We start from the raw sequence: 121950 nt of genomic DNA, 5'->3' as shown, positions 1-121950 counted from the left end.
TGAAACATGGAAGAAGAAAAATCGGGCTGAAGAAAGTGTAAATGCAGAATGATCACATGAGCTTGTGACTTACCAAGTTTGAAGGAAAAACAAAGCAAATCAGTGACCACTCCAGAAACTAGATGCAATGAGAAAAGTAAGTTATGGATCTAAAGTTGCAGTCAATGCTCTCATGCCTAAGGTTTTTTTTCTGTTTGGTTTTGTGATTTTAATGTTCAACATGGTTCTTCACCATGTCTATCCAATTTGAGGTGTCCCAGATCTAAAGTTTCAATTGTAAATGAAACTGAAAGAAGAAAACTTGGGCTGAAGAAAGTGTAATTGCAGAACGATCACATGAGCTTGTGTCTTCAGCCAAGTTCAAAGGAAAAACAAAGCAAATCAATGACCTACACTCCAGAAACTAGATGCAACAATCAAAGTAAGTTATGGATCTAAAGTTGCAGTCACACCTTTGTTTGTTTGTTTGTTTTTTCCTGTTTGGTTTTGTGATTTAATGTTCAACATGGTTCTTCACCATGTCTAGCCAATTTGAGGTGTCCCAGATCTACTGATAAACAAACCCTAACTCTCGGTCCATGTAACTCGAACAAAGTTTTATATATTTCCTTTTTAATTGAAAAACAGGATTACGTGGTTTTGCAGAAGGAACATAGGTCAAAGAGGCAGGTATATTTGATTGTCTTTTGCAATGGAGGTCCTACATCGTTAGAAAATCTTGACCAGATTCATTCAGAATGTATGTTCTGAAAATCTCTACTTGGGGTTGACAAGGTAGCTAATATGGAAATCCTTACATGGTTGCTTTGAATTCCATCATGAAACACTGGTTCTAGGTGTGATTTGTTTGCAGGTGAAATATTCTCTCAGTGGAGCAGTGGGGCAACATAAACATTTCTTTATGCTTCAGATTCATACAGACCAATTAGATATCCATCTTACAAGGTACTGGAAATGTTACTCGCAGAAGGTGCTCTGCGAAATGGTTCAGATAATTTGACTGCTTGTGATGGAGTTTGCAAGACTTAACTAATTGAAAGTGTTCTGTTTGTAAGTTACTTATTGCCAACGTTTTCTTACCAATAGGTTGTAGCATAGGGCTTTTTTCTTTTGGTTGGGCATTTTTATTGTAATGATGCCTTCAGAGGTAATTAAATATATAATAAAACTACAACTCATCATTCTCAGTGACCTGTCCATTCATACTGCATTACTGGTTGAATGATTTATCTGAACCTATATGATGATCTGTCATGTGTATACATTTAGCAGTATGACAATCAAAGTGAATGTGGGGACATCTAAATTCTTGGTCTATGATCAGATCTTTTTATTCCACAGATGCCAAATTTTGGTTCTAGAATAGGAGGTAAGCATCCTCCTCTTTGTGTTGGCTTCTTGGCTATGCTCATTATCAATCAAAAAGGTGTTCAATTCTGAGCACTCTGGATTGAGGCCCTTGGACATGGTGGAGCTGAACCTGTCATGCATCTCCTCTTAAGTTTAAACTCTTTTTTATGGGGTATTTTTGCTGCCACATTTTCTCAATCTTTCCAATCTGCTAAACATAATTATATAATGCTAGAAAATAGTGTATACCAAAACTATTTTAAAACTCATAATTAATAGTCATGAAGGACCTCTGTGTTGTGCATGTACATTATGCATATGGTCTCTTCTCCCATTAGTCAATGTATATTATTGTAAAATATATTATATTTTTTCCTTCTTATGGAGGAGAGTAATCTATATAACCATAATTATAGGCAAAGAGGTTATATAATATCCTTTTTTTTTTGAAAAGCATGGAGGATATTCTAATAGAAAGTAAGAAAAAACCTGATTTTATCGGCTTGTGGTTTAGGCAATCGGTAGAGGAGGGATGAAGTACAGAGTACAAGCTTGTGGCTCCAAGAAATGACTTGTCATAAAAGCTTATGAAGGGCTTTATTATGTTTTTCTTGCCCCCTTGGTCCTCTACACTCAATTTGGAGGGGAAGTAGATTGGAGTTATTAGGTTATGCTGAAGAAAATAACCAATTGAGGAAGATGGAGCCTTCTGTTGTTACAGTGTTCATTAGCTTGCCATTATCTGGTTGGCTAATGCTATGATTTATTTTTCTTTCTTGCTTTGATTTGTTTTTGTCAGAGGTCTCAGTGTTAATGAGATGGTTTTTGGCCATTTTTAAACTTCCATTAAGATAGTTTCTATATCTATATCCTAGATGTGAGGTATGGTGTTTAAATTGATCTTGATCTTATAGATAGCAGCAACAAATTCCTTGCAGATGCATAACTCCACTCCCAATGCAATCTGTAAACTAGTCACTGATATATTGATTTTTTAGTAGGTTCAACAGGAGAATACTCTCACTGTAAGTTTAGTGGTTCTGAAATTTAGCATAATCAGGTGATTCATCTCTAGATTACCTTCATGTCTCTCCACAATTTTCTACATCTGCTAAAATTCTGAGAATTCTGCATAGCCTGTCCCTGTAATGGGAAATCCTGCACAATTCTGTGTTTTAGTTATGCTATCAAGTTGACTAATTTCTAGGAGCCACAATGATCTAGATAAGGTAGCCCACATTAAAAGTTTGTCTTCAACCAGACATCAACCACAATGTCCATTAGAAGTTGAAACTTAGGCTCAGTTTGGAAGGAGTACAAATACAAATTTGTAGAGTGCAAAACCTTATATTTTATATTATTTTGTATGTATTTGTACTGTGTATATTTGCATTTGCACTCTTTCCAAACTGAGCCTTAGGCTCCATTTGGAAGGAGTACAAATACAAATAGCGCAAAACCTTATATTTTGTATGAATTTGTACTATATATATTTGTATTTGTACTCCTTCCAAACTGAGCCTTGTGCAAACAATGCTCAAAAATAAATAAATAAAATAAAATACCTCTTAGACCTCATGAAATGTGGGTTTTCTTAGTACTTTCATGTTTTTGTTTTTGAAAGATGTATTTAATGGAGGCTGACAAAGATGAGGGGAATCTTCTCTTTCAGTGTTGTGGCAGGTTGACAAGCATGTTGAAGGCATTATCTGATTGAAAGATATTTAATTTTGGATTAAAAAAAATGTGTTTAATTTTCTACTGAGCTAAAGTTCTCCTGTAAATTCCCTTCCCCTACCTATCAAAGACTTCAGATTCTTTGATTTGAACAAAAAAAGCTCTTACGAGGGCAGTTAATCTAGAAATCTTATATGGTTTATATTATTAGTAAATATTTTGCTATTATTTTTATTCAAGTATAATTATTAGTTTATTACATTGAACCAAGGTTCAAAATGTCACATTGTATCGGTGCATATCAACCGATAAAATACAAATATTATGGACATTTAATTGTTTCTACGGAATGGTCATATTAGACCTATTTTAAAACAATCAAGAAAAAAAAAAAAAAAGAAAGAAAGAAAATGTTGAGTATTGAAGCTTGAAAATGCACATACTCAACTTTGAACCTAAAATCGAATTATTACACCTACTAATTCAATTCAAGTATTGGATGCGTCTTACAACCAACATGGCATATTTTTCATATTGTGTTATCGATTAAGAGCCTACATAACACTACTGGTGTAGCTTGTCTTACATTGTGGGTTCAAAGCCCAGATAGAGTATGGGGCTGCGTTAGGTTGACAGCTAGTACTAGAACTTGTTGCCCATCTCATATAATTGGGATAAGGCTTGGATGATGGCGATGATGTGAGGGTCAACACGATCAATTTTTGCTTTGTTGGCGTAGGTTTCACATATTTCAATCTTGTGTATCTGCCAACGAATATACTATATATACATCTATAATTATTTATAAAATTTGATTTTCAAAATTGTGGGCCTTCATTGGTATTTTAAATGTGAGCTGCGTGTTCAAAATTTGGAAACATGGTGTAGATGACTCTCTTGCAAAACTGTCCGTCTTATGTCACTAAGTTGTTAGCAGCCCAATCATCGAAAGAAAAACTTCCATCTATTTTCCTTGCCTGACCAAACACGGAGAAATTAGTTTTTCCACTTTTTTTTTTTTTCTTTTGGCACCATAGGGCTACACTACCGTGTACCCCATCCCCCAACTCTGGTGCAGATGGGATTTGATCCCAAGTCTCTCTTACAACCAGTTGGAGACCTTATCAACTAGCCAGTTGGTACCTTGCTATTACTAGTTTTCTCTCCCTTATTCTCACGTTAACCAAACAATGGATTAGGAGTGCAATCTGGGTGGATTGGGGGTGGTATTTTGTCAAATTTTTTATAGGCTCAGCATGAAGGCCTGAGCCTGAAGCACCGTAAAATGCTAACTTGGGCCAACTCAAGTTACATCCCTAAAGAAAATTTGTGTTTTTCTTTCTCTTTTATCCCTCTTGATTTTTGAGGGGGGAAAGTTTCTCAATGGGATTTTGGTTTCTATTGACTAAGAATCCCATTTTTTTTTTTTCAGCTTTATGTGAATACCAGGGAAAGTTTATTTTTCTGGGTATCATTTACCTAGGAAAGTGATACCCATCTTCTAGGTGGATAAATAACTTTCCCACATAGGGGGTATGTGGAAAAGTTACCAATCGTTGAATGAGACAAAAATGCTCCTTTTAATAATAGATTTCTATGGCTAAAATGATGATTGCCTTATTTACCTGGGAAATAAAAGAACATGGACAAATGCACTTACCTAGGTAAGTATCTCACATGAAAAACTTATCCAGATAATTGCATTTACCCAGGTAAGTAATTTACCGAAAAGCGAACTAGGCCTTAAGTCATTTTCTTTCAAAGCAAACACAAACTCAATTGTATTTCTTCAAACAACTGCCAAAACATGGCAGTTGTTTTTGTTTGAAATAAAATCACGGTTGGTAGGTACCCCCTTGGTATTGGTAGGCCAGCCTGGTCTAGTTTTTTCCAGCTCAGCCCGGCTCCTTGGGCTCCAAACATATCCTTACGTTGTGATCCGGCTTACCGCAGCTTGATCCTTGTTCTACCAGCAAAAGAAGAAAAAGAATGATTCATGTGTTTTCAGTTTCACATGTTGCACATGGCCACTTCAAGAGAAGTCTTATTTGGTGTATAATAAGGCTATGCTGAGGCTGTTACACTTGTTATTTTATTGACACATTTCTAAATGAATGTGAGGTATTGAATTTGAATGTTGGTTGCTTTGGCTATCTCATATTCTCATCTACGAGCACTGCCATCTCTCTCTCTCTATATAGGATCAAGATAGGTACTCCAACTTCAATCCGAAGGTTTTTTGGACTGGGTTAAGGTTATGCTCGGGTTACCAAATATTCTTTTTTACTGGAATCCAGGGGGTTGATGTCAATTTGATTTTAATATATTATATATATATAACTCCCAAAACCTCAATCCTAATCCAATCTAAAGTTAAATCCAAGTCATTACTTTTCAACCCTAACTCTACCTAACCGGCTAACCCTAATCCAAAGTTCAATCCGACTGACAGCTAATCTGGTCCGAATTACAGCCCTAATCATTGCATCAGGCGGTAGTTCCCACGGCCACGGACTCCTTGTCACAGTCTCCGAAATGGGAGTTGGGAGAACGACACGAGCCTTTTTATATATAAAAATATTTTTGTATAGTTAATTCGATGAAAAAAGGTTTCTTCGGTCAACTCCAGCTCAGAATTTTAAATATTAAAGAGGCCGGTACGGAATTGGAAACCTCCTCGCCTCCACTTCTGAAAATATTTTCAACTCCACCCCCCACACCACAGCCAAAAAGTGTAAATTATTTTACCGTTATACCCTTGGACGCAAAAAAAAAGAAGAGATCGAATACATTTCTTCGCTCCCTTCTCCCCAAGCTTCGACCATCTTCCCCATTTTGATTTCTTAGAGCTATCTGCGTTCGCCGTCCGATAGAGGTCGAATTTGTCACGGGTCGAAGGAAGGTCGATTTACCTGCCGTTCAAAGAAAATGAAGACATTGATTCGGTCCTTTCGTCCCAAAGTTTCGAAGTTAGAAGGTTTCTCAGAGGCCCCTGTACTAGCTGTCCCATTTCAAACGGTGAAAGATTTCTCAGAGCTCCCTGCGTTCGTCGTCCGATTGAGGTCCCATTTCATCACCGGCTGAAGGAAGCTCAATTTTCCCGCCATTCAAAGAAAACGAAGATATTTACTCCTTACGTCCCAAAGTTTCGAACGTTAGAAGGTTTCTCAAAGGCCCCCTGTACTGGCTGTCGGAGGCAGCCGTTGTTCACCGTCGGATGTGAGATTTACGGGACATTGGAAGAAATATTTCCCGTCTGCTTCTTCTTCCATCACCTTCTTCCCCTGTCTTTGAACATTGGAAGGATGCTCAGAGGCCTCCTTTGTTCATCGGTAGAAGGTTTTTCAATTTACCGGCCATCGTGCACCCCCCATTACCTATTGTGTTGTCTGTCGATCTGGAGATGGAATAGCTCTATTCTGTTAGGCATTCAAGCAAATAGGCATTCTGTCCCACTATTGTTTCTATGTACAGACTATTTGTTTGGTGAATACCCTGTATTAAATGGTTTATCGTTGGGAGTTGATTTATTGGTTTTGTTGAGTGATATTTGAGTTCTGTCATTGCTAATATGAAATTGAAATATTACACTGTGCGGATTGTCTCTTAGGGTGTTAAAATAGTAAATGTCAGGTGACAAAGTTGGGACAAGGTACTTCATTAAACGTTTTAGGGAGATGGTGAATAGTTTGTCTCTTAGTTTAGAGCACAAGCAAAGGCTCCAACAGACTCCCTTTGGACACTTCTTGGATTTGCCACATGTGCATGTGGAGACGTCCCTCCTGTGAGATCAATGTTGCCTTGATAGTACAGTTGGACACTTCTTGGCCTGTCGGGTAGTACAGTTGCCCTATCGGAAGGCCTTCCCAATAGGAGATTGTTCATGGATTCATTTGGTTTGGATGAAAATCACTCTGCCTCTATAGATGGCATAGGCTGAAAAAGATTGTTTTGTTGGATGGTGAGGAGCACATTGAGGAGGTGGTGAAGTTGATTATTTTGTTCTTATTCAGTTATGTCTTGTTTCCCTAAGGCAGCTTGAGGGTGAGCTCCTTCTGGGCTGGATACGTTGACAATTTATAATGTATCAGTGATTATGCTTGGGGTAAATGTGTAATGAATACTTGGTTCATGGTTTTGACCAGTTTGTTTCTTGTTGTGGTGCTAGATCGAGTGGAGGCTCATCCTCCTTTAGCGGCTTCCTATTTGGATGTAGTGTTGTATTGATAGTTAGTATGGATGATATTCATTTTTTTTTTATTTATACTTTACGTAAATCTAATTCAATTAAGCATTGCTTATTGGTTGTTTGTTTTTTTGGTAATGGCTTTACGAGTACACGACACTTTTTCACTCCTTCAGTTCCCGAGGCTGGTCCTTATGGTGTTTGCAGCTTTTATATTTTTAGTTATGGGGAGACCTATGATCTCATATGGATTTCTAAACCCATTACAGGTTGTTGAGGTTTTAAACTCTATAAGTGAGGAGCTGGCTTTAGTGGAGGTTCGGTCAGAGGGTTATGTAAGTTGAATTAATGATATTATTTTTGTTTTTCGTGGAGTCCTTTATTTAACCCAAGTACATGGAAGTTGATGTATATAGAGTAATTAACTTTTAGTGTTCATATGTAGTTTGTGGATTCAGGGGGCCATAGCATGGGTAAGGAATCATTTTCTAATAGAGAGGACCCTAATCACGGGTGGGGTTAGAGGGGGCAAAAGATATTATTAGTGTAGCCTATATGTTTTGGGTTATATATAAGTTGACAAACTGCTAGTGTTGAGATTTGTTAACCAGCTCCTAATATGGATTCTACAAATCCTATATTGAACCTATGGAATATCAAATTCTGTGTATGGAGGCCAACGAGTACGCCTTGAAAATAATGGTTTGGATCCGGATGCAGTACCATTAAGTAAGGGGCTGATAGCTTTGGAAACTTGCATGCCAGAAGATGATGATTATGGTGCAGACATGCCTATTGGTTTCGTAGATGACACCACTAGGGCAGAGCAATCTTCTGAAAGGACTAGCATTGTGGCCCCGTTTTGTGAGATTGCTAATGTGTGCTTGTACCTACAAATGTAGGTTTTCCCAATCAAGGAGAGAGCAAAAGCAAAGTAGCACAATGGTGTCGCTTTACCTACCTCCTGGCCAACAAGGGCAAGTAGCGAAAGAGTTTTCCATCACTATAGGGTCCAAAAGAGTAGTGAAGGGGAAGGTGAAGTGGTAACTGTTGGTGTTGTCTTATTGTTGTTTGTAGGGTCGAGTTGTTTAGTATTTTAGTGACTAGTGGAGTATTTGTTGAAATTTGTGGATGCACGATCTTTGTGGACTTCTTTTAAGATGAAGGATTGCTCTCAAAGGAGGACTTGACAGTTGTGAAACGGTTCTTGAACAACTCCAAGAGAGGGCAAGTGCACATGATTGTATATTGGATCGTGCCCATTTAATTGATTTTCTTTAAACTGAATTTTGTTTATATCATTTTTCTTTCTTGTGTAATAAGGTTGATGAATGATTATTCTCATGGCAATGAACAATTAGTCTAGAGTGATGGTGTGGTGTTTTGAACCCTAGATTTCCTACTACCTCTCTTCAACCTGGAAGCATGGGTCTACGATGAGGTATTGGTTTGGTTTAGGGGGGTGTTGCAATGTACAAGGCCAATTGGCAATCTAGTTTCTGAGGTGTACCTACCCATAAAAATCCCTTTTACTTATTTTAATTTGACTTGATTGGTTGTATAGGTCATATATGTGTATGGATTCTTGCTAATGGCAAGACCCACCAAAACCATCAAGATATGTTATGTGTCTTCAATGACATCAGTATAGGTTGTTGCTTGCAATGTGGCTAAAATCCACACAGTCTGGCAATGCATTTTGTAATATAATCTCAAAGTTGTGTTTGTAATGCAACTTTATTTCTTGGACGCCCGACATGATGTTTTGTATTAGTGGCTGAAACCTTAAGAAATATTGATGTGCAATAAGGTTTTCATACCATTGTTGGATGGCTCACATTGACAGCTACTAGTGGTGGATATGTTACACCAAAAAACCGAAGCTTACATTTCCCTAAACAACAACTGCCACCAAGCTTATGCAAGAACCATGGTAAGTATCATTGAGTTGATTTTTACACCAATAATTGGGTATAAGATAATGAGTTAGTTTGCTTATGTGTCTGTTTGATTTCACATTATCTGGCAGGAAGCAAGTTTGAAAGAGAAATTGGTGTCATTTGTTGTCGGGATCACCGATTAGCCATTTGAATTCGTCGAGTCAGCCTTGGAACAAGTTGGGTATGTGTTATATGGTGAATGTTTAGGTTTTGAGGTACTTGTATGATGGTTATTACGAATGAATAAAAAAGTAATTTTTGTTTTCTACAGTTGTAGTGAGTGTAGTGTATTTGTGATGAAGTACATGGAGTGCATCGCCTAGAGCGTGGATTTTGATTTCGATCTAGTGAGTAAATATGAATTTCATGTATTAGCACACACATAAATGTATTCCGTTAGTACTAAAATATGATACCTTTGCTATAGGGAATGATTGATGTTATTAGGTGGCAGATAGGGGTTCAACTGATCTGAAACTGTATCCCATGATTTTCATATGTTATGAGGAAGGATGTTGGTTGGTATAACACGGTGTGATTACGATGAAATACAAAGATGATTTGAAATTTTTTTTTTTTTGTCTTTTTCTCATTTGAGTAGTGTGAGCAGATATTAACAATGCAAATTATTGTACAAAGCTAACGATTGAACATATCTAACTATGTAAATATACAGTTTAATGGCTTAAAGAAATGTAAAATTTTTTATATTGCCTAGTGAAACCTTAACTGTTTCCCCATTATGTGTGTGGTATGACTTGTGATCAAATTTTTGCTTCACAAGTTTTGGCATAAAGCAATGTAAACTATTTTTAAACAAATAGGAGGGTATGGGTTTGGTGGGCACAGGACATGTTCGCACCTGCCGGAGCAGCCAATGCGTAGTTTTGCCATTTCTAACACACTATCCCAGAGGAGGGTGCGGGGATAAATGGGTGGCGGTACCACCTGCATGGGGTGGGGTGAGGTCCCATGGACGTCACCGTAGGAGGTGGAGACGCCCCAGGCTAACGAGGAAGCCCAATGGGGAGAAACAAGGCTTTTTCAAAACCACCATTTCCCATCGTCAGTTCGGGCCATTGGGCCGATGGGTGGCCGAAAGATGTTGGGATGCTCGGTGGGCCAGTGGTAACAAGAGAGTGTGGGTTTGGTGGACATAGGACACATCCGCACCCACTGGATTGGCCAATGGGTTTTGCCATTTTTGACACGTCCCGAAGGGAGGGCGGGGGGAGATGGGCGACGATACCACCTCCACAGGGTGGGGTGAGGTCCCTCAGATGTCACCACTGGAGGCAGAGATGCCCCGGGCTAACGGGGAAGCCTGACAGTGGGAAATGGTGCTTTTGTAGAACCACTGTTTCCCACTATCGGTCCACGCCATTGGGCTAATTGGTGGAAGGTGTCAGGATGCTTGATGGGTCAATGGCATCAAGAGGGTGTGGGTTTGTTGGACACAAGACACATTCGCACCTGTTGGAGCGGCTAGTAGGTTGTTTTGCCATTTTTGATATGCTATCCCGAAGGGGCGGGGAGCGAGGGTATATGGGTAGTGATATCACCTCCACTGGGTGTGGTGAGGTCCCTCAAATGTCACCACAAGAGGTAGAGATGCCCTAGGCTAACGGGGAAGCCAGGCGGTAGGAAATAGTGCTTTTGTAGAAGCACCGTTTCCCACTTTTGGTCCGAGATGTTGGGCTGATGGGCGGTTGGAAGGTGTAAAGATGCTTGATGGGCAAGTGACAACAGGAGGGTGTGGGTTTGGTGGCCACGGGACACATCCACACCTACTGGAGTAACTAGTGGGTGGTTTTTGCCATTTCTGACACATTGTACCGGAGGGGGTGTGGGGGTAGGTGAGCAGCAATACCACCTCCACGGGGTGGGGTGAGGTCCCCTAGACATCACCGCAGGAGGTGGAGATGCCTTAGGCTAACAGGGAAGCTTGACAGTGCTTTTGTAGAAGCATCATTTCCCATTATCAGTCCAAGCCGTTGGGCTAATGGATGGCTGAAAGGTGTCAGGATGCTCGGTGGACTAGTGACAATAGGAGGGTGTAGGTTTGGTTGCCACGGAATACGTCTGCACCCACTGGAGTGGCAAGTGGGTGGTTTTTCCATTTTTGACACGCTGTCCTAAAGGGTGGGGGACGTGGGTAGATGGGTGGCAATGCCACTTACACAGGGTGGGGTAAGGTCCCTTGGACGTCATTGTAGGAGGCGGAGATGCCCTAGGCTAGCAGGGAAGCACCATTTCCCACTATTGGTCTTGGCTGTTGGGCCAATGAGGCGGATGAAGGTGTCGGGATGCTTGGTGGGCCAGTGGCAACTAGAGGGTGTGGGTTTGGTGGCCACGGGACACGTCCACACCTGTCAAAGTGGCCAACGGGTGGTTTTTCCTTTTTCTGACACGCTGTCGTAGAGGGGGTGCAGGGGTAAATGGGTGGTGGTACCATCTCCTCGTTCAATTTGAAAAGCCTCCTCATTAGTGACTCATACTTGTTAGTTGATCTTGCATACATGATTTTAAACGTTACAACATTGATTGCATCACACAACTCATTCGATAAATGAAGCCATGTCATGGACGCAACTCATACTTTTTCTGACATGCTATCGTAGAGGGGGGCACGGGGGTAAATGGGTGGTGGTACCACCTCCTCGTTCAATTTGAAAAGCCTCATCATTAGTGACTCATACTTGTTAGTTGATCTTGCATACATGATTTTAAATGTTACAACCTTGATTGCATCACACAACTCATTCGATAAATGAAGCCATGTCATGTATGATTTCAGATTTTCCATGAGGTGTCGACAACAGAAGGTATGTAGATCTAGTCAAAAAATCCACTGGAGTGCATCCACCAAGCTACTTCCCCTATCCAAAACAATCACAACATCTTTGTCATCACTGATTGTTGCTTTAAGATGCTTTATAAACCAATTGCAATCCTCAAGGCACTCTGTAGGATAATGACAAATGCCATGGGGAACATCCCATTGTTGGCATCTATCGTGATGGCAGCTAACAACTTCCCTCGGTACTCGCCATTTAAGTTCGCCCTATCTACCAATAATAGTGGTTGACACTTAGAGCAAAATCCGTAGAGATGCATGGAATGCTAAGAAGAGTTGCTTGAAACGACCATCTTCGTCGATGCTATACGTGACATACGAACATGGATTGGACTCGATAATCTTCTCACAAAACCATGGAATATGTGAGTAGGAGTCATCATCTATGCCGTTGATTAGAACCTTTGTGACCTCTTTCCCCCTACAAGCCTACTGATGCATTAATTGCAACGCGTAGTCACACTTGAAGCCCTTGACAATATCCTTTGCTCTGTAGGATGAACTGTTTCGTACCTTTTCAATAAGAAGATCTCCAACAAACTTATTCGACCTAAGAAGACTTACAGAGGATGATGCACCTGTGGTGTGGGAGTGTAGAGGTTGGTACTTTTGCACTCCGGCCATTGGCCCTCCTCCTAGTGCATTGGCTTCAATTTCACAGTGACAGTTGTCCTTACTACATTATGCATGAATGTGTGTCCAATCTTTCCTACTATACTTAAAAGGAAAATCTATGGGTTATAGAGTATTTAGACATAGCAGATCGAAATATAGTTGCATCTTCAAACACTTGGTTGACTCTATCAAAGTTACCATTTAAGCCAACACGCGTATTCATGCTCTAGTCGTCGTCGGAGTTAGGTTCTACGCCATCATTCGAGAAATCCACATCCCTCTCTTTGCACTGGATTGTGTACTCTATCTTCGCAATGCATGGGTCGATCCCAAAACACTCAAAGACGGTCGACATGAATGAATTTAATTCTATTCTCTCATTGATAATAATGCCAACTAATTTGCCATTAAAGGTGTAAATGCATAAGATTGACTTATCTGCTCCAAGGTCCATATGTGTTTGTGAACGGAGGACACGCCTGTAAAAAAGATAGATAACATCAGTCATAACTATTGTTGCTACGAGAAGATGAGGGAAGAAAACATTTTGATGAAAGAACTGAATAGTGTGAGTTAGCTGAATGACATGTAAACCGCCACCAACCTTGGTATAATCCCCCAATGTTCACAGGGTAGAAGCTTCGTGCCTATGAGCTAGGTGCATGAGAGAAGGCCTTTCGAATATTTTCCACCATGATGTTTAGAGGTGAGTTCCACGTCAAAATGGATAGCTATGGGGGTGGTGGTTATGAGTTAACGGGTGGGGATGGGGTGAGGGATTAAGGGAGAGGGGTAGGGGTGGGTGGACTATGGCAGTCAATGACCAATGGGCAATCCAATGTAAAGGAGATACATTATACATGGTGCAGTTCAATGACCATTGGGCAATCTAATGTAAAAAAGGCGCATTGTAGAGTGATGCATGCCATGTAGTTAGTAAATTGACCCATCAACAAACATCACCATGGATTGGAGGTATAGACCAGAGCTAGGTACTACTTCACACAAGTCTTGACCGCCCATGTACAAGGACCAAGGGAGACTTAGCATGGTGATGGTGCAGGTCAATGACCAATGGGCAATCTAATGTAAAGGAGATACATTATACATAGTGCAGTTCAACGACCATTGGGCAATCTAATGTAAAGGAGATACATTATACATAGTGCAGTTCAACGACCATTGGGCAATCTAATGTAAAGCAGCTGCATGTCAGTCAGTTAGTAGATTGACCCATCGATAGGACATCACCATGGGTTGGAGGTATAGACTAGACCTAGGTACTAATTCATACAAGTATTGACTGCCCATGCACAAGGACCAAGGGAGACTTAGCATGGTGATGGTGCAAGTCAATGACCAATGGGCAATCTAATGTAAAAGAGATACATTATACATAGTGCAGTTCAATGACCATTAGGCAATCTAATGTAAAGCAGGTGCATTGTAAAGTGATGCATGTCAATCAATTATTAGATTGACCCATTGATAGACATCACCATAGAATCAAACTTTGGAAATCACTCCAATATATTGCATCACAATGACCTTTGGGCCTAGCTAGGCTCCTAAACATCTATAAATGGGGCAGTTCATGCATCTGATGAACATACTTCACAACTACAAATATTGGTCACCTTTTAATCGAATTTCTCATCTATTTTTTAGGTGGATGATGGATTAAAATGACGTTACCACTATTATACCTCAACAGAGGGATCTGCTTAACTTGATCCTTCATGAATTGAACACCCAGGATGCATAGTGGATTGTAAGTTCTAGCAACAACCTCTACCAAGCAACCATGGCCTTCATCATATGCGAACACGAGGCATCATTTACTAGCGAGTTCTATCCATCGTTGGGAGCTAGCATACAATCAACGATTGCTATAGGAATCTGCCACATTAGAGAAGCCCACTGCATTTGTGTGGTGGATGTCACATACATAGAATATTGCCATGTTCTTAGGAAGAGTCAAAACCTACAGAGAGACATAGACGCTTTGATGCAAGAGAATTTGGCTTTGAGGAAGTAGATTATGGAACTTGACCACGGAGTTACACAAATGAGGGTGTGTACCGAAAGTTGTGCATTTGGTACCACAAAGGGGATTAATCATATCTAGTAGTTGTATATTTTGACCAATAGGTGTATCATCCCTACCACCCCCACCCACCCAACCTAAACACTATCCCAATAGCATGGAAGCACCCCCACTAGGGTTTTAGGAACCCTCCCTTTCCTTTATGCTAGTATAACATGTAAGTGGAAATCTTAAATAGCAATGGACGTATGGAAGTTTTAATGGAAGTGGATGTGTATTGCTTTTACATGCGTCTGTACTACACACATGCCAATTTGATTTATCTATATGTCTACGTGCCAAAAATATTGTATAGGCCTGCACGTCATACGTGCCAAATAGCATGTCAAAATTGGCAAAACCACCCAATGCCCACTCTGACGGTTGCGGACATGTCTCGTGGACACCAAACCCACACCCTCCTATTGCCACTGATTTACCGAACATCCCAACACCTTCCGGCTGTCCATTGGCCCAACGGTGGGAAACGGTGGTTCTACAAAAGCATTGTTTCCCATCGTCGGGCTTCCCCATTAGCTCGGGGCATCTCCGCCTCCTATAGGAACGTCTTGGGGACCTCACCCCACTCTATGGAGGTGATATCGCCGCCCATCTACCTTCGCCTCTCACAGGGACATCCAGGGAACCTCACCCCACCCCGTGGAGGTGGTACTGCCACCCATCTACCCCTACGCCACCATTTTGGGATAACGTGTCAGAAATGGCAAAACTACTCACTAGTCACTCCGATAGGTGTGGACGTGTCCCATGGCCACCAAATCTACACCCTCTTGTTGCCACTGGCCCATCAAGCATCTCGACACCTTTCGGTTGCCCATTGGCCCAATGGCCAAGACCGGTGGTGGGAAACTGTGCTTTTGCAAAAGCATTATTTCCTACCGTTGGGCTTCCCTGTTAACCCAGGGCATCTACGCCTCTTGTGGGGACATCCAAGGGACCTCACCCCACCTTGTGGAGGTGGTATCGCCACCCATCTACCCTCATGCCCCCCTCCAAGATAGTGTGTTAGAAATGGCAAAACCACCCACTAGTTGCTCTGGAGGGTGCGGACGTGTTCCATGGCCACCAAATCCATACCCTCTTGTTGTCACTAACCCATCGAGCATCCCGACACCTTCCGGTCGCCTATCAGCCCAATGGCCGGACTGACAGTGGGAAACAATGCTTTTACCGTCAGGCTTCTTCGTTAGCCTAGGGCATCTCTGCCTCCCGTGGGGACACCCATAGGACCTCATCTGACCCCGTGGAGGTGGTACTGCCACCCAACTACCCTCGTGCCCCCCCCCCCTAGGACAGTGTGTCAGAAATGGAAAAACCACCATTGCGCCCCCCTTGAGATAGCGTGTCAGAAATGGCAAAACCACCCATTAGCCGCTCTAATGGGTGTAGGCATGTCCCGTGGCCACCAAACCCACACTTTCTTGTTGCCATTGGCCCATCGAGCCTCCTGACACCTTTTGGCCGCTCTTCAGCCCAACGGCCCAGACCGACAGTGGGAAATGGTGCTTTTGCAAAAGCACTGTTTCCCACCGTCAGGCTTTTCCGTTAGCCTAGGGTGTCTCCGCCTCTCGTAGAGACACCCACAGGACCTCACTGATCCCGTGGAGGTGGTACCACCGCCCATCTACCCCTACACCCCCTCCAGGACAGCATGTTAGAAATGAAAAAAACCACCCATTGATTGCTCCAACGGTTGCGAACGTGTCCCGTGGCCACCAAACCCACACCCTTCTGTTGCCACTGGCCCACTGAGCATCCCAACACCTTCCAGCCGCCCATCGGCCCAATGGCCCAGACCAATGGTGGGTGCACTGTTTCCCACCGTCGAGCTTCCCCGTTAGCCCACCGTTTTCTACCGTCGAGCTCCCTTGTTATCCTAGGGCTTCTTTGTCTCCTACAAGAACATTTCTTCGATGGATTTATAAATATTTCTTAGTGAACAAAAAAACCTTATAAGCCATTATATTTATATTTAAAAGTCCAACATAACTACAAAAGATGCCAAAAAAATTCACCAATACGAAAATGAAGGGGGGTGGGGGAGTCTTCTAACACAATTGTAAAACAACTGAACCAACATAATGACCAGTTATGACAAACTATTTCCACAAGACAAGTGTGGGGAGAATAATAATAAAAAGAACAAAAACAAGTCACCTAACCATACCCATCCCTTCAATAGTTAGCTCATGGGATGATTTTATAGACTCAATCTGCCTTAGGCAAACACTGACAGCTCTTTTCACATTTTAAAGGCGTTCCACAACTTTGCTATGACTATTTGTCGATGTAACCTCATCCAACCAACCTCGAGGAATCGCTCACTCAAAAAATTTGCAACTGCCCTGCTCTTGCAAATGCAAGAAATGTCTTTTGCAATATACATGCCTTACATCAATGCTAAAAAATAATATCGTCCCCCTAAAAATATTACCCCATATTTTAATTGACAACTATAAAACAATTTATACTAGTTATTCTAAGTTGTTTAAATTCGAATGATGCATTTTCGCTTGCAATAGCAATACTTGGTATCATACTACAAGCTACTGGGGGATTGATCCCCGACACTCCATTGGCTACTCATACCTACAAATGTTCAATAACCCACTCCATATCTTAATCAACCTTAAACAATTCAATAACACTCAATTAAATAACATTAAATAATTCATTTACAGGTCCTTACCACACTCAATCAAGCAAAAAACAATGAAATAGAGTAAATGGGGATGAACGAAAATGCAAGGGCATCCAACGGTTGAAACCTAGGGATGTAGGAAGCCTATGAACAAATGGGGCCTCCAACGGCGGTTGAATGACCGCTAAACCGAGCTTCGAGCTTCCTTCCAAAGGTGAACACATGGTCCCTCCAATGGTTGGTGAATGGTAAAACGAGCTTCAAGCTTCCTTCCAATGGTGAACGAAGAATGTCATCGACGGTTGGTGAATCCTTCCAATGTCAAAACTTTGGAATAAGGGAGCGAACTTTGTTTTCTTCTTCTTTTTTGCGGCTCTAAGAAACCTTCCAACTTCTAAACTTTGGGATGAAAGAACCAAATCAATGTCTTTGTTTTCTTTGAACGATGGGTAAATCGACCTTCCTTCGGCCAGTGGCGAAACTGGACCTCTACCGGACGATGAACGCAACGAGCTCTAAGAAATCAAAATGGGGAAGACGGTTGAAGCTTCAGGAGAAGGGAGTGAAGAAATGTATTCAATTCCTTCTTTTTGCATCCAGGAGTATAACGATAAAAACAATTTACACTTTTTGGCTGATAGGGGGTGGAGTTGAAAAAATTTTAGAATTCTTAAGTGGGGACGAGGTTTCCAATTCCATATTGGCCTCTTTTATTTTTCAAATTCTGAATTGTAGTTGGCCAAAGAAACCTCTTTTTTATGAGAAATTTCCAATTTAGTACCCTGAACTTTGGGGGTAGTGTCAAGTTAGTACCCAAACTTTCAAATGTGTCATTGTAGTACCTAAACTTTAAAAAAATGTCAAGATGGTCCCTGTTGTTAACCGACCGTCAATTATCTATTGAAAATGTCAAAACTACCATTCAAAAGAAGACACCGTTCATTGTCTTCTACCTTACCAGTTATCTTTAAAGAAAAAAGAGAAAAAGCATGAAATATGATAGAGGGAAACAATAATTGAAAGCAAAAAAATAATTAGACAAGAATGCATTTTAGATCTAAAGGTAGAAGACAATGACTTCCTTAGTCTAGAATATCAAACACTTCAACTGGTTCAATCTCAGGGTTGAAAACAATGACCGAAGGATAGCTTTGACATTTTCAACAATAAGAGGACAATCAATTAAGGGTAAGGACCAAATTGACACTTTTTAAAAATTTAAGTACCGGAGCGATACATTTGAAAACTCGGATACTAACTTGAAAATTTCCCTTTTTTTATAGGTGGATTGTGTCAGTGACGTCCATGCTACCTACATTTATCAAAAAGGCCAATTTACTGACTCTATTACCAAACTTATTAAACTGTTTTTCCCGCTAGCCACGTTTTCCTTCTTGATAAAAGCTTCTCTCTCTTTCTCATTTCCCATTGGCACTCGGGAATGTTTCGCAGTTCACACAACGAGGAATTCGCAAATTTCCCTCGATCGAAGAGGTAACCGCCAGATTCTTTCACTTCTTCCACCGATTTAATATTCTAAATTTCAACCACCGTTTGTGTTCTTTGTATCTGTATAATTCGTATCTGCATCGAAGCTTCTCTCTCTCTCTCTCTCGCTCTCCCTTTGCCATTTTGATTCTGTCTATCGCTGATTGAACGAACTTCACGACAATTTTTTGCAGTGTGAAACAAACAGTTGGTGTGTTTTTATTTGGGTTTTATTCGAAAAGCTTCTGCAACCTCCTTTGATTTTAGGAATCCAATAAGTTTATTAATGTGTGTGTGTCTGTGTTCGTTTGGAAGCTTGGAGTTTTTCTGGTAAACTGGAAACATGGAATTTAAGTGGTGATCTTGGAGTTCTACAGAGGGAGGGAATCCTAAATTTTATAGGCCTGTAGGTGCCCAGTGCCCTGCCAGGATTCAAATTCTCTTCTATGGAGCAGCCAGGGAGAAGCCAAGCGGGGGAGAAGGCTATTGATTGGGATCAAGCGCTCCACCTATACGAAAGAATAATAGCTTCTGAGAATGAGTCCTTACAAATAATGGCTACCGTCAAGCTCGGTCGTCTCTCAAGTTCTGCACCTGAGACTGTCTTATCACGGACCCTTCCGATCCTCGTAGACCTTCTCGGTAGGCCTCTGAATGATTCCGGTCCTTCAATTCAATATGCTGCTGCGTATTGCTTGAACTGCCTTTCCCGTCGAGACGATGGTTCAATGGCTGTGGCCATTGGTCAATCGGGTGCTATCCGTTGCCTCCTGGGGTTATTACCACAATCTGAAGCCAGCTTCCGGAGAGTCTTGATGAAATGTCTTTGGAGGCTCGTCACGGTTGGTAGTGTTAACAATCGCGTCACTGTAGCTAGAACTGGTGGATTGGAAGTTCTTATCAATATGTCGGCATCATTCACTGATAATACAAGGCGTTACTTGTTAGAGATCGTGAGTGCATTGGCGTTGCTGAGAGAGGTGAGGAGGGTTATTATCAATCTGGGTGGCCTTCCTTTGCTTGTTGAGTCTGCTAGAAGTGGCAGCATGGTTTCTAGAGCCAGAGCTGCTCAGGCAATTGGGTTACTGGGGGTCACAAGAAGAGTTCGACCCATGCTTGTTAATCTTGGTGTGATACCACTGCTTATAGAATTGCTGCAGGTTGGAGATATCTCCGCCAAGTTGGTAGCTGGTAATGCACTTGGTATAATCGCATCCCACATCGATTATATTAGATTGGTTGCTCAAGCTGGGGCAATTCCTTTATATGCAGAGCTTCTCCGAGGAACTGAGCCCCTTGGAAAAGAAATTGCAGAAGATGTGTTTTGTATCTTAGCTGTTGCAGAAGTAAATGCAGCATCTATAGCCCAACACTTGGTGGGGATTCTTAGAGGAGATGATGATGAAGCCAAGGCTGCAGCTGCAGGTGTCCTGTGGGACCTGTCGAGTTACAAGTATTCTGTATCTGTAGTTGGAATCTCTGGTGCAATTCCGGTCCTGGTTGAACTTTTGCAAGATGGAAATACTGATTTAAAGGAGAGGGTTTCTGGGGCTATTGCCCAATTGAGTTATAATGAGGGAGATCGAGCAGCTATGGCTGATGCAGGTGTCATTCCACTTCTCATTAGTTTGTTGCAGGGTGAATCTGAGGAACTGAAGGATAATGCAGCCGAAGCCCTGATAAATTTCTCAGAAGATCCATTACAACACGATAGTGTATCTGAAGCATTCAACAGTCCTTCCTTCCTGAACATACAAAATAGGCTCATTCGAATCCGTGCAACTGATGAGCATATGGTTAGATCTTTGAGACAGATTAGCACTGAACAATTCATATGGGACCCGGATCTTTTCTGACTTATATTTGAATACTCCTTTGTTTTTGTATATATGGTTGTTTATGCTTGATCTCATTTGGTTGGTACTTTGGAACAATAACGGGGAAGAAGGAGGCACTGAATGTTGGGGGAGGGGGAATAGTGCTGGGGTAGGAGAGAGAGAGGCAGGCTGGCCATCTGACATATTACAATTGCTCATTGTATATTGTTTGGGTGATGACTTTTAATGAATAGTTTTTTGTTCATCATTGGTTTTACATATTGTTGTCATGCTATATCATACAACTGTAGATATAAGGGATAAATACAAACTTTTAACAGAACTATGCATCAGGTTTATTAGAAAATGAAATGAGAAATCCTGTAATATGTTGGAATAGGGCTCCTAATAGATTCTTTGACACCTCAAGTTCAAGGGAGACAAACTTGAATGTGGACCAACATTTTTGCTATGTTGTATATTTCACTCTTCTATGGAATGAAATTATTTTTGATATCTTCTGAAGGACTACACAATGGGGGTAGCCCATTCCCCAACCCAGGTGCAGGCAGGATTCGATCCCAATTCTCTGCTACGACCAGAAGGAGACCTTACCAACCAGCTGGTTGGCACCTTGCTATGGAATGAAATTTTATTCTGTTATTTATCAAAAGAAAAAAGTTCAAGAGACACAAACTTGCAGCTCCCACTCCTCTTTCCCCTGCTGTCTTCCTCAATTCTTCATTCCAAATTGGAGAGTGGGGTTTGCCCATTCCCATTTCCTATTCCTAGCACTGAAACACAAAATGGGATGATGTCATGGAGTTCATCTCTGCTTGGTCATGCTCTTCCTTTTTCTGTCCTGTTTTAGAACGAGATGAAACGTCCCCTTCTCTTCTGCTATCAACCTTATAATGTCAATGTTTACAACCTCAAGCTCATAATTCCTATGCACGCTCGAGTTCTCTATTGGCCATCTGGCCAAAATCCATTGCTTGCTTGAGGAAGACATTGCAGTGACCTACAAACTCATAATTGGATCAGGCTTTTCTGTATACTCAAACTCATAATTGGAGAGTGAAATTGATGTTTGAAGCCAATGGGTCCATTCAAAGTATGAATCACTAAGGTTATCTAGAAAGTAAAGGTCACAATCAATTGGAATGAGCTTCACCTGATCAAACCTCCAAACCACATCAAGCTTCCTCACCTCTATCCTATGCATGGCTAAATGATAACCATACCCCTTCACCCAAAGTGATCCAAGTGAAGGGGACCAAAGATAAACAATTAAATTTCTGAAATAGTCACGTACAAGAACACAAAGTAGTCCTGCTTCTGTATAACAAACAAAGCCCTTATCCTCAACTGTTGGAGAACACAAAGTAGTCCTCCAAACCACATTGTTTGATGCAAAAGTTCAGCATGTGTTGGCATCAGAGCACTCTTACCCTCAACTGTTCCTGTGATAGTAAGCACCTTTGAGGCCACTGCATATGGGGATATCATATCAAAACCAATCTCTATCACCATTACAATATCCTTTCACCAGTTGTTTCATTTTAGCAGAGTCAATAAGCTTTTGTATACGAAGCTATTACATCAGTAGAAGGGGTTAATCATTTTGAACAGTGTTAATATTATTCCTCAGATTTTGTTTGGGAAGAGTGCATATGCTGGTTTGGTGCATATATGTACTCCGGTTGGATTTTTGCAAATTTGGAAGAGTGTAAAAACATGCTGAAGATTGACAAAACATGCATTCTTGTCAGAGAAGAGAGAATGCCTCAATTTTGAGGGTAAAACTTACTTCAATTTTTTCGAAGCAGACTTTCCTCTCTTAGTCGATCGAGGGAAGCAAGCCAACCATTTTCATTCGTCATTGTAGCTTCCTGCAGACTTTGACTGGAGTGTGTCAATAATGGTTAGTTCTGAGCTCCAATATCTGCTGTTGTCAACTTCTCTATATAGCCAAGAAATCTCAAATCTATACCCAGATCTGAGCTCCCGCCTTCCTCATCGCAACCAAACCCAGATCTGAGCCTGGAACTTTCCCATCACATCTCTATTGTCAATGGTAAGCTCAAATCTTGTTAAATCTGCTTCATTTTCCTCCAATCTGGAATATAGGCAGTGAAATTCCTTTTTTGGTTTTTTTCTTTATGTTTATTTCATTTATCCAAATTGGCCTTCCTCCTTGGAACACCTGTGCTTCCAATGGTAATATCTTACCTCAGATCTGCTTCTATTCTCAAATCTATCAATTGTTGTCTCAGAAAATGCATTTTTGATGTTTTCAGGTCGCATACACCACGGAAAATGATGTCTCTTCCTTATATGCTTCCATGGACGGAGGAGATCTGATACTGCTGGAGCATTTTTCTCAGACATTTAACATCTGAGGGTTCAGTCTTCTTGATTTTTTCCAGATCGGCGAAGTATGATCTCAATATATACCTGTATAAATGTTTTTCTTTCTCTTATCATATTATCTTGTTATGTTTGTTCTTCTCTGTACATTCACAGTTTTTTAGGCTCCGTTTCAAGTTTTTAAGAGTAATTTAATTAAGTATCATACCTTTATCCATATGCATAATTTAAGAATAGTTTTGGTTGATGCAGTATATGGGTTACTTTTCAAAAGGAATTGGTGTAGATGTTTGCTGTTGTACAACATATCTAGATTGGACCTTTGTCCATCCAGCACACTTAACTACATTTGCCTATGACAAGCCAATTTGAGCTGTTTATTGCCCCCTTACAGGATTTTGTAGTAAGAAATTTGACTCCTTGCTCTGCCCTTTTTATTGTTGAAAATTTGAAGTCTGAAATTTTAGTTGTAACAAGGAAGTATTTGATAGTGTAAGGTGGAGTTGTTCTGGTCCTTTTGTTAAAAGAAGGTATAGTTTTCTTTTTTTTTTTTGTTGACTTAGTTGAGAAACTCCCCACCAAAGATGCCCTAACCAGAAAACCTAATGCCTAAAGCAAGCCTTCTTGTAGGAATTTTTTTAACTAAAAAATATAAGCTTTTGAGGTGAAGGGGTGCCCAACCCACACCATTCCGTCTTGTGGATAGTTCAGATTTTCCATAGCATTCCTCCATGTGGCAAAAATAGGTGAGTCCTTTGGGGAATAAGAAACCTTTTTCTTTGTTCAATGCATGATTTTTCTAAATTTTGAGTAGCTTAATATCTGATATCTGCAAAATAAAGTTGTGCATTGATTGCATAAAAAACAATAGCTTGATTATGATAAGATGGTTGTTAGTTCACCTTTCTTTTTCTTTTTTATTTACTTTTTATTTATAATTTTGGATCAACATCCACTTGAATATTGTGAGTTATATGATCAATAGAAGCTTTAATGTACCTAGAACTATGTTTGGTCAATAACCTTGATCTAGGATATGTTGTGATGGTTCTGCCCAATGGAAATTGTTCCATGGATATTGTTCACCCAATAAATAAGGAAGATCAAGCTTCAAATTGTTCCACAGATGGAATGAATTATTATAGAGTATTTCGAAGTAGAAGGTTTGGATTAGAAAAAACCTTGGCTACTGAAACTCATGGATTGGATTAGAAAAGAAAGGGTTGTTCTCTAGATCCTTTAAATGTGTGCAATAAAAATCTGCTAAAAATATATTTGTCTTCAACTCATTTTATTTTAAAAGTTTGACATGAAGTATTAATTTCTGATTTTTTTGAACATCTCTCAGAAATTATGCAAAATTCACATCTCATGGTTTTTGTTGAGCAAGAGAAGAGAAGAGAAAGAGAGGAGAGGCGAGAGGACTGAGAGCCCAAAAGAACACAGCAGGTGTGTGCAGTATGTTATTATTTATACTAGGCTGGTCGTACAACATAAAGTATGAAGAAATTACAAAAGTACCCTTGCGGTACTAAACATGTGTACAACAATATCTATCAACACTCCCCCTCAAGTTGGAGCATAGATATCAATCATGCCCAACTTGTCACAACGATCATGATGCTTGGAATGGTGTAGCCCTTTTGTAAATATGTCTCCAAGTTAGTTCTCAAAGCTGACATAGGGAGTACATACTTCGCCTGTGATGACCTTCTCTCTGATAAAATGCTTGTTAACTTCAATGTGTTTTGTTCTATCATGTAGCACTGGGTTAGCAGCAATGTTTATAACTGCTTTGTTATCACAGAATAGAGTCATAGGCTTGTCCACTGGGAAACCCAACTCACTCAACAAATTCTTTATCCACATAATTTCAGCCACTCCATGAGCCATTGCATGATATTCAGCTTCAGCACTGGATCTAGCCACCACATTTTGCTTTTTACTCCTCCATGTAACAATGTTCCCTCCTATAAAAGTGCAGTAGCCACTAGTAGACTTTCTGTCACTTTGAGATCCAGCCCAATCTGCATCTGTATAAACTTCAACTTTCAAATGCCCGTGCCTTTGGAATAACAAGCCAGCACTAGGAAACTTTTTTAGATATCGGAGGATTCTTTCTGCTACTTCAAGATGAGTGGACCTAGGTGCATGCATGAACTGACTGAGGACACCAACAACATAAGCAATGTCTGGACGAGTCATAGAAAGATATAACAATCTCCCTACAAGCCTCTGAAACTGTTTCACATCCTTGAAAGGTTCACCTTGGCCGTCACCTAATTTATGGTTGGGGTTAATGGGTGAGTCAACTGGCTTCACTCCCATCTTTCTAGTGTCCTGAAGTAAATCTATGACATATTTCCTTTGGGAAATGAAGATACCCCTTTTTGATCGGGCAACTTCAATTCCAAGGAAGTATCTAGGAGGTCCTAGATCCTTCACTTCAAACTGAGTGGCAAGGAAACCCTTCAACCTCTGGATTTCATCATTCCAGTCACCAGTAACAATTATGTCATCCACGTATACTATTAAGGCAGCCATTTTACTTTCTCCTCTTTTCACAAACAGTGTGTGATCTGATTGACATTGCTTGTATCCTCTCTGCTGAACCGCAACATAGAATCTGCTGAACCAAGTTCTTGGTGATTGTTTCAGCCCGTATAAAAACTTCTTCAACTTGCACACTTTCTGTTCATTGCCTTGAGCCAGAAAACCAGGGGGTTGAATCATGTAAACTTCCTCTTCAAGGTCACCATTCAATAATGCATTCTTGATGTCAAGCTGATGTAGATCCCAATTCAGATTAGCAGTAAGAGAGAAAAGAACTCTAATGGAGTTCATCTTGGCAACAGGGGCAAAAGTTTATGCATAATCAACTCCGTACACTTGAGTAAACCACTTTGCCACTAAGCGAGCTTTATACCTCTCGGTCGTTCCTTCAGCCCTATGCTTGACAGTGAACACCCATTTACATCCAACTAGATCCTTTCCCTTAGGAAGATCTACAAGTTCCCATGTGCCATTTTTATGAAGGGCATTAATTTCTTCCTTCATGGCATTTGTCCATTCAGGTACTAAAAGAGCTACTTCAGTCCATCAACAGGGTAGCCGAACAACAGTAACACAAAAAGGAACACCACAGTCGAATATTAGGGCATCAACAGTCCATCAATGGGTGCAAAGAAACACACAAAAAAAAACTTCAGTTGAATACCAGGGCACCCGAACAGTAGATGAACAGTAGATAATACCTTCTTGAACATCAGATGACAGCCTCTCTATAAACCAAAACTTTCTCTACGAACATCAGATGATAGCCTCTCTACAGCCGAACAGTCAATGTTGGCAGACTTCTTTGAACATCAGATAGAAAACTCTCTATAACCAGAACTCTTTTCTGCGCTGGAAGATGAAAAGTCAGGCAGGCGTCTTCTTGCTTAAGGTCGAACAACAGATGGATACGGCTGGGAGATGAAGAGACTGACTGCTCGACATTGGAGGATGAACAAATCAGATTTGCTTGACATCACCCTTCAGGCCTGGACGACTTGCTCTGATACCATGTTGAGCAAGAGAAGAGAAGAGAAAGAGAGGAGAGGCGAGAGGACTGAGATCCCAAAAGAACACAGCAGGCGTGTGCAGTATGTTATTATTTATACTAGGCTGGTCGTACAACATAAAATATGAAGAAATTACAAAAGTACCCTTGCGGTACTAAACATGTGTACAACAACATCTGTCAACAGTTTTATTATACATTATTGTGCAAGTCTACATACCAAAATAAATTTCTCTATTTTGCTTGGGACAAATGTATTTCTGCTTTACATGATTCTAACAGAATTTACTTGTCAAATACAGAATTCCACCTGCAATTTTTATATTTGAACAAAATCTAGCATCATGAATACATGCCTAGACTCGATTTTTGGACAAACCTGGCCTTAAACCACTCTTATCTATCATTTTGTCCCTTTCATGCTTTTATATAATTTGTGTTAATAATGGTTCTTGATAGAACACAACAACATTAAGGCTGAGTTATTGAGATTATGTCTTATACATGGAAGAGGACAGGCATACATGAAGCACCTTATAGATATAATTCCAAATTTATATTGTTTATAGAACGTTAATCATCCAACAAGTATATAATTAAAAACCCACTGGAAACATCCATTTCAAAAGATTTAACAACAAAAATTTCAGCTGTCAAGATCATCGAATCCAATTTTGATGCCATTGGCCATTGAAGCACACCTCCCTCAATTTGAGATTGTGGCTCAGATATACCAACATATATCAGGTAGAAAACCAGAGTACGGTCACCTTCCTTGAACATTTCTTCAACTCAACTAAGCCTATGCCTCACCTATTTCAGTTGGCTGCATGAATCCTGTTCCACCATTCCATTCTGTTCAATGTCATATCCATTGTTAAATTACGGGCTCTGAAATCATTTCTCACTGGTTCAATCCATATCCTTTTTGGTCTACCCTAGCTCTTCTATACATGATTGATTGTCATGGGCTAAGCCCATGGCCTAGGCTATACACGAAAGGGTGGAGTTTCAACCTTAAAGAGTGTTGAGATTACTTAGACAGGGGTGTTTTTGGAACTTTTTCTCTTCCTTGTACTCTTTTTGTATTTCGGCGCCCAAGTAGGGGCTTCCTTGTAATTTACTATTTTCCAAGTAGAAAGATTTTTGAGGGTGTCAACAGTAACTTGAACACACCTCTGGACACATCTCTTCTTCTTCTTCTTCTTCTTCTTCTTCTTCTTCTCTCCTCTTGCTTTCTCTCTTCTAAACCCTAGATTCAATTTTGTTTGTCAACTTGGTATCAGAGCGGGTAAGGGAACTTGGGAGTACCTCTCCTGCTGATCCTCTCTCACGAGGTGAACTGTTGATGTCAGACTGCCGCCAAATGACGTCAGCAGTCCATACAGGTGTTGGCGGCAGTCAATGAAACTTACCTGGTTTGATTCACCCTGATTTTAGAGGAATTGGTATGACTCTTTCTCTCATTCGAAACTTCTATGATTTTTAGTGATTTTTTCAAGGAGAAAATCGCAGAAATTTCAGATCTGATATCGAGCCTTGTACATCATGTTTAATGGCTTCTTCTGCTGTAAAACCTAGACCATTCAGGTTGTTTTACTCTTTGGGAATGATAGAAAGTGGTCCCGTAATTTTCAGAGCCCTATATAATTTTTGGGAGTTTTTTTTTCTCCCTTTATTTTGCCGCTAATTTGTTTTTTTTGGCCTCCTTTTGTATCTTAACCATGTGGTGAACTTGGTTCTTGGGTCTGTGGCTTTGGTTAAGTATTGGGGGTCTTTTTTGGTTGGCGAGAAAGTGTTTTGATAGAATATGGAATCATCTAAGGATGTTCAGATGGTTTTCAGTGTGTTCCCGAGAAGTGTAGATATTGCTAGTGGGATGATAACTACAATTAAACTTGATGGAACCAATTTTTTGGAATGGTCTTAATCCGCTAAACTTACCATTACTGGGAGAGGTAAACTGGGATTCATCACAGGAAAGGAGGTGAAACCAAATCTTGAAGAACTGAAATTTGTAAAGTGGGAACAGGATAACTCCCTTGTTATGTCATGGCTGATTTGCTCAATGCAACATCATATTGCCTAAAACTACATGTTTCTTCCAACGGCCAAGGATATTTGGGATAGAGTTGTTGCCACTTATTCCCAAGTTAACAATACGGCTAGAGTGTACCAGCTTCAGAGGGAAGCTTGTAGTATGCGTCAAGGGGAGAGATCTGTGGCTATGTATTTCTCTTCTCTACAATCTATTTGGGAAGAAATGGATCATTTGAAAGCACTCGTATGGAAGGACCTTGAAGATGGTGAGCAATATCGGAAGTACATAGAAGAGAATAGAATCTTTGATTTCTTGGCTGGCTTATATCTAGAGTTTGATTTTACCAGGCAACACATTCTTAGTGCTGGCATTGTCTCTCTTGCTTCCGCTTACTCCCTTGTACAAGGGGAAGAAAGTCGAAGGACCGCCATGATGCTACCTCCTATGATTGATCACTCTGCTTTTATGTCATCTCGACCCAAGCAAAATACTAACAAGCACCGTATTACTGAGAAGGCTGAGGATGTTATTTGTGATTATTTCAAGAAGCCAAAACACACTAACGAAAGTTGTTGGAAGCTTAATCCTCATTTAAACCTGGAAAAGTACAAAACTGGGAAGAAGGGCACTGCTCACTTGGCTATAGTTGGTAATGGTGCTCAACCTTTTGATGTGCTTGATTCCTCTGACGTAATGGACAAACTTAGGAATATATTGTTGTAGCTGGAAAAGGGTGGTACATCCTCCTCATCTGGTTCTGGACCTAGTAATCCATCTAGTTCATATGCCAAAATAGGTATTGCACTTGCTTGTTCCACATCTTTTAGCCCATGGATTGTAGACTATGGGTCCAATGCCCATATGACTGGTATACCCTCACATTTTACCTCATATAAGTTAACCCAGGGAAGGGCAAGATTACTGTTGTTGATGGATCTCGGACCCCTATTTTGGGTCAGGGTGAAGTCAAACTCACTCATAACCTTTCTTTTGGATCTGTTCTTCATGTGCCTCAACTACATAAAACATTGTTGTCTGTTAGTTCTCTCTGAAACCCCATAATTGTTCAGTGACTTTTTTTCCTACCCATTGTGTTTTTCAGGATTTGAGCACGGGGAAGATGATTAGAAGTGGGCATGAAGTTGATGGAGTCTACCTCTTTGATGGACCTTCAAAGCATGAACTGTCAAGCCAGACTGAGTTTTGTTCAAATGAAAAAATGAGTCTTTTGAAATTATGGCATTGTCATCTTGGTCATATGTCTTTCAATTCTATAAAACTTTTGTTTCCAAACTTGTTTGATTCTATTCCAAAGTTGAATTTTGAATGTGAAGTTTGTCATCTGTCCAAACTAGAATCACATATTCTGCAAGCAGTAAAAGAAGTAATGTTGCTTTCCATTTGATCCATACTGATGTTTGGGGCCATATGCTATCCCTTGCATGGGTGGGTATAAATATTTCATCCTCTTCATTGATGACTACAGTCAGTATACATGGCTCTACTTGATGAAAAGTCGGAATGAAGTTTCTATGATTGTTCAAAACTTCATGAATATGGTCGAGACACGGTTTGAGAAAAGAGTGAAGATAATAAGATTTGACAATGCCAAAGAATACTTTGAACATTGGTTGCATAGATTTCTTGAAGATCAGGGTATTATTCACCAAAGTTCATGTAGTCGTACTCCACAACAAAATGGGGTGGCTGAAAGGAAGAACAGGTATGTCATTGAAGTTTCTTGTGGTCTACTATTTCAAACTCATGTTCTCACTCGTTTCTGGGGTGATGTTGTTGAGACAGCTGTGTATCTTTTAATCTACCCTCAAGATCTTTGGTTGTGTTTGTTTTGTTCATGATATGAGTCCTTTCTGATGTAAGTTTGATCCTAAATTAGTTAAATGTGTATTCCTTGGTTACTTTCCAGTCTAAAAAGGCTATAGATGCTTTGATGCTTTATCTAGCAAGAGATATGTCTCTAAAGATGTTACCTTTTTCGAGTCCTCTTCCTTTTTCCAGTCATACTGTCATTCTCTTCAAGGGGAGAATGCGAGTGAAGATCGGACTCCTTTCTACCTTCCTGTTCCTACCTCTATTCCTCCGTCTCTTCCTTGTAACGATAATATTCCTTCTCCTCCTCCTCCTCCTATGTATCAAACTCGGTTCTGGAAATAGTTTGTCATCAGACGTAGTAAGAGGGTGACTCTTGAAGTTGAATGCCCATCACAATCTGATTCCCCAGATTCAGGTAATCTTGAAGCTCCTGATAATCCTATTATTGATTTTGACCTTGATCTTCCTATTGCCATTCGAAAAGGGAAGAGGACATGTAGCAAGTATCCTATTACTAACTATGTGCCTTATGATGCTCTCTCAGCTTCCTATTGTGCCTATATTTTTGCCATCTCTTCTGTTTCCATCCTTCATAGTGTTACAGAGGCAATGCAGTCCCCTTACTAGAAGGAAGCTATGAACCAAGAAATGGAGGCCCTAATAAAGAACCATACTTCGGAGGTTGTTCCTTGCTCTAAAGATAAGATTCCTGTTGGGTGTAAGTGGGTTTATACTGTTAAGCACAAGGCAGATGGCTCAATTGAGAGGTACAAAGCTCGACTTGTAGGCAAAGGATACACTCAAACTTATGGCATTGATTATGTGGAAACCTTTGTTCTAGTTGCTAAAATGAACTCTATTCATGTGATCCTGTCTCTTGCTAGCCATTACTCTTGGCCTTTATATCAAATGGATGTAAAGAGTGCCTTCCTTAATGGGGACTTACAAGAGGAAGTGTATATGGACTTACCATCTGGGGTAAGCTTTCCTAACAGTGATGGAAAAGTTTGCCACTTGAAGAAGTCCTTGTATGGGCTCAAACAGTCCCCGAGAGCCTGGTTTGACAAGTTGAGAAATGCTATCTTAAAGATTGAGTTTGCTCAATCACAGGCTGACCACACCTTATTCATTAGAAGAGTTGATGATAGAGTAACAATGTTGATGGTATATGTTGATGACATTGTTGTGATAGGTGATGATATCACAGGTATCTCTCAATTAAAGTCCTTCCTCGTTTCTGAATTTGAGATTAAGGACCTTGGTGATCTCTGATATTTTCTTGGCATTGAAGTTGCAAGATCCAATAAGGGAATTTTTTTATCACAAAGGAAGTATGTACTTAATTTGCTTCATGAAGTTGGGAAATTAGGGTGTAAGCCTGCAAAAACTCCAATTGATCCTAACTACAAGTTGAGTTCCACTGAAGGAGAAGTTCTTCCAGACAAGGGGGTATATCAGAGATTGGAAGGCTGCCTTCTGTATCTCTGCTTGACTAGACCTGACATATCCTATGTTATTGGAGTGGTTAGCCAATATATGCATGAACCCAGGACATCTCATATGCAAGCAGTTAACAGAATTTTAGCCTACTTGAAAGGATGCCTTGGTAAAGGGATGTTGTATTCCAATCACGACCATCTAAAGATTGAGGCTTACACAGATGTTGATTGGGCAAGGTCCATTGATGATAGAAGATCTACATCTGGTTATTGTGCCTTAGTGGGAGGCAATGTGGTTTCATGGAGAAGTAAGAAACAATCTATGGTTGATCGTTCTAGTGCTAAGGTAGAGTACAGGGCAATGGCTCATGGAGTGTTTGAACTACTCTGGTTGAAGACCTTATTGACTGAGATAGTTATCCAAGCAGACATCCCAATGAGACTATTTTGTGACAATCAAGTGGCCATAAATATTGCCTTCAATCCTGTCCAACATGATTGTACAAAGCATATTGAAGTGGATAGACACTTCTTTAGAGAAAAGGTTGCTAGCGGAGAGATTTGCCTTCCTTTCGTAAGGCCGGAAGACCAACTAGCTGATTGCCTTACTAAAGGTGTCCACCATCCAAAGTTTGCTAAGAACCTTGACAAGTTGGGCATGATTGACATATATACTCAGCTTGAGGGGGAGTGTTGAGATTGCTTAGACAGGGGTGTTTTTGGAACTTTTTCTCTTCCTTGTACTCTTTTTGTATTTGGGCGCCCAAGTAGGGGCTTCCTTGTAATTTACTATTTTCCAAGTAGAAAGATGTTTTAGGGTGTGAACAGTAACTTTAACACACCTCTCAACACATCTCTTCTTCTTCTTCTTTTCTCCTCTTGCTTCCTCTCTTCTAAACCCTAGATTCAATTTTGTTTGTCAACTAAGAGAAAATATATAAGCACTAAACCACGACCATTTGGTTTAGAATTTGATCAAACTAGATAAAATATGCCTTCTTTGAAGGCTGGATTTGTTTATAATCATACTGGGTTTTATTACTATTACCTTTTGAATAGTTTAAAACTATTGCAATAAGCAAGTAGTCTAAAACTATTGCTATATACCTTTTGAATAGTTTAAGCATAGATCTCTCACTATCTCTGGTTATAAGGGCAATTCTAATTGATCATACCCCAATAATTGGAATCAGAGGAAATGTACTGCAGATACTGCAATAATATCTCAGTTGATAACAGGAATGCAGAGGAGATGTTGATTAAACTATCATATCCAACACTTAAGTCATGTTTGGTTGGTCTGATTGGACTTGTAATTGGAATATTCATAAGGGGGAAAATTGGTAGCCATTCATAATTGATGGTTGATAACCTAACGGAATTAGCTATGATCCCTGGTTTTGTAATGGACAGTTTAGGTTCATGCTTCCAACTTGGTTGTCTAGTAAACAGGGCTTCAAAAATATTATAGAAGATGTTTTTTAACTATGTTTTTGGGGTATACTTTGCTTACTCTCTTAAGCTGTGTCTATATATATATATAACTTGGTTGGGTATGTATTAGACTGTTTGAGTGCATGACTATATCTTGGTTATGTCTAGTAAATATATGGTATATGGCTCTATCAGGGATTCAAAACATATTAGGATATGCTTCAGTGTGTTAGACTTTGGTAGAGTATGAGCAAAGCCATTGGCCAATCTTGGGCTCCAGTTGAAGAGATTCATTCTGATTATTAAACCAGTATTAGACTTTTCATAATGGAAGGTGTGAGAGAGGAGAATTGTTACAAAAACCAGTTACCTTCCATGGGTGTGGGTATGATACATAGTTTGAGTTAAACCACTTCTTTCTATACAGGAAGGCCCTTCAACCAGTTACCTTACATGAGTGTGGGTATGACTGGCATTCTTTTTCTAATATAGTAGCTTTCCATGGTTGGGTTCCCTCTACACTGTTCCTACCTAGTTACTGGATTCACCATTTTTTTTCCCCTTGTTCTACTTTACTATCATACCCCAACCTGTATCTTGATGACTTTCATAGATTCAAAATTTCAGACCAGGTTATGACAGACGATGATGAACATCTTGTCTTCAGGAGGCTTAGAGGTAGAAATTAGTGAAATTAAACCTGCTGATATTAGTGGTAGGATGCAATTTAGGCCCTGCTTGGTGCGTCTTTCCGTGTGGTCTGTTGGCTATTTACAAGCCCAGTAGACCGCGATTTGGTCTTTTCCTGTTTGGCTCGCGGTAGATCTAGCCGCCAAAAGCCGACGCACCAGAAAGACATGAGAAGCCCAAAACAGGCGATTTTTGGGAAGCTCCAAATGGAGCTGCATTTTTTTTTCTACTCGTCTTCGCACGGAAAGACATGCCTTAACCAAACAGACTTCAGGCTGCTCAGATCTTAATGCAAAAGCTCAATGCGCCTTTTGACTGTCATAGCTACCAGAAGATCTTCCTAAAAAGATTTTCCAAATGGCCCCTTTGTTAATGCAGGAGCTGTTTGTTAAGGCAAATTTTTTTCCCAGGAAGTTGACTCATGTATTTGGACTTTGGAGTTGTAAAAATAGCTAGATTTCTTATTATAAGTAATATATTTAGAGTAGCTGGGATTTTTTTCCCAAGGAGCACTTAATTATGTGAAGAAAAAGGTATATTAGGTGGTCAGGACTAAATCAATTGGGGTCAGAGAATTTGGTGATGGTTTTGTTTGGGATCAGGTGTTCAGGACTAATATTTCTTTTCATGGGTCTTTTGGCTTTCATATATGAAACTATTATGCTTTTGGTGTGTATTACTATTACCCACTATGCAATAAATTTCAAGAGTAAACTGAAACTCTTAGGCCATGTGAGATGAAAAACCAAGAAGAGCAGTATAGAACCAATGGAAGATGTGATTTTTTATAGGTTAAAAGCTATGTCAATTGGTCTGTTTTAGTGGGCATTAACAAATAAGTTGAGAGTCATGTTACTTGGTTGATATCATGAATGGAATTTAGTTTGTGATGTTGTTACTTGTGTCAACAAGCAGATTCATAGAAGAACAATGATGTGTAAATATGTAATGGGTGGTAATTAGAAACATAGAAGGTTAAGTAATATTGTGCATTTTTAGTGGAGGGGGAAGTTAAGAAGGTGATCTGTGTTTCAATCGATAACACTGATGTGTTACTGCTCTTGTGATTTAAACTTTAATCATCGACAAGAATTTGTTTTTGGTAAGAACATATGCTGAGATCTGTTGCTCTTATGATTTAAGTTTGATATTTTATACTCGGGAATTTGTTCATAGGAAAAAAAACCAATATTACATGTTGAGATCGTGTTGCTCTCATAGCTTTCAAGGTCTTGACATGGGAGATTTCAATTTCATTTGTACCAATTGATATGAATCATAAATTTTCTAGCCGCCATAATTACTTATTCTTTAATTTGTGATTATATGTAGCAACCAATATCTGATTATTTAACTTGTGCAGCCACTTGATATTTTCTAGCCAACAATGGTTTTGAGGGTAAAAACCATCCCATGCGTTTGTAACGACACTTATGAAACAAACGACAGCAAACATGTATCGTCTATTTGCATCTTCTTCACAAACACGGATGATACAAATGCAATCCTCTGCTTGTCTATGTTTTGCATTTACCTGGACGGAAATAATTTGTATTTGTACCCTATAAATTTGTATTTACATTCTTCGTCTCAAATGGAGCCTCGCACCAGAGGCTTATAGCATTGAGTCCTTAGAAGTATATTACAAAAAAGTCGAATTACAAGGGGGGCGTTATCTGCAGAGATCAAGCTGGATAGACAATAAGGATTGATTCTCCATTTACTTAAATGTCAAAATCAATCAATCCTAAGATTTTTTTTTTTTTTTTTTTGGTATTTGATGATACGCACCAGTGTTTTTGAACCGTTGTTGACTCAGACGATTGGACCATTTGGTCTGGGAATCGTTCAAGCAACCAGTTCTGTTTCACCCTCAACCTGTTTCTTGGAAAACCATTGACTTGGTCAGCGACCCACTAACCTGGGTGGTTGAACCGTCGATCTATTTGATTTGGACAACAGTTTTGACCATTTTTTTATTTTTTTTTAAATTGGGACAGGCCGTCTATTCGAATCAGATGATCGAACCACTGACTTGGAAACCAGTGGCTAAAGTGGTTCCAATTCCAGGTCATTTTTTAAAACATTGATATGCACCACACTAACAGCCCCTTGTAGTGGTTGCGAGAATTGAATCTACATCTATACTAGAGCAAACCAGCTAATATACTAGTTAAGCCACCGCTCAGTTGGTATTAGGGGTGAGCAAAAAAAAAAAAACAAAAAATTGAACCGAAAAATCGATTAACTGAATCAGCGGTTCGATTTCGGTTCAGTATTTTTAAAAAGCCGAAGGTACTGGTTAGGTTTCGGTTAACCAATATAGAAAACCAGCGATTAACTGAACCGACCAATATACATATATTTTCATATATTTTATATATTTATGTATATTATATATATTTTATATATACTTTTTATATATTATAAATTAATAAATATGCATTATATATATATTTATAATATATGATATATTATTTATTATTTAAAATATAATATTTTATATATTTATAATTTTTATTATATATTTATAATATATATTGTAAAAATTAAAAATCTGAAAAACCGACGAACCGAATCGAAGATTAACTGAACCGATCAATTGGTTAACTGATAGGTTTCGGTTATCGGTTTTCCAAAAACCACTACTACCGGTTCAGTTACAAAATATGCCCCACGATTCGGTTAACCGAACCGTGAGCACCCCTAGTTGGTATCTAGGGGGTATTGAGAGTGAGAGGTCTAGTGGAGATAACCAACCAAATCAGATTAGACTAAGTTGGACTGGAGTGAGTCCCTTCTAGCTCTAGTCCATGCTTTTGTTTCCCTTGTTTTTTATTGGGTAAAAGAAAGGTTCAAAAAATTGTTACGTATCGATCAATGCGTATCGTATCACGCCCTTTCCGATATGCCCCTATAGGGATTGTATCAGGTCAGGGCCTGGTTTAGAGGGTTGCCGGGACTTAAACTGGCCCCTCTAAACCAAAATCGAAAAAAAGGTAAAAGTTAAAAAAAAAGGATTGATATTGGCGATGTATCAGCCAGTATCAATACTTTGAACCTTGGGTAGAAGACTTACACATACCTTAAGTTTTCAGCAATTGACTTAAACATACCCTACCCTATCCATGCTTGTTAGCTTTTGGCTCCCTTTAATAAAAAATCCTATCTCGGCCCCTGGCAGCCCTAAAATACATCAAAGATGACGAGCTGTGCATACTTAAATTGAAACCTCACAAATCAGCTATCTAAATTCATGGACATCCAGGATAAGGGTCGCTTGACTTTGATCAGCATTGATCCAAAAAAAGGTAAAAGTTAAAAAAAAGGACTGATATTGGCGATGTATCAACCAGTATCAATACTTTGAACCTTGGGTAGAAGACTTACACATATCTTAAGTTTTCAGCAATTGACTTAAACATACCCTGCCCTATCCATGCTTGTTAGCTTTTGGCTCCCTTTAATAAAAATCCTATCTCGGCCCCTAGCAGCCCTAAAATACATCAAAGATGACGAGCTGTGCATACTTAAATTGAAACCTCACAAATCAGCTATCTAAATTCATGGACATCCAGGATAAGGGTCGCTTGACTTTGATCAGCATTGACATTTCTCTATGTTGAGGTTGGTTTCAATAAAAAAATGTCTTAAATATCCATATAATTATTGAGGTTGGTTTCAATAAAAAAGCCATATAAACTTTTATAAACAATAAAAGAAGAGAATTTAAAGTTACAACTTTACCTTTGAATTATTAATATGAAGGGCAAATTTAAAAATGGAAGTGATTAGGGGGAAATTTAAGCAATTTACCAAAAAAATAAAAAGAATGTTCCAAGAAAGCGCTTTTGTTGCTAAAACCAAAACCCGAAAAGGACGACACAGATGAAAATGTCTGATCATCAACTGAAATTTCGAGGATTTTAAACTTTCAGTTAATTAGCTAAGTAAATTTTAAAATCTAGAGAAGAAAATTTGAGAAGTTGGGTCAACTCCACTGTGTTAAAGCTGAGAAGCCTGTGTCTCTGCTTATTTGCTTGTTTCTCGGTTTATCATTTGAGTTCCATCATCTGATGATTAGTCGTAGATTCGAAATTCTAGAGTTGGACTTCAAAGGGTTCCAAATTTCTATCTCTGAAACATGATTGCCGCAGGGACGAGAATACTTGAAATAGGGTTGGGTTTAGTGATTATGGTGGTTATCTTTTTTTGTGTTGGAGCAGAAGGCAAGTGCAAAAGTGGCTGCGATCTCGCGTTGGCCTCTTATTACGTTTGGGAAGGAACGAACCTCACATTCATTTCCAACGTCATGGGTGTTTCAATTAACGATACTCTTAGGTATAATCCTCAGGTACCCAATCAGGATAGTATTCTATCTGGCATTAGAATAAACATTCCATTCTCCTGCCAATGCTTGAATGGAGAATTCTTGGGTCATATGTTTAACTACTCTGTCATTCCTGCCGATACCTATGACAAGGTTGCTAAGAAACATTTTTCCAATCTCACAACTGCGGAGTGGCTGGAAAACCATAACAGCTACTCTGCCATCGATATCCCTGACACTGATGCCCAACTCAATGTCACCGTAAATTGCTCCTGCGGGGATAGCAGTGTCTCCAAAGATTATGGGTTGTTTGTGACGTACCCACTTCGTCCGAATGATAGCTTGCCGTCTATTGCATCTCAGTTCAATCTCTCTTCCAGTTTGGTGCAGAACTACAACCCCAATACCAATTTCAGCCTTGGGAGTGGCTTGGTGTTTGTTCCAGCCAAAGGTGATTCATTTGTTTGCTTAAATCACTTTGTTATCGAGTTCGTATCTAGACAATCATAATAACTGTACGTTGTTAGCTAAACTGAAAACACGTAAACAATCAATTAAAGTGAACATAGTTTTAGAATCATGATGAATATTCTGCCTAAAGGCAAATGTATACATAATAAACAAAGAGAAACAAGCAACTAAAACTCATGTTTATTGAATTTGCTCTACTCATTATATATATATATATATATATATATATATAAAGCTCTCTATTATAGGATGTTAATTCCATATGTTAGAATAATCTAGAGAAATAAGATTTTGAGGTACGATCTTATCAGTTTCTTATTAAAATTTTAATATTGCTCTGTAGTTGTTAAAACTTAAAATCCCCAAATGAAACACTCATTCTTATTATGGAATAATGATCATAATTTTTGGAAACCCCTGGAATTTAAGAATATGATGAAAAGGACGTTCTAAGAGCATTCAAAAGGTGTCATCTTATTAGAGAGATTAGCATCATGTTTTTGCAACTACTACTGCCCTGCTTATACAAATCAGTCAATGCATTGGTTGGGTTGCTTTTTCTGTAAAACGGCAAGTAGGTCTCAATTCTCAAAGGTTTCACTTAATCAAAAGCAATAAAGTAACATGACAAGTTATTTACCTTGCTAATACCATTTCTCTCCCTCTCTTTTCTGTTTTGTTTTGCCCAGATCAAAATGGAAGCTACCGTCCCCTAAATTTGAGGTAACCTACAATACCATCGGATCCTCAAAAAAAAGTGTTAATCTCTTACCTTTCTATCTTACCTCATCATCCTCTGGAGTTATCTAACATGGGTGTGAAATCCTCTTTTTCTGCAGTGCAGGTGGTTGTCTCTTCCTACTATTTTGGCTTTATTATGGTTGCTGATTTGTCATTTTGGGATACAAATGCGAATGTCAGGGTCACTACTTCATAAATATTTTAAGCAATTAAGCTTACGATGTATTGTTGTGAAACTTAAGCAGGAACTTCTAGTGGAGTAATTGCTCGCATATTGATTCCTATAGCAGCTGTAGCTTTGTCTTTGGCGGCAGTGTTTACATATCTTTATAGAAGAAAGAAGGTAAAGAAGGTAATGTTGCTAGCCGCAGCAACAGATGATGATTATTCTCAACATAGACGTGGTAAGCCTTCTTGTTTGATTAACATATATTTAATAATCCATGAATTTTCTCTTCTAAAGGATGCTGCTTCAGGAATTTCTAGACATATACTGTTCTACCTTATTGAAGAGAAAGAGATTGATTTGCCACAGATTTTCCATCTGAGGGTATGTCTTCAGAATATTCTGAGACTAGGAGATTCCATTCTTTTCTTTCTTGTTGGAGACAATAGAGACCTAACATATAGATGAGGGAACCTCTTTTGCATTGATTAGGATACAAAAGCCCTTTTTTTCTTTCATTGGTTTCTAAAATTCTCGTTCTTAATTTTAGTCTGTCTTCTTGATTGTTTTGATTCAAGATGACATGCCATTTAAGTATCTCCTTTTCAATATTAAGCAACCTTCAGCTTGTTTGTGATGTCAGTTTACTCTCAACTCTTTCATGGTCTTTACTGTTTTGGCTGTGATAGTAATGATTCCTAAGTTAAGAACTTGAGACCAACATTTAGAATACAAGGTACCAGTGCTGTTTGTGCCTTTATCCTGAAAATAATTTCATGGCACAGAACTTTACAGATACCTATTTTAACATTGTTCAGTAAAAGTCTTCAGTGAGTTTTGGGTTTTGATTTATTGTGACGTGAAAGGCCATTCTGTTTCTATGTTATGTTATTCCACCCCACTATCATATACTGAAATTAAGATACATTATGGTGTCATTGTTATGGGATCTGTATGATAATATATGATGCATATGAAGGGGGCATTTGGGATACCTTCTAGTCCAGAAGTCAGCCTGGTCTTCTGATTTTTAATCACCTGGTACATGGCTTTTTTTCCTTCTTATTATCATGCAGTATACAATTACATATCTAACTTACATATATAAATATATAATCTAAGAAATAAAACATAATAATGGTTTCTATTGTCCTATAGGTGGGTATGCTTAAACCATCTACATAAATGTACTGTACCCCCTCACTTGGTACCATAAGCTAGTGATAATATCCCATCATTTGCCTATTCAATTATGGGTACCATGCTGTAACTTTACATGGGTGGGTGTGAGGGGGTGGGACGGGGATTTTGTAAAATAGAAATTTCTTTCTTATTGAATATCATAACACAATATAACTTAAGAAAGCCTTATCCTCTAAGTATATGGGGTAGGCTACACATATCCTGTTTTACCAGTGCACTTTATTAAAGCACTTCCTGAACACTCTAATCTTCTTGATCAGACTTGTTCTACTTATATTTCCTTTTTTTTTTCTGAAGTTACTATGAGAAAAGAGACATGGTTTACAGTAGTTCATTTTTTGGGTTTAGGTTCTTTGGGTATCTTGGATAATACCACCGAATCTGTTGCTTTTGTTGGTGGTCCTTCTCCAAGGCTGACAGATATCACTGTGGATAAATCAGTGGAGTTCTCATATGAAGAGCTCGCAAAGGCTACAAACAATTTCAGTTTGGCTAATAAAATTGGTCAAGGTGGTTATGGATCAGTTTATCATGCAGAATTAAGAGGCAAGGTCTGTATTTCTGCATTTTTCCAAATATTGAAGGAAAACTCAGATTGGGTCCTACTATCATATTGTCTTCCACAAACTCTTTCTCTCATGCATAAAATAAGGCTGTTTATATTTTTCTTTACATCTTTATTTTTCTATGAAGGACATAAAATAATAGGGAAATTCTAGTTCTGTGATAAGCTTCTTACAGTAGCTTCTATGTATGCCACATAAAGAATATATGAGGTATATACTGGTTTCACAGTATTCCTAGTGCATGGTTTTGGTCATTCAAAATAGCTGTTCTAAGAAGCTCCAATAATTACAAGGTTACACTGCTTAGATTAAATTGGTAGTATGCTGTGTTAAATAAAGGAATTTGGTAAAAGAAGGTACTGATATCAGCTGATCTTGATGATATTTCCTTTTCTACTGTGACCATTTTTTGATCATCAGAAAATAAATTCATTAAATTAATTAAAAAGTAGTTAATACAACTTGATGATTAGAGATTCCCAAATTTCACATTCAGGTTACATAGAAGCCCCAAAATGCATCAGGTTACAGCTTTGCCCAAAATAAATTAGGCCTGTTAACTCCTTGCTTTGCGAAAACATCTGCCAACCCATTTGCAGTACTTCCTATCCAGCTAAAAGAAGAATTGAATCTCTTTGCTAGGATATCAATTTCCCTGAAAGCATGTCTGTATTTCCATAGACTGAACTGAGATTTTTGGTCCATGAGACGACTAATTGTGAATCTCCTCCGATTTTCAACTCTCTTACTTCTAGCTGTACCGTGAGTCTCAAACCTTGTAAGAGAGCCATGGTTTCATCTTGAATTGAATCTCCAAAACCAATTGGTCCTGAGAATAGGGCCAACACCACTCCTTGTTGGTTTCTAAAAACTCCCCCTATTCCTGCCCTTCCTAGATTACCCAATGAACTGCCATCAAAGTTCAACTTTAACTTATTTAAAGCTGGAGGTTTCCATACCAATCATATACTTTCAACAGGTCCTGTTTGTGCCACTTCAGTCCAGGATCTTAATGTCATTTGTTGAAAATTCTCGATAAATATCCAAAGCTTTTACCCAATGTGTCATTCTTACTGTTATGGCTTCAATTAAATCCTCTTTAGGTTTTCTCTTCTCATCAAAGATTCTCTGATTCCTTTCTTCCCATACAGTCCATATCATCACTGCTCTTGCTGCCCTCCACAAGATTCTTCCTTTTCTATTGTCTTAAGAAACTAGAGTTGAACAAGCCTACCACATTCTATGGGGGTACCCTTCTGCAACCAAAGATAGAACAGAGGTGTTTCCAAATACAAGATACGAAGGAGCAGGAGATTAACAAATGAGGGAGGGTCTCACCACTTTCCTTGCAAAAAACACACATATGAGGAGAGAAGCACATATTTGCCTTCTTTTCTGTAGCAAGTTACAGGTGTTGATCTTCCCAAGGAACACTTCCCAACACAAAGTTTGTACTTTGGGAGGCATAGGTTTGCACTAGATTTCTTTTACTGGGAAGTTCACCCCCAAAGGTTCTCTATTATTTCTTTCCAAGGGGTGCTTGAAGAAACACAGAGTGCCACATTTGCATCCCAACCATTTTCTGCGAAACCATGAATGACCTTGTGCCACAACCTATCTCTTTCTAGAGGAAATCTCTTAAACCATTTACCTAGCAAAGCTGTATTCCTCTTGGTTAGATTCCCAATACCAAGGCCTCCTAGTTCTTTAGACTTGCATACCTGTTCCCATTTGATTAGATGATCTCTTCTTTCATCGCTTGGTTCCCACAAAAATTCTCTCATAATTCTTCTAGATGGCCTCCTAGTATTTTACTGTGACCATTGCCCAATAATTTGATTGGTTCTTACTACTAAAAAACCAGATGATTTCTCTTTCCAAATTGTAACAAAAGGTGATTCTCTAGAAGGATAAACTAGTTCCACTAAAACAACTATGCATGTATGTAATCATTCTGTTAGACAGTTTTGTATGCCCTTAGCTTCAATCATTTTGATGTACTTTTGTTATTTAGTGGAAATAAATAAAGTGCATGTTTGATTCATGTTGTTTGGTTTAATTCTGTGTAAAACCCTAAAACTGGACATTTGTAGAGACTCATGTTAGTTTTAAATGTTCACAGCCGCTGGATAAGTCTGGGGAGATTTATCCTGCCAAGGCTGATACTGGTGTGCCACCAAGTGTTGGGATGGCCTGTCTCAGCCATCAGGGTAAGACCCGAGGCACATACAGCATGGGATTACTTGAATCCTTGAACCGGACCAGATTTCCAGTCTTGCCCTGGACCTTGGAGATAGATGGGCAAAACTGGAAAGTTACACCTGACCCCTAGACTCGATTATGACACTTCACTAGGTGTTGGATCAGGCTGCCTTTGATATGCCAATCAGTGAGATCCTTAGTGGGGATCAAAACCTGGGTATGTTGGGGCAGTTTGAGAATTCATCTGAGTGGGTGGTCATAGTGACAGAATCAGCCACTTTGTCGGACAAAGGGTAATGATCGGGAATGCACTCTCTCTGATGGAAACCAAACTGCCGGCAGTTGATTTCAATCGTTGGAATTTTGTTTTTGCAAAATTAATATATTTACATATATATGTACGGTTTCAAAATGTTTGCAAATGGTTTTAATTCCCGGGATCCATGTGAGAGGAGAGTGCGGCACTGTTCCTTGCAGCCGAGGGAGAGGTCCTCTCTTGTCGGGCAGTGCTTGATCATTAAGGGCTGAGAGGTTAAGTGTAAGACCATTTAGGATAATACCTGATGGGCTAATCTTGCACCTGCCCACAGTCCCTGGGTTTTTATAAGATGGCTTGGCCCAGGGACCACTTAATGTAAGTGTTGGGCCCATAGGGTTCATACGATGGACTCAAGGGGTTCATTGAGATTTTCAGTGAATTCGGCTGGGCCTTGTATTAAAGGCTGGGCCGAACCCATGTGGCTGGTGTGTAGATCAATGTTTGGGTCCCACGCCATACAAAGAAGCCCAACTGGGCAGCAGATTGGAAACTAATTAAACACTGAATACTTAATGGGCCAAAAGCCCATTTCGAAGTGGGCTGATATGATCACCCATCAATGGGGCGAATTTGAGATTGCAGTTAGCAAAAAGGATTGGGCTCTTAGCCTTATCCACTCTTAGAGACCAAATTCAAATCAGATTTGAATCTGGTAACCTCCTGATAAGATCAGGAGTAAGCTAACTCTATCTGGGAAAGGGATTAAGATTATCCCCTATCCAAATACTGATTTGGATTGGGATAACTCCTAATTAGGAGATTTCTTAATCAAGAAGAAAAGAGAGGAGATTTCGAATGAACCAAGAGAGAGAAATAAGATTTCGATCCAAGAGGTTCTGGTGAGCAAGAAAGGTTCCTGCGAATTGAGATTAGATCTCATTCTCTCCAGAAAAGAAAACAGTTCAGCCTTTTCGTTTCTGGAAATCTCCTCCTGCCGCCGCCATCTGCATTGTTGCAAGATTTGATCTTTGCAGAAAAGAAAGTCAAGAAACCAGTTCTTGACATCAGTCTTGCAAGAAAGACTGAAAGAATTCAGTGTTTAGTACATCCAGGGGATTCTTGTGAAGGATCCAGTGTGTAGGACGCACCCTGCTGGTTCTGTTCCATCCACAGCTGTGTCATCTTCAGTAGGGACAGATCTTGGAGCATTCTTTGGGCGTGAACACCAACTTTGGGAGATACTGCTTCTCCGGATCAGGTATAATCCTCCCATTTATCTTTTGGTACAGATCTGGTTTGATTAGGGTTCAAGTAGATCCTTGAATATTGTATTCTAAATTCAGGGAATATGATTCCCAGTTGGGAGAAGGTAGGAAATTTTTGAAATTCGCCCCACCCATTCCGCAACCTTTATGGCGTCCATTAGATGGATCCTACCATTCTTTCAGTGGTATCAGAGCCACAGGTTCGAATCTTGAACCAAAAGAAAATCAGATCTGACCCTGCGCAGATGGATAGAAGGTGTTCTTTCAAGATTTGCGCAGATTGTTTTCTTTTTTTCCAAGAAACTGTTTCTTGTTAAGGGCGATTGATCTGAAATTAATTTCTATTAAATCCAAAATTTATTTGGAATTGTTCTTTATTTATTTTGATTTAATGGACTGTTCAAACCTGGAGATCGCAGTGCAGTTTTAGCGCAAATGGTCTGCGCACCCTTTTTCTTTTCTATTTATTTATTTCATTCAATTCGGTCTGTAAATAATTTTTTTTATTTTTAGACTGAATGTATAGGATTTGATCAAGAATGTAATTAATAGAAATAGGATTTCTGTTATTTTTCTTGATTAAAGAAGATGGAAGAAGATGGCGGCGCTGGAGATTTGCAGATGGAGAAATCGTTTTCTGCGATTTGCAGTTTATGAAACTGCAACCCTTGTGATTAACCTCTGTTTTGCAGGTGGTGCGAACAGTCCATAATTGTTTTGTGTTTGCTAGAAATCAAAACTATTAATTTCAGATCATTCAATAATTAATTCTTGAATTGAAAATCAGTTTTGGACCATTTCGGACTAGATTGGACCAAAACTGTTTGGACCAAATCTGGGTTTCGAAAGGGGCTGTTCTCAGTCCAATTGTCTCACACTTTTGTTCCAAATCTGATGTTCAATTACAGGGATTAATTCGGCCCACCTGTAAAGCCCAGTTTTAAAGGGTTAAAACTGCAAAAGCCCATTATTGTGAGATAAGCTGTATGGGCCGAACTGCTATCTGCGATTCAGCCCATACACCTAGTGGACATTAATCGTTAATGACTTGGTTTTTAAATGGGCCGTTGAATGGGCTTTACAGCAATTAATTGATTGGATCAATTCCTCCTTTACATGTGATGTTTGGATGTTTGATGTGCTGCGACCATGGGCCATAAGTACTTGGCCCGTGATGACTCGTTAGTGGCTCTTGCGCACACCATTGCTGAATGCACATCATTGCCATGGTGTCCCTGAAGGTCATTGGATGACCCCCCTCTTTGCCTGGTGGGCCCCACAACCCTGAAAAGGGATGCGTACGGAACCCCTAGCCGATTAAGGCCCACCAGAAATCTGACTTTATGAAAGTCAGTGGGAGCCACTTTGGTTTGACCTAAATTAGAACTAGGCCGTGATTTTGTTCCCTCCAGCAAATATGAATGCAAGTGATAGGGAGATCCATATGATGGACTCTCTAAAGGCCTTCCGTCATTAGCACAATGATGGGTCCATCAGTAATGAGGAAACGCACCATAAAATTGGGCTATCCATTTGCTGTTGGATCTGTTAGAGTGTTTCATAAGATGATAGGGGCGTCATAGACCGATGTGGGAGGGGCTTCACCAGAAAATGGGAACTCTCTCACGGTACCTTGGCGTAACCTGAATATGATGGGTGTGCACTCACTGACAGAAGGGTTTACCTGAAAACGGCTCTGAACCTTGTCTGACAGAGGCCAAAGGGAAACTCATTTGATGAGTGGATATGATCCGTCACAGAAAGGTGGTGGGGTTATGCAGCTGAAACAGTTGGCTTCACACACCCCATGTGATTTCCCACATTTCCAGAGACATTTCGTCGTCTCCGTCACTGAGATAGGAGGGAAATCTCAGAGATGAACAAATGGGAATGGAACATAGATTAAAAGCCATATCTATGTAGGTAAACATGAATCAAACATGGGTTGTGGACTAATGATTTTGCTGTTTTATCAGAAAATGGCAAACGGTCAATTTGCAAAGCTTCTAGACGATAACAAGCTTAAGGGCCCAAACTATGCCGACTGGTATAGAAATCTTATGCTGGTCCTAACTTCTGAAAAGTTAGACAAGGTAGTGAAAAATCCTGCCCCGGAACGTCCGGGTGATAGGGCTTCTGAGGCCCGTAGGAGGGACTACCAAGATTGGGAGGATAAGAACTCCCTAGCCCGCTGCTTTGTCATTGCCTCATTAGACAACTCAATACAGAGGCAGTTCGATCAGATCGAACTTGCCAAGGACATATTGGACAGTCTAAGGACAATGTATGAGGAGCAGAACCGTTCTACTCGACAGAAGGTCCTGAAATTGTTCATGACCGCGCAGATGACCAAAGGGCAGAAAGTTCATGACCATTGTCTTCGGATGATGGGATACATCAACGAACTTGAAGCTCTTGGATCCGGGCTAGATCTTGGCACGCAAGTGGATGCCATCCTAAATTCTTTGCCCTCTTCCTTCAATGCGTTCACTATGAACTACAATATGAATAAGCTGAATGTCAGCGTCCAGGAACTCAGCAATATGTTGCAGAGGGCCGAGGATTTACTCAAGAAGGATGAGCCTGTGGTTATGCTTGCTGAAGCTAACAAATCGGGCAAGAGAAAGAGAAAGGCAAAGAAGCCCCAGAAGAAGACTACCAAACCCAAGAAGCAGAAGAAGAACAAGGCATCTGATGTCTGTCACTTCTGCAAGTAGACCGGCCACTGGAAGAGGAATTGTCCTACCTACCTGGAATCTAAGAAAGGTAATATCGAAACTTGTGTCATAGAAACTAATATGTTAGTTACTTCTGTGTCCTGGTGTGTTGACTCCGGGGCTTCAACTCATGCGTGTAACTCACTGCAGGGGTTCAAAGTTAGCAGAAGGCTGAGTGAAGGTGAAGTGACACTGTTCTTGGGAACAACTGCAAGTGTTGCAGCTGCGGCAATAGGAACCGTAGAATTGGTTTTTAAAGAAGGAGTCCTTGTACTTAAAGATTGTCTTTATGTACAGAACTTGAGAAGGAATTTAATTTCTGTTTCAAAATTGTGTGCTGATGGATATACTGTTTACTTTAGTAATATGATTACTGTTAAACGGAATAATAAATTCATCGCATGCGGGGAGCTAGAGAACGGTCTCTATGTTCTGCATCCTTCTTTGGAAACTAACTTAACCGAAACTACGTCGGTCGAAAATCCCAAGAAAAGGACTCGTGATACAGTAAATCTCACATGCCTCTGGCATTACCGACTTGGCCACATCGGTGTCGACCGAATCACAAGACTGGTAAAGGATGGTCCTTTGGATTTTCTAACCGTAGAAAATCTTCCCACTTGTGAACCTTGCCTCCAAGGTAAGATGACTAAGCGGCCATTTGACGGTAAGCCTGAAAGATGTGCAGGCACACTTGACCTAATACATACTGATGTATGTGGTCCCCTGAGTGTTAGGACACGGAATCAACACGTGTACTTCATCACCTTTACAGATGATTTTTCACGATATGGTTACGTGTACCTAATGAGACATAAGTCTGAATCATTTGAAAAGTTCAAAGAGTTCAGACAGGAAGTCGAGAAACAGTTAGGGAGAGAAATTAAGGCCCTTCGATCAGATCGAGGTGGCGAGTATCTCTCTGACGAATTCAGGGACTACTTAAAGGCCAATGGGATAGCGTCACAACTAGCTCCTCCTGCTACACCTCAACTCAACGGTGTTTCAGAGAGGAGAAATAGGACCTTATTGGACATGGTCCGGTCACTTCTCGTACGCTCAGAATTACCCACATCCTTTTGGGGATACGCATTAGAGACTGCTATCTACGTGCTGAATAGGGTTCCAACCAAATCAGTTCCGAAAACTCCATATGAGCTTTGGACCGGAAGGAAGCCAAGTGTGAGACACTTGAAGATTTGGGGTTGTCCTGCACACGTTAAAAGAACAAGTGCGGACAAGTTGGAATCTAAAACCAGCCGTTGCCTGTTTATAGGCTACCCAAAGGATTCGGTGGGTTATCTATTCTATGACCCAAGTGAGCAGAAAGTGTTCTGCAGTCGAAACGCCCGATTCTTAGAATCCGATTACATCCTGGACACCCATCGTCAGGAAATAGTTCTTGATGAGGAGAGCTCAGGAGCAGTGGGAGATGACCCACAAGTTCCAGGTAATGACCAACCTAGAAGGTCCACCCGGGTATCCAGACCACCAGTCCGATATGGTTATGACCAGGATAGTTACCTGGTGGAAGCCTTGACTAGTGAAGAGGATCCCGTGTCTTACGCGGAAGCTATGTTAGACATAGACTCCCAGAAGTGGGTGGAGGCCATGAGAGCCGAGATGGACTCAATGGAGACCAATGGAGTCTGGACTCTAGTGGATCCGCCCTCCGGGGTAAAAGCAATTGGTTGCAAATGGATCTACAAGAGGAAGAAGGGCCCCGATGGAAGGATTGAGACCTTTAAAGCTCGTTTGGTGGCAAAAGGGTATACTCAGAAAGAAGGCATCGACTATGAGGAAACCTTTTCACCGGTGGCCATGCTTAAATCCATTAGGATCCTGCTAGCTGTAGCAGCGTACCATGATTACGAGATTTGGCAAATGGATGTCAAAACAGCGTTCCTGAATGGAGATCTTAGTGAAGATATCTACATGCAGCAGCCGCAAGGCTTCATTGCTGCTGGTCAGGAACACATGGTATGTAAACTTAATAGATCCATATATGGACTTAAGCAGGCTTCTAGGAGTTGGAACATCCGTTTTGATTCTGCAGTCAAAACGTTTGACTTTGAGCAGAATCCGGATGAGCCCTGTGTTTACAGGAAATCCAGTGGGGATAAGATCACCTTTTTAGTCTTGTATGTGGACGATATCCTACTCATTGGGAATGATGTAGGAATGTTGACTTCGGTCAAGGTATGGCTATCACAGCAGTTCTCCATGAAAGATCTTGGAGAAGCTTCATACATACTGGGTCTTCGACTCTATAGAGATAGATCGAAGAGGATAATTGGATTATCCCAGGCTGCTTACATTGACAAAATTGTCAAAAGATACAGCATGGAAAACTCCAAGAAAGGAAACGTTCCTTTCAGGCACGGAGTCACTCTATCCAAGAAGATGTCTCCCAAGACTTCTGAGGAGATTGAGAGCATGAGAGACGTTCCCTATGCCTCAGCTGTGGGGAGCATCATGTATGCCATGTTGTGCACTCGCCCGGACATAGCTCAGGCGGTGAGTGTGGTAAGCAGATTCCAGGCAAACCCAGGACAGGAGCATTGGACTGCTGTGAAGAACATACTCAAATACCTTCGAAGGACGAAAGAGTTTTGTCTGGTATTCGATGGTAGTTCACTGCAAGTTCTAGGGTATACCGATGCCGATTTCCAGTCGGATCCAGATGATAGAAAGTCTACATCTAGGTATGTTTTCACGATAGGATCGTGTGCTGTTTGCTGGAAAAGCAGCAAACAGGGGTCCACTGCAGACTCCACAACCGAGGCCGAGTACATTGCCGCAAGTGAAGCTGCCAAGGAAGCCGTGTGGATGAAGAAATTCATACACGAATTGGGAGCGATTCCATCCAGCACATCACCCATCCCGTTGTTGTGTGACAACAATGGAGCGATCGCCCAGGCTAAAGAGCCTCGGGCCCACTCGAAGTCAAAGCACATCGAGAGGAAGTACCATGTACTGCGGGAGATCGTTGGTAGAGGGGACGTCCTAATTCAAAAGGTAGCATCAGCGGATAATGTGGCAGACCCATTGACTAAGCCACTGACACAGAAGGTATTTGAGAAACACGTGGAAAGTATGGGACTCCGGCTTGTACCAGATTGGACCTAAGTGCAAGTGGGAGCTGTTAGACAGTTTTGTATGCCCTTAGCTTCAATCATTTTGATGTACTTTTGTTATTTAGTGGAAATAAATAAAGTGCATGTTTGATTCATGTTGTTTGGTTTAATTCTGTGTAAAACCCTAAAACTGGACATTTGTAGAGACTCATGTTAGTTTTAAATGTTCACAGCCGCTGGATAAGTCTGGGGAGATTTATCCTGCCAAGGCTGATACTGGTGTGCCACCAAGTGTTGGGATGGCCTGTCTCAGCCATCAGGGTAAGACCCGAGGCACATACAGCATGGGATTACTTGAATCCTTGAACCGGACCAGATTTCCAGTCTTGCCCTGGACCTTGGAGATAGATGGGCAAAACTGGAAAGTTACACCTGACCCCTAGACTCGATTATGACACTTCACTAGGTGTTGGATCAGGCTGCCTTTGATATGCCAATCAGTGAGATCCTTAGTGGGGATCAAAACCTGGGTATGTTGGGGCAGTTTGAGAATTCATCTGAGTGGGTGGTCATAGTGACAGAATCAGCCACTTTGTCGGACAAAGGGTAATGATCGGGAATGCACTCTCTCTGATGGAAACCAAACTGCCGGCAGTTGATTTCAATCGTTGGAATTTTGTTTTTGCAAAATTAATATATTTACATATATATGTACGGTTTCAAAATGTTTGCAAATGGTTTTAATTCCCGGGATCCATGTGAGAGGAGAGTGCGGCACTGTTCCTTGCAGCCGAGGGAGAGGTCCTCTCTTGTCGGGCAGTGCTTGATCATTAAGGGCTGAGAGGTTAAGTGTAAGACCATTTAGGATAATACCTGATGGGCTAATCTTGCACCTGCCCACAGTCCCTGGGTTTTTATAAGATGGCTTGGCCCAGGGACCACTTAATGTAAGTGTTGGGCCCATAGGGTTCATACGATGGACTCAAGGGGTTCATTGAGATTTTCAGTGAATTCGGCTGGGCCTTGTATTAAAGGCTGGGCCGAACCCATGTGGCTGGTGTGTAGATCAATGCTTGGGTCCCACGCCATACAAAGAAGCCCAACTGGGCAGCAGATTGGAAACTAATTAAACACTGAATACTTAATGGGCCAAAAGCCCATTTCGAAGTGGGCTGATATGATCACCCATCAATGGGGCGAATTTGATATTGCAGTTAGCAAAAAGGATTGGGCTCTTAGCCTTATCCACTCTTAGAGACCAAATTCAAATCAGATTTGAATCTGGTAACCTCCTGATAAGATCAGGAGTAAGCTAACTCTATCTGGGAAAGGGATTAAGATTATCCCCTATCCAAATACTGATTTGGATTGGGATAACTCCTAATTAGGAGATTTCTTAATCAAGAAGAAAAGAGAGGAGATTTCGAATGAACCAAGAGAGAGAAATAAGATTTCGATCCAAGAGGTTCTGGTGAGCAAGAAAGGTTCCTGCGAATTGAGATTAGATCTCATTCTCTCCAGAAAAGAAAACAGTTCAGCCTTTTCGTTTCTGGAAATCTCCTCCTGTCGCCGCCATCTGCATTGTTGCAAGATTTGATCTTTGCAGAAAAGAAAGTCAAGAAACCAGTTCTTGACATCAGTCTTGCAAGAAAGACTGAAGGAATTCAGTGTTTAGTACATCCAGGGGATTCTTGTGAAGGATCCAGTGTGTAGGACGCACCCTGCTGGTTCTGTTCCATCCACAGCTGTGTCATCTTCAGCAGGGACAGATCTTGGAGCATTCTTTGGGCGTGAACACCAACTTTGGGAGATACTGCTTCTCCGGATCAGGTATAATCCTCCCATTTATCTTTTGGTACAGATCTGGTTTGATTAGGGTTCAAGTAGATCCTTGAATATTGTATTCTAAATTCAGGGAATATGATTCCCAGTTGGGAGAAGGTAGGAAATTTTTGAAATTCGCCCCACCCATTCCGCAACCTTTATGGCGTCCATTAGATGGATCCTACCATTCTTTCACATTCATGGAGAGTGGGAGACGAGAGAGAGAGAGAGAGAAAGAGAAGAAGAGGGAGATATGATTGAGAAGGAAAAAAGATGCTACTGGCTTCTGCCAGTCTCTATTTATATTAACTTAATAAAAAGAATAGAAATTATAAGTATGCCCCTGGTGGCACACCCTAGAACCAAACTAATAAGAAAAAAAGACAAGTACCTAACTGACAGTATCTTAAGAAGTCAGCCTACTAATAGAAACTATAAAGTAACAATTAAATAAGCCTTACAACACTCCCCCTCAAATTAGGCTGAATATGTCTATCATGCCCAGCTTGTCACATAACTCATTGTGCCGCGAGTATAGAAGCCCCTTTGTGAGGACATCAGCAAGTTGTTCCTTGGAGTTGACATAAGGGATGCAAATTTCCCTTTTTTCCAATTTTTCCCTTATGAAGTGTTTGTCCACCTCAATGTGCTTGGTTCTCTCATGTAGGATAGGGTTGCTGGCGTTGTTTATTGTAGCCTTGTTGTCATAGTAAAGAGACATAGGACTATGAATAACAACTCCAAGCTCCCCTAGAAGATTCTTTAGCCAAAGGACTTCAGCCACCCCACGTGCCATAGCTCTATATTCAGCTTCAGCACTTGACCTCGCTACCACACTTTGTTTCTTGCTCTTCCAGGTCACTAGATTTCCTCCCACAAATGTGCAATACCCACTTGTGGACTTTCTGTCATCCACAGCTCCTGCCCTATCAGCATCTGTAAAGACTTCCACCTTTAGGTGATTGTGTTTACTGAATAGTAGACCTGTTCCGGGACCCCAACGGAATAGGCAATGTGTGGTTTCTTAGAATAGGCAATCCATAGCTCCTGCCCTATCAGCATCTAAGAACTCTCTCTGTTGCCTCCATGTGTGGTTTCTTAGAAAAGTGCATGAACTGGCTTAGGACCCCAACGGAATAGGCAATGTCTGGACGGGTCATGGACAAATAAATCAGCTTTCCCACTAACCTTTGGAACTGTTTCACATCTTTCAGAGGTTCACCAACACAGTCACCTAACTTGTGGTCAACATCCATGAGAGTATCTGCTGGCCTTGCACCTAATTTTCCTGTATCCTGTAATAGATAAAGGGTGTATTTCCTTTGAGAGATAAAGATACCCTTTTCTGAGCGGACAACTTCAATCCCAAGGAAATACTTCAGGGGACCTAGATCTTTCACTTCAAATTTAGATGCAAGGAATTGTTTCAATTTTTGTATCTCTGAGCTCCAACTTCTTGTAATGATGACATCATCCACATACACTATCAATACAGCAACCTTTGTTCTTGACATCTCTTCACAAAGAGTGTATGATCAGACTGACACTGTTTGAAGCCCATCTGTTGAACCGCCATGTGAAACTTACTGAACCAGGCTCTGGGAGACTGTTTTAAGCCATAAAGAGACTTTCGTAGCTTGCACACCTTATTTTCACTTCCCTTGGCACAGAATCCAGGGGGTTGAACCATTTATACTTCCTCCTCTAAGTCACCATTCAGAAAAGCATTCTTTATGTCCAGTTGATGCAATTCCCAGTCAAAATTAGCAGCTAAGGACAGGAGAACCCTAATTGAGTTCATCTTAGCTACTGGAGCAAAAGTCTCATCATAGTCAACCCCGTATACTTGTGTGTACCCTTTAGCTATTAATCTTGCTTTGTACCTTTCAACAGTTCCATCTGCCTTGTGCTTAACCGTGAACACCCATTTACACCCCACGGGGTCTTTCCCCTTTGGAAGATCCACCAATTCCCAAGTTTGATTTTTGTGAAGAGCATTAATCTCCTCCTTCATGGCATCTATCCATTCAGGGTATTTTAAGGCTTCTACAACATTTATGGGAACAGGGATGCAATCAACTGCAGATAGGAAGGCTCGGTATGAGGGGGAAATGTGATCATAGGAGACAAAATGGGTAATGGGGTGTTTGGTAGTGCATGACCTGACTCCCTTTCGTTGAGCAATAGGAATGTCAAGGTCATCCACAGTAGGAGTAGGGTTAGGGAGTGGACTTACCTCCTGGGAGTCTAACGGTGTTGGTTGCTCAGTGTTTGGCTGCTCCACATCTCTATCACATCGCTGATCTCTACGACGTGTACGTTGGAAGACACAAAAGGGAGCAAGGTCCGGAATAGAAGGAAGAGATACCTGAACCTGCTTCTCCTCTTCCACACTACTACTCTCCCCCTGAGGAGAAGCAGGGAAGAATGGCTCAGACTCAAAGAAGGACACATCCATAGACACAAAAAAACTTACGACTAACGGGATCAAAGCACCGATACCCTTTTTAAGAGGAGGGATACCCCAGAAAGACACAAGGAATGGACCGGGGGTCTAACTTACCTCGAGATGGAGACAAGTCATGGACAAAGGCACGACAACCAAAAACTCTCATGGGAATGGAAAATAAAGGAGACAGAGGGTACAATAACTGATGAGGGGCCATGTATTTCAGCACTTTGGAGGGCATGCGATTGATGACATAAGCAGCTGCAAGTATAGCATCCACCCAAAACCTTTTTGGAACATTCATATGTAGCATCATCCTGCGAGCTACCTCAAGGAGGTGTCTATTTTTTCTTTCGGCAACACCATTTTGTTGTGGTGTTCTGGCGCATGAGCTCCTATGAATAGATCCGTGGGAGACAAAGAACTCATTGAGCTCCCCATGGAAGTATTCTTTTGCATTGTTGGATTGGAAGATCTGTATTTCAACATGGAACTGCGTAAATACCATCCTCTGGAAGTCTTTCACAATCTTTGGAACTTTGTCTCTACTACGCATAGGAATTATCCATGTATAGCGAGAGTAATCATCGATCAATGTGATAAAGTACTTATATCCGCCCTCAGAGATTACATTAGTAGGCCCCCATACATCAGAATACACAACATGAAAATGAACATTTGATCTTTTATTACTTGAGTGAAAAGTTGTTCTACATTGTTTGTTTAACTGACACGTTTGACACCGGAACTCTGACACTGAACATGACTTAAATAAAACCGGAAACAAAGACTTTATTATTTCGAAAGAAACATGACCTAAACGACTATGCCACAAAAAAAATTGACTCTTATTTGACTGACTATGTGGCTTTGAGGATGAACCGAGAGACCAGCTTTGTTGTCGAGAATGTAGAGACCATCCATTAGGCTCCCTCTACCAATCGTCCTCCCAGAAGTTAGGTCCTGAAAAACACATGAGTCAGCAAAAAAGGTTATACTACAGTTTAAAGAGCTTGTAATGTTACTAATCGAAAGCAAATTTATAGGAAGTTGAGGGACATGCAATACACAATTCAGGTTAAGGCCATGTGGAAGAGATATTGATCCTTGGCCCGCAATGGAGGAAAAAGAACCATCTGCAAGTCTCACTCTATCCCTTCCTGACAAAAGGCTATAAGTCTAAAACAAGTTCGGCTTACCGGTCATGTGGTTGGAGGCCCCTGAGTCAATGATCCAAGGGGAATCCGTGGGAGTGACATGGAATGCATAAGCCGTATTACCTGAAGTAGATGCAAATGAAGTAGAGGAAGTACCAGTGACTGAGCTGTCCATTTTTCGCAAAGCCCTACCATAAGATTCCAGGTGCTCTCTGAAGGAATTCATTATCTCTTCCTTGGGGTCAGACTTATTAGGGTGGCCCCGAGTACTACCGACAACTTGAGTTTCTTGGGTTGCCACATGCGCTGCATTCTGTGTTGTGTTCACCATCTTCTGACCTTGACTTTTATCCTGTTCTTGATTCTTCACTACCCACTTGGGTTTCCCGTGGATGTCCCAACAAGTGTCACGTGTATGCCGTGAACGCCGATAGTGGGTACAGAACAACTTATCTTTATCATCAATCTTCTTAGTGTCACTTTTCTTCCCCGTGGAGTTGTTATTCATTGCAGCCAAAGCAACTTGTTGCTCCCCCTCAATTGTAACCATCACACTCCGCCTGCTTTCTTCCGATTGAACAAGGGAGTATACCTCGTGAACCGTAGGCAACTCTTTGCTTCCTAGGATCTGAACCCTCAACAGTTCATATGCAGGGTTCAGTCCCAACAAGAAGGCAAACACACGTTGCTGAGAGATCAGCTTCCTGTAGGCCTTAGCAATCATCATCATGTTTCCACTCTATAGCTTGATAATGATCCAATTCTTTCCATATGGAGGTAAGGGCTGAATAATATGAAGACAAACTACGGTTTCCCTGTTTACAGGTTGAAGATTCAGCTTGTAACTGGTAAACCTTGGCATAATGCCTTTGCTCGGAATAGGTAGTTTTGGCCTGTTCCCAGATATCACTAGTGGTGTTTGCCCACATAAAGTTCTTCTTCACATCAGGTTTCATGGTTGCGAGGAGCCAAGACATCACCATACTGTTTTCTTGGTCCCACCTATCATGTTCAGTTATCTCACCCTTGGGTTCTTTCACCCTTCCATTAATGTAACCAGCTTTACCCCTTGCCGTTACATAGAGTTTTACACTTTTAGCCCACTCCAGGTAGTTCAGACCATTTAAAGGGATAATTGGCATGGGAAAAATCATGTTTTCACCTCCCATACCAGCTGTGTTGCGGGTTGGTGTAACCCCCAATGAGGTTGATTCATAACTCACCATAGGATACTGCTGAAAACCAGTCCAAACACCACACAACTACACAGCAGCCACAAACAGAAAACCAACCCTCAAGGAATTTACTTCTAGGATGTGAGGAAGAGAACAAGACACTGCTGAAATCAACTCTGAGATGGCTCAGTCATTAAACCAGCCTGATAATCAGTTCAACACAACCAAGGCAGACATTGCTATCAGTCCGACTACAGTTCATATAGTCCAACAATCCAACATCCAAACAAGTATATAAAACCAAGGAATAAGCCCTTCATACCACTGGCCAAAGAAGACACAAACAAGAGCACACCTGTCCAGCACCTGTACGAAGATGCCAACCTGAAATCAACTTCACAGCATCGAACAGAGACGGAAGAGAGTCTCTATCGGCATCGCCCTTCTCCGACTAGGGTTTCCTTGGTATTACGACCAAGGAAAAAAAACCACAGGAAGTGCCGCCAGAAATCTGCTAGGGTTTCCGCCAAAAAAAACTACTAGGGTTTCTCTGTCTTCCACGTCCAAGAATTTAAAGAAGGAAACCTTGCTCAAAACAGGAGGGATCGTAGGTCTTTTGCAGCCCAGAAAATCTGCTCTGATACCATGTAATCATTCATGGAGAGTGGGAGACGAGAGAGAGAGAGAGAAAGAGAAGAAGAGGGAGATACGATAGAGAAGGAAAAACGATGCTACTGGCTGCCGCCAGTTCTCTATTTATATTAACTTAATAAAAAGAATAGAAATTACAAGTATGCCCCTAGCGGCACACCCTAGAACCAAACTAATAAGAAAAAAAGACAAGTACCTAACTGACAGTATCTTATGAAGTCAGCCTACTAACAGCAACTATAAAGTAACAATTAAATAAGCCTTACAACAATGTACATGCTAATAATCTAACTAAAAAGCAGATAACTTGTTGTGTAATATAAAACAAACAGAAAATGTATTCATGTTTGTTGTAACATGTAATGTACTAGCATAGGGGTACTTTTGGTTTTTTCTCTTTTATTTTGTTTCCCAACAGCGACTGTTTTCTTTCTTGTTAGGGATGAATCCTGTTTATGAACCTCTTTGGGTACAGATTTTAGGAAGTAGGGAACTTCCTTCAGTTTAGGATGTATATGCCTTAGTTCAATTTGAAGAGAGCAGAAAGAATCTAATGAATACTTCTAAGGGGGAGCTACCTGTTGCCCTGGTTGCAAGAGGAGGAAACATTGGAATGAAAAAGGGAGAATTAAAGAAAAATGAGGACAGGGACAAACTGTGGTGCACTCACTGCCAAAAGCCTAGACACACTTGGGAGACTTGTTGGGAGTAGGAAAATCCGGACTGTAATCAGTCCAATTCTTAATACAAATTAAAAAGAAAAAATTACTGAAGAGAAAGATGAGAGAAGCAAGTGCAGTACCTGTCTTGCCCTTCCCTGGGGTTAACTTATATGAGGTAAAATGTGAAGGAATACCAGTCAGATGGGCACTGGCCCCAGAATCTACAATCCATGGGCTAAAGGAGGTGGAACAAGCAAGTGCAGTACCTGTCTTGGCATATGAACTAGATAGATTACTAAGTCCAGAACCAGATGATAAGGATGTACCACCATTCTCTAGCTGCGACAATATATTCCTGAGTTTGTCCATCACATCAGCGGAGTCAAGCACATCTGAGGGCTGAGCATCATTACCAACTGTAGCCAAGTGAGCATTGCCTGTCTTCCCGGTTTTGTACTTCTCCGGTTTTAGATGAGGATTGAGCTTCTAGCACCTTTCTTTAGTGTGCCTTGGCTTCTTGTAGTACTCACAAATAACATCCTCGACCTTCTCTACAATGGGATGTTTGCTAGTATTTTGCTTGGGTCGAGATGACATAAAGGTAGAATGATCACTCACAGAGGATTGCATCATGGCGGTTCTTTGGCTTTCTTCCCTTTGTACAAGAGAGTAAGTAGTAGCAAGAGAAACAACGCCTACACTAAGAATGTGCTGTCTAGTGAAATCAAACTCTGGGTTCAAGCCAACCAAAAAATCAAAGACTCTATTCTCCTCTATGTACTTCCGATACTGCTCACCATCTTCAAGGTCCTTCCAAACTAGAGCTTTCAAGTGATCAATTTCTTCCCAGATAGACTGTAGAGAAAAGAAATACATAGCAACAGACCTCTCCCCCTGACGCATACTGCAAGCTTCCCTCCAAAGCTAATACACTCTAGTAGTATTGTTAACTTGGGAATAAGTAGCAACTACTCTATCCCAGATATCCTTGGCAGATGGAAGAAACATGTAATTTCAAGCAATATGAGGTTGCATTGAGCAAATCAGCCATGACATAACAAAGGAGTTGTCTTGTTCCCACCTTGCAAATTTCAGGTCTTCAGGACTCGGCTTCACTTCCCTTCCTGTGATGAATCCCAGTTTACCCCTCCTAGTAATGGTAAGTTTAGTAGACTGAGACCACTCTAAAAAATTAGTTCCGTCTAGCCTAATAGTAGTTATCATACCACTGGAAATATCTACAGTTCCCGGGAGCACACCGGGAATCATATAAAAATCCTTAGATGATTCCATATTCTAACAAGACACCTTTTCACCAACCAAAAAGGACCCCCAACACTTTAACTGAGGTTCCAAACCCAATAACACATTACCCCACGGTTAAGAACCAAAGGAAGACCCAAAAAACTAGGTTGGCGGCAAAAAAATTGTAGAAGTTTCATATAACGACAAGAGTCGTACCAAAATTTTTCTAAAATCAGGGCGAATCAAACTGTGTTGGTTTCATAGACTGCCGCTGGCACTTGTACGGACTGCTGATGTCATTCGGCGACGGTTTGACATCAGCAATTCTCCTCTGGGTAGGAGATCAGCAGAAAACTAATTCCCAGATGCTTCTACCCGCTCTGATACCAAGTTGCAAAAACTAGGGTTTCAACAGAGAGAGAAAAAAGAGAAGAAAAGAAGAAGAAGAGGAAGAAGAAAGGAAACTGTCAAGAGGTGTGTGAATTTACTGTTCACACCCTCAAAAGTTCACTTTATAATTGAAAATTAATAATTACAAGAAGGCCCCTATTTGGGTGCCCAAATACAGAGAAAGTATAAGAAAGGAGAAAATGACCAAAAACACCACTGTCTAACCATTCTCAACAGAATTTTCATGTCTAGGACCCGAGAAGGAACCTTGTTGATGAGGTATACGGCTGTATGGATAGAATCCCCCCAAAAACGTATAGGAACATTGGAGTTTAGCATAATTCTTCTAGTTACCTCCAATATATGCCTATTCTTTCTCTCAACAACTCCATTTTGCTGAGGTGTGCGGGGACAAGTGCTCTGATGAATAACCCCATGGTTAAGGAAATATGAGGTCAAGGGTTTTGCAAAATACTCTTTGGCATTATCTGATATGAAAATTTTGATTTCGACTCTAAACTAGGTTAGGACCATTTGATGGAAGTTCCGAGTCAGAGTAGGGACCTCATCTTGAGAGTGCATAAGATAAACCCATGAAAAACGAGTATAGTCATCAACAAACAGTAGAAAGTATCAGTATTCCCCCATAGCAGTGACATGATATGACCCCCAAACATTAGTATGCACAATTTCAAAAGAAATAGTACTTCTTTTATTGCTTAAAGAATAGGTTATTCTACAATGCTTTGCAAGTTCACAACTTTCACATTTTAAACTAAACATTTGGACTGACTCAAACAAACCGGGAAACAAACTCCTTAAAGACTTAAAAGACAAATGGCCCAATCAATTATGCCAAAGCATAATCTGACTCATAGACTAAGAAAGAAAAGACTTTCCAACTTCTTTATCTTCCCCATGTAGACACCCTCCAATCAAGTAGATTCCATTCGTCTCACGACCAATTCCAATCACCTTAGTTGGCACCAGATCTTGAAAAACACATCGATCGGGGAAAAAAGTCACTGAAAAATTTTGATTTTAGTGATGCTACTAATTAACAACAGGTTAGTACCATGTTTAGGAACATGCAAAACTGAGGACAAGGAGATGGCTTCCGATAGTCTAATGTTTCCCTTCGCAGAGATGGTAACAAGAGATCCATCAGCAATGGATACTCTATCTCTGCTAGAGGATAAGCAATAAGTAGTAAATAGAGAAGATAAGCCTGTCATGTGGTCAGATGCACCGAATCTTTGACCCAACAAGGTCCATTATTACTTGGGCCTGAAACATGATATGTTGATGCCCGTGTACTTGAATGAGCAAATGCCAAAGTAGGAGTAGAAGATGTAATCAGTGGCTGAGATGAGGGAGCTGAAGTACCAACGTCACTTTCTAACTGAGTTAGAGCAGCCCTGACAATAGCTAAAGTGTCTAGGGATGTGGCTCTTGTGCTGGAAGAGGATGCACCATTAGTAGTAATAGCCAGATTGGCATTCCCCCTTTTATTTCTGATCTTTGCTGGCATTAAATGTGGATATAACTTCCAACAAGTGTCCTTGGTGTGCTTCGGCTTCTTACAGTGGTCACAAAATAGGTCCTTCTTATCCTCCTTCTTTATGTCCCTTTCCTTGTCACCGCCAAATTTTGGTTTCACGACTATCAGGGTTGATTCCATAGGATGAAACTGCAACATAACCTTTCTCTTACTTTCCTGACCATGCACTAAAGAATACTCTTGAGATAAGGTCACACTCTCCCTTGTGAGTAATTGTTGTCTCACAATATCATACTCTGAATTTAGACCAGCTAGGAATTCAAAAACCCTATTGGTCTCAACTTGTTTTCTATAGGTTTTTGCATCCTTCTGACTTTCCCACTCAATAGTTTCTAGGTGATCAATTTCATGCCATACGGATTTTAAGGTGGAAAAGTAAACTGAAACTGGTTTCTCCCCTTGTTTGAGATTATTTACTTCACATTTCAGTTCATAGGCCCTAGCAACATTGAGTGGCTGAGAGTAGGCTTCCTTCATCACTTTCCAAATTTTCTTGGCTGTTTTTGCCCACAAATAATTGCGGCTAATACGAGGCTGGGTAGATTTACACAGCCAAGTCATGACCAAATAGTTCTCTTGAACCTATTTGGCATATGAAGGATCTTCCTTGACTGGTGTCTTTACATCTCCATTCACATAACCTAACTTCCCTCTGCCCCCAATCACCATCATGGCTGACTGAGCCCATTCCAAGTAATTAGAACCATCAAATTTAACAGTAGTGGTCTGAAAATTGTTTTCTCCCATGTTTCCATCCCCTAAAACATCTTCCTCTTGAGTCTTAAACTCAGCTCCTGCCATTTCTGTAATAGGTGTATCAAGAGAAACCAGTTCTCAGCAAAGGGATTCCCCCTAAAAAGGTTCTCACCCCCAAAAAACAGGTTTGGAAGCTGAAACAAGTCTAGATTTAGGAATCACCCAAAAGGTGATAATAATCAGGTCTGGTTGTAGGGTTAAGAAAAAGTTGGAGAAATATTTGTGAGAACAAAAGCAATTCTCAGTCACACCTTCCAAATTGGTTCACAGTCAAGTATGGTCATAGGGTTAATAACAAACCCTTGAAAAAACTTTGAGAAGGGAAAGATCAGCCGCTCCTTCTAGATAAGTCCAACCTATCTTTGACTGATGCTGGTCTCAAGAAAAGGTAAAAACTTACCCAGAAAACTCTGCTCGCCACCTCCAATCTTGGTCTGAACCCTAACCTTGATCCTTTTAACCTTCTCTGATTCTTCCTGATGACCAAAACACTTTCTAAGCCTCTACAAGCCTTTGGACAGCTGCTAAACCCTTCTGGTAACCTCCAAGAATCAGCCGATGAATAATTCTTTCTAAGCTTCTAGCCCTAGGCAATTTTTATGTGGTCGGCTGGATTAGACACACATGAGAAACCCTAGATTGGCCATGATACCAAATAGGCAAATCTGGACTGTAATCGGTCCAATTCTTGATGCAAATTAAAAAGAAAAAAATACTGGAGAAGAGAAGAAGAAGAAAAGAAGAAAGAAGAGAGACTCAGAGAAGAGAAAGATGAGAGAAAAGAGTGATTAGCCTTAGTTGTCGCCCCACTCATTTATTTATAGTAACATCAAAAAATAAGATAGCAATTACATTAATGCTCCTACTGCTTACATAAGAAAATAACTAATAAACTAACATTGTTAACAACAACCTAACAACAAATATAAAGAGAACTAACTAACAGCAGTAGTGGGGATCACAATAAACAAAATAACAACAATATAACAACACTAGTTATTGCTCTACATCTCTACAATGGGGAAGCCCAAGTGGGCAACCAAGAATCAAGACACTTCAAAGAAGCCTTCTTAGAAGAAATTTACTTTTGCAAATCTAGTTGCACAAGATTACTAATCAAATAATCTGATTACTGGAATTTCCCAAGAGCATCATAGTGGTTCTGATCCCAAGGAAGACATTATTAACTCCTTTAGAGATCATTTGGAACTGCATGGTAGGACTCTTGGACAAATGGATAGGTCGGCTCCTACCCCTTCTACTTCATTTGCTTCTACATTAGGTAAAGGTGCTTCTGCATTTCATGTGTGTACCTCTGCTCCTGAATCACCTTGGATCATTGACTCAAGGACATCAAAGCATATGATTGGTAAGTTAAATTTATTTCAGACCTACACTCTTCTCTCTGGGAGGGATAACGTGAGACTCTCTATCCACTATTGCTGGTCAAGGATCTGTATCCCTTCCTAATGGCCTTGTTTTACCCCATTCCCTTCATGTTCCCAAACCTCCTATTAATTTGTTATCCATAAGTAGTACTACTCAATCCTTAAATTGTTACATAACTTTTTTTCCTCGTTCTTGTGTTTTCTAGGATTTAACCTCGGGGAGGACGATTGGTAAAGGAGATATGGTTGATGGCTTCTACAGCTTGGATAATAAAGCTGGTCTTGCGGCATCACCTCCTGTTACTCTTATGAGTCAGTCTACAAAAAGTCAACTGTGGTTGTGGCATAATTGCCTTGGTCATTTGTCCTTTGAGTCTTTGAAAGTTATGTTTCCTGAACTTTTTAAGTCTGTGTCTATCACTAGTTTACAATGTCAAAAATGTCAAGTAGGTAAGCATTGTAGAACAACTTTTCCATCAAGTAATAAAAGATCTATTTTGCCTTTCCATGTTGATGTTGTATTTTTTGATGTTTGGAGCCTTGTGAATATACCTACTGAGGGCGTATACAAGTACTTTATTAGCTTTATTGATGATTATTCGAGATACATTTGGATATATCCTATGCATTCCAGAGAAGAAGTACCCAAATTTGTGAAAGATTTCCACCGCATAGTTTTTACTCAATTTCATGTTGAAGTTCAAATTTTCCAATCAGATAATGCAAAGGAATACTTTCATCATGACTTAGTTGAGTTTTTTTCCTCATGGATCTCTTCATAGAAGCTCGTGTGCCCGAATACCACAACAGAATGGTGTTGCCGAAAGGAAGAACCGACATCTTCTTGAAGTTGCCTATAGTAATGTTTCACATGAATGTTCCAAAACGATTTTGGGTTGATGTTGTGATGGTCGTAGCTTATTTATCAATCTTATGCCATCACACCTCTTGCAATACAAGGCCCCACATCAACTTCTTTTCCTTCAATCCCCCTTATTTTCTATTCCTCTACGTGTGTTTGGTATTTTGGTTGTAAGTGTTTTGTTCATGACCTATCTCCAAACCGGGGTAAGTTGGACTCCAAGTCGGTTCCATGTGTTTTTTTGGGTTATCCATCTTCCCAGAAGGGCTACAAATGCTTTAATCCTGTCACACATAAGTACTTTGTATCAATGGGCGTGTATTTTTTTGAATTTGAATCCTTCTTCCAAGCCTCTCCTCAAGGGAGAATAGTGTGGAGGAGGAGAGGCAAGCTCCACAAGTTTCTCTTCCCTTTATTCTTGACTCCTCTCCATTCTGTGTCTTCTTGAGGCGCCGCCGTAAGGGACAACTAAATCCAAAGGCTGTGGAGCAGATGGAGACTATACATCCAATACCATCTGACTCCTTGAAGGAAAATCCATGTACTCTTATTCCCCTTGACATTACTGAACCTATTGCTATTGATGATTCTACTAATGATCTTGATGTCCCAATTGCTCATAGGAAAGGAGTTAGATTATGTACTACTAAGCATCCTATTGCTCAGTTTTTGTCCTATGAAAACATCACACCCTCATTTCGTACTTTTCTGATTGCCATTGATTGCATTTCCATTCCCAAAAGTGTTGCAAAAGCTTTACCTATACTTGAATGGACAGATGTAATGAAGGAGGAAATTTGTGCTCTACACAAAAACAACACCTAGGAGTTGGTGAATCTTCCTGAAGGGAAGGAGCCAGTGGGGTGCAAGTGGGTATTCACAGTAAAGCACAGAGCAAATGGGTTGGTTGAGAGGTATAAGGTCAGGTTAGTTGCAAAAGGGTATAAACAAGTGTATGGGGTCAATTATGCAAAAACTTTTACCCCAGTTGCTAAAATGAACACTATTCGGATTATGCTATCATTGACTGTTAACTTTGATTGGGAACTCCACCAACTAGACATCAAAAATGCGTTCTTGAATGGGGATCTGGAAGAAGAAGTATACATGATTCAGCCTCTTGGGTTTGTAGCACAAGGGTGTGAAGGGAAAGTTTGCAAATTAAAAAAATCTTTATATGGTTTGAAACAATCCCCAAGGGCTTGATTCAGTAGATTTCACTTGGCTCTTCAACAAATTGGGTTTAAGCAGTGCCAATCTGACCATACTCTGTTTGTCAAAAGAAACTAGAACAATGTTGTGGTACTGATTGTTTACATTGATGACATTGTGGTTACAAGGAATTGGGACTCTGAAATTCAGAAAGTTAAAGAATCCCTTGCTGTGCAGTTTGAGGTGAAAGATTTGGGACAGTTACGCTATTTCCTTGGTATTGAGGTTGCTCGCTCTAAAAAGGGCATCTTCATTTCTCATAGGAAATATGTCCTAGATCTCTTGAAAGACATAGGAAAGTTAGGAGCAAAGCCTGTAGACTCCCCTATTGATGAAAACCATTGGCTGGGTGATTGTACTGGAGAACTAGTGACAAATGTCAAGAAGTTTCAAAGATTGGTTGGAAGACTTCTCTACCTATCAATGACTCAACCAGATATAGCTTATGTTGTTGGTGTCTTTAGTTTATGCATGCACCAACATCCTCCCACTTAGAGGCACTTAAGAGAGTACTCAGATATCTAAAGAAATATCTAGGAACTAGGCTACTATTCAAGAAACATGGTCATATGAAAGTGGAAGTCTACACAGATGCAGATTGGGCTAAAACAGTTGATGATAGAAAATCAATTAGTGTATATTGTACCTTTGTTAGACAGTGTATGCCTTTAGCTCCAATCAGAATGATGTACATTATGACATTTAATGTAAATGAATAAAGTACATATTTGATTCATGTTATTATGGTGTGTTTCTGTGTAAAACCCTTAAACTGGACACATATGAGACTTGTGTTAGTTTAGAATCTCCACAGCCGTTGGATAGATCTGGGGAGATTTATCCTATCAAGGCTGACACTGATGTGCCGCCAAGTTGGTTGGGGTGGCTTGTCTCAGCTGCCAGGGTGAGACTTGAGGTACATGTAGTGTGGGTTTTCTTGAAACCCTGAACCGGACCAGAATTTCAGTATTGCCCTGGACCTTGGAGATAGATGGGCAAAACTGGAATGTTACACTTGACCCCTAGACTCGATTATGATACTGCACTAGGTGTCGGATTGGGCTGTCTTTGATATGCCAATCAGTGAGATCCTTAGAGGGGGTCAAAACCTGGGTATGTTGGAACAGTCCGAGAATTCATCTGAGTGGGTGATCATAGTGACAGGATCAACCCCTTTGTCAGACAAAGTGAATGATCGGGGATGCACTCTCTCTGATGGAAACCTAAACTGCGGGCAGTTGATTTCAACTGTTGAAATTTGTTTTGCAAAATATATTTATATAGATATACATATATATATATATATATTATGGTTTCAAAATGTTTGCAAAAGGTTTTAATTCTCGAGATCCATATGAGTAGAGAGTGCAACACTATACCTTGCAGCCGAGGGAGGGGTCCTCTCTTGTCGGGCAGTGTTTGATCATTATGGGCTGAGAGGTTAAGTGTAAGACCATTGAGGGTAATACTTGATGGGCTAATCTTGCATCTGCCCATAGTCCTTGGGTTTTTATAAGATGGCTTGACCCAATGACCATTTAGTGTAAATGTTGGGCCCATTAAGAGCCCATGGTGATGGACTCAGGGGTTCACTGTTTCCTACAGTGAATTCGGCCAACCCCTGTTATGTTTTTTTGATGATAATGTTTGGGTCCCACGCCATACAAGGATAGCCAACTGGGCAGTAGTTTGGAGGTTAAGTGAGCACATAGACTTAATGGGCCTAAAGCCCAATTCGAACTGGCTTAGTGAGATTAATTAAAAGGAGGCGGTTCTGGGATTTAGATCAGCAGATAGGATAAGGGATTATCCCTATCCACTCAGAGAGCCCAAATCCAAATAAAGATTTGGATCAGGAAACTCCTAATTTGATTAGGAAGGCTGATCTTTTATTTGCAGATAAGATAAGGGATTATCCTTATCTCTTAAAGAGAGTCTAGATCCAAATACAAGATTTGGATTAGGAAACTCCTAATAGGATTAGGAGATGCTCTCTTTAAAGGCTATAAATAGAGGAGCAGGGCGAACCTCCAGGACACAATTCTCAGTTCAGAGATTACAAAGAGAGAAGAATCTGCAGTTCGACTACTTTTGTCTTCTGCTCTTTCTTGCTCTTGCCGCCATACCAGTTCGATCTCCACCTATGGGAGTGATTAAGAAGGGTTCTTGATATTACCTTTTGGCAGAAAAGGTAATTTGAAGTCGTGCTCACTAGCCCTCCATCAGATTCTTGTTGAAGAATTCAGTTCTTGCTGAAGAACCATCCTGTTGATTCTGCTTCATCCTACACCGTGTCATCTTCGGTGGAAGCAGTCTTTGGATTTTTCCTTGGGCATGAATACATTCATTGGAGGTTATTACTACTTCGTATCAGGTATATCCCTCCACTACCTTTTAATTTCAAATCTGGTCTGGTTTGGGTTCAAGATTGATCATTGAAAATGCAGTTTTCTAAAATAGGGAATGTGATTACCACATGGGCGAGAGAGAAATTTTTGGAATTTCGCCCAACCTTCCTGCAGGGTTCGGCCATCCATATGATGGATCTCTCATCCTTTCATATTGTACCTTTGTTGGTGGAAATTTGGTCACTTGGTTGAGCAAAAAACAAAGTGTAGTGGCCAGATCTAGTGCTGAGGTTGAGTATAGGGCCATGGCACATGGAGTTTCTGAAGTGCTATGGGTAAAAAATTTGATTGGATAGTTGGACTTCTCTGTTGTGAAGGGATGAGAGATCCATCGTATGGACGCCCGAAGATTGTGGAATTAGGGGGCGAATTTCAAAAATTTTTCTCTCCCTTCAACTGGGAATCGCATTCCCTATTTAGAAAATCATATTTTCAAGGATCATTCTTGAACCATAAACTGAACCAGATCTGAACCAAAAGGAGTAGGAGAGGATTATACCTGATACGGAGAAATAGCATCCCCCAATGAAGGTGTTCACGCTCAAGGAAGGATCCAAAGACTGCTCCCACTGAAGATGGCGCAGTGCAGAATGGAGTAGAATCAGCAGTGTTGTTCTCCAAGAACTCTGTCCTTTGCAAGAAACAACAGGATGGCACGTGAGCACAGCTTCCTATCAATTCTTTCTCAAAGAACTGATGTCAAGATCGAATCTTGACTTCTCCCACAACTGGAGATCGAACTGACAAACAGGGCGGCAAGAACAGGGAGGTGGCAAGAAAGATTTCTACAGGGTTGCTTAATTCTTTCTTCTCTGATTTCAGCACTCAAGAGGATCTGAATCTGTCTATGTCTGTCTATATCTTCTTAGGCTGCCACCCCTTTCTTCCTTTTGTTAACCTAAAAGATCAGCTCCTAATCTGCTTATCCAAATCATATTTGGATAAGACCTCTCTTTAGGCGATAGGGATAAACCCTTATCTTATCTGCAGATTAGATTAGCTTTCTCCTAATCTCATTAGGAGGTTTCTAGATCTGAATCACATTCAGATCTGGACTCTCTGAGTGAATAGGGTCAAGACCCTATCCTATCTGCTAATCCATCTCAGAATTCGCCCCATTATTAACTAATAAAATAGCCCAGTTCGAAAATGGGCTTCAGGCCCATTAAGCTTATGTGCTCTCTTAACCTTCCTAACTGCTGCCCAGTTGGGCTTCCTTGTATGGCGTGGGACCCAAGCATTGATCTACACATCAGCCACATGGGTTCGGCCCAGCCTTTGTTACAAGGCCTGGCCGAATACACTGCTAAGGACAGTGCACCCCCTGAAACCCATCGAATGGGCTCTATGGGCCCAACACTTACCCTAAGTGGTCCCTGGGCCAAGCCACTTTGTAACACCCAGGGACTGTGGGCAGATGCAAGATTAGCCCATCAGGTATTATACTCAATGGTCTTACACTTAACCTCTCAGCCCATAATGATCATACATTGCCCGACAAGAGAGGACCTCTCCCTCGGCTGCAAGGAACAGTGTTGCACTCTCTACTTATATGGATCCTGGGAATTAAAACCTTCTTGCAAACATTTTTAGAAACCATAGTATATATACTTTTATATCTCATATAAAATATATTTTGCAAAAACAAATCTCAACGATTGAAATCGGCTGCCGGCAGTCTTGGTTTCCATCAGTGAGAGTGCATCCCCGATCATTACCTTTGTTCGACAAAGGGGTTGATCCTGTCACTATGATCACCCACTCAGATGAATTCTCAGACAGTCCCAACATACCTAGGTTTTGACCCCCGCTAAGGATCTCACTGATTGGTATATCAAAGACAGCCCAATCCGACACCTAGTGCAGTATCATAATCGAGTCTAGGGGTCGGGTGTAACTTTCCAGTTTTGCCCATCAATCTCCAAGGTCCAGGGCAATACTGAAAATCTGGTCCAGTTCAAAGATTCAATTAATCCTACACTGTATGTGCCTAGGGTCTCACCCTGGTTGCTGAGACAGGCCACCCCAACCGATTTGGTGGCACCACAGTGTCAGCCTTGTCAGGATAGATCTCCTCAGGCCGACCCACTGGCTGTGAACATTCTAAACTAATAGGAGTCTCATTAAGTGTCCAGTTTAAGGGTATTACACAGAAACTTACCAAGGGAACATGAATCAAATATTTACTTTTATTCATTTACAATAAACTCAAAGTACATCATTCTGATTGAAGCTAAGGGCATACAAAACTGTCTTAACATGTTGATGGTCCAATGTCTCTCTATTGTGACAATAAGGCAGCCATTAATATTGCAGCCAATCCAGTTCTTCATGACAGGACAGTAGAAATCTGTTGAATTAAAAAATATGAAAGAAAGTAGTTTCTTGAAGAGAGAAGGAAGAGAGGAGAAGAAGAGAAGAAGAGAAGTTGAAAGAAAAGAGAGCAATAATCTGGCCACCCCCTTCACTTATTATTTATACTAAAATAATAGAACAGTACAAAGACAACTATGCCCTTATAGGGCGGCAAAACATAAAACAGCATATATAACATTCAAAAGACATAATAAAATTTGGACTCACATAACTACTGTGGTCCCCACCTCCTATCTAACAACTAACATAAAACATCTACTCAGAAAAACATCATAAAACTATTTAATCTTCAACACTCCCCCTCAAGTTGGGAGTAAATGTCACACATTCCCAACTTGCGTAGATCATGTTCAGGCTTGTTCCTTGCCACCCCTTTAGTGAGAACATCAGCTAGCTACAACTCTGAAGAGACATAAGGCAAACAAACTTCTCCGGTTGTTACCCTTTCTCTTATAAAGTGTCTATCAACTTCAATGTGTTTTGTCCTATCATGCTGAATTGGATTGTGGGCAATATTGATTGCAGCCTGATTGTCACAGTATAACATCATAGGTTCCTCTACTTTCACCCCAATCTCACTCAAAAGAGACCTAACCCAAAGAAGTTCTGAGACACCATGAGCCATGAATCTATACTCAGCCTCTGCACTTGACCTTGCCACAACCGCTTGCTTCTTACTCTTCTAGGAGTTCAAGTTTCCACCTACAAAGGTACACACTCTTGATGTAGACCTCCTGTCATCTAAGCATCCTACCCAGTCTACATCTGTATAGGATTCTAGCTTCAGATTCTCATGATTTAAGAAAATAATGCCTCTTCCATGGTGCTTTTTCAAATATGCAAGTATTCTCTCAATAGCTTCCCAGTGCTGAACCCGAGGTGCATGCATGTATCGACGACTCACAACACTAACAGCATAAGAAATATCTGGTCGTGTCATACACAAATACAGCAGTCGGTCCACCATTCTTTGATATCTCCCCACATCCTTTACCAATTCCCCATCCACACCATTAATTCTGTGATTTGGATCAATAGGAGTGTCTGCTGGTTTGGTCCCCAACTTCCTAGTCTCTCGCAGTAGGTCAAGTACATACTTTCTCTGTGAAATGAAGATCCCATGCTTGGATCTTGCAACTTCAATCCCTAAGAAGTATTTGAGCTCACCAAGATCTTTGATCTCAAATTCTTGCTGCAATGATTTTTTGAGATCATTAATCTCCTCTAGATCATTTCCTGTCACCACTATATCATCCACATACACAATCAAAATTGACACCAAAGCATCTCTCCTCTTCACAAAGAGGGTGTGATCAGACTGTGTCTGTGTGCATCCAAAACGGATGAGTGCCCCTCTAAACTTGTCAAACCAAGCCCTAGGTGACTATTTCAGTCCATATAGAGATTTTCTGAGTCTGCACACCTTTCCTTTACCAACATTTTCATAAAATCCTGCTGGAATGTCCATATATACCTCCTCTTGTACGTCACCATTGAGGAAAGCATTTTTGACATCAAGCAGGAACAAGGGCCATGAATAGGTGGCTTCTGAGATAAAAGGATGCGAACTGAACTCATCTTAGCTACTGTGCAAAGGTTTCCAGATAATCAACACCATAGGTTTGAGTATACCCTTTTGCTACCAACCTTGCCTTGTACCTCTCTATCTTGCCATCGGCCTTATACTTCACTGTGAATACCCATTGACATCCGACTTTCTCCTTGTCTGGGGGGAGATCAACTATTTCCCAAGTTTGGTTTTTGACCAAAGCATCCTTCTCATCTTGCATGGCTGTTTTCCACTCAGGTTTGGAGAGAGCCTCAGTAACATTCCTGGGTATAGACACAAAATCCAGGGAAGAAAGAAAAGCACGGTAGGAGGGTGATAAGGCACTATAGGAAAGATGGTGCAAAATACAGTGGGTTTTACACTTTCTCTTCCCCTTACGAAGTGCAATGGGAAGATCAAGGTCGGTGGGATCAACTGCAACAATGGTGTTAGGGGCAGAAACATTATCATCAAAAAACATAACAGGCTCAGGCTCAAGAGGAATACCTAGAACTGTATCTTCCGAATCTGGAGTTTCAGAAGGACTGACAAAGAGTGATGTGGGTCGAGGATGTGTGGAGTCAACCATCATCTGCCGGCACTGATATTGCTGTGAGGTTGCCCGTAGTGGCTCAGGTAATGAAACTGGAGGTGCAGGTGTTGGCTGAACTGATGATGCAGGTGGTGGCTGAACTGTTGGAGGCACCACAGAAACAAGAAGAGGAACAGATTGTGAGTTCTCCTCCCTAAAACTCTTCTCCTGAGGAGAACCACTCGAGAAGAAGAATGTAGATTCAAAAAAGGTAACATCCATAGTGACAAATCTACTCCTCGACACTGGGTCATGATAGCAATACCCCTTTTGGTTCTGAGCATAAGAAAAACACATTTCTTGGCCTTAGGATCCAATTTCTTGCGATGAGGGCCAAGAATGTGAACAAAAGAAACACAGCCAAAAACCCTCAGAGGTATATGAAATATCTCTCCATCTGGAAAAAGAAGGCTAAATGGGTCAAGTTTGTATCTTGAGGGGAAGAGTTTGTATCAGGTTTCTTCTCCTCCCTAGTGAGATACCTGTTTGCTAAAAGGTTGTAGCTGAAGTAGTAGAAGAGAGGTGAAGGCAAACAAGTGCTGAGAATGTTGAACTGTGTAACCCAGTTGACAGTACTATTATTTATAGTAGATTACAATACAATGTTACATGAAATGTCTGGAATGCCCCTGATTAGTGATGGGACACCCAGACTGCTTAAAACACTAAACATACTTAGGCTCAATAACAAAGGTCCAGTACCTAACAGCTTAAAACCCAATACTAACTAACATGTACACTTATCAGCCGAACCAACAATACATAAAAACAGTCAACTTAACACTCCCCCTCAAACTAAGCATGGATGTCAGTCATGTTTAGCTTGCCAAGAAGGTCCAAGAATTTTGTTGCAACCAACCCTTTAGTCAGCACATCTGCAATCTGCATCTCGGATGGAGTATAAGGAATGCAGAGTTCTCCCGAGACTATTCTCTCTCTAACAAAATGTCAATCAATCTCAATATGTTTCGTCCTGTCATGTTGCACTGGGTTATTTGCAATGTTGATGGCAGTCTTGTTGTCACAGTACAGCCTGAGAGGACCCTCAGCTTTTATGCCAAGCTCACCAAGAAGGGTCCTAAGCCACAGAAGTTCAGCAACACCATGAGCCATAGCTCGATATTCAGCCTCCGCACTTGATCTAGCAACCACATTCTGCTTCTTACTCCGCCATGTAACCAGGTTCCCTCCAACAAATGTACAATATCCCGAAGTTGATTTTCTGTCCCCAGCAGAACCGGCCCAATCTGCATCAGTATAAGCTTCAATTTCAATTTTATTGTGTTTTCTAAACAGAATTCCCTTTCTTGGGCAAGTCTTCAAGTACCTGAGAATCTTTTCAGCTGCTCTCATATGAGGGATCTTTGGTGAGTGCATGAACTGACTGACAACATGCACAGCATAAGCAATATCTGGTCGGGTGAGAGATAGATATATCAGCTTCCCTACCAATTTTTGGTATCTCTCTTTATCACAGTAGTCCTCCCCTACTGATTCCTGTAGACCATGGTTCTATTCTATTGGAGTATCTGCTGGTCTACACCCTATCATGTCTGTCTCTTCTAGGAGGTCAAGTACATACTTCCGCTGACATATATAGATCCCCTCTCTTGACCTAGCAACTTCAATCCCAAGAAAGTTATCTCAAATGGCCTAAGTCTTTGATCTCAAATTCAGAAGCTAAAAGCTCCTTTAGTCTTTTGATTTCTTCCATGTCATTCCCAGTAATCACCATATCATCCACATAAACAATGAGTGTTGTAAGTTTGCTATCCTGTCTCTTTATGAACAAGGTATGGTCTGCACCACTCTGAGTGTACCCCACTTTCTTCATGGCCCCACAAAGCCTCTCAAACCATGCACGAGGAGACTGCTTTAGGCCATATAATGCTTTCCTCAGTTTACACACCTTTCTATCAAAGTCGTAGCTTGGTGGAGGGTCCATAAATACCTCTTCATGAACATCACCATTTAGGAAGGCATTCTTCACATCCAGCTGATGGAGTTCCCATGAAAAAATTTGCTACTAATGACAGTAAAACCTGAATTGTGTTGAGCTTCGCTACTGGAGCAAAGGTTTCTTTGTAGTCAATCCCTTCTTTTTGAGTAAACCCCTTTGCCACAAGCCAGGCCTTGTACCTTTCAATGGACCCGTCCTCCCTATGCTTTACAGTGAACACCCACTTGCATCTGACAGTGCTCTTCCCTTCTTGCAGATCCACTAATTCCCAAGCCCTTGCTTTCATTAAAGCTTTCATCTCTTCATTCATAGCTTCTTTCCACCTTGGGTCAGACATAGCCTCTAAGTACCTAGAAGGAATATGTACAGAGGAAAGAGCAACACAAAGGAGTGATAGGATGGAGATAAATGTGAGTAAGAAACAAAATCAGCAATGGGGTGCCGAGTAGTACAAGAACGGATAGATTTACGAAGAGCAATAGGAAGATCCAAATCAAAAGTATGTGTGTTGGGATTACCTTGGATTGCGGAGACAGATTGATCCGAGTCCAACTGGTTGCTATCATGAGTTTGAGGGCCCTTTTTTCTTTTGTTGTAGGTGATTCTTATATCTTTCTGTTGCCTACTAGAGCCCTCAGGAACATCTGCAATATCAGGAGAGGTAGTAGGCACAGTGAGAGCCTCACTAGGTTCACCCGGGATGCCACAACTAGGAGGAGTAGAAGGAGAGGATGGAAGGCCCGAGGCAGATAGAGGAACAAAAAAGAAGGTAGAATAAGAATCCTCTTCCATCCCACTAGTCTCTCCCTGAAGAGGATTCTGGGAAGACTGAAAGTAGGGTTGAGACTCAAAAAAGACCACATCTCTGGTGACATACTTTCTCTTGGTGACAGGATCATAACACTTGTAACACTTTTGTGTAGGAGAGTACCCCAAAATAATTCCTTTCGTAGCCCTAGGATCTAGCTAGGTCTTCTTTGGATCCTTTACATGTATAAAACATACACAACCAAAGACCCTAGGAGGAAGAGGAAAGTCTGGAAGGTTAGGACACAGAACAGAGAAAGGGGTTTTCATACCCAACACCTTAGATGGCATTCGATTTATCAGATATGATGCAGTAAGTACTGCATGAGACCAATAGTGCTTGGGAACCTTGTGCTGGAATAGTAAGGCCCGATCTGTCTCCAATAGATGTCTATTCTTGTGCTCAGCAACCCCATTCTATTGAGGGGTATTAGCACAAGATGATTGATGTAGCATGCCAACATCTTCCATGAACACGTTCAAGGATTTTTCAAAATATTCAGCAGCATTATTTGACCGGAATTGCTTAATCTTCTTGTCAAATTGTGTTTCAATCATTTTGCAAAATGCCATGGTTATCCGTGGCACTTCATCTCGTCCTTTTAATAGGTAGATCCATGTGCATCGAGAGTAGTGGTCAATAAAACTGATAAAGTAACAAAATCCATCAATAGAAACAATAGGTGAAGGACCCCAAACATCAGAATGAACCAAATCAAAAGGAGCTTGAATTTCATTACTGGAAACTAGATAAACAGTTCTACATTGTTTTGACAGTTGACATACTTCACAAGCTAAACTCTGACTTGAAATGCCCTTAAACAATTTGGGAAACAACACTTCTGAAAGCTTAAGTGTTGTAGCTGAAGTAGTAGAAGAGAGGAGAAGACCAAGAGATGCTGAGAATGTCGAACTGAACTAACTCAGTCGACAGTACTATTATTTATATTAAAGTACAGTACATAACAACTTAAAACACTAAACAGACTTAGGCCCATTAACACAGGCCCAGTACATAACAACTTAAACTCAAATATAGGCTAATAAGAACTCTTAACAGCCGAACCATCAATACATACAAAACCTTCAACCTAACACTCCCTCTCAAGCTAAGCATGGGTGTCAATCATGTTTAGCTTGCCAAGAAGGTCCATGAACTTTGCTGCAGCCAACCCTTTAGTCAATACATCTGCAATTTGCATCTCATATGGAGTATAAGGAATGCAGAGTTCTCCCGAGACTATTCTCTCTCTAACAAAATGTCGATCAATCTCAATATGTTTTGTCCTGTCATGTTGCACAGGGTAATTTGCAATGTTGATGGCAGCCTTGTTGTCACAATACAGTCTGAGAGGACCCTCAGCTTTAATGCCAAGCTCATTAAGAAGGGTCCTGAGCCATAGGAGTTCAGCAACCCTGTGAGCCATAGCTCGATATTCTGCTTCCGCACTTGATCTAGCAACTGCATTCTGCTTCTTACTGCGCCATGTGACCAGGTTCCCTCCCACAAATGTACAATATCTTGAAGTTGATTTTCTGTCTCCAACAGAACCAGCCCAATCTGCTTCAGTATATGCTTCAATTTCAATTCTATTGTTTTTCCTGAATTGAATTCCCTTTCCTGGGCAAGTCTTCAAGTACCTAAGAATCCTTTCAACTGCTTTCATATGAGGGACCTTTGGAGAGTGCATGAATTGACTGACAACATGTACAACATAAGCAATATCTGGCCGAGTAAGAGATAAGTATATCAGCTTCCCTACCAATTTTTGGTATATCTCTCTGTCACAGTAGTCCTCCCCTACTGATTCTTGTAGGCCATGATTCTGTTCTATTGGAGTATCTACTGGCCTACACCCCATCATGCCTGTTTCCTCTAGGAGATCAAGAACATACTTCTGCTGGCATATGTAGAGTCCTTCTCTTGACTTAGCAACTTCAATCCCAAGAAAATATCTCAAATGGCCCAAGTCTTTGATCTCAAATTCCGAAGCTAAAAACTCCTTCAGTCTTTTTAACTCTTCCAAGTCATTCCCGGTAATCATCGTATCATCCACATAAACAATGAGTGTTGTAAGTTTGTTATCCTGTCTCCTTATGAACAAGGTATGATCTGCACCGCTCTGAATGTACCCCACTTTCTTCATAGCCCCACAAAGCCTCTCAAACCATGCACGAGGAGACTGCTTCAAACCATATAATGCTTTCCTCATTTTACACACATTTCTACCAAAGTCATAGCCTAGTGGAGGTTCCATAAATACCTCTTCATGAAGATCACCATTTAGGAAGGCATTCTTCACATCCAGCTGATGAAGTTCCCATGAAAAATTTGTTGCTAGTGACAATAGAACCCGAATTGTGTTGAGCTTTGCTACTAGGGCAAAGGTTTCTTTGTAGTCAATTCCTTCTTTTTGAGTAAACCCCTTTGCCACAAGTCTGGCCTTGTACTTTTCAATGGACCCGTCCTCCCTGTGCTTTACAATAAACACCCACTTGCACCCAACAGTGCCCTTCCCCTCTGGCAGATCCACTAATTCCCAAGTTCTTGCTTTCATTAGGGCTTTCATCTCTTCATTCATAGCTTCTTTCCACCTTGGATTAGACACTGCCTCTAAGTACCTAGAAGGAACACGTACAGAGGAAAGAGCAAATACAAAGGAGTGATAGGCAGGAGATAAATGTGAGTAAGAAACAAAATCAGCAATGAGGTGCAGGGTGGTACAAGAACGGATAGGCTTACGGAGAGCAATAGGAAGATCCAAATCAGAAGTATGTAAGTCAGAATTACCTTGGATTGCAGAGACAGATTGATCTGAGTCCAACTGGTTGTTGTCATGAGGTTGAGGGCCCTTTTTCCTTTTGTTGTATGTGAGTATCTCTTTTTGTTGCCTACTGGAGCCTTTAGAGACATCTGGAGCATCAGAAGAAGTAACCGACACAGTGGGAGCCTCAGTAGGTTGACCCAGAATGCCACAACTAGGAGTAGCAGAAGAGGATGGAAGGCCCGAGCCAGATAGAGGAACAAAAAAGGATGGAGAATGAGAATCCTCTTCCATTCCACTAGTCTCCCCCTGAAGAGGATTCTGAGAAGACTGAAAATAGGGTTGAGACTCAAAAAAGACCACATCTCTGGTGACATACTTTCTCTTGGTGACAGGATCATAACACTTGTAACCCTTTTGTGTAGGAGAGTACCCCAAAAATATTCTCTTCGTAGCCTTAGGATCCAGCTTGGTCTTCTTTGGATCCTTCACATGTAGGAAACATATACAGCCAAAGACCCGTGGAGGGAGAGGAAAGTCTGGAAGAGTGGGACACAAAACAGAGAAAGGGGTTTTCATACCCAATACCTTAGATGGCATCCGATTTATCAGATATGACGCAGTAAGTACAGCTTGAGACCAGTATTGCTTGGGAACTTTGTGCTGGAATAGTAAGGCTCAAGCTGTCTCCAATAGATGTCTATTCTTGCGCTCAACAACCCCATTATGCTGAGGGGTATTAGCACAAGATGATTGATGTAACATGTCAGCATCTTCCATGAATAAGTTCAAGGATTTTTCAAAATATTTAGCAGCATTATCTGACCGGAATTGCTTAATCTTCTTATTAAACTGTGTTTCAATCATCTTGCAAAAAGCCATAGTTATCCGTGGTACTTCATCCCGTCCTTTTAACAGATAGATCCATGTGCATCGAGAATAGTGGTCAATAAAACTGATAAAGTAACGGAAGCCATCAATGGAAACAATGGGTGAAGGGCCCCAAACATAAGAATGAACCAAATCAAAAGGAGCTTGAATTTCATTATTGGAAATTGGATAAACAGTTCTACATTGTTTTGACATTTGACATACTTCACAAATTAAACTCTGACTTGAAATGCCCTTAAACAATTCGGGAAACAACATTTCTAATGAATAGAAAGACAAATGACCTAGCCTAGCATGCCACAGATGCAACCTAGCTATTGACTCCACACTCTCCAGACTACTAGCAGCAGATGCTTGTAAGGCTGAACCGATGTCTGCATCAAAATAGTAGAGGCCTCCATACTCATGACCGCTCCCAATCGTTCTCCTCGTCAATCTGTCTTGAAAGACACAATGAGTAGGAAAAAAAGTTATACTACAGTTCAAATTTTTTGTAAGTTTTGAAACAGACAAAAGATTTGAGGTAAGATTGGGAACATGTAGAACTGATTTAAGAGAGAGGTCCTTGCTTAGGTCAACCACCCCTTTGCCAGAGATGGTGGAGAAAGACCCGTCAGCAACTCTCATCTTATCCTGACCAGACAACAAATGATATGAAGAGAATAAGGAGGACATATGTGTCATGTGGTCAGTTGCACCGGAATCAATAACCCAAGAAGTAGAATCAATAGAGCTAGTTGCACTAAAGGCAGAGACTGTACCTGATCTGGCAAGAGAGGTGGAAGCAAAAGAATTATTCCTTAGACGGGCTAATGCCCGGCTAAGGACCTCTACCTCACTAGTAGTGAAGCCCAAAGCACCAGCTCTAGAGGAATCAACAACTTGCCCCATAGGAGAAGAAGACACTGTTGGTATATTTTGTGAGTTGTCACCATTGTTGTTGGTAACAAGATTCCCACTTGCCGCATGACCCTTTTGTTGTTTCTTGTCCTTTCTCAATGCAGCTGGCTTCAGGTGAGGATACAGGACCCAACACTTTTCTTTTACATGTCTCTCACCACCACAATGAGTGCACTTAAGGTGCTTCTTGTCTGGATGTCTGTTTCCCTTAGTGGAGACCAGGGCTGAATGTTCTCCAAATTGTTCAGTTGGTTGAGTCAGAGAGTCAACTTGCATCTCCTTTCTCCTGACTTCTTCATTCCTCACCAGATAATAAACATGGTGTAACTCGGGCAATTCATCTCTCCCTAGAATTTGTGACCTTATACCCTCATACACTGGGTCCAGGCCAGCCAAGAACTTAAAGGCTCTGCTCTCTTCAATCTGCTTATCATGTCTCTCCTTGTCCTTGGAATTTTCCCAATCCAATATCAAGTGATGGTCAAGCTCTTCCCAAAGGCCTTCCAGGGTTGCAAAGTATGTTGCAACTGTCATATCCCCTTGCCTTAAGGCCGCAATGTCTTGATTCAATTTGTAGATTCTAGCATTGTTTCTCTTCTGTCCATAGGTTTTAGATACCTTTTCCCAAATCTTGGTTGCTGTAGGAAAGTGATGAACAGTCCTGGCAACCCGAGGAGTCATAGAGGCAAGCAACCAGGACATAACTGTGGCATTCTCCTTGCGCCACACAGCATACTCAGCACGGCCAACCTCAGGTTCCTTCTTGTTCCCATCTAAGTAGCCTGTGAGATCATGGGAAGTAATAAAAAGCATTGCAGACACGGATCACTCCCTGAAGTTGTACTCATCCAGCAACACACTTGTAATTTGCAAGCTGTGCAGATTAGGGTTTTCCAGATTTGAAGACCTTGCAGCAGGTCTGTTGTCCCTAGAAGAAACCTCTCCGGATACTGAAGACATCTTGACTGCAGCCTCTGTGTAGATGGCACTGTTTAAGACTAGACGAAGTGATCACAGTGCTGAGAGAGAAACTAGTTGCAGAGCTGAAGAAGGTTTTGACAGCTCACAACACTGTTTCAGACTTGCCGAGACTGTCACAGTTCTGAAGCAGTTCAGTTACAGCAGCAAATGAGGTGTTATGGGCTGGTAACCGACCTGAAACTAAGGGCTCTCCACCACTATGCTATGCAGACTTCACTTGAGCTTCGAGTACTGCAACTGTAAAGGGAGTTCTCCCAACTGTGGTATGCAGACTTCACTTGAGCTTTGAGTACTACAACTGTAAAGACAGTTCTCCCCCTTACGGCTACTGCTAGGACTGCTGAAATCAGTCCTCAACTAGGTCTGTCCTATACAGACCTCTCTTAGTAGCCGAATAGCTACTATCTACTAGAAACAGTCTAGTAGGACATCAGCGTCTGGGTCTTACTTCCCTTGCGCCCTACAACCAAGGGAAACCCTAGGTTCGAACCTTGTTTTGTTCTCCTACAACCCTAGGGTTTCACAACAGCAACCCAGAAAAAAAAAAAAGGAAAAGAAAGACAGCAAGAGAGAAGGGATGGCGTCGGCTGTAACCAGGAAGGTGCTTAATGCTCTGCTACCATGAAAGCTGAAGTGTTGTAGCTGAAGCAGTAGAAGAGAGGAGAAGGCCAAGAGATGCTGAGAATGTCGAACTGAACTAACTCAGTCGATAGTACTATTATTTATATTAAAGTACAGTACAATGTTACATGAAATGACTGGGATGCCTCTGATTAGTGATGGGACACCCAGACAACTTAAAACACTAAACAAACTTAGGCCCATTAACACAGGCCCAATACATAACAACTTAAACTCAAGTACAGGCTAATAAGAACTCTTAACAGCCGAACCATCAATACATACAAAACCTTCAACCTAACAACTTCCAATGAAGAAAAAGGTAAATGACCTATCCTAGCATGCCACAGATGCAACCTAGCTATTGACTCCACATTCTCCGGACCACTAGCAGAAGATGCTTGTAAGGCTGAACCGATGTCTACATCAAAATAGTAGAGGCCTCCATACTCATGACCGCTCCCAATCGTTCTCCTCGTCAATCTGTCTTGAAAGACACAATGAGAAGGAAAAAAGGTTATGCTACAGTTCAAATTTTTGGTAAGTTTTGAGACAGACAAAAGATTTGAGGTAAGACTAGGAACATGCATAACTGATTTAAGAGAGAGGTCCTTGCTTAGGTCAACCACCCCTTTGCCAGAGATGGTGGAGAAAGACCCGTCAGCAACTCTCATCTTATCCTGACCAGACAACAAGTGATATGAAGAGAATAAGGAGGACATATGTATCATGTGGTCAGTTGCACCGGAATCAATAACCCAAGAAGTAGAGTCAATAGGACTAGTTGCACTAAAGGCAGAGACTATACCTGATCTGGCTAAGGACCTCTACCTCACCAGTAGTGAAGTCCAAGGTACCGGCTCCGGAGGAATTAGCAACCTGCCCCATGGAAGAAGAAGCCACTGTTGGTATACTCTGTGAGCTATCACCATTGTTACTAGTGACAAGGTTCCCACTTGCCGCTTGACCCTTCTGTTGCTTCTTGTCTTTTCTCAATGCAGCTGGCTTCAGGTGAGGATACAGGACCCAACACTTTTCTTTTACATGTCTTTCACCTCCACAATGAGTGCACTTAAGATGCCTTTTGTCTGGATATCTGTTCCCCTTTTGATTTGTAGAAATCAGGGCTGAATGTTCTACAAATTGTTCAGCTGGTTGCATTTGAGTGTCAACTTGCATCTCCTTTCTCCTGACCTCTTCATTCCTTACTAGATAATAAACATGATGTAACTCGGGCATTTCATCTCTTCCAAGAATTTGTGACCTTATGCCCTCATACACTGGGTCCAGGCCAGTCAAGAACTTAAAGGCTCTGCTCTCTTCAATCTGCTTATCATGTCTCTCCTTGTCCCTGGCATTCTCCCAATCCAGAATCAAGTGATGATCAAGTTCTTCCCACAGTCCTTTTGGAGTTGCAAAATATGTTGCAACTGTCATATCCCCTTGCCTTAAAGCAGCAATGTCTTGGTTCAACCTGTAAATTCTAGCATTGTTTTTCTTTTGTCCATAGGTTTTTGACACTTTTTCCCAAATCTTAGCTGCTGTGGGAAAGTGTTGAACAGTCCTGGCAACTCGTGGAGTCATAGAAGCAAGCAGCCAGGACATAAATGTGGCATTCTCCTTGCGCCACACTGCATACTCCACACTGCCAACTTCGGGTTCCTTCTTCTTCCCATCTAAATAACCTGTGAGTTCACGGGAAATAATAAAAAGCATTGCAGAAACTGACCACTCCCTGAAGTTGTATTCATCCAGCAACACACTTGTAATCTGCAAGCTGTGCAGATTCGGGTTCTCCAGATTTGAAGACCTCCCACCAGGTCTGTTGTCCCTAGAAGAGACCTCTCCGGAAATTGAAGACATCTTGGTTGCGGACTTTGTGTAGATAACACTGTTTCAGACTAGCCGAAGTGGTCACAGTTCTGAAGTGGACCAGTTACAACAGCAAGAAGAATTCTGTGAGCAAGTAACCGACCTGAAACTGAGAGATCTCCACCACTGCACTATGCAGACTTCTCTTGGGCTTCGACTTCTGTTACTGTAGAGAGTGTTCACCCCTACGACTAATGCTAGGACTGCTGAAATCAGTCCTCAACCTAGGTCTGTCCTATACAGACCTCTCTTAGCAGCTGAATGGCTACTAACTACTAGAAGCAGTCTAGTAGGACATCAACTTCTGGGTCTTACTTCCCTTGTGCCCTACAACCAAGGGAAACCCTAGGTTCGAACTTTGTTCTGTTCTACGGAAACCCTAGGGTTTTTCTGCAGCAACCAGGATAAAAAAAAAAAGAGAGAGAGAAAGAAAGCAAGAGAGAAGAGTTGGCGTCGGCTGTAACCAGAAGATCGCTCAATGCTCTGATACCATGTTTGCTGAAAGGTTGTAGCTGAAGTAGTAGAAGAGAGGTGAAGGCAAACAAGTGCTGAGAATGTCGAACTGAGTAACCCAGTTGACAGTATTATTATTTATAGTAGATTACAATATAGTGTTACATGAAATGTCTGGAATGCCCCTGATTAGTGATGGGGCACCCAGACTGCTTAAAACACTAAACAGACTTAGGCCCAATAACAAAGGCCCAGTACCTAACAGCTTAAAACCCAATACTAACTAACATGTACACTTATCATCTGAACCAACAATACATAAAAACAGTCAACTTAACAATACCCTAATTTTCCACGGGCACCAATAGCCATCTTAGCTGATTGTGCCCACTCCAAATAATTTGTACCATCAAGTTGTACTGTAGTAATGATCTCAAACCCAAAATATCACTACTACCTCCAACACCCAGTCCCACAGTACCGGTAGATTTCATCTCGGTATTCCAACTCTCCATTTTACTTCAAACAGTTCAACAGTAAGAAAAAAATAGATTGGAGACCTTCAAAAAATAATTTAATACTACACACACAGAAACCAACCCTTCTGGAAGAAGAAAACCCTAGTTGGAGGGAAATCTCTCTCCTCCCCACGCCTCCCAACAGAGAGAAATGTGAATCGATCACTCCGGGAGGCCTAGAAAATTTTAGAAACCAAACTGCTCTCTTCAGAAAATCAAAAGAAAACTAACAATACCTGGGTGCCCAAGATCAGATCAAAAACAAAGAGTCCAACTTTTCTGGGACTCTTCCCCGTACTCCAGTTCTTCCTGATTTTGATGCCGAACAGTAGATCACCTTCCTAATGTCTAGATCCCACCAAAAACTCGAAGAACTGGGCAATCTATAGCAGATCGATCAGCCCTTTACTACTTCATGCAGTCGGCTGATCTAGGGCTGCATGAGAATGCTTCAAGAAACCCTAGCTGATGCTCTGATACCAAGTAGAAATCTGCTGAATTAAAAAATATGAAAGAAAGTAGTTTCTTGAAGAGAGAATGAAGAGAGAAGGAGAAGAAGAGAAGAAGAGAAGTTGAAAGAAAAGAGAGCAATAATCTGGCCGCCCCCTTCACTTATTATTTATACTAAAATAATAGAACAGTACAAAGACAACTATACCCTTATAGGGCGGCAAAACATAAAACAGCATATATAACACTCAAAAAACATAATAAAATTTGGACTCACATAACTACTGTGGTCCCCACCTATCTAACAACTAACATAAAATATCTACTCAGAAAAACATCATAAAACTAATTAATCTTCAACAAGGACCAAGCATATTGAAGTTGACAAGCATTTCATAAGGGAAAAACTTGAAAAGGGGGAAGTCTATACTCCTTATATCAGTTCAAAGGAACAATTAGCTGATGTCCTTACAAAGGGTCTTCACTGTTTGCGACATAATGAATTGTTTGACAAGTTGGGCATGATTGACATATATGCTCCAACTTGAGGGGGGCGTTGTAACATGTAATGTAATAGTGTAGGGGTATTTTTGGTTTTGTCTCTTCTAATATGTTATAAGTCGTCGCCCTAAGGCCCCATTCACTTTTCGATAAGTTACTTACCCAGGTAGATGCAATTATCTGGGTAAGTTTCTCCTGGGAAACACTTACTCGGGTAAGTGCATTTACTCATGTTCTTTTATTTCCCAGGTAAATAAGGCAATGACCATTTTATCCATAGAAATTCATTATTAAAAGGGGCATTTTTGTCCCATTCAACTGTTGGCAACTTTCCACCTATGTGGGAAGTTATTTACCCATCTAGGAGATGGGTATCACTTTCCTGGGTAAGTAGTACGCAGGAAAATAAACTTTCCCCGGTCCCCACATTAAGCTGAAAAAAGAACATGGGATTCTTGGTCAATGGGAACCAAAATCCCATTGACCAACTCTCCCCCCTCTCAAAATCCAAAAAAGGAACGCCCCCTAAGTATAAATATAAACTTAGGCGCCACCAGCCTAGAACAATAGAATAGAACTCTTCTTCTCCCTTTCTTCTCTCTTCCTTCTTCTATTCTCTCTTTTATCTTTGCTGGACTACAATGCTTTATTGGGAAGTTGCAAGAATTTGTATGATGATGACTGTAACATATGTGAGCTCAAATAGGATTGCTATAGCTGCAAAAGAGGCACTAAAGTAATATAAGAAACCAGGATTTAAAATAACAAATCATAATTTACTATAAATAATAATGGGAATTACTATATATAGTAAATCTCCACTCACAAAAAAGAGATAATAAATTCTAATTCAAAATAAAAATATGTGGAATTGTGTGGGTCCTGCTCTAACTCTAAAATCATGTCGTTTCCTAATTCAAATTAAAAAAAAAAATCCAGCAAAAATGCTTTCAAGATGTTCCATTGGTGTGGGTCCCATTCTTCTAGATTATGTTATTAAATCACAAATCAAGCATAATTTAGTCTCCTAAATCAATTAAAAACCCAGGTTACCCAGCCTAAATGCTTACCTCATGGATAATGGATCCTAAGCAAAATATGCTTGTATTGTTTCCTGTCCTGAGGACTACGTTATTTACTAGTTACTATAAAGTAAGTTCTTAGTAAAAAATAGTAAATCTGTGGAAGACTGAAATTTAGCACTCTGCCAGTACCCTAGGTGTCTAGGACCTTCTAATGAACTTCCTTTTATGGGATTATGAACTTGTGGACTGCATTGAATCTCTATGGGCCCCAATATGTAAACTCCTGATTTCCCATTAACTTCCCAAAATTGCAAATAGTCCACTTTTCTTCTTTTTAACCTGCATCAACAGTGGAGGAATTCTTTTAGATCTTTCTTTCAATCAGTGCTTTTCTGGTAAGGAGTTGCCACAAAAGCTATGAGTTCCTATCTCTGCCTATCAATCCATCTTTTTATGTTTGCAAAACGAAGACTGACTATATTTTTTTGTCAACTCTTTTATTGCATATTTGAAGTCTATATTAACTGGTGTTAAGATTACGTTCAATATCTTAAATTTAGACTGTATCTTTTTTGTGGTCAGTTAGTTTAGCACCTATGTATCAACTAGTCATTGCATTAGCTAGGGAGGCCAAATGACTAGTCACCACTTTATTCAATTGACAATGCTGATGGACACTGCTGCATGTTTTCACATTCTCCATGCTATGTCCTTGCCATTTTCTATGTGACATAGTTTGATTCTTTTGTTTTTACTTTAAGAGTATAGAAATATAAGCATTCTTCACATTAAGAAAGGTAAATATACTAGTCATGTTTCTGTCATTGTGATTCTAACCATCAACAATTAAAGGATCACCAAGATTCAATATGCGAAGGGGCATTTTGTTCTAGCACTTGAATTGGATCTAAGGGTGAGCAGATATGGTTTTGGGCGGAATCTAATATTCTTATTCATGGTACACGGAGTGCCTTTTGTTGGATGTATTTTTAATTTTCGTTTACATCATTATATAAACTTCATGACTTTGCCTTGTGCCCCTCTGTTTGAATTTTTGGGTTAAAAAAAGAAAAAAGGGAATATGTTTTACCCTCCTAACTCTTTTCATAGTTCATTTTCTCTATGTCATGTGGGGAAATCTGATAGGTCCAATATTAGATTATCAGCCTCCAAAGGATCTTGCTTGTACTGATTTTTCTTGAAGCTGAATATATTTGCTTCCTGCTCTTTTCTTTTTCTCTGACAACTCTTTTTTGCAGAAAGCTGCAATCAAGAAGATGGATATGAAAGCAACAAGGGAATTCCTTGCTGAATTGAAGGTTCTGACACATGTTCATCACTTGAACCTGGTATAGGATTCCCCCAGTGGTTGTATAAAATATTCCTAATGTTATGCCATTGATGATTTACACAAGAAAATCCCATAAGTCATTGTAGTTATGTTGTGAAAATCTGGCTAAGTCATGCTGAAATGTCACAATAGCTTAGTTCTTAGCAAGGAATCATAGCTGACTGAAAGCAACATACATTCATCTGTAATCATCTGACCTACATGGACACCTAAACTAATTAGTCAATTCATCATTCTTCTTGTATATTTCTTATCTTTCCCACTGAATAATGCATTTGACTTGGTAAAGTTTCCTGTCTTCATGTGTCAGGCATCTATTCTGAAAGATAACCTTTTCCCTTTTGGTTCGCCTCTTTCTTATCATTTAATCTTTGTTGTTGCAAGCCTCTTAATTTATATAGCTGCCTTATTTTAGTACAGTCAATTCAACTTGGAATACTCAACCATGGAGGACCCTTGTCATTCCAAATCAAGAAATCCAATATTTGTCAATACACTGCAAAACTTAGTTCTTCTTTGGTTCATTAAATTTTAACTTACCATTCTATACAAATTCTTTTTTCTGAACAATCAATAGTGTTTGTAACAAAAGGTACAGTGTCATTTTGCCAAACTTGATTATTGGACTAGTAGTCAATGGCTAGTTCTTGCTGTCAAGGCAACTAAAGCATTTAGTTTTCTTTTCAAAAGCCAAAATACCATATTTTTTATGTGAAAAATGAAAAACTGGTAAAATGTGAATTTCAGAATTGATAAATGGATGTGCATCTCACATGGTTGAACTTAGTTGAAAAGTTTGATTAATTTGATTTGCATGGTTGTACGGAAGCTATTTTGCATTGATGATCCTTAAGAGGTCTAGTATTTATTAATAATTTGTTAAATGATTCAATGCAGGTGTGCTTGATTGGATATTGCACTGAGGGTTCTTTGTGCTTGGTCTATGAGTTCATTGAGAAAGGAAACTTGAGCCAAAATTTGCATGGATTAGGTGAGACTCAATAGTGCACAACATAAAACCATTGCCTCAAATTTATGTTTTCTCAACTGCCCATGGTGCATTATTTTCTCTGCTTTTAGGGAAGGAACCACTATCATGGTCTACTAGAGTGCAAATTGCCCTTGATTCAGCAAGAGGTCTTGAATATATCCATGAGCATACCGTTCCTGTGTATGTCCATCGTGATATTAAATCAGCAAACATTTTGATAGACAAGAACTGCCATGGAAAGGTTTGCATGATCCCTTTCACAATCTAGCTGGATGTTGATAGTTCATATATTTTATTTTTACCAATACTTGTTTATTTTAGGTTGCGGATTTTGGACTGGCAAAGTTGACTCAAGTTGGAAGTGCTTCATTACAATCACATCTAGTGGGAACATTTGGATACATGCCTCCAGAGTGAGTTTTCTCCTGTTTTCTTGTTTAATCTTATTGGTACTTCTATCAGCCAGTTATTATTTTTATCGTCTTTTTTTTCCCGAGTCTCTTGTTCTATCAGCCATCTGAATGTTCTTGGTTGCATGGCCATCAAGTCTGTTGGTATATCTTTTCTCTCTAAATGGGAAGATATGTCATGATTGTCAATATCTAATGATCTAAAGGTTCATGGTATAGATAAGTATGACTAAGGCTGCAAACAATAAACATTTGTCCAAATATGAATCTGAATCTGATGCAGTTAAGGGTGATCTGAATTTGATCTATCTATAATTGGATCAAAGATAATGTTTAAGTACATGTGCTTATATCTACATGAAGCTTATATTGTATCTATTAGTAAAATTGGTTTGAATTTTGTATGTTTAGTGAAAGAGTCATAAGTTCAAGTCTCATAGAAGTTATTTCTAGTTCATTTTATTGATAATGTATAATATTTTGATAATTTTAGTTTAATTTATTAATGGTATTTAATATAGACCATGTCCCTTAGTGGAGTCCAGCATTGGGTAATGTCCTTTTATGTCAACCAACTTAAAATAGAATAGAAAATCAAGAAGAAAATAAGAAGAAGAAATAGAGAAGACACCAAGATTTAGTGTGGTTCCGCTTGGTAGCTTACATCCACGGGAAAAGAGGAAAAATATCTACTATGAGAACAAGAGATACATAGCTTATCCGCAAGCAGAAGGGGGGAGAGGACTCAGGCAGGGCCAAGATGGTGGGTCGGATGATCTTAGCCCGATGGGGAGTTTTGGGGTTAGTGGTATGGGCCAGTGGGGATCGGGTGACCCGGTAGGAAATGGTAGTCAACATACGCCTACCCAATTTCAGACATAACTTATTAGAAAAAGAAGTTCAGGGGACGGGAGCTCAGAAGGGGCAAGCAGAACAAAGACGACAACTCCCAGAAGGGAGAAAGGTCGAATGGAGCTTGGGAAAGAGAGGAAGACGGATTAGGGAGGAAACAGCCAGCTGTGTGCAGCTATCCCTCCTAGTACAACTGAGTTTTCAACGCCCAGGCAAACTGTGGGAGAGGAACAGGGAGAGGCGGCGAAAGAAAAGGAAGTTCTATCCTCAGAAGAATCTGAACTAGAGGAGATCATCCCTTTGGCGATAATTGAAGAAAGGGAGTTAGTCACTCTGCCGATGCTACCTCCGGCTAAGACCCCAATGAACAGGCATGGTATGCACAGAGGGGAGGGAAGGGACAAAAGAGGGCGGGAAAGGAGGGGGAGGAAGGAGTAGAGGGTGGAAAGGAGGTGGAACCAACCTCTGCATGGGTAAACTCAAAATTGCTGGGGTTAGGAAAATTTCTGGGAATTTCGATGTCAGGAATAGAAGAAGAAACCATTAAATTTTTGGAGGAGATAGAGAATAGAGTTCTGTTTGAGAGAGGAAAAATGAATGCTAAAAAAGGGGGAGTTCGATGAAAAAAAACAGGGAAATACTCCGTCTGGCTTGGGGTTTAAATGATAGGGCAGGAAAAGGGGAGGGGGGAAATGGTTAGGAGGAAAGGGAAGAGAAGGGAGTTAGGGAGCTTATTGTGTTAGAGTTATGGAATTAAAAGTTTTGACTTGGAATATAGGGATTGGGGTCGGGGAGAAGAAGAATGGTAGTGTGCGATTTGTTGAAAAGGTGGAATTCTGATGTGGTGTTCATTCAAGAATCAAAGTTGGAAAGGGTGGAGGCAACGGTAATTAGAAGTCTTTGGGGACAAGGGGAAGTTAGGTGGATAAGCAAGGTGGCAAGAGGTACTGCAGGGGAGCTGATAACAATGTGGGATCGATCAAGATGTAAGCAGTGTTTTAAAATGCGGAGGCGTGACGCGAGGCGTTCCACTACCTAGAGGTGTGAGGCGTAATTCAGAACGCAAGAGGCGTAAGCCTCCCAAACACAAGGAGGCGTAAGCTTCCTTAAGAGGAGGGAGGTTATGAGGAGGATGAAAAGGAAGGGGGGATCTCATTTTTTCTTTATTTTTAATAAAAATCTTTTATATTAAGAAGAATAAAGATGCATAAAAATCTTTATTTTTATTTATATTTTTAATAAAAATCTTTCCCCTTATCTTTTCTTCCCTTCCCTTACTTTTCTTTTCTTTCCTTTTCTCTTTTTTTCTTCTCTTTCCTTTCCTTTTCTTTCCCTTTCTTTTCTTTTCCTTTCCTTTCCCTTCCTTTTTTTCTTTTTCCTTCTTTTTTCTATATTTTCATATCAGATGTGCATGAGGTGCAAGAGGTGTATGCCTCTAGCACACCTCTTGCACCTGAGGCGTACGCCTCAGAGGTGTCAGCGCCTCTGGCATACGCCTCAGGGCGTTTTGGGAGCGCCTCGCCTCCAGGCGTACGCCTCCCACACCTTTTAAAACACTGGATGTAAGTTGGTTGACTCTCATGTTGGGGCTTTTTCAATATCAGTTGTTTTAGAAATGGAGGGAGGGGTTAGGGGTCTATTCACTAATGTCTATGGGTCATCAGAAGAAGCGGAGAGGAGAAAACTTTGGGAGGATCTAACTGAGGCGAGAGGATCCTCCACCCTACCCTGGGTGCTGGGAGGTGATTTTAATGTCACTAGATTTTTAGAGGAGAGGAATGGGGGCAGAAGAGGGACTAGGGAGATGAGGAGCTTTTCTGATTTTGTTAACCAACATGATCTGCTGGATTTACCATTATTGAGAGCTCAATTCACTTGGACGAACAACCAAGAGTCCCCAACGTTAGTTAAGTTAGACAAGTTTTTGGTAAATATGGAGTGGGATTCGTTGTTCCAGACTTTTTAGTTTAGGAGGCTTTGCCAGACTGGTTTCAGATCACTCTCCTATCCAGCTCAGGTGTGGTGTGTTGGGTCAGAGAAAATCTACATTTAAGTTGGAACATGCCTGGTTTGAGGAAGAAGATTTCCCTTCTTAAAAACTACTTGGATGGAGACAGGTAGAGGGAACAAGCTCCTATGTCTTAGCCAAGAAGTCGGGAGCTTTTGAGGAGGCAATGAAAATCTGGAAGGAAGAGAGGTGGAAAGAATCAGAGGCAGAAAAGAAAAGGTGTCTAGAGGTTATTAAAGAAATTGATTCAGCTGAAGAGAAGGATCCCATCTCACAGGTAGAAAGGATTAAGAGGCAGGAAGCTAAATTACTTTTTGATAATCTGGTATATAGAGATGAGTTGAAGTGGAGACAAAGGGCAAAGGTGAAATGGCTTAAGCTGGGGATAAGAACTCCAGTTTTTTTCACAAGATGGCAAAGGAAAGACCTAGAATAAACACAATTGAAAGGCTAGAGTTTGAAGGGTTAAGTGAAGAAACTAGGCCGGGGTTAAAGAAATTGTTAATTGACTTCTTCTCAGGTTTGTTTAAAGAAAAGTGGAAAAGAAGACTGGTGCTGAGGGGATTAAACTTCAAAAAAATTTTTGAAGTGCAGACAGAAAATTTTGTTAGAGGCTCCTTTCTTGGAAGAGGAAATCTGGAAAGTAATAAAAAACATGGAGATAGAGAAATCCCCAGGTCCAGACGGGCTCACCAACTTGTTTTATAGAAGTTGTTGGGATGTGATTAAGGCTGATGTGATGCAAGTTTTCCAAGATTTTCATAGGAATGCATCTCTGGAAAGGAGTCTGAATGCCACATTCATCTCCCTGATTCTGAAGATTGAAGGAGCTACTAATATTAAGGATTTCAGGCCAATTATCTTGTTGAATAGCTTTTACAAAATATTAGCCAAAGTCTTAATGAAGAGAATGAAAAAGGTCCTTGCTGATGTGATCTCTCAAAATCAAATTGCGTTTGTCCCAGGGTGCCAAATGTTGGATAGTGTCTTGGTGGCAAATGAGATAATTGATTCTAAGCAAAGAGAGGGCTCTCCAGGGGTGATTTGTAAGTTGGATCTGGAAAAGGCTTACGACAATTGTTAATTGCAGGTGTTTGGACTTTGTCCTAGAGAGGATGAGTTTTGGCCAAAAGTGGAGGAATTGGATAAAAGTCTGTATTACCTCTCCTAAATTCTCTATTCTGGTTAATGGACAGTCAGTGGGTTTCTTTAAAAGCTCAAAGGGACTTCGGCAGGGAGACCCTCTCTCCCCCCTACTATTCATGTGTAATGGTCTTACTATGTTCATAAAGTCAGTGAGGGAGGGGGGACTTTGGAAAGGATTTGAGGTGTCTCCAGGTGGGGAAAAGGTACAAGTGTTACAATTAGCAGATGATACATTATGTTTTGTAGAAGCAAAGGAAGATCAAATTGAGATTTTGGCTGGGGTGGTCAGTTGTTTGAAGTAGTATCAGGTTTGAAGGTAAATTGGAACAAAAGCAGTTTGTTTCCAGTGGGACAGGTGGAAAATTTGGAGGGTTGAGCAGAAAAGCTTGCCTGTCAGGTGGGATACTTACCAACTAAGTACTCAGTCTCCCTTTAGGAGCTAAATGTACTTCTGCTTTGATTTGGGAACCAGTTCTGAAGTGTTTGGAGAAAAAATTGGTCTCTTGGAAAGCCAAGTACTTGTCATTAGGGGGCAGAATTACACTTCTGAAAAGTGCTCTGACTAACCTCCCTGCTTTCTATCTTTCTCTTTTCCCTATCCTGGGGAAAATAGCCCATAGAATTGAGAAGTTACAAAGGGAATTTCTGTGGAGGGGGTGGGAGGATAAGAAGAAAATTCACTTAGTAAGCTGGGAGCAGGTGTGTTTACCAAAAGATAAAGGAGGTTTGGGTATCAGAAAAGTAAGGAACTTTAACACTGCACTTATTGGGAAATGGATCTGGAGGTTTGGATTGGAAAGAAAAGAATGGTGGAGAATATTAATGGCAGCCAAATATAATACCGACAGGGGAGATTGGATCACTAGCCCTCACTTCAACTCTCTGGGCTGTTCAATTTGGAAAAAAATCATGGACACTCTTCCTACCTTTAGCAGAGGTTTGAGACCCAAATTGGGGAAAGGGGATAGATTGCTCTTTTGGAAGGATCCTTGGTGTGGGCAATTCTCTCAGATCAATTCTCACAGCTTTTCCAGATCGCAGAATCCCAGGATGCGTTTACAAGGGAGTGTTATGAGGTGAATGAAGGTTCTGTGATCTGGTGCCCTTCCTTCAGAAGGAATTTTCAAGATTGGGAGATTGAAAACTTCACCGAGCTTCTGGAAATAATATCACTTCAGTCCCTGGATGGGCTTGTAGAGGACAGTTGGGTTTGGAGTTGGAGTTCGGATGGTCAATACTCTGTCAGATCTTTTGTTAGACACTTGTATAACCTTAGACCAGTGGAGTTTCTGGCTGCTAAAGTGTGGAATTCTGTAGCCCCCTCAAAGGTTAATGCTTTAGTTTGGGCTGCGTCTTTGGACAATGTTTAACTAAAACACATTTGTTAAAAAGAGGTATGCAGATCCAGGATTTAGATTGTGTGCTCTGTGGACTAAAACAAGAGGACAGCAGTCATCTGTTCATCCATTGCCCTATCTCATCAAAAATCTGGAACCACTTTCTTGCAGCTCTGGGTACTAATTGGGTCATGCCAAATACTGTGAAGGAACTGCTGAATTTCTGGGAATTACAAGGACTTCCAAAGCTTGCAAAAATCATATGGGAGGTCATTCCAACTGCTATTATACAAATATATCCTTGTAACCTCCAATGCCCTCTCTGAAAGAAAACCCAAATACAATATATTTTGTCTACATTTTAGACCATGGTCTTCTTGTTCCTACTTGGGCAGGATCTCTTGTTACAATTCATCGAAGGACATCTAATTAATTTTATGAAACAAATTAGCTGAATTATATATTTTTGATACAGACTAGTTGAATCATTAAATAACTGATAAATCAGGCTGGGGGTATTCACATGAATATAGAGAAAATTTGAAGGGTTAGGAAGTAGATAACTCCAATGGGGAAGTCACACTTTTTGAGAAGAACAGATAGAGCTAACTTAATAAAGATTTGTTTAATGAACCCAAAAGGTTTTGCTAGTAAGATAATACTGAGCAATTTAACCAAAGGGGGTTAATGGTTTGCCAATTCTTCATATTTTTTTATCTTCTTCTCCTTTGTTTTCTCTTTTCTTTTTTAAGGAAAGTAACAGATAAATTGTATTAAATATGGTGAAAGATTTGCATGATATGGTTTATAGAGGTATTCAGACAAAGAACTAGAGCCCCATCCCAAAAACAAAAGGCTATTAAGGCATAGAGCTGTCTCTATGCAAAAAGACTCCATCCCCTTGGATAAACCATCTGCAATTGATCTCCATTGATGTTTAAAAACACAAAGGTATGAAGAGAAGCATCAGTATTTTTTGATGCGTGAAGCATAAGCCTTGAGGCATACCATTTTTTAAGAAACAACATAGAACTAAAATGAGAAAGATTTGACAACATACAGAAGAGGAGCATATTTTTATTATAGATGATCACATAAAAACGATCTAGAGAAAACCATTATATTCTTAGTCATTTAATAAATACTTAAAAGCTTGGAATGTAAAATACTACCTTTACAAATATGTTGAATCATGGATACAAGCACAAATATATAGATATACATACACATAAATACAAAAGGCAATTATCCAATGTTAGCCTATCTATTTGGGGTCTTGGAAGGGTTGATTGATGCCGACCTAACCTTGGCTTTTATTTTTCTGGCACAAAGTGTGAGGAATGTGAATGACCCTTGTACACATATACATGTAAGTTTACACATGAATAGGGCTTCTCAAGGTGTGAGGAATGTGAATGTCCCTTGTACCTTGAGGCATGAACATCAAGGTGTGAGCATCATATGCTTTTCTTAAAATACTGGTATCTAGGAATCCATGTAATTTGGTCAGTAAGGGTCCTTATTGCCTTCTATGCTGTTTGGATCTTTCTCAAGGAACAAAAGAAAAAGAAGAAAAGAAAGGCATTGTTGTTATCACAAAGAAGAAACCAAAGTTAGTTTTTATTAGAGAACTAAGAAGACAATACTCAGTCTAGTGAAAACAAAACATGATTAATTGATATATAGAGCCCCTAAGCACCAATAGTATCCTCTTACTTTTCATCACAGATTCAGTATCTTGGGGCCTGTGCACTTTTATGTGGTGGATATTCTCTGAGAATAAACAAGTTCTTGTTGGTGCAACATAGCTTTTTCTTGTGGGTTGTTTGGTTGCCACATCTTTCTACTTGGAAAGTAGGATAATAATGATAGATGTAAAGATGTTATGTTTGCTGGGTATAAGCATATGCTGTAGACTAGGCCCAATCTAAGCACCCTGGTGTGGTATAAAATAAACTCAGGATTGATGTTATTTCAACAAAATATGAACTTACCAGTAACTATCTGTGCTTACATGTAGGTATGGTCGATTAGGTGATGTTTCTCCCAAGATAGATGTTTATGCTTTTGGAGTCGTCCTTTATGAACTTATTTCAGCTAAGGAAGCAATAGTCAAGCCAGATGGATCCAGTGCTGAACCAAGGACTCTTGTTGCTATGGTTATTTTTCCTACTTTACCCTAATTTATAAACTAATAGCCAATGATGCTACTATTACTTAATGCCAAAAAAAATAATTAAAAAAAATCTACTGAAGCTTGACACTTAATTGTATACTTCGATAATACTATGCAGTTTGAAGATGTTCTTACCCAACCAGCTCCAAAAGAAGATCTCCGCAAACTTGTCGATCCAAGGCTTGGGGATGACTATCCACTTGACTCAGTTCATAAGGTGGAAGCATTACTTAAGAAAGGTATTGCCAAGGTTAACTAATTATAATAAACTATTGTGGCTACTTTGGATGCAGATGGCGCAGCTTGCCAGAGCTTGCACACAAGGGGATCCAAAGCTAAGGCCTCGTATGAAGTCCGTTGTTGTTGTATTGATGACACTTTCATCCTCATCTGAAGACTGGGATGTTGGCACCCTCTATGAGAACCAAGCTCTGGTCAATCTAATGTCAGGAAGGTAGCAGGTGTTCCATCCTTGTTACTGATGCCTCTGCAGGTACGTATATCTAATTGTGGTAGAAATCAAATGTATCTGCCTTGAGTCCATCCCCTTGTAGATGTGTTTCAGCAACAACTTTAGGTGAATTTATAGGTTGATTCATGTGAAAAGTTGCCGGATATAGTCGTGCCTGAAAAGAAACAGATAAGAAAATGGATGAAAAACAAACAATATGCTTCTTCTGTATCATGAAGTAAATGGAATAATTCCAGAGGTTTTATTGTGCTGTCATCCATGATGAAGTTTTTATTGTAAAAAGTTAAAGCTGTTCTTCCTGTTTATCGATTTATATTCAGGGCTACCAGTAAACAAAATAGTACAATCTGCAATTTTGGTTGGGTATGGTTTTCTAGGAATGCAAATGAGTCGGATTGGATTTTTATAAGGGTATATTCGAATAGGATCCGACACTATTCATGTTGGAGCCTATTCGATCCGAAAATTCGATCGGATCTGATAGGCCTCGATTTGAATTTGAATCCTGTCGGTAAGTCGGATCTTCAGATCTGATCCGATCTGACTTGTTTTTTTAATTAATAAATTATTAAAATAAAAATAAAATATACCAATTTAAATAAAGAAAAAACAAAAATATAAGCATTTTTTTAATTATTTTCATCATACATGTTTTTTATAAAAAATAAATAATATAACAAATTTATAAAAATATAATATAAATAATATATTTATAAATAAATAAATAACATATATATGTATTATATATATAACATATACCGGATCTTATAGGGGTGATTTGAATTCAACCAAATAAGATCAAATTTCGGATCAGATAGGATCATGATCCGATCCATTTGCACCCTAATGGTTTTCTTTTGGGGTGTGGACGGATTGGCTTCTGGCCTAAGGAGGATTCTTAGAAACATGGAGAAGTCATATAGTTCGCACCTTCCTTAAGCTATAAGAGTTGCGTTGCCAGGATTTCCACCCTCACCGGGCTTCCGGGCCTAACATATTACTTTTCAATGTATCTAGATTTTTTTTTTTAACCAATTGATGCTGCTATATAAACCCCCTTACTCCCGCCAAATAACAAAACTATGCTATTGAATCCCATTTTGATCACAGTTTCAGAATTATAATACATGGTTTTGGTGTTTATAATCTATGGAAGTGGAAACGTCCCAATAAAAGAATGATTCTGCCCCCCCCCCCCCCCATATCCATTAAATTCAAATCTGTGCCCCGTGTCCATTTGGGAGGGCTGTAGCACAGCGGCTTCTGGCAGTCCGTATGGGAATCCAAAAGATCGGCTGTCTGTTCAGCGAGTTGAACTGTTGAAGGGTTACCTGCTTCAGCCTCTTTGAATGGCCAAGATTATCTGACTTAAGCAGCTAATCCAGTTGTCAACAAATATGGCTTATGATGGCTTATGTTATTTATGAAGCTGAACCAATGCTTATCTTCAGTTCAGCTATCCCAAACGAACCCTATATGCATTTAATTGACTTACCTTTACAAATGGATCCATTATCCATGCCCGTGGAATTGCTATGTTTTTCTTTACAATTGGACTCTGTTTCCTCTTTTAGAGAAGACTACACATACTGCAATGGTTTTCAGGCTTTGAGCGAGTATGTAAAATTCTCATGGAGTAGCTTTTTTTTCCTTTTTTTTTTTCTTTTTTTGGTTTCCTCATAGGAGAAGACTACACATACTACAAGAAGAAAAATTCTTATTGTATTTCATTAATGAGTGGAGAGGTATAAATAGAGATTGATCCAACTAATTGAAGTTGGCAAGAGAGCAAGTGGGCCTAGTTGTACAAGTAGGAATATAACAGTTTAATAGATCTTTAACAAATTCCAGGTGGAGTTAATACTCCCTCTCAAGTTGGTGCGGGAGGAGGCCAAATGTCCAACTTGGGTAATAGGAAAGTAAATTGGTCCCGACCTAAAGCCTTAGTTAAGATATCAGCCGGTTGAAGCTTGGATGAGATGTGAGCTGTAGTAATGGCGCGGGATTGAATATGAGTGTGAATAAAGTGGCAATCAATCTCTATGTGTTTTGTTCGCTCATGAAACATTGGATTGGCAGTAATATGAAGAGCAGCCCGATTATCACAAAAGAGTTTCATGGGCTGAGGATGTTGAAGCTCAAGGTCTGCAAATAAACATTTGAGTTATAACAGTTCACTAGTAGTTGTTGCCATAGATCTATATTCAGCTTCTGCGGAGGAGCGTTAAACAGTTGATTGCTTCTTGGACTTCCACGATAAAGGTGAAGTCCCCAAGGCTACAATGTATCTGGTAGTAGAGCGGCATGTAGTTGGACAACTAGCCTAATACGAATCGTAGTAAGCCCGAAGCATAAGATCAGATGACGAAGGAAAAAATACTCCATGGTCAAGAGAAGACTTGAGAAGAATGTGCATAGCTGCATCTAGATGACATTGTCATGGATCACTTAGGAATTGGTTAAGGATGTGAACTGAGTATGTGCTCTCTAGCCTGGTGATAGTCAAATATATGAGACGTCCAACTAATCTCTTGTACTGATCAGGCTGAGTTATTGGTGGACCAGAATCAAGTTCAAGGTGATGTTGTTGTTCCATAGGAAAAGAACTTGGGCAACAACCAAGCATGTTGACTTCCTTAAGAATGTTGAGTGTATACTTTTGTTGGCTTAAAAAGATGCTTGAGGAAGAACGAGAAATCTCAATGGCCAAGAAATATTTAAGGGGTTCCAAATCTTTGATGGGAAAACAATTGTTGAGATATTGTTTGATAGAAGCAATGTCACCAAAATTACTGTTGGCGATGATCAAGTCATCTATGTAGGCGAGAACAATAAAAATGCTACAAGTCCTTGTAAGAGTGAAAAGAGCATCATCTACAGAAGATTGAGAAAATCTTCGTTGCTTAAGAGCATGGGCCAAAGTTTCTAACCAATTACAAGAAGCTTGTTTGAGCTCATATATTGATTTATGGAGTTTACAAACACGCTTATCGCCATTGGGAAGGAGGCCTAGAGAAGGCTGCATATAAACTTCTTCATGAAGAGCACCATGGAGGAAGTCATTGTTTATATCCATTTGGTGTAAATGCCAATTTCTTGTTGCAGCTAAAGCCAAGAGGCACCAAACAATAACAAGTTTGGCTATTAGTGCATACGTCTCGGTGTAGCCCACATCCTCATTTTGTGTGTAGCCCTTAGCTACAAGACACGCTTTATAGCGCTCTATGCTACCGTCTAGATTGATCTTAATTTTATAGACCCACTTACATCCAATTGGAGTTTTGTCGGGGGAAGATTTGTCAAAGTCCAAGTCTTAGTGAACTCAAGGGTGGCTAATTCAGTTGCCATGGCCTTGCTCCAATAGGAGTGTTGTTGGGCTTGTTGGTAGGTGATGGGTTTAGAAGGTGCTATATGGTCAATTGGATTTAATGATGGGTCAGGGCGAGAGAAGTTACAAATGGGATGTTGTGTGCTACAAATCAAATCTGGTCTAGCATTTGAACCCATCTTTAAGGTAGGACACACAAAGTCATTTAGTTTGGGTGGTAGTCGACACACTCTAGTAGGCCTAGGCTCAAGGATGGTTGTGTCAGTATTGTGGACAACATCTTGCAATGGAGATGGGTCTAGAACATGAGGCTCTATGTTCTGATTCTATGTATCATAGATAGAATTTGTCAAAACATTGTTTGAAATCTAAGAATTAGTTTGAGCTTGAAGTGGGCCCAAAGTGGAGGATGACTGATCATCTATTGGTCCTGTGTCACGTAATGTGGTTGATTCCAAGGGAGATGACTGGTCATCTGTAACTGGTAGAAGGTACCATAGCTGTAGAAGTATTTTCAAAATTCAAAAGAGGGAATTTACCCTCAAAAAACACCACATCGCGAGATACAAATATCTGAGTTGTGTCCAACTTGTAGACATGATAAACTTTTTGGCCTTGTGGATAAACCTGTTCATGGGCCGGGTGACCCAACAGGCTGGCCCGGCCCGGCCCGACCCCCGAACGGGCTTGAATAGGCTTTTTGGCCCGCGGGCTTAACCTCAGGCGAAAAAGCCTGACCCGCATAAAATTTGAGCCGGGCTCGGGCTTTGCCAAAATAGCCCAGCCCGACCTATAGTTAAACCTAAGTAAAAACCCTATGTGATGTCCATTTGAATAATTTTTTTGATTTGAGAAGGTTGTTGATTCACTTGTAGGCCCATTATTCATTTAAATAGGGGAAAAAAACATTTGAATTAAAATAGATAATGTCTATTTGAATAGGGAAAATTTTGAATTTCTTTTATTAGGTCGGGCTTTGGGCTTTTTATCAGGGCCAGGCTCGGGCCCAAGTTGTAGGCCCGTTGGCCAGGCCGGGCTTGGGCTCAGGCCTAACATTTTTCTGTTAATAAAGAGTCAAAGCCCGGCCCGAGCCCGACCCGGCCCGGCCCATGAACAGGTCTACTTGTGGATACCCTACAAAAATGCAACGTTGAGAATGGGAGTTGAATTTGTCCCTTCCATGCTTTTGTGTGGCAGCATAACAAAGGAACTCAAATGTGCGCAAATGTGCATAAGATGGAGGTTTCTGAAACAATAATTTGTATGGTGACTTTCCTGAGAGATTTGGGGTAGGCAGGTAATTAATTAGATATGCCGCTGTTAGGACACATTCACCCCAAATTTGGATAGGAAGTCCAACATGAAATCGTAAATCTCTAGCCATTTCAAGAAGATGACAATGCTTACGTTCGATCACTCCGTTCTGTTGTGGAGTGTCGATGCAAGATCATTGATGAACAATGTTATTTTCAGTGAAAAACTACTGCATAGGTCCAAAGAGGAATTCCAACCCATTGTTGGATCGTACACACCTAACTTGGGAACCAAACTGAGTGCGTATCATAGTAAAAAATATGAGCAAATAACCATAGGCATCAGACTTACATTGTAACAAATAAACCCAGGTGGCATGAGAGTAATCATCCACAATGGTGAGGAAATAGCGAGCTCGAGAAAGAGATGGAGTATGATACCCACTCCAAATATCAATATGCACTTGTTCAAAATAACTACTAGTGTGTGTAAGGCTATGGGGAAAGCATAAATGTGTTTGTTTATATCTCATACAAATGTCACAACAAGCATTATTGGGAATGCTAATATGTAAGTCAGAAGTCAAAGCCAATTGATGATAAGAGGCATGTCCAGTCTAGAGTGCCATAGCTTAGATTCAACTTCATGCACAGTATGTAAGGCCATTGATGATATACCAACTATGAGATGGTATAGTCCATTATGCTTTTTATCATCAATTGGCTTTGATTTCTAATTTTGGTATAGTCCATTATGCATCGAACTGAGTCCAATCACCTTCTTGTCGCTCAAGTCCTATATTACACAAAAAACTCGAAAAGAATATGACCACACAATAAAGCTCTGAGGTTATCTTACTTATGGATACCAGTTTACATTTGAAATTTGGTATGAATAAATCATCCCATAAAGGTAAGCTAGAAGGTAATTTTAGATCATTGCATGATTGGACTAGTAACATGGTACCATTAGGTAAATGAACTGGCTTAATAGATGTGGAAAAAGTATGAGTGATGTGATCTTCAATGGAAGGCGCCATATGATCTGATGCTCCACTATCTAGTATCCAAGATCTTGATTCCAGTATCGAATGTAAGGGAGAAGCCTTACCAACAAAGTTGGATGAAGCTATAGACTCAAAAGCTGTTGTTATATTTGTTGATATTGCTCCATTGATAAACCAACTATTGGAGACGAATTTGTACGTAGCTACTGTTGAAGTTTGTGAAGAAGAAAATTTCGGTGGATTTGGTTTCTCTGGAGCACCACCGTTCTTGGAATTAGTTCTACCTCATATCCTAGCCTGGAGGATAACCAACAATTCCATAGCAGCATTCTTTAGTAAGTCTTGTCTTTTTACAGTGGTCACATCGTAATTTTGGTCAATCTTTAGAATTCTTGGTTCCATTCTTGGATTGACCTGTCACATGAAAGGCCATTGCTTCTATTGAAGGGGAATGTTGACCAGCTACCAACTGGTGTTTTTCTTCTTATAGAATAAGGTTGTATTGAAGGGATGAGAGATCCATCATATGGATGGCCGAACCCTGCAGGTAGGTTGGGCGAAATTTTAAAAATTTCGCTGTTTTATAAAATCTTCCATGTGGGAATCACATTCCCTGTTTTATAAAATCTACATTTTCAATGATCAATCTTGAACCTAAAACCACACCAGATCTGAAACCAAAAGGTAGGAGAGGGATATACCTGATACGGAGTAGCAGTAACTCCCAACGAAAGTGTTCACACCCAAAGAAAGCTCCAAAGATTGCTCCCACTGAAGATGACACAATGTAGGGTGGAGCAGAATCAGCAAGTGGTTCTTCACAAGAACCGAATCCTTTAGCAAGAATTCGATAGAAGGTATGTGAGCATGACTTCAGATAAGTTTTTCTCCAAAAACTGATATCAAGAACCCTTCTTGATCGCTCCTACAGTGGAGAACGAACTGGCAATGGCGGCAGTAGAAGGAGGGCGCAAGAGCAGAAGATGGCGCAGTATTACTGTTACTGTCTTCTCTCTTTCTGTGATCTGAGATCTGATTGAGTTGAGTGACTAGAGGTTCGCCCTCCTCCTTTTATAGCCTTAAAGAGATCAGCTCCTAATCCCATTAGGAGTTTCCTAATTCAAATCCTTATTTGAATCTGGACTCTCTTTAAAAGATAAGGATAAGCCCTTATCTTATCTGCAGATTAGATTTGCCCTCCTAATCTTATTAGGAGCTTCCTGATCCAAATCTCTATTTGGATCTGGACTCTCTGAGTGGATAAGGATAATCCCTTATCCTATCTATTGATCCAAATCCCAGATCCGCCCCTGTTTAATTAATCTAACTAAACAAGTTTGAATTGGGCTTTAGGCACATTAAGTCCATGTGCTCACTAACCTTCCAAACTGCTGCCCGGTTGGGTTTCCTTGTATAGTGTGGGACCCAAACATTGATCTACACATCAACCACATGGATTTAGCCTAGCCTCTATTACAAGGCTTGGCCGAATTCACTATAATGGACAGTGAACCCCTGAGCCCATCACCATGGGCTCTTAATGGGCCCAACACTTACACTAAGTGGTCCCTAGGCCAAGCCACCTTATAAAAACCCAAGGACTATGGGCAGATTCAATATTAGCCCATCAGGTATTACCCTCAATGGTCTTACACTTAACCTCTCAGCCCATAATGATCAAACACTGCCCGATAAGAGAGGATCTCTCCCTCGGCTGCAAGGAACAGTGTTGCACTCTCTACTCACATGGATCCCGGGAATTAAAACATTTTGCAAACATTTTGAAACCGTAATATATATGTATATCTTAATATAAATATATTTTGCAAAAACAAATTTCAACGATTGAAATCGGCTGCCGACAGCTTTGGTTTCCATCAGATAGAGTGCATCCCCGATCATTAGCTTTGTCCAAAAAAGGGGCTGATCCTGTCACTATGATCACCCACTCAAATGAATTCTCAGGCTGTCCCAATATACCTAGGTTTTGACCCCCTCTAAGGATCTCACTGGTTGGCATATCAAAGACAGCCCAATCCGACACCTAGTGCAGTATCATAATCGAGTCTAGGGGTCAGGTGTAGCATTCCAGTTTTTCCCATCAATCTCCAAGGTCCAGGGCAATACTGGAATTCTAGTCCAACTCGGGGTTTCAAAAAAACTCACACTACATGTACCTCGGGTCTCACCCTGGCAGCTGAGACAAGCCACCCCAACTAACTTGGCGGCACATCAGTATCAGCCTTGGCAGGATAAATCTCCCCAGACTTACCCAACGGCTATGAACATTCTAAACTAACACGAGTCTCATATGTGTCTAGTTTAAGGGTATTACACAGAAACACACCACAATAACATGAATCAAATATGTATTTTATTCATTTACAATAAATGTCATAATGTACATCAATCTGATTGAAGCTAAGGGCATACACTATCTAACAAGTATACCTTGCTAAGTGATGGAAGATGATTCATTCCAATGATGTTATCGTGAATGGTGTTGAATTGATCACCAAGCCCCATAAAGAATTGTTAGACACGATCCCTTTCACCTTCTGTGACAAGATCTTTAGCCATATGGTAGGAACAACAAGAACAAATTGGTGTTGGTGCACAAGCTTCAAGTTCATCCCAAACTTTCAGCTTGGTGTAGTAAATTGAGACAGATTATTCTGTTTGAGCAGTGCTAGCTCCTGCTTTAGTTGAAAGATACGAGGTTCATTTCCTTGTGAGAATCGCTCCTCCAAGACCAACCAGATTGCCCGAGCATCATCCATGTAAGTGACACTATCATGCAGTTCCTTAGCCAAAGCGTTGTAAATCCAAGAAATGACCATTGAGTTGCATTTCTTCCAGGCAAGATGCTCTATTTTCTTGGCTGGATCTGGTTTCAGGATCGTGCCATCAACGAATGCTATTTTATTCTTTGCCCAGAGCGCATTGATTATCGCTCTCCTCCATGTTGGATAGTTCTCACCGGTTAATGGTGACGAAATGAGAAACTCCGGGATTATCAGAGGAATTAAGGAAATACGGAGAAGAAGAATCAGACATTATCAGCCGCACTACCAATACTTGCTTCAGCCATCAGCCACTATCTTGCGAAGTTACCAAAAAAACGAAGAGACCGAGTTAAAGAGAGAAAACACAAGGAGACACCAAGGATCTAAGCGAACCTGACATAACAGAGACCCAACTAAGATCTTTAACAAACTCCATGTGGAGTTAATAAATATGTTTGCAGCTTTCATCACGGCTTGCTCACTAACCCATATTCTTCAGCCGTTCAGGTGCTGTCACGCGGTTAATTGATAATTTCCCATAGAGATGTATTATTGTTCCTACCTACATGCTTCACAGGTTACACATGTTAATTAATGACTTGCTAATTTATGAATCCATCTGTCAAACACTGGGCCACCTTTTGATTTTAATGGATTAGGTATCTCCAACCAACTATTTTTGTGCAACATCAAATTGAATCAACTGAGTCCACCTCCATGGCAGTTCGATGTTTCAACAGTTCAACCTGGTTCTGTCATTCTTGGCTGCAGAATCGTGGCGGCAGCCAAAGACCAAAAGTTGGATGTTTCAACCTGGTCAAGCGAACCTCCATTTTGCTTGTTAGGCCTAGGAGTTTTTGCTTTCTGAACAATCTCATAGGATAACTCACGTTATAGCACAAGAAATACATAATTTCATTTATTCTCCACGCATTTTCCAGACCAACAATGGAGGAACTCTCATGGGTGAGAGATTTCTTATCTGATCACCACTCTTCGCATAATGATTCCCCTGCAAGTTTTAGCTTTAGCCATGGAATTATATTATTTTTCCCTGCCTTAAAGAGGGCAAAATTTGTTCCTTTGCTGGGTCATTTATCTGGATTCTGTGGTTGTGATTTACTACTATCAGAACCTTGGTCCTCTAATTCCTTCCATTATGAGAAAACTACAGCAAAAGATGCCAAATTGATAAGAAGAAGAAGAAGCATACTAATGATACTAGAACAGATGAAGCATACTAATGATACTAGAACAGATGAAGCATACAGTTATTTCACACAAACTAAACTGATGTGCAAGACATCCATGACACTCCAAGTACAATAACAACAACGGCCAAGAGCAAACACTGTTTGCTTTATTTAGGGCAGTTTATTGGTTGGCCAAGACACAAGACCATATTCACTTAATCAACGAACAAACTTAACTGCATAAACCATCATCAAACAGCGTCACCCAATTATTCGCAGAAAGATCAACTAGCTAGTGCAGACCGCAGAGCTAGGCATTCTTGCTTCCCAGGAACCATCATGGGGTGGGTGCCACTTTCTCCCTCTGCTTTCTCTCCCATGCCCAGAGCCGTATTTCCATTTGCATCAATCTTGCAAGCAATGGCTTCAAAGATTAAACCCATCACCTCCTGGAACCTCTCTTCAGAGAGAGACACCTCTGCGAGGAGCCTCCAAGCATTTTCCTCGGATGCTTCTTCATAGTCCTGTTTCCTTTTCAACACCATGTGCCCACTAATTTCCCATACAGCCGGGTTCACTTGGGTGTCCAGAAGCTCTGGGCTTACTTCCCCAAGAGCCTGTTTCTCGGCATAGCACTGTGTATTTGTTCCAAGCAAGAAGGTAGAACAAAATGACAGATAAAATTTGTTAGAGAAGATATCAATGGAGCAAAAGACACATTTACGACTGATCATCGACTGAACCAAAGTCATATTAGAAATAAATACAAGGGTGGCAAATTTTGTTACCTGAGGGAAGAGGAAGATCAGCTTCCCGGAATCAGAGATAAGGACATTGTAAGGAATGTTGTTGTCTTGAAGGCAAATGCAGGAGTCTGATACGGCATTTGATAAATTGATCAGAGTATTTCCGCCCTCGAACACAAGACCCCTGACCGGATAATTTGACAGTTCAGAGATCTTCACGCCCTCATCAGTTGTGGTAATTCTTCGGGTAGGAGCCTTCTCAATGGGAAACGGCACAGCCAAATAGTAAGCCTGTAACCATAGAACAAGAGGGCTTACAGTTAAAGGGTAACATAAACAACCACAACCAAAACTTGAACTACTAATCCAGTGTAAGATGAACAGAGTTGAAGCAAGCAAGGACAAGGACCTGGAAGTGAAGGTGATTGATGGTCGCAAATGCACCCAAACTGTTGTAACCCAACCTGAAGTATGGGTTCCCTGCTTCTGCTGCCATATGGAGGGCAAGCAAGAAGCTCTCGCGATCAATCCTTTGTGGCAAGCAGTCGAGAATCCGCGGGATTAGCAGTACATGCCCATACTCAATTGGGCTCACCTGTTTTAAAATCAAAGTAGAAGTTAGAACAGAAATCAAGGTTATCTCAAACTCTGTAAATCACCATCTAATTATCACAACAAAGGAATGGAAGGAGACTCGGGGTATCTGCTTACGTTAATTGCTACAACGCTGGGGGAGTCGCCAACGTCAATTGGAGCGTAGGGGAAGAAATTAGCCTCATCGTCATCACTGGCTCCGAATTGGAAGAGCACCTCCTCCTGCCCGACTTTTGTGAAGTTGAATTTGTTGGCATCGAAGGGCTGGAGGACCTTGTCGACTCGGAATTCTGTAGGGCGCTTCTTAAGGTGGCGTCCCTCGTTCAGCTGGGCAATGAATCCGTACTCTCCCGGGATCACCTGCAGAGATATTAGCAAAAGAAATCGGGGGTAGAACCCATATCCCCAATTGGACAAAACACTCTGCTGCAACCCTGAGGTCACATGTTTCGATCCTAACTTACCTACAGATAAAACCTAAAACAGAACTAGTGAATGAAGAAAAGAATCAATGGAAAGAACAGAGATGAAACCTTGGTTTCGCAAGCAGTCACGTCATATCGAAAGAGCCCTCTCTGCATGCGATCCTCCCACTGCGATCAAGGAGTAACAGTTGTTGAGGAAACAACAGAAGAAGCAGAAGAAAGATTTTTATGAAGAAAATGTACCTCTCCAAGAACGAGGGAGTCCAAAAAGGCAACGGGTGGCTCTTTCTTCTCATCACCGATCAAGTCCTTCTCATTGACGTTCTTGTTCACGCTCTTGAAAGTATACAAAGGGAGCCTTGCCCCTGATCAGACATTCAGACCCAACCAAAGAAAACCCAGTGAAAAACCAAGCTCATACACTCCATGGAGAAACATACTTAAGGTTGAAGAAAGACAAAAGTGCAGAGCTAAAAAAAAAGTACCTTGAATGCAACATTTGTTAAGGCAATTCCGGCCGCACCCCCCTCCGTTACGGCGGGCCTTCTCCTCCTCCTCCTCCCTCTGATGATTGGAAACCAAAGTAGGAACCCTTTTTATCCTCAACATCATGATTTAATTCAGAACCTCCCCCAAGCACCGGATGATGGAGCAGCTAACAATCAAAGTAGTCTTCTTTTCTTGGCTAATGGCTAGTCTATCTTCTACTATTATTTGTCTAATTAACAAATACTATCCTAGTAAAGGAAGAAATTAAAGGAAAGAGGAGGAGACGTAGCGAAGACCACCACCAGCGAGGAAGAGGAGATCGGAAGGGCTACCGCCTTCGGAAGGCAAAGCACCACGTCCGCCGTGCAGCGAAGGCTTGCTCTCGGCTACACAGCCGCCCTTGCGTCGCACCGCTCGGACATGAATGAGAGACCGGTTAACTCTATGTATAGCCGTGATGTCTACAACGTGACGACCCTGGGTTTTACCCCTTTCCTCTCTTCCAGTGTATCGCCGGGATCTCCCTCCGATCAGTCAGAGGATATCAACTGTAACGAAGCTGAAAGCAAAACCAAACGCTGCGAAGAAGAAGGGCTTCTGAATTTTTTTCTTTGTCTAGGACGACAATGAAAGAGTGGTAGGGAGGGTATAAATAGATGATAAGAGGAAGGAAGGACGAGTGGTTGTCGTGGTGCCGGAGTTCAGGGACAAGGTGATGACTAGCATCCAGGGTGAAAACTGAAAAGAGTGATGGAATCCAAGAGTCTTGGATTTGAATCTAACGGTCTCAGATGGATGTACTGTTGTTACATCCTTTCAACTTTCCGCGAAATTGGTTGGTTTAGTAGGGACCAACCGTATGTACGGACGGATGAAATGGACAGAGGAAGAATCTAGTGGCTCGTGTCCACTGCCGACCGGGAGTCCGGCCGAGACAACACCAATGGCTCGTCCCTTTCTATTATAAATAAATAAATAAATAAATAATAAAGTTGCAGTAAAAATAAAAAAAAAAACAAAGAAAATTTGACTGAGCAATGAGGACCTTTTCTCTTTCTCTTTTTATTATTTTATTTTATATTATATTTTTAATTTATTTTATATTTGTGCATGATCTCATGTATTGCACATGATTGGCAATAGGAACTGTTTTTGATAACGACTAAAGAAAGTATTTGAAGGAGAATGGCTGTTCAGCCCACCCAGAATTCTTGGCATCACGGTACAGGTGGGATGAATCCCAACTGTGGATGGATGCTAAGCGGTTTATAAGGAGGTTTATTAGTAGAATATAGGGGCTGTAATTTTAGCTTTCAGCAGTGGAGTGAAATGTACTTCACCAAATATTTTATTGTTTTGTCCTTTAGTAAATAGGTAGGGAGAATAATCAATCAGCCCATGTGAATTGATGTAAAATTCAAGTGCTGGATGTGGTTTATAGGGGAGAGGGGGTTTGGAAGGAATACAAATGTAAATATGTAGTGTGTAAAACTTTATATTTTGTATTATTTTGTATGCATTTGTATTCTACATATTTATATTTGTATTCTTTCTAAATTAAGCCTAAATAGATTAAGGAAGAGTGCAAATGCCCATTGCATATACGTGTTTGCGTACTGGTTCAATTTTGCTAGTTTTTGGTAAGAATGTATTTGCTCCCAAACTTCTTTCCTTTCCTTCTTTTAACAATTAACACTTAGACGAAATGGGTAAAATGGTTAAAAAATACCATAAAAGGAAATTTTGTCATTTTGAAATTATTTAATACACACCTAATGTCATGTAACGGTGTTGACTGACAATCAACTAAAGGCAGGGGCCTATTAAACACAATTTTAAAGTTCAATGTACTACAGAAACACATTTTGAAGTTTGGGGACTGACTTGACATAACCCCTAAAGTACAGGGTACTAATCAGAAATTTTCCCTAAAAGGTATATTTGGGTCTATGAATTCATGTTTGTATCCTTTATAACTAAAAATCATTTGGCAAAAGAGTTTTTTTTTTTTTTTGCTTCAGATTTAACAAGAGAGTAAATTTATCAATGCAAAACTAAACCAACTTTACATTTGCATGAACTAGAATGCACTCTACATATTTGTATATGCACTTTACTTGTACTCTTCCCAAATGGAGCCTAAGGAGCTCAGAACCTCCTTAATAGCTTTTATTATGACCCAACCAATATGATACCCTAATGGTCCAATAAAAAAGTCGTCTTTTGTTAAGCACCCTCTTATAATTACACGTAAATACTAAGACCTACCTTATAGTTTGTATATTACTAGAACACTTTATTAAACACCCCTTCTATCAAGACTATTTGCACGTTATTTGGGAATAGTGATAATTACCTCTTAAAATAAGTGAAAAATGTGAAAAGGCATAGGTTCAAGGGTTTTTATTTAAAAAATACCCATAACAGTTCTCATATAACACACATTCAGGGGTACCTCTGAAATAAATCCTAAACTCATGCTCCTTCACATTTGCCACCCATTTTAAAAGGCCACCTGTCTAATTCTTAGACGAAAACATAAATGGTTTTTGAGAGGTGGTATTAAGTAATGTGGTCGGAAAAAAGTGTGGTGCGTAATATGCTTGGTGTTCTACAAATTGTGGTATTGTATTTTTCAGAATTTGAAAAATAATTAAATATAATAAAAAATGATTGTCAATTATAAATATTGATAACAAGTAGAGTTGAAAAGTACAGAATCAAGGATACCACAACTATTGAAGTATGGCTCACTCCAGGCCATGATATTTTACGAAATGCAAAATCCTCATGGCTTATTCTAAAACCAAACGAATTATATACAACGTTACCAAAACACCCCCAAGTAAATGTTATTAGAAAAAGATAAATATCATATTCACCCATCACATCAAGCTTTATAAAAAAAAAAAAAAAAAAAAAACTCTTTCCTCGTAGAAAACATTAAGGCCCCCAGTTTGGTTACTGAGATTAATTAAGAACCTAAAACCGGAATCAGAATCCATCATTCTAATTTCAACTGTTTGACTGCGGTAGAAGTATAGAACCTAAATCCCACTCCTATTTCTAGTGGAATGATTATTCCCTCAAAGAGAAAAATTATAGGAATAGACCATTCTGATAGATTATTGATGTTCAGTCAAGCCTCTACTTTTCTGATCATAAAATATTCATAAAATATAGGCATATATGTTAAAGATGCTAAAATAAGAGGTGTGCGTTAGCATGGGGATTGGGGGCCCAGCATGTGAAATGCTGCTTTTGATAGATACATGAAATCTGTCCCTTGTTGAACAAAAAAAAAAAAAGGAAAAATTCTGAACCAATATCCTGTATTTTGGTTTCAGCGACAATTTAGTCTCTAAATTTTAAAATGTGACAATTCAGTATTTGAACTTTCAAAATGTGACAATTCAATACTTGAAGTTTTAAAATATGACAATCTAGTACCTATCGTTAACTAGTCTGTTAATCAGCCGTATCAATGTTTGGATGGTTGATATAGAGAATTAGATGGTATTCGAAAGGCATTTTTGACTTTTCAAATACCACTTAACGGCTAATTAATGGATTGGTTAACAGCAGGTATTGGATTTTCACATTTTGAAAGTTTGAGTACTAGATTGTCACATTTTGAAAGTTCAGGTACTGCATATCGCATTTTAAAGTTCGAAGAACAAATTGTCACTTAAGCCAAAGTACAAGTACTGATCGGGAATTTTCCCAAAAATAAATCCAAGAACCTGCATAATTAATGGATGACTTTAATTTTACTTTTTATCCAAGGTTGAAGCTTGGCATAAGTAGTTGAATTCAATATTATCTTTACTCTCAGAGGAACAAATAAAGCCATATCATTACCCATGGTTCAAAGTATCACCTAACAGGGCATATGAACCATGGTTTTTAAAATCAGACTGGATCGGATGGTCAGATTGGAAAAACCAAGAATCGGTTAGGTGACTGATTCCATTGTATCTTAGAATCATTGTTTCTTCAAAAACCATTGCTTTGATTAACAAGCCGCTGACCTAGGCGGTTGAGCCATTCGAACCGTCCAATAATTTAGTCTTTTTTTATTTTTTATTTTCTTTATCAGAGCGGGCCATCAGTTCGATTCAAATGATGGGACCATTCGAAGGAGAAACCGGACCCTAACCAATTCATTATCCGATACGGTTTTAAAAACCTTGATATGAATCTTATCATATCCATGATGGGAAGCTCTTGAGTAGAGTCATTATCCGCTAGAGAACATGCATGTAATGGGATATCTCTCTTACGTACAGGGACCGAAAAAAGTACCTCATATTTCTAAATGGAGGAATGTTGTTAAGCAGCTGTAAACAATATGACTGAATCTGCTCAACTGAAAGACTTATTGCTTTATCTATTCATAAAATAATTAAAACATCATTTACTAAAATACCTCCTATACTTTGCCATAATAATTAAAATATCCCTTTAGTTTAATTAAAATACCCCTTTAAATTGCATTTTACTGGTTGCACCCCGTTTACTTATTGGTTGATCAGTTAAGAACCTTTTTTTCTTTTTTTTGGAAAAGGTCACGTGACTCTTAAATGGTGAAAGGGCATTGGCCCTTAATTTTTCACCCCTAAATTGTCCCTATCAACTACATATTATGATTTTGGCAAAAAACCATCTTCAAATTAGTTCCAGTATGCTATCTGAAAGATGTGATATCTGAAAATTTTGTGATCAATCAACAGGTGAAGTTTATCAAAATTCAGAGGCAGGTTTTGATTGATCAAAAACTCTTTGGATACCATATCTTTTCAACATCATAGATTTTCTCTCAATTAAATAATCCAGTCAGTCGCTCTCATTTCCTCCTATTTCTTTTTCTATTGGGCATCATCTGCACATCAAAGCCAGATCTAGTAAAAGCATCGTTACAGTTCCTGTTTTTTTTTTGTTTTATTTCAGCTTTGTTTTGAGTTCAGTGTAGTCATCATGGTTTTCAAATTCGGACCGGACCAGATGGTCAGACCAGAAAAACCGGGAATCGGTCACCTGATTGGTTTCATTTTCCTAAAAAGCTGGATTTTTCCCCAAAACCATTGATTTTGGTCAAAGAACTACTGAATCGGGCGATTAACCATTCGAACCGTTCAAACAGTACGGGTCGAACATTCAGTTTGAACAGTCAGGTCGTTCGACCCAATAACCAGACCCCTGACCAGTTCGATCACTAGGTTGGTTTTACCATGGTAGTCACTATTAGACCCTCCGAACCTCACTCTATTTAATATTTATAGATGGTTGTTTGTTTCTATAACAGTAGACTATTGGGACACTTTTGTCTTTCTCAATTTCTTCTACTGTTTCTCACTCCCAGGCCCAATTCCCCTCTTTAACTCTAACATTCTGCTCTTCTCCTATTCATCTATTGTTTTCTTACATAATCTCTCATCACATCACCATTTCCCACTTAATTTGTCTCCTACTTAACCACCCTCTCAACAGTCTCTCCTCTTTTTATTATCCCCTATTGAATGCTATTCTTCAATGTCTCTCCCATCATCTCTCATCTCACGACTCCCTCAAAACTTTCTCTTCTTAACACCCCGGCCGGTGACATTTTTCACTCACTTTGTCCCACCATTCCCTCTATTATTAACGTTTTCTTCACATGCAACATCTAAGTGGCAGCCCTCCCATGCACACTCTTCTTCAATCCCTTATTTTCCCTTCATTTGTCTAGACCAAACCACTCAACTCCACCGTCTATTCTCTTCCTCCTGTTATTCTTCCCATGTCCGTTTTTAATTTTGTTCTACTCTTAATGCTACCTCATAGCCACATCCCATTGTGTATTAGGTACATTTCCCATGAATAATAATATATAGATATGGGAGATGTTTTCAACGTGTGGTTAATACATGCTGTGAGATTAGTGTAAGGAGCAGATCTCTGGACTCCACACTTCCAACAAGAGAACGAGTTGGTGCTTCCTCGTATTCATTCAAAAAAGAATTCAGATTTATTCCTCACACCAACCTCAGCCCATTGCAACCATGCATTGGGAACATCTTTCTATGAATGATAACATAAATAGTATAAAAGATGTTTTCAATGTACGTTTATGATGCTCAGTAAGGTTGGTGTTAGCTGGGTAGGCTCTCTGACTAATCTCTTCAAAGAGGGGCAAAGTAGGCATTTTAGTTTTTTATTTTTTTGGGCAAATATGATTGAATAGATAGATGTCTAAGGTTAAAATTGTCAGATTTTACTTCCCTTGAAGCTCAGTTTGGAAGGAGTATAAATACAAATATGCATGGTTTTAAAAACCGGACCAGAAATGAAACCATTTTAGCCACCAGTTCTTGGGTCAAACAGTTTGATTGCACTCCAAAGCCAGGTTGGATGGTTTTGGGGTCCAAAATTGGACTCGGAGCCATGACCGCTTTCTAGATCAACCAGTCCAACTATTTGGTCTGGTCCGGTTTTCAAAATTATGCAAATATATAGAATACAAAACCTTATATTTTGTATGTATTTATACTCTTTCCGAAGTTAACTTAAAGAAAAAGAGCAATAGTAATATGGATGCAAACTAAAAAGGGTGTTTTAATAATATGTGAACTATAAGGAGTGTTTTAGTTAATACGGTAAATTACAGTGTCTAAGCAAATGACTCATAATTACATATAAAAATTTTATTACCCAATTTCAATTTTAGCTATTAAGAACCCTACAAATTCCTTAAAACTTATTCGCTAAAACACAAAGCAGCAATAAGCTATTTAGTTCAGCATCTTCGGCTATTATTAAACGGCCCTTAACAAGTTAAATTTACTTTGGTATTAATGGGCTTCCACTTTACCAACAATACTCAGTTCAGTTGCCTCTCAATGTTATTAGAGTTGAAAATGGCATATATACCTTCTATTGATTTTGATTTCGCCGTTAGGTGCAAGTTGTGTTGCGTGGCGTTATTTCAAATGAAACTCATAATAAATAAAAAACAATGGTCCCAAAATCATTTGGTGTTTTTGTAACTCTCCATCTTTCGATGGGACTGCAGGAAACAAACAAACAAGGAAATTGCTTCGAAATTTCCTGCTGCAACAACAGTTGTTGCATTCATTTCTACAAGAAAACAAGCTGATTCCGGAATAGTCATTGTCATTGAAGCTATCGTCCTTCACAATGGATTCATTTCCCCTTTTCTATTAATATAACGCATTTTTTTACAATCCATTTAATCAACAGTGAGTTAAGTTTTACATTAAAAATAAAAGTTTATACATATAAAAAATAAAAACAAATTATTTTTTATTATAAATATAAAAATTAAATAATATTATATATAATACAAGTTCAATTAAATTTGCAAGTTTTACTAGTTGAGCTTTATGGGCTCAAAATTGATTTATAGTTTGGTTAAAACAGATTGAATGAACTTTTTATGAGCCGAATAACTTATGAAATGCTCAATTCCTGTTCACCCCTAGCAACTGACACAAACACATCATAGTAATTAAGAAATTGAGGTGGTTACTATTACGAGTAAAACCGTAGGCCATTAGTACATGCGCTGTTGCTTTCAAACGGTCATACTCACAAATCACAGCCCACCAGACCGGCCTACCCCATTGTCCTTGTGTTTATCGTAGCGTGGCGTGGTCGCGTGGAGTGGTGTGGACTGTATACTGAGTAATGACCAAGATATACAAACCGGCAGATCCATGTGCGTAAGCTTGGATCTCTTGTAAGTTGTAAGTAGACCTATTCATGTGCTGGGCTGGGTTGGGTTCAGGTCCGTGCCTGAGCCTGGTTTGACCATTGAGATCTAATCTTGAGTTTGAATTCGAACTCGAGTTTGAAATCTGACCTGTACATAAAATGTCTTATTTTCAATGTACATTTATAAATTAATATTATATTAATTTAGTAATAATTTAATAAATTAATTTATATTTTCTAATAGTAAATTAATATTTATTAATAATTTAAGAAATGAATATATATTATATATTTATTATATATAACATAAATGTTTTTTTATTATATGTAATAGTATCGGGCTGGGCTTATTTAAAAAAACCTGAACTAATAGGCCTGAAGTTTTGTTCAGTCCTAAAAAATAATAGATTGAATCAGGTCGGGCCTTCAAACTATCCGACCCATGAACAAGTCTACTTGTAAATAGGGGTGCATGTACTTGGGTGAGCTTAAATCAATCTATTTTATATGGGTTGAGTTTGAATTTTTGGTCCTCAGATTAAATTAGGCCCAAAAGTTGGGTTTTTTTTTTGTTTATTTTCATGCTAGGCCCAGGCCTAACCCTTACATATATGCATATACAAAAATATATATGAATTTTTCTTATAAACCATACACATTAACACATATACATACATGTATATGCATAAATATAAATATACCATTTATATTAAAATTTAATGTGAATTGACTGAGCCTGGGTCCAAACCCAATTCAAGTACATTAAATTTCAGATTGGGCTTGACGTTAGGCTTGAGCCTTGGATATAATTAGGCTTGAGCCTTATATATATATATATATATATAAATCCCGTCGCATCATCGTGCATATGTGCCTGTTGGCCTCACAATACAATGCTCCTTGCGCCTGGACATCTCCAAAGGCCACATCCACGTTAACTGGGTACCCACCACTCCAAGTGAAAGAAGTCAATCATGGATTCACGGGTAGGAAGTTCAAATATGTGCGTCCTGATGCTCTTTCACTCGCCCGTTTCAGTGGGCCCACCGTCCATCCAACAAAAAGGACTACTGCCTGTTCTAAATGAAGTTTTTGTTTTTTTTTTGGTACAGATAGCTTGTGAAGGAAGTTAATGCAACGATTTGGATGATGAAAAACAGAACCGATGGGATGTAGCCTGTAAAAGGATCCAGATGAATCATCCAGATGTCCAAATTTAATTGGCTCTTATTTGAATCTTATTCATTGGATTCAGATATGATTTATACTGAATTCGGATGTTGATTTTTTTGGTATTCGGTGTTATGCTCTATTAATAACCTTTTTTTCTTATCATCTGTATAAAAATATATTGATAATGTTTTACACTGAACTGTCAAAGTGACAGTTACTTTTTAAAAGTTTTATATCGATAAAATTGATATAATTTTTATATGAATTATCGTTATAAAACTTTATGTTTGATGAGGTTTTATATGGATTATTAACATAAAACTCTATTCCATCCAAAGGCATACAAAATTGAATCAGGATAAAGTTTTACATCGATCATAATTATATCCTCTTTCCAAACGCCTACAAAACTAAATTGATGTAAAATTTACATCAATTATTGATTTACATTACATCCAAATGCAGCCTAAGAATTAATTGAATTTGATTTCGTATCAACACTGAAACGAACCAATTAAACACCAACGATCCAACCCTCGATTGAATACTTCGGATGTTGAATTGAATATTTAGAATCTCCCACCCCACTTTTGGTGAAGGCGGGATTCCATGTCAAATCTCCAATGCAACCGGCAAGAGGCCTTATCAACAGACCATATGTTCCGCCAGCTGATAAAACTCTACGCTAATAATAAAATATATGGACCATAATTATTTAGTAGGTTCCACATAATCTATTATTGGGGTGGGCCGTGGGCATTATTATTGATTCCACAACTTGTTGAACAGTCCTTCCGATCCAAATTCTTATCTATAGTTGGTACCTTTTATTACTATTATTCACGTTTTTTGCTATTCTTTTTATAAATAAAGTAATAAATCATTTATTATTGAAGAACAAATATGAGGCTGAATTCAGTTCTCACATCTATGCTCACAGCTTTTTACATTTATGTATTAGAGACATTTTTATATTTATAAATTTTTGTTTATGGGGAGATATTTCTAATACACAGCCACAAGTAGCTGTAAACACGGTATGAAAACAGTTTTATGAGGACTTAATCCAATTTCAACAAACACTAAACAGATACAAACATAAACAGCTACAAACAAAAGAAAATAAAATAAAGACCACTATAAAGAAACAAACAAAGAAACAGCCAAGCAACGAGTTAAGGAGGATGAAGACATGTACCACCCAACAGCTTCTCTTGATCCTACTTGAGAAGAGCTAGCAACCACTCAAGAGGGTTAGTCAAGACATAGCAGAACTGTTAAAACCTCTTCTACTAATTTCAAAACTCAGAAAACTTCCATCAACATTTGCTTTAATAACACTCAAACCTAAACACCTCCACTTCACTTGATCTTGAACCATGCTATGCTCCTAAACAAGAGCCTACTGTTTTTGTTGGGGAAGCTTTTCCTCACTTCCTTTGTCAACCTGTTCAACATGTAGAATAGATAGACCTAGATTAGGATCAAATCAGTTGAACACAAAATTATTTGGAGTTTTCCATAAACACCACAATTAATAAATTATTAAGATCATTTTATTCCTATTTTAGTTTCCAAGGAATGTTAGCCAACCTCCAATATACATATATACTATAAAGCTATATTGTCTTGACTTTGATGCAAGTCATCAAAAGTTAAATTTGATTATATAATGTAATGTTTTCAAAATTAGACTGAAAATTTTGAGAATCGGTTCTGTTTCACCCCAAAACTGCATTTTTTGCCAAAAACCGTTGATTTGGTTAACGAATCGCTGACCTGAGCAGTTAAATCATCGACCTAGACAATGGTTTTGGATTGTATTTTGTTTTTTTATGTTTTTTATTTTTTAATTTTTTTTGTCAAAATGGATCATTCATTCGGACCTGACAGTCGGACCGTTTGACTTGGGAATGGTCCCCAGAACGGTTCCCTATCTGGTCTGGTTTTAAAAAACTTGGTATAATGTTAACTTATATTTTTATCTTTTAATTGCACACATGCCCTTACACTAGCCTTTTAGAATCAGAAATACACTTGTTGCTTGGTGTTTAGTAATCAGGTCTTAATATGTTTTCCGACTTTCTGGTATCGTAGATTTTTTTCTAATATTTAGGCCCTGTTTGGTTCATGGGAATAGTGGTCTGGAATCGGAACTGAAATGGTTCCAATTATTTGCTTGGGCGAAATCGAAATCCTAATCCCATTCCTGTTATAGTGCCATTCCCCCATTTGAAGGAATGGCCATTCCCTGACCCTCTCTTGAGATTTGGGAATAAAATCCCATTCATACTAATTTCAATTCTCATTCTCATTCTTGTTTGAACTAAATAGACTATAAAAATAGAAGATCCTGATTCCGATCTTGAAGAATTCCAATTCTCTTTATGAATCAAACGAACCCTTATTATTTATTACTGTAAAATAGATATTTACCTTAGTTTTGGTGCATATCATAAAATTTAATTTTGATTATATAATATTACCTTTTATTTGCACATGTGGCCTTACTATTGCAATAATGGGGCAATAGTGGAGATTCTTTCTCCACTCTCTTCACTTCTTCTGTTTTTTGTTTTTTTTTTCATATGTAACCGTTATTATTATCAATCATCATATGTGAAAAGAAATTATCTCATTTTACACATATACAGGTGCCATTCAGAACTCGCCATCAGATGGGTCCAACGAGAAAGATCAAATCACCTCATTCAAATCGATGGTGGACAAATATTTCTCCTACCTCATCTCAGTTGGGTCCTATTCAATGTATGGTCTTGACTCATAACGTGCTAACTCAGATCCTCCGGCAGTTCACTGGGTGAGTCGAGTTTCATGATGCTTTAAAACACTGCCGACAGTTTGGTTGATGGAGCCACATAAACTGGGCTTAAAAATTGGTCTTCTGATGATGGTGAGGATATTAAGTTTCTATTTTGGGCGCGTTGGACAAGGAATTATGAAACTTGGGATGAGTTGGGCCTTGGCCCAAAATGGGTTTACATAGAGAGTGGCAACGGGTATACATGGGCCCTTGTGTCCTTTCAAGTTTCAACTAATCACCCTGGCCCAATAAAGGTTGAACTAAAAATATTGGATCCAATCAACATCCATTTCATTAAACTTTGTGAATCTGATCAAACTCAAGAGTAGCGATCATCCTATGGACTATGGTGATGCTCTCATTGAGTATACTTCTGCTGATTCTGGTTGTGCTTAAATTCGATGTTGGCATTTATGGTAGAAATATCAAATTTAGCGTTTTTTTAGATAAACATCAATGATTCCAAACATTGTATTGATACTTTAAAGCATTTATAAAAAAAATTATTTTCATAAAATTTAGACCAACCTAAAACGTTAGTAAAAATGATAATGGTATCAAATACAACATTTATGACCGATTGGCTCAAATATCAAAATAATTAAACTAAATAAAATCTTACTGACTCCCT

The 121950-nt window shown here is 39.9% G+C and overlaps 3 protein-coding genes across 6 annotated transcripts; 2 read left to right on the top strand and 1 right to left on the bottom strand.

Annotated features, from left to right (window-relative positions):
* Positions 1 to 18713: 18713 nt before the first annotated feature.
* On the top strand, positions 18714 to 35670 carry LOC104588035 (uncharacterized). Of its 4 annotated transcripts, XM_088894627.1 has the most exons (5): positions 18714 to 18867; positions 19056 to 22755; positions 22979 to 23116; positions 24397 to 24497; positions 35411 to 35670. In XM_088894627.1, the coding sequence occupies exon 2, from the start codon at positions 19308 to 19310 to the stop codon at positions 20715 to 20717; it is 1410 nt and encodes a 469-aa protein (XP_088750753.1). In that variant the 5' UTR covers positions 18714 to 18867; positions 19056 to 19307; the 3' UTR covers positions 20718 to 22755; positions 22979 to 23116; positions 24397 to 24497; positions 35411 to 35670. The 4 variants fall into 4 exon arrangements, 3 of the variants coding, with proteins under 3 accessions (XP_088750753.1, XP_088750752.1, XP_088750754.1); XM_088894626.1 differs by lacking the exon at positions 24397 to 24497; XM_088894628.1 differs by lacking the exon at positions 24397 to 24497 and having other exon boundaries at positions 18717 to 18867; positions 19177 to 22755.
* Positions 35671 to 37969: 2299 nt separating this feature from the next.
* Positions 37970 to 98085, top strand: LOC104588034 (chitin elicitor receptor kinase 1-like). The gene is made up of 12 exons (XM_088894629.1): positions 37970 to 38828; positions 39538 to 39571; positions 39688 to 39692; positions 39832 to 39993; positions 41307 to 41509; positions 88305 to 88394; positions 89294 to 89387; positions 89477 to 89628; positions 89709 to 89800; positions 97161 to 97299; positions 97435 to 97533; positions 97610 to 98085. The coding sequence occupies exons 1-12, from the start codon at positions 38192 to 38194 to the stop codon at positions 97772 to 97774; spliced, it is 1872 nt and encodes a 623-aa protein (XP_088750755.1). The 5' UTR covers positions 37970 to 38191; the 3' UTR covers positions 97775 to 98085.
* A 9293-nt stretch (positions 98086 to 107378) lies between these two features.
* Positions 107379 to 110424, bottom strand: LOC104588033 (GDP-L-galactose phosphorylase 2-like). The gene is made up of 7 exons (XM_010245827.3): positions 109606 to 110424; positions 109364 to 109485; positions 109229 to 109288; positions 108813 to 109055; positions 108511 to 108696; positions 108144 to 108392; positions 107379 to 107990 (listed from the first exon to the last, which is right to left on the bottom strand). The coding sequence occupies exons 1-7, from the start codon at positions 109730 to 109732 to the stop codon at positions 107640 to 107642; spliced, it is 1338 nt and encodes a 445-aa protein (XP_010244129.1). The 5' UTR covers positions 109733 to 110424; the 3' UTR covers positions 107379 to 107639.
* Positions 110425 to 121950: the final 11526 nt, after the last annotated feature.

Source organism: Nelumbo nucifera, chromosome 1, assembly GCF_055504915.1.
Source record: "Nelumbo nucifera cultivar China Antique chromosome 1, China Antique-T2T, whole genome shotgun sequence".
Classification (NCBI taxonomy): domain Eukaryota; kingdom Viridiplantae; phylum Streptophyta; class Magnoliopsida; order Proteales; family Nelumbonaceae; genus Nelumbo; species Nelumbo nucifera.
The sequence above is the reverse complement of the archived record's forward strand: the minus strand, read 5'-3'. Positions and strand labels throughout refer to the sequence as shown.

Excerpts from the sequence above, each read along its gene's own strand:
- LOC104588034 (XM_088894629.1), top strand. The coding sequence starts at position 38,192 with ATGATTGCCGCAGGGACGAGAATACTTGAAATAGGGTTGGGTTTAGTG. Across the intron at positions 88,395-89,293 it reads ATGTTCATCACTTGAACCTG|GTGTGCTTGATTGGATATTG; the intron begins GTATAGGATTCC and ends GATTCAATGCAG. Across the intron at positions 89,388-89,476 it reads CCAAAATTTGCATGGATTAG|GGAAGGAACCACTATCATGG; the intron begins GTGAGACTCAAT and ends CTCTGCTTTTAG.
- LOC104588033 (XM_010245827.3), bottom strand. The coding sequence starts at position 109,732 with ATGATGTTGAGGATAAAAAGGGTTCCTACTTTGGTTTCCAATCATCAG. Across the intron at positions 109,486-109,605 it reads TAACAAATGTTGCATTCAAG|GGGCAAGGCTCCCTTTGTAT; the intron begins GTACTTTTTTTT and ends ATGTCTGATCAG. Across the intron at positions 109,289-109,363 it reads ACTCCCTCGTTCTTGGAGAG|TGGGAGGATCGCATGCAGAG; the intron begins GTACATTTTCTT and ends CCTTGATCGCAG.
- LOC104588035 (XM_088894626.1), top strand. The coding sequence starts at position 19,308 with ATGGAGCAGCCAGGGAGAAGCCAAGCGGGGGAGAAGGCTATTGATTGG.